General features: G+C 41.0%; 9 protein-coding genes across 18 annotated transcripts; 3 read left to right on the top strand and 6 right to left on the bottom strand.

The window, feature by feature from the left end:
* Positions 1-872: 872 nt before the first annotated feature.
* hsd20b2 (hydroxysteroid (20-beta) dehydrogenase 2) lies at positions 873-4,627 on the top strand. Its single transcript, XM_085363625.1, has 11 exons — positions 873-1,023; positions 2,565-2,611; positions 3,107-3,182; positions 3,259-3,369; positions 3,461-3,528; positions 3,632-3,676; positions 3,777-3,811; positions 3,903-3,984; positions 4,121-4,186; positions 4,280-4,429; positions 4,514-4,627. The coding sequence occupies exons 1-11, from the start codon at positions 873-875 to the stop codon at positions 4,625-4,627; spliced, it is 945 nt and encodes a 314-aa protein (XP_085219751.1).
* A 4,495-nt stretch (positions 4,628-9,122) lies between these two features.
* On the bottom strand, positions 9,123-19,833 carry slc12a9 (solute carrier family 12 member 9). Its single transcript, XM_085363624.1, has 14 exons — positions 19,645-19,833; positions 17,680-17,917; positions 17,434-17,568; positions 17,198-17,335; positions 16,787-17,089; positions 16,578-16,685; positions 14,356-14,467; positions 14,122-14,279; positions 13,957-14,039; positions 13,753-13,877; positions 12,462-12,654; positions 12,188-12,362; positions 11,062-11,208; positions 9,123-10,966 (listed from the first exon to the last, which is right to left on the bottom strand). The coding sequence occupies exons 2-14, from the start codon at positions 17,882-17,884 to the stop codon at positions 10,140-10,142; spliced, it is 2,709 nt and encodes a 902-aa protein (XP_085219750.1). The 5' UTR covers positions 17,885-17,917; positions 19,645-19,833; the 3' UTR covers positions 9,123-10,139.
* Positions 19,834-27,479: 7,646 nt separating this feature from the next.
* On the top strand, positions 27,480-37,225 carry gnb2 (guanine nucleotide binding protein (G protein), beta polypeptide 2). The gene is made up of 9 exons (XM_085363623.1): positions 27,480-27,536; positions 27,653-27,691; positions 28,195-28,301; positions 29,648-29,711; positions 29,949-30,111; positions 33,305-33,371; positions 33,490-33,691; positions 34,622-34,838; positions 36,576-37,225. The coding sequence occupies exons 1-9, from the start codon at positions 27,480-27,482 to the stop codon at positions 36,680-36,682; spliced, it is 1,023 nt and encodes a 340-aa protein (XP_085219749.1). The 3' UTR covers positions 36,683-37,225.
* A 1,454-nt stretch (positions 37,226-38,679) lies between these two features.
* On the bottom strand, positions 38,680-72,366 carry mink1 (misshapen-like kinase 1). Of its 6 annotated transcripts, none has more exons than XM_085364434.1 (32): positions 70,997-72,366; positions 66,163-66,228; positions 65,557-65,739; positions 65,358-65,468; positions 64,598-64,688; positions 64,374-64,504; positions 64,233-64,287; positions 61,624-61,702; positions 60,218-60,393; positions 60,055-60,124; positions 59,760-59,970; positions 55,271-55,378; positions 54,583-54,669; positions 51,867-52,043; positions 51,609-51,779; positions 51,070-51,336; positions 50,686-50,765; positions 50,465-50,568; positions 50,273-50,364; positions 49,959-49,982; positions 49,013-49,164; positions 48,787-48,904; positions 46,799-46,915; positions 46,423-46,534; positions 46,070-46,219; positions 45,784-45,927; positions 45,179-45,313; positions 44,943-45,043; positions 44,667-44,816; positions 44,431-44,590; positions 44,210-44,349; positions 38,680-43,888 (listed from the first exon to the last, which is right to left on the bottom strand). In XM_085364434.1, the coding sequence occupies exons 1-32, from the start codon at positions 71,051-71,053 to the stop codon at positions 43,805-43,807; spliced, it is 3,903 nt and encodes a 1,300-aa protein (XP_085220560.1). In that variant the 5' UTR covers positions 71,054-72,366; the 3' UTR covers positions 38,680-43,804. The 6 variants fall into 6 exon arrangements, with proteins under 6 accessions (XP_085220560.1, XP_085220563.1, XP_085220561.1 ...); XM_085364437.1 differs by having other exon boundaries at positions 51,070-51,228; XM_085364435.1 differs by having other exon boundaries at positions 55,271-55,372.
* Positions 72,367-73,214: 848 nt separating this feature from the next.
* pld2 (phospholipase D2) lies at positions 73,215-93,841 on the bottom strand. 3 transcript variants are annotated; one of them, XM_085364432.1, is made up of 25 exons: positions 93,576-93,841; positions 89,198-89,358; positions 88,983-89,110; positions 88,142-88,156; positions 87,288-87,430; positions 87,049-87,142; positions 86,878-86,943; positions 85,964-86,022; positions 85,623-85,868; positions 85,379-85,522; positions 85,210-85,293; positions 84,987-85,065; positions 84,751-84,861; positions 84,457-84,633; positions 84,214-84,370; positions 83,970-84,088; positions 83,431-83,544; positions 80,384-80,488; positions 79,946-80,034; positions 78,935-79,048; positions 78,374-78,420; positions 78,059-78,193; positions 76,218-76,371; positions 75,873-75,990; positions 73,215-75,758 (listed from the first exon to the last, which is right to left on the bottom strand). In XM_085364432.1, the coding sequence occupies exons 2-25, from the start codon at positions 89,328-89,330 to the stop codon at positions 75,534-75,536; spliced, it is 2,856 nt and encodes a 951-aa protein (XP_085220558.1). In that variant the 5' UTR covers positions 89,331-89,358; positions 93,576-93,841; the 3' UTR covers positions 73,215-75,533. The 3 variants fall into 3 exon arrangements, with proteins under 3 accessions (XP_085220558.1, XP_085220557.1, XP_085220559.1); XM_085364431.1 differs by lacking the exon at positions 93,576-93,841 and adding an exon at positions 92,729-92,867; XM_085364433.1 differs by lacking the exons at positions 88,142-88,156; positions 93,576-93,841 and adding an exon at positions 92,729-92,867.
* Positions 93,842-94,133: 292 nt separating this feature from the next.
* Positions 94,134-103,086, bottom strand: chrne (cholinergic receptor, nicotinic, epsilon). Its single transcript, XM_085363622.1, has 12 exons — positions 102,879-103,086; positions 98,169-98,302; positions 97,922-97,966; positions 97,686-97,795; positions 97,435-97,590; positions 97,232-97,332; positions 96,915-97,115; positions 96,381-96,495; positions 96,161-96,275; positions 95,863-96,070; positions 95,570-95,703; positions 94,134-95,421 (listed from the first exon to the last, which is right to left on the bottom strand). The coding sequence occupies exons 1-12, from the start codon at positions 102,946-102,948 to the stop codon at positions 95,254-95,256; spliced, it is 1,557 nt and encodes a 518-aa protein (XP_085219748.1). The 5' UTR covers positions 102,949-103,086; the 3' UTR covers positions 94,134-95,253.
* A 5,382-nt stretch (positions 103,087-108,468) lies between these two features.
* Positions 108,469-111,834, top strand: gltpd2b (glycolipid transfer protein domain containing 2b). Its single transcript, XM_085363621.1, has 4 exons — positions 108,469-108,652; positions 110,132-110,190; positions 110,347-110,519; positions 110,635-111,834. The coding sequence occupies exons 1-4, from the start codon at positions 108,583-108,585 to the stop codon at positions 111,248-111,250; spliced, it is 918 nt and encodes a 305-aa protein (XP_085219747.1). The 5' UTR covers positions 108,469-108,582; the 3' UTR covers positions 111,251-111,834.
* A 4,118-nt stretch (positions 111,835-115,952) lies between these two features.
* Positions 115,953-122,529, bottom strand: atp1b2b (ATPase Na+/K+ transporting subunit beta 2b). 2 transcript variants are annotated; one of them, XM_085363619.1, is made up of 8 exons: positions 122,439-122,529; positions 118,058-118,186; positions 117,858-117,965; positions 117,498-117,703; positions 117,232-117,291; positions 116,982-117,008; positions 116,266-116,361; positions 115,953-116,120 (listed from the first exon to the last, which is right to left on the bottom strand). In XM_085363619.1, the coding sequence occupies exons 1-8, from the start codon at positions 122,527-122,529 to the stop codon at positions 115,953-115,955; spliced, it is 885 nt and encodes a 294-aa protein (XP_085219745.1). The 2 variants fall into 2 exon arrangements, with proteins under 2 accessions (XP_085219745.1, XP_085219746.1); XM_085363620.1 differs by lacking the exon at positions 116,982-117,008.
* Positions 122,530-127,841: 5,312 nt separating this feature from the next.
* On the bottom strand, positions 127,842-138,876 carry nyap1 (neuronal tyrosine phosphorylated phosphoinositide-3-kinase adaptor 1). 2 transcript variants are annotated; one of them, XM_085363618.1, is made up of 7 exons: positions 138,689-138,876; positions 131,696-132,066; positions 130,387-131,607; positions 129,808-130,341; positions 129,472-129,714; positions 128,900-129,006; positions 127,842-128,285 (listed from the first exon to the last, which is right to left on the bottom strand). In XM_085363618.1, the coding sequence occupies exons 1-7, from the start codon at positions 138,874-138,876 to the stop codon at positions 127,842-127,844; spliced, it is 3,108 nt and encodes a 1,035-aa protein (XP_085219744.1). The 2 variants fall into 2 exon arrangements, with proteins under 2 accessions (XP_085219744.1, XP_085219743.1); XM_085363617.1 differs by having other exon boundaries at positions 129,808-131,607.
* Between the last annotated feature and the right edge of the window lie 3,240 nt (positions 138,877-142,116).

Here is a 142,116-nt window from a genome sequence, read left to right as displayed (position 1 = left end):
ATTTTAATGATAGCAGCTTGATCACAGCTCTAAATATGCTTGTGTAGCATTTATGGGCTATCACATGTATTGTTGCTCAGACAATTATCGAGAGCATTTTGAGTTTATCAGTGTACAGACGTTGGTTGTTGCATGAATGGATGGGACTGTTTCTACTGACAATAAAAGGTGACAGATTGTAACTGCAGCTGAGATTTATCAGCTGTCAGTAGCTGTCACAACTACGTTATTGCTTTTATCTGCACTGACACCATTTGATGAGTCGTACTTCCAGGCTTTTGACGATTAGATTCACATGTGATTGCTGTTAGAACCTGCTGCATCCTGCAGCGCGTTAAAGGGAAATCCTGACATTTATACGTACCATACAGGACTCGGGTTACAGAAAGAGCTGTATATTGGAGAAAGTAAGCTTGGGCTTGAAGACAAAAATAAAAAACAGAAACACTACAACTGCAGCATGTTTGAAAGACATCTTAACAAAAAACTTTGCATTTTGTGCCATCGGACATGACAGTTACAACTAAGAGCTTTCCCTTGTCGTTTAGCATGCTTACGATCAACTGCAACTTGATGTTTTTATGTTAAGTGAACAAACTCTTAATAATATCATTATGAAATTATAGTGTACAACTCTGTAAAGACTCAAAAGCTTAGGTGTGCTTCCAAAAAGTGGTCTGTAATGGAGGTTTAGGGCCATATGTGTCCAGCAGGGTCACCTTTCATGACAGCAGCATTCAATCAGGGGTGGGGTAATGTGGAGGAGGAGGGGCGTTACAGATAAACAGTTTTCACTGCCCAAAGTTTGGCAGTTGAGCCACTTTTTTGGCATTTTGTACTCTGAGCTAGAAGCAAAGGAGCTCTGCAACAAGATGTTGTTTGCTGACCTACTGGCCATCATTGGAGGAATGACTGTGACTTTCTACCTTCTGAAAATCACTTGGAGATGTTGGTGTGGATTTAGAGAGTTTGTTTTATCATCAAAATGGCAAGTGGACTTGAGAACATACGGACAATGGGCAGGTAAGGTGTCATGGTCCTGGGTCATTTTGACCCAGTGTTCTTAGTTTTTCTGTAGTTTGTATTTTGTTTCTTATGTCCATTGGATTGTTTGGTTTGGTATTTGGATTCCCCCTGTGTCCATGTTTTTATTGTGGTGTTTGCTCTGGTACCGTGTTCCCATCCTATGTGTTCTGTGTTCTCCTCATCCCCTCGTATTCATCCTTCTTCTCTGCCTCTCTCTCTGCCTCTCTCTCTCCGTGCTCATCTCTGTGTACTGTGTTGTGTTTAAGGTCCACATCTTGGTGTCAGTATCGTCAGTTTCGTGTCCTCCCTGCTCGGCCATGAGTAATTGTCTTCAGCTGTGTTCCCCGTGTGTTCCCACTTCCCTCGTTACCTTCTGTGTATTTATGTCAGAGTGTCCCTTTGTTCTGTGTTGCGTCGTCCCTCTAGGTTGTGTGCATTTTCCGTGTCTTCCCAGCGCCTCAGCTTTTAGTTGCTCCCAGTATAGTTTTGTATGACTTCTTATGTTCCTGTTAATAAAGACCGGCCTTTGAGTTCATCCCCGTGTGTCTAGAGCCGTGCATTTGGGTCCTCTCTTGCCTTCACACAGCCGCCGCATGACATAAGGTTAAAGAAGAGGAATTACAGCGTACTCTTCAAATGTAACAGTGCCAGCTGTGGCGGTTTTAGGGTCAGGACTGCAAAGCCCTGGACATGGTACCTCTTTTCTTAACATTTTTATCATGCTAACTCTCAGATCATCACAGTGTCTTCGGTTTACATAGAACTGACTGGTTTGCAGTCAAAATACATGTGTTATCTGCTGCTATGTTGGCCGCCACACAAATCTCTAAGCTTATCTGGGACAGGTCTATCTATCCCCAGAGCACAAACTAAACAAGGAGAAGAAGCGTTTAATTTTAATGCTCCACGTATCTGAAGCAAACTCTCAGAGAACTAGAGGCCTGCTGCAGCACTCCGTTCATTTAAATCAAGGCTGAATACTCTGAAATCACATTCTTACATTCCACTTGCAACTTTTACTCTTGTGTTGGTTACATTTCCTCCTAAATGCTTCTAAAATTACATTGTTACTTTGGAATGACTCGTTGAGATGAGGCATGCAAATAAAGTTGCATTTGAGGTATATGTTTATCTGCACTAAATACAAAATAGTCTAATTCTACACGAGAATCTGTAACTGGATCTTTTTTATTAATAGATACAATTTTGCCCATGTTTTGACTGCTATTATTCCAGTAAACCTATCAGATGATACTGATTTTTATTATTCTGCTTTTTGATATCCTCTGTCAACTAGCAATCTTACTAGTTGGTTATCACTACATTCACAGTAATGCTGGTTGTGCCGTACTGCTGATCAGAAATAATGGAAGTTTCTGCTTTGAATCCACATTTAAAAATGTATTTTTGTATAAGGAAAGCAAAACACATTATCTTTGTCCACAACAAATCCATGTTTAAAACTCCTGCTGGGTTTGACAGGAGTGTTGAAAGAAATAAAACTGATCTGACGTTTTTCTGCTTTCTCCTCTGTGCAGTTGTCACCGGTGCCACATCTGGTATTGGTAAAGCTTATGCCACTGAGGTGAGTCATCAGCTCCCCTTAACAATCGCTCTCTCTCCCACACACACACACACACACACACACACACACACACACACACACACACACACACACACACACACACACACAGCTATTTTGTAGCCGAGACTTTCTTTTGTTACTTTTGTCACTTCTTTTCATGGAAAACAGAAAGTTGTGAATTTCAGTATCTTATAATGTAGCTGCGTTATTACGATGGAGTTTTAGGTAGTGTGTAGTCATGCAGCAATTAATATCGCCTCATGATGTACTGTTGATGTGATAATCATTCTTGCAAATATATTTTTGTTCACGCAGTGTGAAAAATTATCAATTTTACAGCTAGCTTATAAATAAGTTTTCACAGTTAATAAAATTGTTGATAGTAAACTCCAAGACCAAGACATGTGTTTTTTAAGTTCAGAATTATAAAACAATTTGACTGACTTTGTCTCCTTGTTGTGTGACAGCCACAAACTCTCTCTTTTTCTCTTCCAGCTGGCACGAAGAGGCCTGGATATTGTTTTAATAAGCAGATGTGATAACAAGCTTCAAACTGTTGCCAGAGAAATCGGTGAGTTCAAGGAAAATACTACTTTCTGCGGCTATTGAGACAAAATAATCAAAAATATATTGTTTGTTTTCGTCAGAGGGTGTGTATGGAAGAAAGACTCAGACCATCCCAGTGGACTTCACACATGGCTACAGTATCTACACTGCCATAGCCAAGGAACTACAAGGCCTGCAGATTGGAATTCTGGGTAATACATACCCACCTACTTTCCAACTTGCCTTTTTCTTACATACTTACTTACTGAAGCTGCTAATTTTGCATGTCCTTATGCCACATAGTTAACAATGTGGGAATGACCAGTACTGACTGTTTTGCCTATTTCCTGGAAATACCGGATGCTGAACAGGTAAGCGTTGTCGTGTTTTAATGTTATTAAACAGTTAATGAACTGTTTAATATATTTCTTCTGATAACAATCCTTTTTTCATTTTCTGTGTTTTTCTGACCAGAAAATCACTCAAGTGATCAACTGTAACATACTGTCAGTCCCTCAGGTGAGAGGTCTTTGTGGGTATTTCTGAGTAATTTTCACAGCTTTCTCCAATAAATAACCACTGATTGATACCTAAATGAGTTTATGTTGTCTCAATTCAGATGACCAGACTGGTTCTCCCAGACATGGTTAAAAGGTAAAGACAGAAACATTCAAATTTAAAGTGATTATTAGGTAGCAAGGTATGGGATGATGTAATGGATGTCTGCCTTCCATCTTTGACCCAGAGGAAAGGGGCTGATCATCAACATCTCGTCTATGACAGGTGTCCATCCACAGCCTTTGTTGACGCTTTACTCTGCCTCCAAGGTGCTGTTTCAGTATGACGTACTTGCACTCATTGTTTCAGATATACGCTGACCCCGTCACACTGTAATGTTTTCTCACTGGCACACGGTTTGATGATGCTCACTTGTTGGTTTGTCTGTTTTCTTCTTTATTCCAGACTTTCGTAACATACTTCTCTCAGTGTCTCCATGCAGAGTACAAGTCAAAGGGAATTACTGTCCAGGTAAAGTGTGCAACTCTGGTCAAATTTCAAAATTTCATTTTTTTTTTTTCAGTTAAAAGCCAAATAACTCTGGCTCCCTTAATCTCTCCTCAGTGTGTGGCTCCCTTCCTGGTGTCCACCAACATGACAAAAAATGTGAAAGTGAACAGCTTCATGAAGAGCGCCACAGCGTTTGCTCGTGAGGCTTTGAACACCGTGGGTCACTCCAGCTGCACCACTGGCTGTCTATCACACGCAGTCCAGGTCAGTTATAAAGTGCTAAACTGTTATAGCTTAGAAATGATCCCCTCCAATACGTTAACATGTCACTTTTCCAACAACTTACAGATTGCGCTTCTTACAATGCTCTTGCCGGACTGTCTTCGGATGTCGACATTCCTCATTAGGAAACTACGAAGCTCATGCAAGAAAAACGATTGGACCGGTGAAAACAGGGAGTAGTCATGTGACTCCATCTGCACTGATATTGAGGTTGTTTTTTTTCTGCAGGAGAAAATTATCACTCAAATATTACTGAATTACTTCAACTCTATGGTGAATAAAACCCATTCACGACTGTTTTAACTCTTAGACAACAAACTGGTTTCACCGTTTTACCTTAGGCATGTTGACATGGTCAAGATGACCTGATGACGTTCAGAATAGGGATGAAAGGTGATCTGTGTGACTTTGTATGTGGCTTGGTTTGCTTTCAATCAAAGGGTTATTTCATACCCCTGAGAGAGTTTGATTGCTCTTTCATACAAATATGAAAAAGTAGTAAACTGATTACAGCAGGGGTTGGCAACCCTAGGCATGCAAAGGGTTAACTGATGCCACGCCCATAGCTGGACTGGCCGTCAGGCATACCGGGCATTTGCTCGGTGGCCCGGTGACTTTTTTTTTCTCTTTGTAACTGTATAAACAATGAAAGGTGGTGGATTGGCCAGATGCTGGTCGGTGTGTAAAAATAACTCAGTTGTTTGGTGGTGGCTGTCAGGGCAGAGACGTTTAAAGGGGCGGGTGCTTAAAGCTAAAAAGGGGCACATTGAACCAGGCTGAATAACAACAACACACATTCATCAAGAATCTAATATGGGTAACAAGGCAAAGCAAACGTAGCCTATGTTTTACCTGATGGGTACAATGTTGCTGTTAAGGTGTTGCTGCTGCTCCTGCTGCTGATAGTGCTGGAGGGCAGGGCTGTGCTGATCTGAGACTGTAGACATTAAAAACTCCATAGGAGAGATGGTAGCTGATTAAACAAGTGTCATGAGATAATAACAAAATGCAAAGATTGGTGACAGCGCTTGGAACCATAAGGCAACAAAAAACTGAGAAATAAACTAGACTGTGAATCACTCTTTGCTTCTCTTCTTCCTTCCATCCCATCATTTCATATATCACTCTCCACTTGCTGTCCATCTGAGAACAAGGCACAACTTGCTATTGCAATAAACTATTATTTAATTATCCACACTTAACAACTCTTACACTTAATCTATAATAAAATGATGACAGAAAAATGTTATGGAAGCAAAACATTTCAGTTGTGCTTATTATTTTTGTTTATACTGGAATATCTCTCCAACAACTGGTACATGTGTTAATGTTACCTGTGCTCTTTGTAATCCAGCTGCTGAGGGATCCATTACCTTTAGTAGCCTCATACAGCTCCTACTGTTTCCTCCTCATGTCCTTACCAGGCATGTCTGGACAATGTTATATCATGAGTAATAATTTAAAAATCCATATACATAAAACACACACATGCACACACAGTGACATTTTAGACCTTCTTCAGAATACTGTATATACTGTGGGCACAAGTTTCCATCATGGTGCTGATCCAGAATCCTTCCCTTATTATTTATTACTAGAGCTACAATAATAAAGCAATGAGGGGAAAAAAGTAATAAATATGAAATAATGTATTTATGATGATTCCATTTGTTTCACTATCCACTCTGTGCAGGGAGAAAGCTTATTACATTTTTAAACTGTAGAGATACAATAATTTTGCTGCTGTAAAATCAGCATTTTGTCTTATTTAAAATATAAATCTAATATAATCTGTTTCTTAATGTACGTTCTTTAAAATACAGCGTGTGTTTTTTAAATATTATAATTATAATCATTATTATGTGGACATGCATATTAGATCGTTTTTTAGTGAAATATAATCCCCCCAGAAAGGCAGGAAATGCTCTGTAACTTACTTTAAAACTAAATATGTTCCCTAAAACGGTGACAGAGCTACAGACCCATGACAGCCTTACCCAGTGAGCTAGCAGCTATGACCAGCACTACTTGTGCAGTTAGGACAGGTAATGTTTGTCGCGCTGTTGCACACACAGCACGCTCGTTTGTTTCAGTTCGTCAGTTGCCACAAGACAGCTTACCAACGTGTACGTAATAAGCTAATACTCCTGTGTGCTATACACTACAGTGTACGCTGTACACCTACTTACTGGTTTTGTCGCATCAGTCTGTGTCTCTGAGTTAACTTGTGTTTCTCCTACAGCTCCGGACCGCAAAAAATGCGCGTGCTCTTTGTGAGCTCGTTCCCGGCTCGTAACCAGCGCGTTCTGCGATCATTGGTTAAATGAGATCATGTGACTGATACAAGCCAGATCCTTTTATTTAGCAAAACTGTGATTAATAGTTAAATATTATTGTTGAGGGGCACAGACAGGACTCCGCACGCACACACACATATAAAAAGAAATAATTAAAAAAAAACAAAAAAACAATTGCCTCAACAAAAGGGCACTTTGGGCACCCATCAGGAAAGGGGCGGGTGCTCAAGCCCCTTCCGCCCCCCCCCTGCACGTGCCTGGTGGCTGTGGTGGTGCTTCCTCAGATTCAGTAACATTAGCAAGTGGTGGAGGCCAGCAGGTGGATGAGAGAAAGGGGAGGCAGGAGGAGAGACCCAGGCGGCCGCCGGTCTGAGTGTCAGGTGAACTGAACTTCAGGTAAGAAGTTATGACCTGCAGTCCATCTGGGTCAGATATAAACCAAGTTTAGGTGGAGTTTATTTTCGTTTTGCTGACTTTTTACAGTCAGTTACAATAACTCGTACTGCGTACTAGCTAGCATGACGGAGTTTCTATACAGCTGGGTGGGTGCTTTGATGGTACTAATAGTGAACTTTATTTTATTCATAAGGTTAGTTAGTAGAGTTGCCAACCGTCCTGTAAAAAGACTGAATCGTCCCGTATTCAGAGAAAATATTATGCGTTTCGTATTGAGGTGAAAAGGAACAGTTTGTCCCGGACTTCAGCTAGAATAAAAAAAGACACAAAGCTGGAGTTATTCTGTCATTACGCTGCACAGTTGCCTCTTCTTCTCTCATTCTCTCCCCCTCTCTCACCTGTTGCTACTTCAATCATGAAACGATCAATGATCCGCTGATCGTTTGTTTATCACCAACTTTGCACCACAAAGAGGAAACCGCCGGATGTCGCGTTAAACAACAGCAGCACGTTTAAGCTTGATCAGCTGTTGTTAGAATGTATTTAGTATTACTTTCTAGTAGCTGATGTTTGCTGGAGCCACAGCTGTAAAAGCTGCTGGCCATGATATCGGTTTGTATATCTGGTGAGAGGGAAACATGCAGATGAAACCAGGAGATGTCCTTACTGAATCATCAGAGCTGAGCAGGGGATGGAGAAACAGGTTTACCTTTTAGGTGACATGAATGAGTTGAAGGGAAGTTATGAACTGTTTCTGAGAGACAAATAACACCAGGATCCTTTTTTTTAATGTAGCTGACAGCTGGTAACTGTGCAGGGGCGGGTCTAGCAAAGTTTTGCCAGCGGGGCCAGGTAGGGCATTAACAGGGAAAGGGGGACACAAAGAAATACCTTCTTATTCTCATTTAAAATGTCTAGCTTTTAATAAATAATTATCTGAAGCTTACAACCAAAGTTTCCATCTGGTGTAAAATGTATAGAAATCATATATATAACATCGAAGCAGCTGGAATCCACAGCTGTGTGTGTTCATGGAGCTTGCATTTTCACCTGCTGGACATCACTACCTGACAAGTTTAACTGTCTTCAGAACATTGCAGAGGCCTTATTGACAGTATTTGGTTCTACATATCTGTGTAAGCAGATTTTCTCACATGAGTGTCCTCAGGTAGCCGTCTGAATGCTGGACAGTCGGAGACCTATGTCTCTGAGTGGGAGACCAGAGATCACATTAACATGTGTGTCTCTGTATTAACAAACATGCCATATTGGCCCAGTTTATTTTTCTTATCATTGTTGTGAGGAGACCATAAATAACATTTGTATTTTCTGTTGTATAGTTCATTTGCTGTTATGGAGTTCTTGTTATGGATAAAAAGTGTCTTTTTTTTTTTTGGTTTCATCTGTGAACAAATATAATTCTATAAAGTGGTTCTATATAGTGTGTAACCGTTAATATAGAGCGTTATTAAATTTATTGCTAATGCAATCATATGGCACACTGACTTCTGAGGAAATTTTAAATGGCACTCGTCATCAGAAAGGTTGCCTACCCCTGGATTACAGTAAAAACACTAATGCAGTAATCAGGAAAGTGAGCAATCAAGAGTGCAAACTGTGTTTTAATGAGATTAAGATGAAAAGTGCATCAACACAACAACTTCTATCTTTAGCTGTGAAGTATGTGGAAAAACTACAGCACTGTATAAAAACAATGAGAAAAGTTAACGTGGGCGGAGTAAATTATTCTGCAGTAAGAGTAGTGAGAATGACTTTTCTGATGTGAGAATTGCACTGAAGGCAAAGAAAAAAAGAATCGTAATACAACTGGCAGATATGTAGATTTGATCTGTTTTTATTACATTCTGTGGTTTGAACACATAAGTGGTTACAACAAAAATATTAATTTACGTAACAGCTCCAGGGATGACAACAGACAGTGCCTGTGGCAGTAATTTCAGTAATATTAGAGTGCAAGAGTCCAAAAGTGTTCTCATCAAGCACAAACAAGAACACGCTGATGCTTTTTCAGCAGTGACAACAAACTCGGTGTGTTGTGACATCTCATGTTGTAAATATGGTTACTTGAATATTTTGTAAAAATGTGATGAAAACTTGTTTGTCTTTACTGGTCTGAAATGTCATCCTCACCATGAAAGACTGAAATATGATTATATGAAATATATTTGTTCAGCGTTATTGTTATCATTATTTATCACCTCCAACGTAACTGAATAACCCTTTCTGAAGTACTTTTAGAGTCTGCTCTGCTAGCACCAAGTCCAATCCACTTTTTTTTTTTTTTTTAAAATAAACACAAATAATAGCAACAAATGTATCATTCTAATGTCAAAACTGTAACAATTCCTTTTATATCACTGGGGAAAAAATTCATAAATTGGCATGAGGACATGAAAAACAACAACAAAAACAAATAAATACAAATCTGAATGAAACAGGGTCCCAAACAAAAGACGTCTTTGGATCTCTTGGTCCAGCAACCAGCAGAAACATGAGAGCGAAGGAACGAAAGTAGGCAGCAAAAAAAAGTACAAACAAAAAGAACACAATGCCATTTAGAAACTGAACTAGAGGAATTTATTCTGCACTCGTTTTTGTTAATCCAAAGCTCAGCATTTCAGCACTGAAATTATAGACAGATATATTTTATATGTAATGCCCTGGGCAACCCGCGCAGCTTAAAACAACGTGCGCGTTTGTTACGAAGAGCCTTTGGCCTGATTTTGTTTAGACAGGTCTGAAGATAATGCAAGAAGAAGGTTGTATCAACAAAAGCAAAGTATTCTCCCGGTTCCTGGTTCAGTTGAAGCCAGTTCAATAGTTCAAGTATATAAAAATAAGGAAATATCATATTTAAATGAAAGACCTCAAGTGCTACTTGACCATCGTTGCTACCCGCATTTAAGTGAACAATGAGATAAGACACTATTTCAATGACAAATCGTACTGCGATGACAAAAAGTCATCACCGCACATGCTCAGAGGTCAGTGTACGTGACTGGGGTGACGCCGTGAATTAGAAGCGTTGGACCCAATTCATTGGTCACTGCTTCCAGCTGAGCTAGAAACACCTGTGACTGGCTGCGTTGTGAAGGAGGTTGAGGTAAATACAGGAAGCGAACGGTAGCTTGCGAGCTGTGCTCCATCAACATGTGGTTCACTGCTGACAAGAAGCTCTTGGACGGAGCTTGTGCTGGCTCTGCGGTGGGAGTGTGGTGCTGCACCACAGAGTCCCATGGCACGATCTTTATCGACGCCCTGATCCTCAGCTTCCTCAGCAGCTCTCGAAAGGCCTCTTCGTTGACCATCCATCCCTGGTCGCTGGAAGCGGTTCCCACGTTGAGGAAAATTCTCATTTTTGCATGCCGCCATTTGTTGGACATGTTGAGTACGCAGGCCATCTGCAGCAGAAAGAGGCTGCACACGTCCTCGTAGTCACGGCTGCCCGGCTGGAGCAGGTTGAGCGGCCACACGTCTATAATCCGCTCCGAGCCGTCAACCTTGCTGTCTTTATCTTCTCCCTCTAACTGGAAGAAATACCGACCCAGGCACACGCTCTTGTTCATTTTAATGGCGTCAGAAATTATCCCAACGTATTCCTCTGGTGCGAGCCACCGCGGGCTTTCTGCATCCCGGACGGGGGGGAAATGAGCCTGCAGTGAAGGCAGGTCAACCCCAAAATTAAATTCATCCTCGCCGCCTCGTTCCACTGCTGTGTCGCAGAAGGCAGAGTCCTGCAGGAGGAAGTCCTCAGGAGTGCAGCTGTCATAGAACCCCAAAATCAGCATGTTGGGCTTCATGCCACCTTTTAGAGGAATGTAGGAGTCAGCACATAAAGTAACGTCACACTCTGGACTGAATGCAATCACCAGAAAAGCGAGGAGACAAAAATGAGCTTACCTAGGCCTGTGATGCGAAGCAGATGCTGAGTTCCCTGTCTGACAGTAGGAGAGAGTGTCAGGTCAACAAAGGCCTTCACCCCAAGTTTATCAACTAGGCTCATCCAAAAGTTGTACTGCTGCTGGACTGGATCTGAAGGCAAGGTGTCTAAAACACAGAGTAGACAGAAAAATACATTCACCAAAACTAAGCTGAGAGCTTCATTTAATAGATGCAATTTCATCAAGGAAATGGTGAGTGGTAAATGGACTGGTTCTTATACAGCACTGTCCTGCTCAAGCACTTAAAGTGCTTTATGCAACATGTTTCATTCACCCATTCATAAAAGCATGTTTTTCTATGTCTAAGTGCTTTCTATCTGATATTCACACACATCCACACTCAAATAAACATCTGGAGCAACTCAGCTGGAGCCTCTCCAAGATGCCACAGAATGAGTCGAACCCTGGTCAGGTCCCCAGGCTATCGCAGGGCTAGCACATAGAGACAGACAACCATTCACACTCACATTTGCACCTATGGGCAATTTAGAATAATCATTTTAGCTAACCTAACCCACACAAACATCAGAACATGCAGACTCCACGCAGAAAGGCCCCAGCAGGATAGTGGATTGTGGCAGTATGGATTAAGGATTGAATAAAAAGAAATGTAGTTCCGCAAGGCCAAATCAATAAGGAGCTAATTATCTATCTGAACCCTCAGTTTGAAGCTACTGTGCCACAGGAAAAAAGTCAAGTGCAAAAGCTCCTGCACATTAAGTCCCCACAAGGAAACTTTTCATGATGGTATGTGTGATCAGGCCTGTCAGAGCTCATATGAATCCTACAACTTACAGATGACTGCAAGTTGATTCATAGCGTCAGGCTTTCCAGGCACAGGACATCAAAAGGTAGGTTTTAGCTATAAATACACAATGTTTCAGCACTACAGGTAACAAAATGCTTTGGTACGAATTAGTCACAGAACCCAAACAGTGCAAAACTGATACTGAATGTGAGTATCTGAGGCCTTCAAACAACAGCAGCAGCAACTTCAGTTAAGTCATAAGCAAAACCACAACGATAAGAGTAATTTAATACTGTTAGCTGCAGACGGCCATAACACGCCACCTAATGAGCATTACCCAGATCTCCCAGCTGCACATGACCCAGCACATACAGTCCTCCCTTCTTCAGCTGATTTACAAACAGGATGAGCTGGCTGGAAGAGCGGGGGTTGGCCACCATCAACAACACCTGCGGCCTCCAGAACTTCACGTGGTCTTTCCTCACATCCAGCATCAGCAGATACTTGCGCACCTAAAAACCAGAGCGGATAAAGAGAAGCGAAACTATTGAGAAACTGTAGTGCATGCTGGACTTTGTGTGTATGAGTGCGAGTGACTGTGTCCAGATAACCTGGTGGAAAATGAGAGCCTGGCTGATGTAGCCCCAGCTGCTAGTGGGCGATCTGTAGTGGAGGAAAAGCAGCAGCAGTAGGAGGAGCACGATGCTGCCCGAGGAGTACACGGGATTGATGACGAACATCATGGCCAAACAGCTCACAATCCCCAGCAGGCAGGTGTGCCAGGAAAAGAGCTGGAAGGTTGGTCTGTTAAACACACACACAGACAAGACATGAACAGCACGAGCGGATGGATATCACTTTTATGGCAATATATGTTTAGCTTTTGTAGTGTCACAGAACAAGTGTTTTCTTATGTCCTTCCAGAATTGATTAATTGATTACACTTTCATGGTACCATAGCACAATGTTAAATGTAGGCACAGAAGGACTAAAATGCTCTCGGGCTGTGATATTTACAGTCCTGTTACTAAGTGCTTTCAACTGCTTTGCGGTCACAATCAAATCTATTAACCATTTGTTCTCTGAAAATGTCAGACGTTTTTTGAAAAATTACCATCACATCTTTCTTGTCAACACAGACTCCTAACAATTAAACAATAACCTCACGATAATACAGAAAAGCAACAAGTTCTCACATTTGCAAACCTAAAATGTTTTTCACTTTTGCTGGAAACCATTCAGATTATAACCAAAATCAGCTAATGCAGTGACACATTATTGCTGCAGCTTCACTGCAACTTATCCTCCTGCTGAATTCATGCTAATATGATGAAGCTTGCTGTTGTCTGTTAATGTAACGACATTGTAGGTTCCACAATGTCAACAATGAGTTGCCACTGACAGAGGTCAGCAGACACCACACAAGTTTTTATTGTTCTTTCACTACTGGTTGATCAGTATTTATTACGACTCTACTTAAGACATTTTGCAGAATTTAAAACCTTAAGCATGAGTTAAGCATTTTAGTCATTAACATGTGCATATTTTGAAACTAGACATCACAAGCAAGGTGTGGCTCTGAATCAAAAAGCACTGGGCACAGCATGATAGTGTGGTAGCAACTTTTTACACATATAGTGCTTTATCAGCTGTTTTACACTAAACAGGGCTACATTTTATAACATGAACACTATGCTAACTTGCACATTAAGTCAAAAGTTTAAGTGTTTAAAAGTGTTTAATGAGGTGATTAATCATGCAAGTAGTAAGGTTTTGGGTCCATACGAGTTAACCTTTAAAAAAAAAAAAAAAAATCCTAGTTTAAAGCATTCGTCCATTGGCTCCATTTTTTTTAACCCAGAGGCTACAGCCATCTTTTAATATACAGTCTGTGCTCATTACCTGAAATTTGGAGCTGATGCCCACTCAAGCGCCAAACAGGCCAAGTCAACTGCAGCGTAGGCAAGTAAGTAGAAAACAGTCACCAAACCTGCTATCACATTGAGCTCCCCTGCAAACACCACGCACTGCAACAAGCCACAAACTACAGGTTAGTCAACCAGTTCCAATTTCAAAAACAGGGACCTGCGGGCTGCAGGAACTCACCTGTGTCAGGCCCCAGGTGAACAGCACCGCCACCCAAGGATTTCCTGAAGCTGATGTGATGGCAGCTGGGGCTAATGGCAAGCCTTTGAGGAAAACCATTAAAGTTTCATAATTAATCCCATAAGAAGTATAAAAAAATATTTTAAAAAAAAGGATGAGCCTTACCAAAGAGGTGATCCAGAGCAAGAGCATGCAGGATACGGGACGCTCCTATCATGGCACACATCGCTGCTGACAGTGAGGCGCAGTATATCCCAATAGTGACAAACGGTGGCCATAAGTTGATCCGTTGCAAAAAGCCATAATCTTGAATCAACAGGGTCCTAAAGAAATATGTTTGTTATCATAACTCAAACGTCCTATTTTTATGTCATTTATATTTGATAAGCCATTTCCGACCTGTCACAGGTAGCGCTGATCATGAGGAAGAGCAGGACGTAGACGATGAAAGTGTAACTGACGGCTATGATGGTGCCTTTAGGGATTGCAACACTCGGATTCTTCAGCTCCCCTGCAGAGATGAGTGGAGTAAGAGCTGCTGTCATGAAGTGCATGTTTATGTACGTGAGACCAATTTTTGCATGTTCATACAGTATTGTGCAAAGGTCTTGAGCCACCACCGATTCTTTATACTTCTCTGATAAGGAGCCAGACTATTATGTTTCAAGGAATAGTTCTCCAGGCTTTCAAAAGAGCTTTTGAATTGGCCGCTTCTTCACTCATTTACACTCCAGTAATTGCACCTGACCATCTCCAGAAGAATGTCTTTCATAAGCCACTTCACACTGACACCCAAAAGACACCTAACTCAAGGGATGAACCAGTGTTGCGTTTACACAAAACAGACAACTTAGCGCAGAACCAATTTTAAATTGTACCTTTAGGCACTTTGTTACCAGCAACGTGTTGCAAAAACACATCATTTGTTGCCGTCTAAGGAGCTTGGAAAGAAAAGCGTCTGGACTTCTTTAAGTTGCTAGAAGACGTTTCACCTCTCATCCGAGAAGCGTCTTCAGTTCTAAGGGTCAAATGGTGGAGAGTCCCAGTGGTTTGCGACACGAACTGTCTGCCATCTATAATCCAGTTTTGAGATCCCTTCCCAGACGCCTTAACGCCCACTCACACCCTGGGCCATCTGACCTCAGGAAATCACATGATAGGGTGGGCCCAGGTTTCACAATGAGCTCACCCGAAACCCTGGCTGATTGGGACCCACACCCAGTTTCACACCTCGGCTCATGTGATTAGGTAGAGGATCATCAGGGGGTCCTTTTGTCCCTCTTTGGGGGGATAATACTGCCACTGGGTTTAAATCTGGGACTCCCCACCATTTGACCTTAGAACTGAAGAAGCTTCTCGGATGAGAGGTGAAACGTCTTCAAGCAACTTAAAGAAGTCCAGACGCTTTTCCTTCCAAGCTCCTTAGACTACGATGACCTGGATGACTGAGAACCTTCACAGACATCATTTGTTGCCATTTCTTAAGAAAAGATAACAAAGTTTGATAGATACAAAAAAGTATTTTTTAAATATTTACATGATTCCCAAAGAGCTATCAGCTGAAAACTTGACACATGTCAGCTTAGTGTGCAGCGTGTCCTTAAAAACTATTTGGAACCTGGACAAGTGGAGAACAAACGTCTACTTGTCCACTTGTTTCCAGGTCTTAAAAAATATCCACAATATTATCTGAAAGTCATGCCCTTAAGAAACGAGAAAAGGTCCAGCTAAGGCCTGACAGAGAACTGAGAAATAAATCTCGTCCACCAGTTGATCCATAAACTGTTCGCTGAAGCTTTATCAGAAACAATCTCTGTGAAAGGATGGCTATCAAGGAATTCTTAAGAGAAAAGGAAATATGTACAGAGGAGGTCAAGGATATTTACAGCCATCTGTGAAACACAGTGGAGACTCTGTCAAGGTTCTGCACTCCATTTCAGTCAGTGGTGTCAGAGACCTTGCTAAAATTGATGAAATTATGAATGTCATCAGTTTGCAAACATACTACCAATGCAGAAAAAAAACCTACCTGGACAGAAAAACCACACAGTGGAGCACGATCAGCATCGAAGCATTGTGACAGAAAATGGAACAAAAAGCAGCCAACATCCAAAGACGAGCTTTGAATGTCTTTCAAGAGGCCTGGAGAACTATTAGTGAAGACTACTTAAAGACATGACAGGGTGCATTAAAGAATAAAGTTGAACACACCAAATATTGACTTTCAAGCTTGTTAGACTCTGTTTTTGTCTTTTCCTCTCATGTTTTCATGTATCTTTGCACTTTTCAATAAATTACTCCATGCATTTAAATTCTTTCCTCACAAAATATAAAGAAATGAGGGATGACTCAAGACCTCTGCGCAGTGCATAATGCACCATGAGGAGACCTTGAGAAAACAGTCAGAGATCTTTTGGGTATTGCGGTAACGCAAGATAATATAAGAAACGATAACAGGAAGTGAAAGTCCTGCTTTTAAATCTACCACTAGATTTTGGTAGAAACTGCAATATCTGCCTCTGAAATGTCGTTCAAATAATCAAAAAGACGTAAACGTTCAAGAAAAAGGAAAGTATTTAAAAATATCGCTAGTAGCACTGTCACCCCCAACAAATTTTCACCTGACATGTTGGCTCCAGCCATGATTCCTGTGCAGCTGGTGAACATGACCGCAAACACGGTGGCAAAAGACATGACAGAGTTGGTGCTGTAGTCCAACGAGTAACCAGCTAGAGAGAAAGGGGGAAAAAAAGAGGAACCTCAGCAAGACCTTAAATAGATGCTTCCCTGTCCTTACAAGCATTAACACTTGTGGCCCATCTATACTTACGGCCCAGGTTGTTCTTCAGTGTGGTGGCGCTGAAACCAGTGTAGCTGGCGTTGTAATGGAGGGTCTGGTTGCTAGGTCCGTGGTGGGTAATGAAGAATTCTTGAGGTTTGACTGCTACAGAACTGATGAAGACAGACAGCAGCGATACAGTGACCACCAGAAGGATGACGAAGGCAGTGCGGGAGTAGATGTGGGCGCCCACCAGACACACAAGCAGACACAGCAGAAGGATTACTGCAGAATACAACACTGTGTACCAGTAACCCTGGGGAAGCACCCGCACGCCCGTGGACACAGAGGAGTCTAAAAAGAAAAAATCAGGCAGAAAACTTATGGGATAAAGTAAATGAAGTAGATCATTTAATGGAAAAAATATATATATAGTGAAACAAAATACGAGTAGGACCTTACCGGGATCTGCACCAAATACATCAAGTATGGCTTCTACGAGACCTAGAACATAGCCTCCACATGCAAAGATTTTTGCTAGAAAGAACATTAAACCAATACTTCCTCCAAACTCGGGTCCCAGAGACCGGCTTATCATGTCTGATTGTGTTTTTGTTAAGGCTTATGGTTCACCTGAAACTGTGGCAAAGGATGATTTTAAAAAAAAAAGTTTGAAACAGTTTGGTCTGTAAGGATACAATACGCTCCACCGCCCTGTATCGCACCATTGGTGGAAATAGCACAGATGGACAGTATCGTAAGAGATATGATGGTGTAGGCTACAACCACCATCAAAAGAGCCTGCAACAGGCCCGCATGACCAACCACAAACCCTGCAAAGAAGGAGATCACACCACGTGAGTCACTACAGCACAATGACGTGAGCCATTAAAAACATGCCAAGCATGGCTTTTTTAAAATCTGTTCAAACATGCGCCTCTCACCTGTTCTCAGAAATAGCACAATGCTGAACATTGAGAGGACAGTTGGCACCATAACACCGAAAAACGTGTTCAATTTTCGAGGATTCTGATTTGGCGTCCCGGAGCTGGATTCTTGGGTGGGGTCCGCATCCGTGCCACATACCGCTGCAGTCACATTCAGACCGCACACCCCTGAGGTGATCAGGGGCGTGTGTTCGTTTGACATGGCTGCAGAGAAGAGGTTCTGCTTAGTCTACTCCTGTGGAAAAAAAGAAACCAATAGAGACCGTTTTAAAACCATTTTGAAGCAGTTCTACGGAGTTTAATCTGCTTCAGGCAGGCAGCATCTGAACTTGGAGTTGATGGCCTGAGTCACTTCTACCTTGTCTGTCTGCTTTGTGCACAACACAGATTGCTGTCATTTGTTAAGCCCAATTTATCTCTCACTTATCTCCCATTCTCCTTTTGTTGACTTGGACATATGAAAGCCTGCAGGCTAAAGGGCGTGGCACGGTCAATAGGAACTCCATTTTCACACAGTTTTGAAATCACGCTGAGAATTTGCCTCCTCGCCCCTTTCAGTGCCTCCTAAAAACAAGTGATCATCATGTGAAACAACAGCAAATGCCCTAGAACGTCTTATAAATACTTACAAGCCCTGATCAAGTAGTTACTCTTCACCAGCTGAGAATTAGCTGGTTTAAAAGTAAGTACTTTTGTTTTTTCTTTATCATCACGATCAAACGCTCACATGCTGCAGAAAGAATCTGCAGGCCAAGTTTATAGCAGACTTCATTATGAAGTTCCTGCTCACACTTCAGGTCGGTATTTGTAGTCACCTGATTCACAGCTGCTTGTCTGTTTTGACATACAGGAGAGAGAAAAAAAAACAGCAGCCACCTCAGCTGAGCAGCAACCAGGTGGCCTTGCGTGTTTTGTTCCTCTCAGCATTCGCTTTGTAATTATTCCTCAAGGAGATATTTTTCATCACTGAACCAGCAGAGCAGCTTTCTGAAAGCTATTAGCTCAGCTACAGAAATCACATGATAGGAAACCCAGACTGCCACCTAAGTCATACACAACAGAGCTTGACTGAACACGCCAGGTACATTTTCTCCAAATTATTATAGAGGGTTCTAGCTAGCAACTGATTTATGTCAATGATACTATCTGTTAAATAGACAGTTAATTTAGATCTATTTCTCAAGGATAACAACAAAAAAGGGCAAACACTTATTGGTGTCACCTGCTCACATGAGGTTTTCCTTTGTCTCATTTGAGACAAACTAAAGAAAGCGTCAGAAAGGCACTTGAATTCACAGAGCTTCTCAGCTGTTATTTGTTTTGTGTTAGTTGCAAGTCTTTCGTAAATTACATAGGCTTACCCCCATCATGACAAACGACTTCTTGGTTGTTATAAAAGGGAAGTTAAGCATTCAGAGATAGCCACATGCATCAGTTTGTGAGTTCCTGTATTCTAGTTGATGCTGAAACGGGCATTATGGCGCATGCTCTGCAAGATGCTGTCAGTGACGCACTGTGCTGATGTTTACGATGATAAATGATGATGATGACGAAAACCACGATTCAGTCTATCGGGAATTATAGGCCCTCCTGGGTCCCCGGACCCTATTTTTATAAACATGTAGGTAGGTAAAATAAATCACCGCTTCCGTCACATGTACGTTGGATGGGGGTGGAGCAACTGGAGCATAAAAACTTTACATCTCCAGAGAAGGGTAAATCGGGGCAAAAGCTTAACTATGCGTGTGCTGGTGCATTTTGGGTAAATTTCTCCCCAAGCCCGACGGTCAGGAAGTTCGGGCCGGCTGATCCCGCCATAATGTAAACAACACAGCTGATCTAAATGCTCCTGAACTGTCATTCAATCGGCAAAATCAAACATGTTTGCCACGAAACGCGCCCCGTGATGTGATGTGCCTTCCCCCCGCCCCCAGCTAAAACACCGAGCAGAGTCAACCTTACCTCTCGGCACACTTTCAACCACTTCCTGCTTGTGAACTCCTTTTGTTGGTTTGGAAGCTGGGTGTTTGGTTGAGCCTGTGTCAGTTGTGTGGAGAAGTCTCTCGCGTCAGATGCGCAGTAGACTCACAAATGTGGAAGCAATGGGCTGGCTGACCGAGATTAGCTTCCCCTAGAGTTGGATGCTGCGAAAGATGTACTGCCCAATAATAATACAACTACCGCGGCACGCCTCGTTCCCTCTGTTATTTGTTAAAAAGTGTCACGGGAGAGCTGACACTGCTCATGTGACTGCCTACAGGGGAGGGCAAAACATTACAAATATGAGGAAAGGTACTGCTTGTCAGAGAAAACCACGCCCCCAACTGGTGGCCTCGCCAGGACTTTATAAGTCACTTTAAATAAGTGTAGAAGAGTGCAGGTGATGACTCTGGATCGCAGTCTGTTCTAAGCAGCCTGTACTGAGTACTGTATGAACACCGGCTCATTTAGCACACAGTATAGGTCGATCTGTATCCTGGAGTGCAATGCCATTTCTTCCCTCCAGGGGTCACCAAATATCAAAGAGGACTTACTGGTCAAACATGGGCACCGACTAAACCTGTCAAATAATGGCGTTTTTCTTGATTAAAAACAAAAATAAAACCCAAAGAAAATCAATCTGTTCATCTCCATCCATTCAACTCCAGGAAATCAAACCACTTCTCGATGTAATCGAGAACGTTTGTGCGGGAGTTGCATAATGTCGGTGGGTGCATAGCCTGCAGACTGAAATGTCATGCAGCATGTGCCCTCGGAAGCACTACTGCAGTATCAACATCTGATCAGATGTTTGCAGAAGGCTCTAGTGCACGAAGTGCTGTGCAAAAGTCTCGAGCTGTCCCTCATTTCTTTCGTTTTTGCTTCCAAGTCTTGTAATTTTTTTTTTTTTTTTAAAGGTATTGATTGGTTCTCCAGGTTTTTTGAAGGCCTTTTAAAGATTTTTTTTCTTTTTGGACACTGGCTGCTTTTCCCCTTATTTTCAGTTGTTTATTAAGCCACTTAACATTGACCTTTGAATCATTCAAGCTCAAGACATGAGCCAGTGTTGTGTTTACTCAAAACAGAACACTTAGCAAAGAACCTATTTTGAATATCTTTTGGGACTTTGTTACTATCAGCCTTGTGCAAAAGCACACAGTTTATTCAAGCTTCTTCAGCTGAATCTATTTTTTTATGCCAAAGATAATGGAGTTTGATAGGCATAAAATAGTATTTGCACCAACCAATGTGATTCTCAAAAAACTATTAGTCAAAAGCTTTGTATATCTTGGCATGGGGTACAATGTGTTCTCACTAAAATCTGAGAAAATTGAACAGGTAGAAGACAAAAGACAGACCTAAGACAGCCTCACCAGGTGAAAAGTATCTAAAAGATCATCAGAAGGGTGAGTGACAGTGGCTGTCAAGAAGCCATTCTTAAGGAAGGAAAACACAGAGAAAAGCTCAGGTATGCTAAATTATTCAAATCAAATCAAATCAAATCAAATCACTTTTATTGTCACATCACATGTGCAGGCACACTGGCACAGCACATGCGAGTGAAATTCTTGTGTGCGAGCCCCACAAGCAACAGAGATGTGCAAACACAACAACACAAACGAGCAAAATACAAGAATGGCCAACCTGAAACTAATAAATATATGTACAATATATAATAGTGTATGCATTTCTGGATGTGTATACTAAATATTTTCCTACGTGTGTGTGTGTGTGTGTGTGTGTGTGTGTGTGTGTGTGTGTGTATACACATTTTTACAAATTAAATAGTAAAAAAAAAAAAAAAAAAAAATAATAATAATAATAATAATAATAATAATAATAATAATAATAATAAAATATATAAAATATACAGAGTTGAATATGTGCAAAACAAGTGGCATTTATATACAGTGTGGAGTGCATAATGTTGAAGTTCCAGTAGTGAAGCTGAGGTGTCTATGACGTGTTCAGCAGTCTGATGGCCTGATGGAAAAAGCTGTCTCTCAGTCTGCTGGTACGGGACCGGATGCTGCAGAACCTCCTTCCTGATGGAAGTAGTCTGAACAGTTTATGGCTGGGGTGACTGGAGTCCTTGATGATCCTCCCCGCTTTCCTCAGGCAGCGCTTCCTGTAGATGTCTTGGAGGGAGGGAAGCTCACCTCCAATTATCCGTTCAGAGCACCGCACTACTCGCTGGAGAGCTTTGCAGTTGTAGGCGGTGCTGTTGCCATACCAGGTGGTGATGCATCCAGTGAGGATGCTCTCAATGGCACAGTGATAGAAGGTCCTGAGGATGCGGGGGCTCATGCCGAATCTTTTCAGTCTCCTGAGAAAGAAGAGGCGCTGCTGCGCCTTCTTCACTGTTTTGTTTGTGTGTACTGACCACGTAAGATCCTCAGCCAGATGTACACCAAGGAACCGGAAGCTGCTCACTCTCTCCACAGCAGCGCCGTTGATGGTGATGGGGGTGTGTACTTCTCTGCACCTCCAGAAGTCCACTATCAACTCCTTTGTCTTTGCGACGTTGAGGGTGAGATGGTTGTCTTGACACCAGTGGGTCAGGGCGCTGACCTCCTCCCTGTAAGCCGTCTCATCACCGTTGGTGATAAGACCCACCACTGTAGTGTCGTCCGCAAACTTCACAATGATGTTGGAGCTGTTAGTGGCTGTGCAGTCGTAGGTGTAGAGTGAGTACAGGAGAGGGCTCAGTACACACCCCTGTGGAGCACCAGTGTTCAGTGTGATGGGGGATGAGGTGATGCTGCCTAGTCTGACCACCTGGCGTCTGTCAGACAGGAAGCTAAGGATCCAGCTGCAGAGGGAGCTGCTCAGTCCTAGATCCTGCAGTTTCTAGGACTGCAGTTTCTATTCAAGAGCTGGACTGAAAAATCAGTGGCAACAGTTTTCATGGGGTGATGAATCCTAATCTGAAACTTTTGGCTTCAGGTTATCATCTGTATGTACGACAAGGACAGGAGAGAAGTGCAACAGTAAGCATGCACAGCCATCTCTAAAACATGGTGGAGGCTCTCTCATGGTTCGGGGCTGCATTTCAGCCAGCGGTGTTGGGAATCTTGTTGAATTTGATGGGAATATGAACTCTGATTTACAAAGTAACTACTTTTATTAAAGCGCAGGGTAAAAACCATTCACACTCACATTTACACCTATGGGCAATTTAGAAGCAGTCACCACTTAACCTAACCCCACTGACCTGGAGAGAACAATGCTAACGCGTTGCCCTATCAGAACAATCTAAATAAATACTCAAACCTCTTTTAAAATTGTCAATTCTGGAAGGTATGAGCATGATTTTCAGCTTTAATGCACTCTATATTAGAGTTAGTCTCTTGCTCATCTATAAACTACCCCATATTACTGCAGGGTTGACAGTCTTGCACTGGCTCACTGTGTATTAAAGAATTAAAAAGTAGTGCTGTTTGTATTTAAAGTCTTAAATGGTCTTGCAGCTGCATATGTGATAAATTTTGTGTCCATACATAAACAGAAATGCATCAGCTGTGGTTGTCTTTAAATCAGAGCGGATGAAATACAGCTTTGGAAACAGCTGAAATGGAACTGTTGCTGGAGGACAGGTTGCTGTTGTGTTGTTTTATCTAATAATTTAGTTTAATTTCAATTCATTTTTATTTATATGGCACAAATTCAAACCAACAGTTGCCTCAGGGGACTTTATATTTAAGGTAATGACCCTACAGTATTAGAGAGAAACCCCAATAATGACACAGTCCCCTGTGAAGAAGCACTTTGTGACAGTGGGAAGCAAAAACTCCAGCAGAACCAGGCTCAGAGAGGGGCAGCTAACTGGATGAGTATGATGGGAAAAATAATGTGAACATCTTGACCATGAATTTTAAGGAACCCATTTATTTATTTTTATGTTACTTTTTTCTTGTAAAGTACTTTGGTTTTGGTGATATATAAATAAACTTTACTTGCTTACCTACTTTATTTTTCAGCATCACAATGATCCCAAACACACACCAATGCAGTAAATGCACACCTAGAAAGAAAAACACACACTGCCACATATAAGTCATGGACTGGCCTCCCCAGAGTCCAGACCGTAACTCTTCCTGAAGACTATTTAGAGAAATTACAAGCTGCCTAGCACAGTTCAGGCTGTGTTGAAGAATAAAGGTGGTCCTATCGAATATTGACTTTTAAGCTCGCTAGAATTGTTAAACTCTGTTTCTGCCTGATATATTGTATTTCCATGTGTGTTTTAACATGCTTCAATAAATCTCTGCACCATTTTCCCATAGCTAAATATAATGAAAGTGTGGATGTCTGAAGATTTTTATACAGAACCATATGTATTCTTGTTTATAATGGTTTGGCCCTTCATGACATAATATTGCATTAATATTAGTATTGTGTTATTTTAAGTTTAATATTTTCAACATTTGCTTAAGATCTTAAATATTCCAGAAGTAAATTCGAAGTAATGCGATTACTTTAACTAAGAAAATCCACACTTAAGCGCTAAAAGCTTTTTGTTACTTCTCTGCAACCTGCATTTCATTCATTTTATCATTTCTCTGCAAAAAAATAAAAAATAAAAATACTCTCAAAGAGTTTTCTCCACAAAAAGTTCCCTTGTGAGGGTTGACTGATTACAGTCATTCTTGATCCCACTAAGTTGTAATATCATAGATTCATGTTTGTGCATTCATCAGGGGACAAAGGTGGGAAAACTCTGCACACACATCATCCTGCACGATGAAGGTCAAACACCCAGCTGAGGCAGAAATGCTCGTCAGGAAACAGCACGATAAACAGGACATGTTTATCAGAGGAGAGGGGCTTTACGGACACATCCTCAGTTTGGTGCACTCATAGATTTATGGGATAGATCCGAGTACTAGTCAAGCTCCCACGTGATTCAGTGATTGTTTAAACCTGCTAAATCTTCTTTCTTTTTTTCAAACATGCATTGCAACATCTTCATCTCACTGAAATCGTCTCAATGTCACGTGAAATTAGACATATAATTCATATTTTCTGTAAAACGCCTGAAAATCCATCAATCATATGCTGTAGATTTTTATAAATGTAATCGACCTGTGTCTGGTGAGACAATAACTGTCCATGTGAGCACAGGATCCCCCGAGTAGTGGTCTGCACAGGAAGGAGGAGGCGGGGGGCATTGGATTTACGTGTATTTAAAAGATGGGTGTGGTTGACTTCTTCATGCCCGGATTTGAGGATCCTGCAAGCGCTCACCGCGTGATCCGGCACCCTGTTACTAAATGATTATATTCAGCAAAGAAAAGAAAAAAGAAAAGAAAAAAACAGGAACCGTGTGGATACTGCCCAAGCGGTAAGGGCCGCCTCTGGTTACTGTCTGCAAGAGGAAAACACAAAATCTTGCGTGAAGGCTGGAATTCTAAACGCTTCTTCGTCCTTTTTAAAATTTAAATTAATCAATTTATTGATAATTTATATTTGTTGCACTTTCCGGATTTTACTCTGTAATTCACTGCCGACTTGGAGGCGTCTATCCTGATGAAGTATCGGCAGAGGGAGGAGGAAACCAAAGAGAGGAAGGAAACGAGGATAACGTCACGAAGACTCGGAGTAAAACGGACTGAGAATAGTGTTTAATGGACGATCCCTGATGCGGGCCGGGGAAAGAGCTGGGGCCAATTCCGTCTGTTTACGCCGTATTGGACGAAGATGTTTTTGTTAGGTTGCCGTGTGTGAAAAGTGGAAACGATCCGTAGAGGAAACAGCAGCTCGGCAGCAGCAGATATCATCTTGTGTGTGTGTTTTTTCCTCAGGAGCTCCGCTAAAGCAGAGAAATGGAAATGTGTGCAGCCCTCCTCCGGTTGCCTGTTTACTGAAGGGTTTGGAAACAGGCTGATCGTGACACACGGAACTTTTAAAGTGGATCTCCTGTGAACTTGATTTTTAATGACTGAAAAAGACTTGTAGTTAAATCCTCCGCGGGATTTGTCTTTTTTTCCTTTTTTTTTTTTGAGGGGGGGACGTTGCTTTCAGTTTCTTTCTTTTTTTATTTTTCTTTGCAGCAGGGGGAGGAAAAAGGGCAGGAAAATCATCGGGAGAATTAACAGGTAGCCACCCATTATCCAAACGCTGTGACAGCAGATAGGTCAGCCTGTGTGTGTGGCTGGGTGATGGTGTGCGTATGGCATCATTTTGACCAAATACGATTAGCTACATCCGCAATTTTAGGAGCTCGATGTCTAAAATGAGACGTGATGAAGGCCTTTATGACTGTGCTGATCAATATGTGAGGTGATGTAGCTAGGGTAGGGCCTTTTTTGAATTATGTAAATCTCTAAATCTAGACAGTGAAATAAAAATCTCTCTCGAGTGCATCCTTTGAGACTGGCCTGTACCCTCGTTCTCCTCAGTGCTGACTGTATTTCATTGGGGAGGCTCTTAGGCCATGCGTTCACATCCTCTGCCATCAAACATCCACTCATGCCCGGCATGCAGTGGTTGGAGGCAGATTTTAGCCATGCCATGTTAGAGCACCTCCACATCAGATGTGCAATCAAAGGGGTGGGGCCAGGCACTCCTGGCATCTTTGCGTTTTTGTTCTACCACATGCTCTCGGAGGTTGGTGGAGTGCCAGAAGTGCTGGGGACACCGAGGACCTGCCATATTAACCTTTTATAAAGAGCATGGCCTAGCAGCAAGGGTCGTGTCGCTGCTAGGCCATGCATCATCAGTGCGGCAGTGTGATATGCGTGTCCTCACTCTCTGCTACTCTTTACCCACTGACTTCAGCACAAATCTGCGTGTCCGCCAGTTGATGCTCAGAAGCAGCAAAAACATGCATCTGAGCATCTGGCAGGACCCATGGCCTGATATATGATCCCCCTCCCCACACCCCCTTCTCTACCTCCCTCCTCCTCATCCTCCTCTCCTGCAGCATCTATTCTCCTGATTGGCTAAATGAGCAGCTGTGCCAGGAGACTGAGACCCACGATGCACCCCTTTTGGCTTCCATTAGTGCTGTGTGATCCATCTGGTCGCAGGTCCCTCCAGGGAACAGTGGTCTACTGTAGCTAATTGCTCTTCCTTGCACAGTGTAGGCTACTGTATGCATGCTATCTGGGGTTTTTATCTTGAATTTGAATAGCTTCACATATGCAAATCTATAGGCCACCTGTTTGGGAGAATATTTGAATGTGCAACTGTTTTCCCATGAGGAACAGGAAATACTGTAGTGCACGCCGCTGGAAAGCGCAACATAGAGATGAACAGTTTTCGTGTACCTGTGTAATTTAAGAAATTAGGGACTCCCCTGTTCTTCAGCGTGAAGTGTTTGTTTAAACACAGTCAGCGGCTCAAATGAAGGATTGCTCCGTCCTGCATTAGTGCAAAGTTGGACTTGTATGAGCATTGCTACCAGGCACCAGATAGTGAGCATTCACTCACTATCTGGTGCCTGGTAGCAATGCTGGCTTTTTGATAGCAGCTTAGTCATTGCAGATTATTCTCCTCAGTTAAACCAGGATGGGTGGTTGTACAGCCATAAACAGATTACAAGTTGTATTTTTTTCCCTCACTGTGGGTTCAGTAAACCTCAGAGATTAAAATTGGGATTTTATTTGATTATTTTATTTCCCCAAATGCAAGTAGCGTTCAATTATTGATGAAAGTAGACCTCTGGATTAGTAGGTTAGGAAGTATAAAAATATGATAATCCCAAAAAAACTTAATATGCACTGATATTCATTTCATTTAGATTTATTTGATAATAGAGTGTGATATTTAAAGTCGTGCCCCATCCAGCAGGTGACAGCTCGGACAGTTTCAAAATGAGTGAGCTGGAACAGCTTCGTCAGGAGGCCGAGCAGCTTCGGAACCAGATACGAGTGAGTGATGTGTGTCTGCTGTGAACAGTTTTACCATTGAATAAAATACTGGAAAATTTGTTATTTACTAGCGGTGTCCTCTTTTTTTTCCTTCCCTGTGACTTCATAACCATTAGGACGCCAGGAAAGCATGTGGAGATTCAACCCTGACACAGGTGAGAGCAACTGAATGTGTAAGATGTATGTCAGTCACCTGGGGATGGGTTAACCTGGCGTCAATATGGACCTATATACTTAATAACATGATATTGGGCACAGTGGAGAAAGCAGGAAAGCTATTTTTTTATTGTTTTTGATCAAATGTTACTCTATAGGACAAAAAATCCATCCCTGCTACTCTCAACATGTCTCCAGGTTTCACCTGCACAGAGGAGTGACCTTTTCTTTTTGTAGCACAATTTAGAAATAATAGATGACGGTCATTTGTTGAACCAGCAGTAGTATAAATCATCAATAATTTCTGAATTTATTTTTACAGGTGCATTATTCATATTGTCATATTTGACATGTGATATTAGTTATTTCTGTCCCGGTCTTGCCTTCGGTGTCTGATAGCCACTGTACTGTTACTCTTTAGCAAAACTTTTCTGCCAAACCTTTTATCACACATCCAGTGAATGATCAAAACAGTGCTAACTTGCTAACTTTACTAACTTAGATAACTGCTGGTCTGGATCCTGTGGGGCGGATCCAGATGCGGACAAGACGCACCCTCCGTGGCCATCTGGCCAAGATCTATGCCATGCACTGGGGTACAGACTCTAGGTGAGTCCATACTATTTCTAATGCTTTTGACTGCTTCTTGGTTTAATTTTTCTTTGTATACTATAGATTAAAGTTCCACCTAAAATGGTTGAGTGTAATCGGCCATCAAAGCCACTTCAGGTAAATGGCCTGTATTTATATAGCGCTTTTCTAGTCCCTAAGGACCCCAAAGCGCTTTACATATCCAGTCATCCACCCATTCACACACACATTCACACACTGGTGATGGCAAGCTACATTGCAGCCACAGCCACCCTGGGGCGCACTGACAGAGGCGAGGCTGCCGGACACTGGCGCCACCGGGCCCTCTGACCACCACCAGTAGGCAACGGGTGAAGTGTCTTGCCCAAGGACACAACGACCGAGACTGTCCAAGCCGGGGCTCGAACCGGCAACCTTCCGATTACAAGGCGAACTCCTAACTCTTGAGCCACGATCGCCCCACAGGTAGCCACTTCCTATCTATATTAGCTAGAATAGAAAAAGGCGGATACAAATAAATGTTTGACCTAAATTTGGCCCACTTCTGCATTTTTCTGGGCATTTAGCCTTTACTGATGGAGCTGACTCAATGTGAGTCTCCTCACCTCAGTTGAGCCACAGATCCACCTCATATGGATCACATCTGACCCACAGAAAATTTGCAAGTGGTGTAAATAGGCTTTAGGCCACCTGTGTCCATCCTGGGAATTAATTTCAGTTCATTGGCTGTTTGATGGAGCTTTTAGACTACTGCATTACCCAGTTTTCCAAAGGAGAAAAAGATATAAGTCCTATAATAAATAATTCCTGTCTGTAATGCAGTGAAAATATGCTCCACTCTTTGTCTTCATGATTCAACAAATGCCTCGACAGCTATTTAGTGGATTGTAATGACACATGGGACATACCTGCTCGAGATTAACTGTAGCACGTTTGGTGAAGATGTAATGCTTGATTTTCCACTCACACATGCAAATTGCCAGCGCTAATTAGCAAATGCTGAATGAACAAGCCAAACAGTCATAGTGGGCTTGTTAGCAGGCTCGCGTTAGCATTTAGCTCAAAGCGGCACGATACAAAAGCACAAGCATGACAAGCATTGCAAGCATTTTAATTTTAGTTCTGTGAAATCATTTGCTGACTTCAGGCATTAACCATGAACATTTCTGGCTGAGGCAAACATTAAAACAACTGATTCTTCACCTTGAACTCACAGAATCATCTCAGGCTGCAGTGTTTTGACAGGAAAAGCATGTTTCAACAGGTTTGGAGCGCAGTGTGATAACAGGACTCAAATGCCAAAATTAAAGAGATCCTGTATTATTCAAAACTTTTTTGTTTTTTTTCCCCTTTTGTGTCTGCAGGCTTCTGGTTAGTGCCTCTCAAGATGGAAAACTGATTGTCTGGGACAGCTACACAACTAACAAGGTAAAATCACCAAAAAGACAAAAAACACGGCACGTCTCCAGCTGGAAGACTTGTCTGAACTTGAAATGAAAGTGGACTAACATCTTCCTCTTGTAGAAGTGCTGCTGACTTTCCATAATGGCTTCTTTCTCAGTGTTACTGTGACTGATTGTAAGAGTCACAGTGGCATCATCGTGTGTGTTTTCAGTGTTAATATCTGCCCATTTTATGCTCTTTAAACTACCTCTCTTTTCTTAGATACATGCCATCCCCCTGCGCTCCTCCTGGGTAATGACCTGTGCGTACGCTCCCTCGGGGAACTACGTGGCCTGCGGAGGCCTCGACAACATTTGCTCCATCTACTGCTTGAAGACACGCGAGGGCAATGTCAGGGTCAGCAGGGAACTACCTGGCCATACAGGTGAGAGAACATGGCGCCCTAAGCTAACTATGTTAAAATCTTCTCATGAGTAAAACTGATGAGATGTTTCAGATGAGCGTACGCCCCCGTGGGAAAGCTCCACTCCCAAACCCCTAAACAATGACTTCATTTACATGGTTAATTAATTGCAGTCTTAATGAGCTGAGATATTAACTCCTGTCTGTGTGACTCTGATTTGTGACACTATAACTTCTGTATGTATTTTATTTTTGATTTTATATTTTCAAGAAAAACGTGAAGTAGATGATTTATTGAAATGTGCAAACATACATGTAAATACAGTATGTTAGCAAAAACTAGGTTTGCACAATTGTAACGAGCTTGAAAGTCCAAATTTGGTATGACTGCCTTTATTCTTTAGCATATTCTGAACTCTCTTAGGCAGTTTGATTGTATTTTCTTCAAGAAGTCGTCAGGAATAGTAGCTTCTTGAAGAACTTTGCAATGCTCTTCTTTGAATGTTTCTGCCTTTTGTTCCATTTTCTGTCACAATGATCCTTCACTGCTTCAATAATGTTGAGGTCCAGGCTCTGGGGAGGCCGATCCGTGACTGACAGCGATCTAAAGATGTGTTTGTTCTACCCAGTTCTACCCATTGTCAATGCATTGACTATGTGTTTAGGGCCACTGTCATGCTGAAAAAGGAAGCATTTGCTAATTGGATAATCAGATGCTTGTCAGAAGGTATTGCATGGTGGATCAAAATCTGGTGGTACTTTTCCCACTGGCTGAAATGTCATCCCAAACCATCACAGCCTCCACCATGCTTTACAGATGGTCGTAGGTACTCACTGATGTACCTCTCTCTTGAACTCCTTGGAATGTATTGAACCAAAAGATTTCAAATTTGGATCCATCACTTCATAAGATGTGTTGCCACTGCTTTTCAGTCCACTTCTTGTGTAAAGACCTGTTTGGGATGCCTCTTCTTGGCAGCCACCCTTCCACTGAGACCATTCAGACAAGGCCTCAGTGAACAGTAGAGGGATTAATGTTATGTGTTGACACAACACTGGTTCATCCCTTGAGTTAGATGCCTTTTTCTTCTTTGAATGATTCATAGGCCAGTGTTACAGGGCAAATAAAAACATTCCTCTGAAAGTGGTCAGGTACAGGGACTGGACTGAAAATGAGTAAAAAAAGCAACCAATCTCTAAAAAAAACCCTCCACATTTTTACTCCTTCTAGAGCAGCTTTGCACAATTTACAGTTCAAAATAAGCCCCATTTATCCTGGCACTTCTCAGCTCATCCACTGTCTGAAGCCAAGAATTTTAGCAGCCTTCTTCCTGCTTTAAAGCCAGCTGTCTTCTGATTGGCTGCCTCTTCAGTTTGAACAGCAGGTGGGTGGGGCTGCTGTGCTTAAAGCCAGAACTTTTTCCCTCTTCACTGACATCTAACAGAAGACGAGAATAGAAAAAAGTGTCTGGAACAGGGCATTGAGGGGGTTTTTTTTGTTTGTTTTTTTTTCTGTTCGTCTTTAATATGAAATGATATAATTCTATGTTTATGTTATGTAATTATATGTATATAACAAAGGAACAGTGAAAAGCATAATAAGTCACATTTAAAGAATAGATAACAGAGTCTGATTGGCTTAAAGAAGTCAGGTAAGAAGGTTACAAGAATTAGCCTGATAATGATGGAAATAATGATGAGAAGAGTTCGACAGTGTGGGAAATCAGAAGTAATAAAAAGAAGACAACAGCAGGACTGGCACAGACACGCAGACATACAGGCACCACATGTAAACAGATCTTTCCTCTTGAACCTATGGAAAAGCTTCTTTTTATTGCAGTCGTGGATAGATTATTATGACCACAGATGCAGGATGCAAACATGCCACATGCCCACGTGTTTGCTCATGGAAAGAGTACACTCTGACGTGCGTTTCATGAGCACACCCAGCTTGCTCACACACTAATAAAAGGCATCTTAGAACTACATTACATACACAACTTTAAACTTACGGTTTCTTGCACTCGTGGACATGAAGTTTCGAGATTTTCATGAGTTCATTGAACTGTTCTTTTACCAGGTTGGAATCTTTTTTTAATTTATTTTTTTACAGCAGACATTTTTAATGACTTAAAAATAAGAATTGAGTGCAAAACTTTGATTTTATTTTGGTGTTTCTATAATCCAGTATACACAACACCACCTGCTAATATTTGGTTAAATGTCTTTTAGCAAGTTACAACTCGGCCAGACGCTTTTTGTAGCCACCAACAAGCTTCTGGCATAATTCTGCCCGGATATTTTAGCACTCTCCTTGGCAGAATTGGTAAAGTTCATTTAAACTGGAGGTTTTTCCTTCGCTCTTAAATGATCTGTTATTGCGTATTTTTCAAATGTTTGTGCAGGATATTGTATTTGTTTTGAATGTCTTGTACTTATGTGATACAGGTCTCTATTGAAAATTACATTTTTTTTAATCTCAATTAGATTTTTACCTGGATAAATAAAGGACTAATTTGAAAGAAAAAAAAAAAAACATAGTCCAGAAAGGTTTAGATCGAGGTTTTGGGAAGGCCAATACTCCATCCATCCATCCATGCATTCGCTTCCGCTTATCCTTTTCAGGGTCGCGGGGGGTGCTGGAGCCTATCCCAGCTGTCATAGGGCGAAAGGCAGGGTACACCCTGGACAGGTCGCCAGTCTGTCGCAGGGCTAACACATAGGGACAGACAACCATTCACACCTAGTGGCAATTTGGATTATCCAATTAACCTATCCCCACAAGCTGCATGTCTTTGGACTCCAATACTCCAATATTTTAAAAATAATAATTAATACCTATACTATAAGTAAGGTCAAAGGTCTCCAATGGCTCCAAAATCCTGGTCATCTGCAAACTTTGCTGATGTGTCAATGCATCTATCATTGCAGCTTCAAAGAAATTAAAAAAATGATCCCAAAAAGACGCTTGAAAAAGAAGGCTTTAAAGTAGTAATTATGTAAAATATGTCAACAAAATATATCATAAAATATCTAAACGAATGAGTAGTTTTAGTGGCGCAGAGACAACATGTAGCTCTATATGTACACTCACAATAAATTTATAGTCATATTTACGTTTTACATTCTTCTCCTATACAGTAGTAATTTAATGTAAAATGCGTCATCAAGTGTCACTGACATCATCCGCGTGTTTGTGCGTTCCGTTCTCTCAGGTTACCTGTCATGTTGCCGTTTCATTGATGACAATCAAATCATCACGAGCTCAGGAGACACCACATGGTGAGTCACACAGATCAACACACACATGTGCAGCCTAAGCATCGTTTTCCTGCTTTCCAATCACTAACCCTGTGCTTTTTTTTTGTTGTTGTTGTTGTTCGTTGCTTTTTTTGCCCAGTGCACTGTGGGATATCGAGACGAGTCAGCAGACCACAGTTTTCTCGGGCCACACCGGTGATGTCATGAGTCTGTCCCTTTCGCCCGACCAGCACACCTTCGTGTCGGGAGCCTGCGACGCTTCAATCAAACTGTGGGACATCAGGGACAGCATGTGCCGGCAGACCTTCACGGGCCACGAATCGGACATCAACGCTGTCTGTGTGAGTGTCCTCAGGGACCGGGTGCCCTTGTAGGCCCAACTGCTTTTATTCTTCTTAAAATCGCGGATTATATATTTTACAAGTGCAGTTTAGAGCTCTTGTTTCAGAAGAGTGCTCTGGCCGTGGAGTTTTATGAAGCTGCATCACTGATGTGACAGGCAGAGGAGACCTAATGAAAGATGCTTTTGAGTTGCATTGTGGGAAATGTAGTATTGGAAGGTCGCTCAAAAGCAGCATCTTAAAATGCAGTTTAGAGTTTTAAAAGACAACAGGACTTTTATTCCAATTTACTACATTCAAAATCAGGGTTTAAGGTGTGAGGATGAGAAACCCCCACAACACACACAAGGTCAGCAGGAGCATAACGTAGGGTTTTTTTTAGCTTGACCCACATCATAGATTAAAGAAACTGGATGGAGTTGGTATGCTTGAGACACCATTTTAGACATTTATTCTCAGACACATCATGAGTTTCTGAATTCCTGGCACTGTTATAAGCTAATCTGTGGCCTTAAGTGGCACTCTGGCGCTCCTGAGTACTGTCTAACACGTCATCAGCAGCATCAGCTCCAGGATTTGTCTTGGTGACGTCACACACTGTCTCCAGCCACCAGCTTTGGGAGGGATTTAAATGGGAAGCGCGCTGCAGGATTAACAAGATTATCAATTAACACCATATCTGAACATCCTGATCATCTCAGGAGACGATCTCCGGTTGGGAGTCTGGGTTGATGGCACAGGCCATCTGACAGTGTGGCAGGTGGACAGATTTGGTGTTAAAGCACTGATCCCATTCAGTTTTCTGTCTTATTAAGGGATTTAAGAAAGGCAGGAACTCTCTATAGCAGCTTATGCTGTAACTATATTTATTTATAATTAAAAATATAAATAAATAATAAATAAGAGTCATCCTCACTTTCTCCTCCCCAGTTCTTTCCCAATGGCAGCGCCTTTGCCACAGGCTCTGACGATGCCACCTGCAGGCTGTTTGACCTCCGCGCAGACCAGGAGCTAGGCCTCTACTGCCATGACAACATCATCTGTGGCATCACCTCTGTGGCTTTCTCCCGCTCCGGGCGCTTGCTGCTGGCTGGTTATGACGACTTCAACTGCAACATATGGGATGCCATGAAAGGAGACAGAGCAGGTGGGTGGAGCAAGCGAGAGAACAGAGAAAAGGGAAGGTTCATCTTCAAGCTAAGGTGAAGATGAAGTGATTATCTATCAATTACACCACACGTGTTTTTGTAGTATTCCTTCTTTTGATTTTTCAGTGCTAAAATAAAAGCTTAGTTTAGTGATTCATTTTTGCACTGCAGAGGGATGATTGTATGTAGGTGTGCAGTTTTCTGATGCCTGAAACAACAAATAGGTTTATACAATGTTCAGTTTAAATGAGAGGGGAGCTTGGTATACAAGTACTGCTGATAACAATGATTTAAAGTACAGAAATAACAAATTGGTTGTAATTTTTATTTTTTCTGGTTAGAGCCTCTTTCCACCAAACTCCTATCTGAGCTTCAGCTGTAAGAGTTCAATCAAAAACATAGAAAACACAATCTGAATAAAAAAAATAGTGCGACTAAAACTGCTTCTAAACGGAGTTGTCGTTGCAAAAAATGTAATTCTTTATTTGTGTTTTGGGGTTTGTTTGTTTGTTTTTGAGAAAATTAAGCTGCTTGCCATGTATAAAGATCAAGGTTATTATAGCTAAATTATAGCTAACTAAAATTCAACTAAAACTAAAACTACATGTAAAAAACATTACTGGTTTTACCTCTGACATATGTCCTCCCTACAAGAGTAATTAAAAGTCTAAAATTTAACACTGTTTAGGACCCTAAAACAAAAAGAACTAAACTAAAACGAAACATTTTCAAACAATAAAACCAAACACAAAAATCCCCCCATGAAACTAACAAACTAAACTGAATAAAAAAACAAAAACTCAAAATGAAATAACAATAAAAACGAATTCTAAAATGCTAAACTGTAATAACTCTGGTCACGACTTTTTATTTTTGCATGCGTCTGTGGAAACAATCACTATTTTACTTCTCATTTTTCTCTGTTGCCAGGTCAGCAACTAAAGCATTTTATACAAGATGTGTCATGTGTACTACTGTGTACTGCTAATCAAAACACATTTAAGAAGATCAAAAGCAGAGAATAACCTTAAATCGTTTAAATAAGTGAAAATTATGCCTTTTTCACAGATTCAGAAATGGCTAAACTTATAACTTAAGTTCAGCTTTGAAAATTAATAGAAACAAGTCCTTCAGAGGCCCTTTTATCTGTATTACTACAAGGTCAAGGCATTATTAGGACAGTACTGTACAACAGGAAGTATAATTATTTACTTCAGAAAGTAGCGATATATATTGCAGGAAGCAGCTCTAGAGTGTATACTGCACACGATCTGATATCAGATCATCCGTATGGCGCACACATGCTGGTGAGTCAGAAGTTCATCCTACCACAAAAAAAAAAAAGATATGAAAGCATAAAAAGAATTGACAGTAAGTTCAGTGATGGAAGAGCAGCACAGTCTGCCTTAAGCACAGTCATTACAGTAGCAGGAATTTTAGTACAAGTGTTGGGACAAACTTTCCAAACAATGATTCGTTTCCATTGTAGAAAGAACATCGTGAGTCTGTTTTGCCGCTGATTGCATCAAAAATAAATAGATAAAAATGAGGTCACATTTAGATTTTAAAGATTCCTTTTGAAAAACAAAATCTTTGTCTGCACACTTAAGAAACAGGGGGATACAAACCGTAGCATCGATCTTAAGTTAACAGTATGCTCACTGTTTGATTTTTGAAGAAGTGCATTGCACAATGACAAGTTGACTTTTGGGGGTTTTTTTTCGGCCCTCCTGCAGGAGTCCTGGCAGGCCATGACAATCGCGTGAGCTGTCTGGGCGTGACGGATGACGGCATGGCGGTGTGCACCGGGTCCTGGGACAGCTTCCTCAAGATCTGGAACTGAGCCATGCACATAAACAGCGAACCACACACGTCCAACAGACACCGCTCTTATCTTGGGACACAGTTTGCACCCTGTACTCTCACTGTATGTAAGATTCCACAGACGAACCGCAACATTATACTGTACATAATATATATGACTTAGATATGAGCTTACACACACACACACACACACACACACACACGTATTGTATGCAGGATAAGATAACAAGACCTAAACACATGCTCACACTACCTACCGCCGATGAAAGTACACAGCAGCAAGGCCACAGTGCAACACACACATGCACATAACAGGTCAAAATATGACCAAATACAGCCGAATATTCAGCTGTTCGGCCGAAAACACAAATCCCATCAACACTATCTGACGCACTCATTCTCACACATGCTTATCATGAGACATACTGCTTCTCGTGTTAAGCAGTGGAGCGAATGTTACCCGATATTTTCGTCTTATGACTTTGCTCGAAATACACCTCAGACTCATTTTTCTTTGTTGTTTCGGTCTCTTTACCACACGTATCTCAGCAGTGGTGACGTGAAGGCGGAACCACCTGAGTGCATTTACATAAAGAAAGAAGGAAAAACATTCACCGATGAACAGATGATTGAGCTCAATGAAGATATCAACTGATTTTCATCTGTTTCAGAACGTCACACAGTCACTGTCTTCACCCAGTTTTTTTTTTTCCCCCCCCAATTCTACACACTTATTTTATTCCTGTTCTTCCTGTGTGCCTCAAATACACTTATTAACAGAGGATACTGAGACAGTTACATGAATCCAAAACAACCTGAGATTAAGAGAAGTTGAGAAGTAAAAGCACGTCTTATTGAGTAGGAGCCAATAATCAAACTTTGACTTTGTCACTGTATTATCTGGACATTACTATAATTGTACATATTATTAATAAATAACTGCCTCTCCTGCCTTTTATTGTGTTTTCCTTTTAAAATTGTTTCTAAAACTGACACGTTTAACTGAGTATTAAGTGCATATTGTCAGGTATTCTCATTATACAACCTCAGGTTTTTACTTAAACCTGAGATTTGAAAGTAGCACTGATATAGACATACATGGGTTATTGGAATATACAGTCCCCTGCCTCTTTATTAGATATATTAGGTAAAACAAATATCTAATCAGCCAATCACATGGCAGGAACTCATTTAGGCATGGTCAAGATTCGAAAAAAGTCCCCTGGCGTGATGAGTCTTGATTTCTGCTGCGACATTCAGATAGTCAGGCCAGAATTTAGTCCTGTCAAATAACGAAACCATGGATACATACTTTCAGGCTGCTGCATGTCAATATGAACCAAATTCTCCGTTTCCTGCATCTTGTGGAATCTGCCAAGAAGTAAAGCAGTTTTGAAGGCAAAAAGGGGTCAAGACCCTTAATAGTGAGGTGTGGCCAGTAAATGTAGTGTTAAAACTCAAAGCTGGCACACAGCAAACTTGGTTATCTGCTTAATTAGACATATGTGGCAGCAACCTGAACCTTCAGTCTCCAAAGAAATTTTATGTTGAATGCCGATGCATGTCATAGCTTTTCCACTAACTCATTGTTAACAGACTTTAGGTACATGGAAATGTCTGGCGGATGCTTTTGTCTTTAGACACCGGGGGGTGCTGCAGCTCATTCTGCATCTCTGACTCAGAAAATGAGGACTGTGAACCAAAAACAAATCTTGAAGAAAATTTGTTAAATCTATTTACAAGTTAGGCTATGAAGACTGAGTAGTGCCTTTTGTTAAGTGGACCCTACACAGTTGCTTCGTAGTAACAAAGGAGGAGTGACAGGAACATGAAGTCCAGGCAGACTTTTAGCACCATGATGTGGCTGAACACTGAAGTACATCTCACTCCGTTCACTGCTGTTGTGTGATACGAAACCGATGTCAACTGCAGCCCTCGCTGCAATAATACTATAATTCCCTACTGGGCATTTGTTGCAGTGCAAAGAAAAACAATTCAAACAGACTCAAATGCGATCAAGGTATTTTATTTTTCAAACAATCTGTATTAAGACATGAATTCATTCAACACAATCTTGAAAGTTTAAAGTTTAGTCTATGAAATACAATCTGGAGTTAATCTCTCACAAGGAACACAGACGCGCGCGCACACTAAAACATTGCAAAGATGTCTTTCTAAAAAACGAACCAAAAAGTTATTGAAAAAGAACAGGAGATATTGTGTTTCTGTCCAAAGAGCCACGTCGATGTAGAGCTCCCCATGTTTTGATCTGCCTCACTCCCCGACTACAGCTGCTAATCCTGTCACACGGGATTGATTAGAAATATAAGTTAGAAGAGAAGAGTGCCTCATGAGACGATTATCTATCAGCCATTTATCGATACTTAAGAGTTCACAAAGGCAGTTTTTGGATTACATCAAGCGTCCCAGCATGTGATTGTGTTAAACCGACATTTTTTTTTGTGTATGTGTGATTACAAACAAAAGTGAGAGCACAGAATGATTTTTGTAACACACAAACTAGCCTATGTTAAGTCTGCCGAAGGCCACTGGAGAATCACGACCTGCAAGTCACACTCGCATGGACAATTTTGAAACTCTTCAAACGCTTGTATTGCTTTAAATTAAAAAAAAAAGGAAGAAAGAAAGACGAACAATCCTCCAAACCTACAACTCAAGAGTCAAATCACACAAATTCAGCGGTCAAGTCTGTCCAAGCTTACGGCCAGACTGACGCAAATCTTCCCAGAAAACTAATGAGCTGTGAGGTTCAGGTCTTTTAATGGTCGTTGGCACAAAATGAAATAGCACTTTCACAGCTTAAGGTGCATTTAGGGAAATCATCAACCATAACCACTCGTCCGTCTTCCAGACCGCAACACCATTAGAAGATTTTCTGCTGCACGAAATGAGGCAACAAGCTGAGTGTTTGGGAGTGACGCTCTCGGTCGGGTTGGCGACAAACGTTTGTCAAAAGGCTTTCATGGTTAACGTTAATAATTTAGCTGCAGTGCTCTCCAGAAAACCTGCCAGCACAAACCATGCAGTTAAAATGACGAGAGTTAAGTGATGCTATGGCTTTTTGATTTTGTTTACATGGAAGTGATTATTTTTTTGTGTATGCAGGATATTTCACGCAACTGCGAATGGAGTACATTATGGAAGTTATGTGTTTAAAAGAGGGGAAAACGCACTGATTTTACACATCAAAGCTTTGCATACACTCAAGCTTGAGCTCTCCTACAATTTGGATGATTTTCATTTTTTCATAAGCCGTCCATCATGCTATATGTGTGAAGTAGCCAGATTCATGTTTAACACTTCAGAATCAGATCTTTTTATTTCCAGGCATGCATCCACTATCCTGTACACTGAAGCTCCCACAATCACACACTGCAATTTCAGTTAAAGATTCAGGTGTGCAAAAATGTAGTCTCAAGCAAGAATTTTTGTCGGCCTTCAGCCCCGAGCAGCGCGACCCGACATCACACGAAGCACCTACTGACACCAAAAACAGACTCTGACGTGTAAAATCAGTGGAATTACTTTCTATACTTCATGAAAACTAAAGATTATTGGCTCGTTTGTGGCGTGTGAAGAGCCGATGACCCCACACCACAGACTATTGGGCTCCTAACATCAGCGTACTTCTGTCTTCATGATCATTGCGATCATCTCCTGAGAATATTATCAGCCTGTCACACCTCTGTAGGCCATTTACACCAGAGGGCAGATCCAACCTCAAGTGTCTGAATCCCAGCCACATCTGACTCCTCCGCTAACAACAGACATGTATGTTTCTGTCTGGATAGATTTTTAAGACTGTCCACATATACACACACAGTTGTCTCCTGCTTAGCTATAACAACTCCTAATTACACCCGGACTAGTTTAATGAATGACAGAATGAAAGGGGAATATTTGGTGGAGGGGGGGCAAATAAAATATCCCATCTCTCCGTTAGACTCGGGTATAGCTTTGATCTCTCAGCCTTAAAATACATTGTGCTTAGATTAATAGAGCGGTACACACTTTCATATAAATACAAATCTGTCGTATAGATGTACATTCACTTTTTATTTCTCAATATAGACTCATTTACATATTTTATAAAATAGGCTTCTCAGGATAAGTCACGCTACTCTCCCCACTACAACATTACACAATCAACATGTTAAAGAAGCGCTTAGATCACCTGTGCAGAATGAACCTACATTTTTAGGAGCAGACATCACTCACACACAAACACACACATACACACACAGTTTAACTTGATGTGTGCACATTAACTTTTGTTTTTTCCTCTACATATTCATGGCTTTACTCTATGCTGGCTCCTGCTGTGAGTACATCCTCAACACGTTACACTGGATTAACTGGACATATATTAACTTATCTGTTATTGCAATTCTCTCAATAGATTCTTGTCTGCTGATTATTTGAAGTTAGAATATATGTTGCCCAAAAAATAAAACAGAAAGAAAGAAAGAACAAAGAAAAAGCATTTAAAGTCCATTTAAGAGATAATATGGATTTTACTTAAGTGCACTTAACTGGCACAGGACATTAATCTTGACGAGGGAGCAAATATAATTGTGCCTCTTCTTCGTGTGATTTCAGTAAAGAGATTTTTGGGGGTGGGAGCGAGGGGGTGGGCATATAGGGGTGGGGAGTGGGCTCACAACCCTTCCAAAAAAAGCATCTCACCTTCCCGAGTCCAAGGCACTGCTTTAACTGTAAACATGGCAGATTGATAAAAAATAAGGATTTGATCATAGAAAGCACAAGTGCCAGAGCTCCGGGACGATTGTAGTTGTAGACGTTTGAAAAGTAGGTCATGGCACATAAAAGATACTTAGGAATAAAAACACATTCGCTTAAGGGGAAAACAACTTTGATACAGTACTATATAATCTATTTCAATGGCTTACATGCACACCAAAGTATCTGTGTGAGATATACTTGTAAATGTATGTTTGCTGAAGGTGCTTTCCATGCCCATTTATCGCATACTCTCAGAAAATTAACCACCTATTTATAGAACTTTCGATTAAACGCTCTGTCCTGAATTTACACTGCAGTCTTGATAGCCTTCTTCGTTTTTTAATGAATAAAATATATCTCCTTAGCTTAAAGAGCAGGCTTTAACAAACCTTCCTACAGATCACTGGCTAAGATTCAGTTTATAATTCTTATAATATTTACATAATAGTTCTTGATGTACAAGTTGGTGAACAAACAGCACATTTTCCCAGCAACCACGCTAAACATCCACCTCTGGCAGTGCAGTGAACCAAGTGACTCACTGAACAAAAAGCTCCATTCATCAAGCCTCTTCCTGATAAGGCTGCCTCATGCTTGTACCGTAGTGTTTGGTGTAGAGGAACAACCAATCTCTCGCTTAAGCAGCTTCCTGAAGTCTAATTCCCCTTAAAAAAATTAACAAAATCTAATCTATGCAAAAGAAACACAGAATCATACCATAACACCACTAACTCACATTTTGGATTGGTATATTGAAAGCAAAATATTGGTTAGTGATCTGTAGGAATAGTTTCTTGGTCAGCATCCATAAGCTCCTCTTTCCCTTTGGCCTTGCTTCAAACCTCTGCTGCAAAATATATACGGTGAACTTTGGCAGAATGTACAGATATAAAATATATTAAGTCTCGTGAGTTTCAGCTGTGCTCTCCAAAGTGCCTGATGAGATGGAGCCCTCTGCGGTACAGCAGAGTCCCCATTAATCGAATCTTTCTACTGGCCCAGGACAAATATGACTTCTATCACACACAGAGGGCTGTTCTACCGCAAATGCCTGGACAAACACTTCTCACGAAAAAAATCCACACTAACAAAATAGTCTAAGAACTAAAATATAATACAGTAGAGTAGATCAGAGTGGTAGGAAGGTAGCAAACCCTCCTCCCGTGTCTCACTAACATCCTCCTCCTCCTGACAAATCTCCCGTCCCCTCTCTCCCCTTCAGAGTTGCCGTCATACTCCAACACTGCTAGCCAAATATATGAACTCCCCTGCTCAAAACACTCCACGAGAATAGTATATATTGCAATATAATGGCAACGTAATTACAGTAAAATTAAAAATACCAGTAGGCTAATACCAATACAGAATCACTACATATAAATATCAAATTTGTGTAGTTTTGAAAATCTATGGAAACAAAAAAGTTTAGATACAAGCCTGATGAGACATACAACTGATCGTTTCGCCTAAACTACAAAAAGGCAAAGCAGGAAGTTTTCACCGTACTCATTCTGAGTACCGTATAGTATGGAGACTTCTGATTGATCGTTCAAAGTGAATTTATTCTGTTATTGAAGGATTTTAGGCTTATTTGCCAGTGATTAAGAACTGAATCATATTTTGGTTTGGTCAGAGAAACAAAGTAAGAGTTCCTTTAACTGTCTACTGTAGATTTAAAAAAAAAAAAGAAGAAGAAGAAGAAAAAAAAATTTAAACAAGCTACTTCGCCGGACTTTGTCCCTTTGTAATATGTTTGTAATAATTCTTTGAGCCTCCCTGAATCCGTAGAAGCCTCAAAATAACCAGGGGCCACGAGCCGTTGCAGGTGTTTATCGTCTCACGTCGGCTATGCAAGAGGCCTGCAAATGATTCGGATCCAAGTCTAAGGTGCTATCTATTTACAGCTTCATTTTGATATATACCATTAGTAAATAATGCCTTCCTCAAAAGTACTGGAGAACCATCAAGGAATGTTAACATACTTCACAATTAGGAACTAAATATTTACGACTGAACACGGGTCCACAAAGAAAAGGAAATCAAGACAAGAATATATACAGTACAAATGAAATAGATGGTATCAACATATGAAGCTCATCGGCTGTTTTTCACGGTATCCTCGAGGGAGAATGTTTTCACGGGGTCACGGTTGAAACTGCGTCTTAAGGAGTGTAAGTTGGAATGGATTTTTAAGATTGTTTTTGTATGTATCTGTGTGTGTTGTGTGTGCTATGTGTGTGTGTGCGTGTCTCTTTGGACTATGAGTGCTTGAGTGTGAGCTTGCTGGAGAGAAAAGAGAGAGTGATGTTCACGTTTGGTGCATGCGTTAGCGCAAATTTCGGATGCACTTCTTGCTTCGATCCCTGCTGGGGTCCTTTCACCAGTTCATGATGCAGTTTCTGTTCAACGTCATGAAGTAAACCTGGCTGCTGCCTCCGGACCGCACTGATGCGAAAAACACCTGAGGATAGACACAATCGAGATGCATGTTATTCCTTTTTAAAGATGTTACCAACAAGCTGCATCCAGGAGCTGATCAACGCTGTTAAAAGGTGTTAATGGCTGGGACGGTGTGCTGGAAAGGCACTCGAGGTAATCACCGATTCACATATAAATAACTCTTTGTGTATCTCATGAGCTTCGGGGTTCTGGTGACAAGATTACTTTCTTTCAGGGTAGCTGCACACCTCTGCAATCAGTGGCTAAGCTAAGCTAATCAGCTGCAGGCTCTGTGTTCATACTAAAAGCAGAGTTAACCTTCTACAAGTGTTTCTATGTTTACCTTATCATTTCTCTCGCAGAGGAACTTCAGCCGCTGAGCTCTTTTGTGCATAAAAACACCGTCCAAGTGGCCAGTCTCCACAGAGCGGATCTCAATGGCCTTTTCTCCCCAACCCATGATCTGGTTTGAGCAGATATGAGCTGCAGAGCACAGTGTAAGGTTAGGACCGGATTAACCAGTTACAGTCTTTACAATTCAATGCTGCTTGGTGTGACCCGTACCAACAGATGTAGGCATCTCGCCCCACTGCAGGACAACGTCCTTTATTATGCGCCCATATGTGTTGACGTAGACGCCCTCGTCCTCATAGCACAGCAGCATCTCCATGCCGTCTGAGCTGGGCAGGAACACGATTGCGTGTGGTGTCACTTGGCTCTGGATCTGTTTGAGATAGAAACCCGGAGGGATGAGCTACTGTCTGCTTTATATTTTACAAATCGTTGCCGTAAAAACTTACGTGAACGGGAATATAAATATCATAGTTGTTTCCAGAATCCACATCAATGGCGTGGAAGCCAGCGCAAGATCCATAGATGACCTTCAACCTCTGGCCTTCCTCCACTGTCAAGTCGACCAAGACAGGCCTGTGTGGCAAATCTGAAAAAGACTGGTTTAAAGGGGTGGAGGGTGATAGGATGCAGAAAGGGAGAATGAGAAGATAATCAACTTGAACCCGCTTCTGGTTGACTGCCCTTGCATAACTAATCCAGCTCATACGAAAGGGGAGACTTACCTTGAAGGCCATGAATTTGTGATAAGGTTTGGGCGCCCAAGCATAAACTTCCACCGCATTCTTCAAAGCAATCACCAGGAACTTTATCCTCTCGTATTTCACTAGACAGAACAAGCACAAGGCCATCTGACATCAGACACTTGTAATTAATAATTTACTGTGCCGAATGCATTCATCACCAATTTCTCAGGAGTTTAATAAAGACCACGGATAAAAAGCCATCATCTGTCACTCACCCACTTTGTAGTGTACACAGCCCTCCATCTCTCCCACTGTGGTCCAACCCTGCTTCTTTTCTACCTCAGGATCATTGTGGAGGATTTTATTCCTCAGCCATGCCAGGTAGTAGACACGCACTTTGTTTTTCTTGCCTTAATAGATGCACAGAGAGAAAGATCAATTATAAATCTGACTACATTATAGTAATTATTTAAGTGCATTTATATAATGTGGTTACATTATTTTTTTTTTATCCTGCAATTAAAGGTCGGGAAATTACAAAATGCCACTAATGGCACAATTAAAAATGCACGTTTTTCAGCCACAGCAACACAGTCTTCTCTCAGTCTACTTGCCTTTTTAGACTTTGGCCTCACAGAAAGGAAATTAAAGTTGAAGGGTCATTGTTTTTGACATAGCAGAGGAGACTCACAACATATGACACAGCTGTCAGTACAGTGAGTGAATAAAAAAAGCAGTGAGAGACAGCTTTGTAGGGGATAACAGCCAACTTTTGTTAGTATTTTCAAATGTAGAAAAAAGAAGCTTGTTTATCATCTCATGACCAAAGGACAGACAAACTTAACCAGCTGCAGCAACAGCAGTGGGCAGCAGTTGTGACCTGATATGGTGATGAGCAGGTTGAGGCCCTCCAGGACGTCCATCTGCTGGAACCTGCGAGAGTTGATGAGGGGGTACACCTTGCCCTGACCACTACGATCCAGTAGCTTCAAACCATTCTCCGTGCCTACCAAAAGGTTCACACCTAAAGACACACACACACACACACACACACACACACACACACACACACACACACACACACACACACACACACACACTTCGGTAAGAGTGTTTGCATTTTGCATTGATATTTTTTCATTAATAAATACTGAACCGGGTCTTACCCCAAAGTGCAGCGCACAGGATCTCAGAGTTAAACCTCTTCTTATACTTGCGGATCTCTGGTGTGTCATTAGGAGGGCGTGTGTTGGTGGGATTGACATTCACCATGGATCCTTTCCTCACTTCCATCTTCAGCTGATCAAACCTGGAGCCTACACATAGAAGCAGCAATGGGAATGGCTTATTTGAAGAGGGAAAACACAAATCAGTACAAAATACATATATACTAATGTTTCAATAATCCTATTTTAAATCAACATTACATCCATTATCAAGTCATCAGACTTATTTTTGTAAATAAAGGAAAAGTATTCTGATGCAAAAACAAGGTTAAGGTAGTGAATATTTCGCTCACCACTGACAGATATGTTATCGCCTGTACCTCCTGGTGACTGGTACATCCCCAGATCCACAAAGGTAGTGAAAGAGGATTTGCCAGATGCCTTAACCAAACCTCTGGACTGATACTGGGAGAACAGGATGTGTGTGTTAGTTCTATATTCTTGTTTAAGTCTACATTTCTTCTGAAAATGTATTTTTCTTCCATCTCCAAGTGTTTTAAGTGCTTGTGTGACATCAAAACAGCTTTAAGAGCTGCACTACTGATATTTGTAAATGCATTCAGTTATGGGTGAACTTCGTGACTGATCTGATGGTAAATGTGGAACACATCGGGAGGGAGGGGGGAGGAGGAATTTAGGGCTGATATACTTAGCATCAGTAACACTTACATCGTAAACAGAGTCCTTCCCAGGAGAGGAGTGAGTGGCTGAGTCAGTGGGGGAGTGAGAGGGCTGCACCACATCTGGCAAGTTAGTGTATCCGTTATGGCTGCGCTTCTCTGGGGTCTTTCAGATGAAATAAACACAAAACAAACAAACAGAATTATTAAGTATTACATAATGATATGACAGACTCAGATTAGGATAATCTGCTGCACCAGTTACTCAGAAACATTTAGCACATAAACAGTGACTCTGACTTTGAAAAGTTACTTTAAATGTTCAATACTGTAACAATCAGTAATGGACATCGTGCAGTTTTCTGTCTCCATTATGTGAACGACCCCAAAATCATTATCTGAGTTGTAAAGGTTCTGTCATGCACAACCACTGGATGCTTTCCCAGTCGAATTTCTTTCAGGAAAAACTGAACATGCATGAGCTGTTTTAAAGCCACATTAAGGAAAAATGAGTAACAAAGAAAATAAAAGTCTAAACTGACAGGAACCTACATGCACAGCCATAAAAGCTATTCATTAAATACAAATTTATCATAAACTTTTTCACAAGTTTATGATAAATTACACCCTATATGTCCTCAAAACGGTATCTTACACATACTCGGGAATGAATGAATGAAGAATCTCATCTGCACGCTGCTATAAAATGTGATCCTGTCAAGATAATATTTGACGTGCCCCGCCAGGCTGGAGGACTGTCACTGTTCTAATGTGTCGCAGAGGGATGTGGTGCTGTCACTGGAAATGGTTTTAGGATTTGCATTAAAAACTGAAAGCATTCAACATAAAAGTAATCAACATTCTTCCTCTGTGTGCTCAGTGTGTTGTGTATGTCATTTTAGCACCAATGGCAGACTATTTAATAGCACCATATATTTCCCTGGTGATCATTAGTATCCCTCAGATGGTATAAAACATGGACGCAGCTTCCAGGTCAGAAAAATGAAGCCAGTGCAGAAGTTTCTTAACCCTGAAGGCTACCAGATGGTGATAATTGTGGTTGCAAAAAGACATTCTGTCCTACAGAAGCATATGTGAAATCAGCATTATCTGGACCTCTGTAAACCTTCCTCATGAGTTAACGATGAGCTGTTTTGGGTCATACTGAATAAAAAATTAAGTCTAGTTTGTAAATCTTTGTCCCACTATGTCTCAAAAAGGAGAATTATCTTGGATAGACTCATTTCATCCCTCCCTTCCTCCCCATCACATCCCTTTTTTTTTTCTTTTAACTGAAATGGAGACTATAGAAACGCTATTCTCGAGGCTTCAAAACACAACATTAGAAACCAATCGATGGCATCATGGTAAAAATGTCCTCCTTTTATATAACTGTGGCCTGTCACAAATATACATTTTGTGCACTTTCAAACTCACACACATATGCACAAAACTACTGCACTTCATTAAAAGTGACAACTCATTATGAGCCATCTGGAAGACACATGCTGTCATGGCTGTCTCTCAAAAAAAAAAAAAATCAAAAGACATTTGACAATCTAACTCGGGCTGGCTAAAGGCTGTCTTCAGGCAACATAGACACTAAAATAAAAGGAGTTAAAAGAAAAGAATAATTAAAGTTACTAACAACAGCTGTGCAATACAGAAGCTGTGGTTTCACAACCTCGCAGTCCACTGTTACGCGACACAGTGTTGTACGTGTTCCGGTTTCTGATTCACTTGCGAGTGCTTGTTAAGCACTGGTGCAAAATGTGGAATCTTCTTTGCTTTCAGCGCATTGATGAAATCTGAAAGCTGCCAACATATTTATTTGTGCATGTACAATGACTCCACATTACATAATGTCTTCTTTATTTGGCCATTTGTATACACTGTATATGTAAAAAAGTATAACACTGTTGACGTGGACCAGAGGCTCTTGTCTTCCTGCTTTACAATATTCTGTGACACAAACTGTGTTGATTTCTCCGTGAACTCAATGCATTTTAAGCATCATTACATATACAGATGACTCACCCTCTGTACCAGCATGGTCTGATCCCCATAGCCTCCAGCTTGCTCTCCTTCTCCTGCCTCGCCCTCATCTTCATGAACCACCATGGTGTTGACTGAATCAGTGTCTGCATCTCTGTGGCTGAAATCAAAAAGGATGTAGGATGCTGATTTTACACAAGCAGGTTACTCTTCATTTAAAAGCAAAGCTCACACTGATCCCTGAATTGTAAGTATTAGTTGGTGTTACCGATCTGTGGGGCTTTCTTCCTCCTCTGCTCCCTCGCCGCTTTCGCTTTCTTCGCTACTCTCGCTGCTTTCCGAAGAGGACGAGTAATCGTTGGCTTTGACTGGAGGTCTTGGCGGCTCCTCGGCACGCTCCTTGGCAAAGAGGCCGTGGTCCTGCCAGACAGGATTGCACATAATCTCAGCTATCAAAGAAAATAGCAGCTAACACGACAGCATTACACAGTATGCAAGTGTTTCCCATATACTGCCTTTATTTGGTATATCGTTTTTTCCTAGTGGCACACAGACCAGGTCGCTGTCGCAGTGGCGTTTGCCCAGTCAGACCTGGACTTCACCATGTTGGACTGCAGCTGGTGAGATCCAGTGTGAGCTGGATCTCAAGAGCGAAGCATGTGAGTGAGGGTCACTCGACGAGCCTACAGAGCTGTCGAAGCTGCGGCCTGAGATGGTCCCATCGAAATCAGATCTTACACAGCAACACTAGCCTAATAAACAATAATATTTAATAATAAACCTTGAAACGCGTGTGTGCTTCGTTTTGTGTGCTCAACACAAGCACACCTTCCCAAAGCGAAAACTGCTGCTGCCACACATAAATCTAATTCTATGGGAAACACTTCATGTACTACTGATAAACAATCCAATCCAAAGACAGCTGGTAAGGCAGGCATCGGGATGATGAGCTGAAAAACAGCAGCGATGCAAATGACTCATAATGGATGCAGGTGTTTAGTGAAAGGTGTTCAAACTGCAACAGAATACATGCAAAGTCCTTAGAAAGGATTTTACAGAAGGAAGTTCATTTTATTCCAAGAATAAAATGAGATTTACGTGATGAAAGCAGGCAGTGTAGGGCATGCCTTAAATTCTGTACAAACACTGACAGTAAATGCAAATACCAAGTCATGCAGGAGCATCACAAGCACAGAAGAGACATTGATACTAACCTCCCCTATAGCTCTCTTGTAACTCTGCACATTTAAGGTAAAGTTAAAAAATAGGGATTTAAAAAAAGAAAGAAAGAAAAGGAGCAGCATATATCAGTACTGGCTCAGGAGTAAAGTTGAAGTGAAGAGAAAACCTCGAGTTAGTTTTCTATTAATTCATTTACAGAACAGGTGCATTTAATTTAAAACTAAGCGTAAGCACAGCGCGTTAGTGTGTTTTTTTATTTTACAGATGCTTGTCTGTGGCGAGCACCCCTTTGAGTTCTGTTAAAGCTGGCTATACAAGTAGGCACAGTGAGGAAACAGCCACTCACAGCAGGACGCCCAGGCCGGGAGGAGGTTCGAGATTCTCCTGGCTTGTGACGAGGATCGTGGGAGAGAATGGGCGAATCCATTTTGGAGGAACCTGAAAATAACAACGTCACAGAGAGTAGTTATGCTTCTGAAAATACGCTTACTGCAAAGACAGTCTGCTGAGAAATGGCACTGGGGAGATGGGAACTCACTGAGGATGCGATGCCTCTCTAAACTGCCCGTCTGGGGAAGATTGGATATGATGCTCATGCTGTCTCCTCTCTCCCAGCGATCATTGCGACTGAGATCTGGATTGCTGCCATGAGGTTAGAGTGAGGATAAAAATCAATTAAATCAAGTTGTCATAGATATTTATCCTATTAAAAAGCCACCAAAATTAAAGAAATCTCAGATCAAAGCATGTCTTCAGTACCTGGCTCTTACTGGGTGCCTTATACCAGAGGTTAGGTTGGTGTTGAGAGCTGTGGCGATAGACGCAGTCCTCTGTGGAATCTAAGAAAAACAATGGCAAAGTCTTACATTTTCCAGGCAGCAACAACTTTCATGAAGACTGTGTCTTGTAGACCAACCACTCGAAGATGCACAACAGCTTTTATCATGCAAATTTATTCCTAGTTGGTCGAGTCTTCCCTAGATGTAAGCAAATGAGCTCAACGTACTACCAGCAGCTTCTCTATGAGGTACGCATTTAATGTCTCATTAATAGCTGCAGCTCAGTGAACAGTTGAGGTAACAAAAAAGTTCAAACTTAGGTTGGACGCCGACTACAGAGTCCAAAGCAGCTGCTGAATCTTACCTTGGGTGGAAGTTCTACATCTGGCAGGCGGATCCATGGGCCACGATCCTCTCTGATTTGGTGTGCCTGTGGTGCCTGGGTTTCAGAAGTGGGGTCTGAATTCTGACGCACCAGCTCTCTGGAGTGGATAGGGCGGGGTGTGGGGGTCAGGGAAGGATCCTGGGTAGGGAAGGCGGACATGGTCTTAGTGGGCTGGTCACAGAGTGACTGAGAGCGAGGGACAGGGGCAGCATAAGGCTTCAGAGGAACCAAGTGAGCCATCTGGAACTGCAGGGGACAGGAGCAGCAGCAGCACACCGGGAGGGAAGCGCAGCAGTGGAAAGAAGAGCGAAAAAGGAAGGCAGGCGCAGCGAGGGTGAATGGTCGCATTTGTAGTTCAAGGTGATTTTGAGAGGGAAAAGAAGAAAAAGAAGGCATAAATAAGGTAAGAAAAAATTAAGTTGAAGGCAGCAGAGGAATAAGAAATAGGAAGGTATAAAGCAATTGTATCTGCTCCAATTAAGGGCAGATTATTATTTCAAACTCTCAGAAACACCCACCTTGCCCTGCCCTCCTTGGGGTTCAACAGGCCTTTGCATCGGTGGGGTCTGCGCAGACTGGACCGCTCCTGACTGGCTGATTGAGTCAGAGCGTGACTGGATGGCAGTGTCGGAGACAGTAGTGCAGATTTTGGGTGAGCCCTGTCTGTTGAGCTTACTTCTCTCCTCCACCTGAAATAAGGCGTGCGAGAGGAGAATTTACTCTGTAGTGTTCGCTGCTTTTACTGTCTAATGATTAAAATGCCGGAATGCTGGTACCTCACGGGCCCAAGTCGGTTTGTTGTTGGGCTCCAGGTTTTTGTTGTAGTGGTAAAGCTGAGGTTTCTTGTCTTGCTGCTGTTGTTGCAGAGACACCAGGTAAGCATGTTCCTGTTGCAGCTGTCTCTGCAGCCGCTCAGACTGACGCTGTTCCTCGAGCTGCTTGCGTTTATATTCCTGAGCAGAGAGAAACACTGCACTTAAGACATTGCTTGCCTCAGACTGGACACAAAAGCACAAGTCAAATCTGCAGATTACAGCAGATGCAATGATAATACACCGGACCTGATTTCAACCAGAGACAACACATGTTTAGGGCTTTAACATATCCAAGTGCTCCTATTTCAGTCAATTACCAGCCCACATGAAAATAATATTGATCAGGTCTGTAGCTAAATGCTTTTGTGCCGTATGTTAGACAGTGCAAAAATGAGTCATCTGACTTATTGGTTTTTTATTGAGTTGTAGGCATGGGTCTCTAACTCTTTTGATGGCCAGTGCATTCAGAAGAAAACATGAAATAACAGAGAAGTCAAAGCTTTGGAGGTTAAAATGAGACTTTCTACCATGAGTCACCACAACATAGGCTAAACTTCACAGTTTTCTTTCAACCGAGAGTGAGTAACGGAGTCCTTACAGGCAACTGAGCACTAGATTTACAGGCCAGCTGATGCTGCATTGAGTGAGAGCAGTTTTAACCATAATTTTCTTTCATCAAGCGAATTTGCACGGAGAAATATTATAACAATCCTGTTATAATAAAAAAAATACTGTCTATATGAACTATTTGTTCAGGAGTTTATCACATAACAAGATAAGGAACCAAAACATCAGAATAAAAGAATTAAACATTCGCAAACTGACAACGTTTTCAGAATCAGCTTGTTTTGGATGACGTGGACAGCAGGGGGTTTCTCTGATTATGTATAGTTGGGAGTGTCATATTTCTCTACATTGATTACTCAAACTGTACTGATCTTCATCTAGGAGATGATTATAGGAAAACAGAGAAAGAACAGAGTTTTGTGTTTTTGGCAGTGAAGTTGCAGAGCGCCCTCTGGAGGTCAAATTATGCACATCAACAGTTACAACCACGCTGAACGGTGTTTCTTTCATCTCTTCTTTGCTTTGTTTCATTTTCATTTATTAGCTCTTCTGAATGCCACTTTTTGACAAAAACGCACAAGTATGTATTTATGAAAAAATGCCAAAACCTCATCCCACCTGTGAGGCATCATTTGAATGTTTGAAAATAATAAATTTCCTTAAAAGTCCTGATCTTAACCCCGCGGACGTATTTAGGGCATGTTGAATAAACTTTTTTTAAACATATTGATGAAACAAAAATTGCTTTGTAGGAGGTTTGGTCCCAAGTTCATTTTCTTGACTGGTTAAATCTAAAGCAGCAACAGAAACAATCTGATGGAGGCTGCTGTCGCTAAAGGAGCCTCTGCCATTCGCTGAGTTCACTTCTTCCTTCCTGATCACTCAGCGCTTTCATGAAAACTTGTACAATTGTGACCGTTTGTGCATTATCACTTTAGTCAGAATATGTTCGTCAATAATTGTATCAACGATCAGACCACATTTTGAATCAACTTTGAAATGTCAAATTCAAAAGGATTCAGTGTTGTTCACATCCGTGTAGCTGTCGATGTGAATACCTTCTTACAATGTAATTTGGCTGACTGGAAACATCCTGCAACTGTCACAGATTTCAAGAAGTTGGGGTTATGACCTTGTGACTAATGGTTTTGGTTAATAGACAGTTTTTCACAACTTTTTTTTAAGGCACTACAGAAACATTCCTACTGGGTTAATGTTCCACCTAGACTTAATTTAAAATAGCAAGAGAGGAATGCTGCTCGCTATTTGACGATGTACTCCAATTGTGAGCTGGAGGTAGGCTTACAGTTACTGAACAAACTGGATGTATTAGAAGTAAATACTGTGATCCACAGAAATTTGGCCTACAAGGCCCATACACCTGAATATTTTGTCTCACTGCACTGTAGGGCAATTACGTGCAGCACACACATAAACGCCCCTTTTATGCCAAACCCAGAGGAAGGATAGCGCACTTGTTTTCAGCCTTGTGCTCTGGTTCCCTGTGAAGACCTACATACCCACAGGAGCTCTGTGCAAGACATGAGAAAGCATTTGAAATTCCCTGACGCCTAAAGTAAATAGGATAGGATTATTTTTCCCACTCTACAAAACAGAAACAAAGGCTTCAGTCTTGATGACAGCAACTCCTACGCTCCACAGGTGCACGCAGAAACAAAGATGCCACGAGTGCAGCGATTCTACCCTTCAGTGTGCGCAAGATATCATTATACAATGAAAACTGCCCCCAAAATCTAGGTCACCGCATGTCTTTTAAATAACACGGAATACTGTGGGAGCTACATCCATATTCTGGAAAATGAACCGCTTATTTACATCAAGGTGCTCCACATGTAGAATCTTACAAACTCAAGCTGAGCTTTTATAGTCTGATTGAGAAAGAAAAAAAAAACAAAAACATCTCATCTCTGACTTTTATTCCATTTAAAAAGCATCTAAACCCAAACACAAGCAGGCTTGCAACACTGCAGTGTTTGGTTTGGAAAAAAGTTGCCCTCCTTTTCAGACAATATATTATAACCAGGAGATGAATGTGCAAGTCTCTGCAGTTTGAAGAGGAAATGATTAAGGAGTAATAAGGACTAGTTACCATTAACAGCGCTTGCTCCTGAAGCAACTGCTGTTGGAGGATTTCTAACTGCCGCTGCTCCTCTTCTAACTTATGCCTGATAAACTCCTGAGGAAAGGTAACAAGGGAGGAATGATAAACATTGAGGTGATGAAGGAGGAATGAGAGCATGATTGGGGGAGGGGAAAGACCATAGAAGCAGAGTTATGTAATATCAATCCAGTAACAGAAACCATGTGTTGCATGGATTAAAATCAACAATTTTAGTCTCAAAACAGTCACCACCCATGTTAAGAAGCTGCAACAGAGACTAATCATATGACCATTAAAACATACTGTCAGAGACCGTGAGAAGTGTCTAGATTTAAAATGAATGGCAGTAAATGTAAATATTTATCACGACACTGTGACTGATCTAAGGGACCAGACTGATATTTTAAAAAGGGGCTATTTGGCACTAAAAGGTGACTGTGCCATGATGCCAGACTCTTGTTCTACTGGGTAGACTGGAAACAGCATAAGAGGCGCAGAGAGCTCACCCACAGAAAACTCATCTCTGAGTAAATACACTAATTTAGACCCTTGCTGCTATGGCAACCTACTCCTGGAATTTCACCACCAGAGCAACCTGCACAGTGTTGCCGCTGGACACGCCTACACTTCGCTCCGATTGGCCGACTGCAATCCCACTCCTCCTGTGGTTGGTTACCTGCTCCCTCTCTGCCAGCCTCCTATCTTCCTCCCGTCTCATATCGTCAAGTCTCCGATGGGGACCCTTTTCTTGCTGCCTCACCATCTCTCCCTGTTTTCTCTGTTGCTGGGAGAGAAGGGTGACAGGAAAAAGAGTAATGAGCACAGAGGATGTGGCTGCACAGAGAAATTAGCCTACTGTTAAGAAAATTCTCCCCTGCAAAGATATGAGGAGGGTGGGGGTGAGAGCTGCAGAAGTACAGGGCAGAGAAAGGAAGCTGTGAGTCATTCTCACAAACACACACCTAATGCATCCTAATCATCTTTTCAGTGTACTGCTTTGATTCAAACTTGAAGTGACAGTTTTTCCACTTGTGACTGGGGGCGCTTTTTATCTGCCTTTTTCTAAACAGAGACTGAAACACAAAGATTTGTTCTTTGTGGGGAAACGAGAGTCCCCGCGACTTGGCAGTGGCACTAAAACGCACTCGTACACTCAGTCATCGCTGACACTTTATCGGTAAACAAAAGAGGTAAATAAGATAGACAAGGAGGAGAAGATTCATTAGAACGCACCCTCGCTGTAGTTATAACCCTGTACCAATGTTGCACAATGATTACAGCAACAACAGCAGTGTAGGTGCGCTAACATGTGCATCAAATCCTACTGAACTCCCCAGAGATTTCACAGATTTCCCCCCCACCCCATCTCTAATTCACTGGGTTATGCAGGCATGTCTTTCAAAGTATTTAGCAACATGCTCAGCCTTTTCATTAATAATGTCTAACATAACATCCTGTCAAATCCTGACTGTGTGTCAGCTTCAAAGGAAGTTCAGATGCCGTGCAACAAAGACAACATTTTCATACAATTTATTGTCTGTAAGCTTTGAAGGGGTGGATATATCAACACTATGTCAGCTACTGTTAGAAGTACAATGCTGTACTTCTAAAAATATACAGTGAAAGACTGTTCAGGGCCGAAACATTGTGAATGAAGGTACTGAAAGAAAATAAAAAGCATAAGAATATTTCATTTCCAGTGATTCAGATCTGGAAATGTGTGGTCATTAATATTTTTTTGCTCTACTGCAAAAACTCCATTCATTCATCCTCTTCCACTCATCACACATAAATGGTTTTCTTACATTATTAAATAACACAAGCGGCCCTCAGTGCTGAGGTAAGGTTAGTGTAGAGCACTCGATCTTGGGTCACTATCACTAATGTAATTGAGCAATCATCGATTCTCAAATTGAGAAGAAAAAAGCATAATGACAATACATTTTGTAAACTCCATCACTTCAGAATACTTTGTTCTAGTCTACAAGGTGACCTGAGCTTAGTTCAGTACTTATAACTAGTTATTTAGTCACGTAGGTTGTGAAATCGAGACAGACAGGTGAGTGTACTGATGTGTCTGTCTCACTGGCCAATTTCAACATCTAAAGTATTTAAACATTGTTACTCTTACATGTGCTTTTGTAAGTCATGCCAGTTACACGGCATGCGCAGACAGCGTGAGGAAGTAAATCTAAAATGCCACTGCCGAAAGCAAACAAACATACTGAAATCAAACTCAAAGCAAGAAAAGGACCAACCAGAGACAGTTATGTGGCTAAAAGAGAAGGACAAGTACGGACAGACAATGAACTACATAGCTTCACTGCTTGAATTAAGATGTGCTGTCATATTGCATAATGTTTTTGTATCATGAGCTGGTAGTAAAACGTGCACATTTCTAATGATCGAAGATCAAGAGTGGAGGCAACTCAAAGTAACATGCTCTTGTTCCATCTCGAACAAAACATGTGTTTGCATTTCATAAATATTATCACCATAATTAATCAAAACTAACAACTCAAATCTGATGATAAGCAGCAAAGCGGTTGTGCAAATGTGGAGTAAACACAATATTAATATCTCAGAAAAGAACGAGCACTTGTAAAAAACACGGGCCTCCTTATCAGTCTTTCCTCGTTCTTATTTAAGGTGGAATCCATTTCAAAGTTCAATTCTCAATCACAGGAAATGATTCTTGTCTCAATTCCCACGACAAGCTGCAGTAAATATTTTACATCATGACTATTTTAAAATTACTGCTTTATTCGCTTTAGATTGTTTCGCTTTAGAAGGCCGTCTTCCTAAAAGAGTGGCGTGCACGAATAAATAAGCTACGAAAAGATAAACATTAATCAAGCTGTGCTATGCAGGAATTCCTGTTATTCCGACTAGTTTTAGTCGTAGTAAAACAGTGAACCCAGATCCAGCAGCCCCCAGTGACAGCTGGGCGAAAATGCCCACCTGCTCTTTTGCTGTAAGACTCATGTTTGTGGGATAAGCATGAAGCTTAAGCTACTAATTAACCAGATTAGCATAATGACTGGCAAATGCTCAAAAACACACCTACCAGGGATTCTGAATGTGCTGTAGCATCTCCTTTTTCTAATCTATACAAAACCTAAAGTGTAGAAGTGACACCAAGCAGTTTCTTTGACTTCATTGGGGTATTTCATTTGATCGTGTTTGTATTTTTTTCTTCAAGTTTTGTTATAGGTTATATTTAATTATTCTTAATGATTTGGCAGCTATGACACAATAATTTCCCAACTTCTGGAACAGATAAAGTCTCAGCTTATTTTAGGGGCAGGTCTGAGCTGTAACTAACCCTCTACAGTCACACGGAGGAACAAGAGCAAATGTTTCACTGTGTACAGATCTTTTTGTTATTTTAGAGAGGTCAGGCTTTCTGTCCATATGCTAAGTTATGCCAACCTTCCTGTTTTGACACCCAGATTAGCACAGAGATGAGATGGGTATCATTCCAATTCCCACCAACGAAACGAATGAGCATACAGTGGGGCAAAAAAGTATTTAGTCAGCCACCGATTGTGCAAGTTCCACCACCTAAAATGATGACAGAGGTCAGTAATTTGCACCAGAGGTACACTTCAACTGTGAGAGACAGAATGTGAAAAAAAAAAATCCATGAATCCACATGGTAGGATTTGTAAAGAATTTATTCGTAAATCAGGGTGGAAAATAAGTATTTGGTCAATAACAAAAATACAACTCAATACTTTGTAACATAACCTTTGTTGGCAATAACAGAGGTCAAACGTTTACTATAGGTCTTTACCAGGTTTGCACACACAGTAGCTGGTATTTTGGCCCATTCCTCCATGCAGATCTTCTCGAGAGCAGTGATGTTTTGGGGCTGTCACCGAGCAACACGGACTTTCAACTCCCGCCACAGATTTTCTATGGGGTTGAGGTCTGGAGACTGGCTAGGCCACTCCAGGACTTTCAAATGCTTCTTACGGAGCCACTCCTTTGTTGCCCGGGCGGTGTGTTTTGGATCATTGTCATGTTGGAAGACCCAGCCTCGTTTCATCTTCAAAGTTCTCACTGATGGAAGGAGGTTTTGGCTCAAAATCCCACGATACATGGCCCCATTCATTCTGTCCTTAACACGGATCAGTCGTCCTGTCCCCTTGGCAGAAAAACAGCCCCATAGCATGATGTTTCCACCCCCATGCTTCACAGTAGGTATGGTGTTCTTGGGATGCAACTCAGTATTCTTCGTCCTCCAAACACGACGAGTTGAGTTTATACCAAAAAGTTCTACTTTGGTTTCATCTGACCACATGACATTCTCCCAATCCTCTGCTGTATCATCCATGTGCTCTCTGGCAAACTTCAGACGGGCCTGGACATGCACTGGCTTCAGCAGCGGAACACGTCTGCCACTGCGGGATTTGATTCCCTGCCGTTGTAGTGTGTTACTGATGGTGACCTTTGTTACTTTGGTCCCAGCTCTCTGCAGGTCATTCACCAGGTCCCCCCGTGTGGTTCTGGGATCTTTGCTCACCGTTCTCATGATCATTTTGACCCCACGGGATGAGATCTTGCGTGGAGCCCCAGATCGAGGGAGATTATCAGTGGTCTTGTATGTCTTCCATTTTCTGATGATTGCTCCCACAGTTGATTTTTTCACACCAAGCTGCTTGCCTATTGTAGATTCACTCTTCCCAGTCTGGTGCAGGTCTACAATACTTTTCCTGGTGTCCTTCGAAAGCTCTTTGGTCTTGGCCATGGCGGAGTTTGGAGTCTGACTGTTTGAGGCTGTGGACAGGTGTCTTTTATACAGATGATGGGTTCAAACAGGTGCCATTCATACAGGTAACGAGTGGGGGACAGAAAAGCTTCTTACAGAAGACGTTACAGGTCTGTGAGAGCCAGAGATTTTCCTTGTTTGAGGTGACCAAATACTTATTTTCCACCCTGATTTACGAATAAATTCTTTACAAATCCTACCATGTGAATTCATGGATTTTTTTTTCACATTCTGTCTCTCACAGTTGAAGTGTACCTCTGGTGCAAATTACTGACCTCTGTCATCATTTTAAGTGGGGGAACTTGCACAATCGGTGGCTGACTAAATACTTTTTTGCCCCACTGTATATCTCTTAATGTTAGAGTCTTCCTTTCAAAAGGTTGAATTTTACCTCTTCAAGTCTGCGACGCTGTTCCTTCTGTTCTTCGATGCGTTTCTGTCGGTCATGCAACAGTTGCCTCTTGTGCTCCTCGGGGTCCCGGCGCTGAGCTGCCAGTTGGGCCTGCTGCCTCTTGTGAGCCTCTGAGCGCTCTTTGTTCTCCTGCTGCAGACGCTGGAAGTCCCGCCGCAAGGTGGACTCACCCGGCACATTGAGGATTGAACTGAAGACCAAAAATCAAGATATGAGTGAAAAGAGAAACTCAAACAAGTCAATAAGTGTCCTTTGACAGAAATGCTAAAATTACCTTGACTCTCTGTCATCTCCACGATTGTCCTCCTCTTCATCACTACCACTGTACTCGTACTCTGTTTCTTCTGTAAGGAAAAATAAATTCAAGTCACTCTAATGTGAATTTTTTTGCTGACTGTCTGTGAACACTCTACAAAGCTGGTGCTACACTTGCTTACCCTTCTCTCCTCTTTTTTTGCGTGTACGGTCAATATGGTCTTTGAGTTGAATTCGGACCTGGCGTTCAGTGGGCTGATCCCTGATGAAGGAATGCTTGAGCAGCTGCTCCGTGGATGGCCGGCTGGGATATGTCTTTACAAGGCAGCTCTCTATAAAGTCAATAAATTTCTTGGACCTGGCAGGATGAGGAAGGTTAGAAGATAAGAAAACTTGAGCAGGAGGCAAGCTGATAGTTGGACAAGTACTGCACAGAATACAGATTCAACAACAATGAGACATTGAAGAGGATCTTTTCACATATAGCGGGGTAGGAATAATCTTTATCAGTATTTGAGAAATAAAAGACCTTTTTAGAAATGTTCCTCTGTTAGTCAAATGTGAACTAAGTTGTTAAGTTTTGTGGTTAATGCTAGCACCATTGTGTGACTATTGCCTTTTCAAAAATTACTTTCACTGATGGGGGGGCTAGTCGCTGTGATTAACCAGTTAAAAAAAGAAAAAGAAAAAAAGGACATAAACAAACAATGTGATTAACGATTGTTTGTTTCATTAAAATAGGACCATAAACCACATGATCACTGTTGAATAATGCAATGCAGCACAGTATAGTAACTGTGTAATTACTGGTATGTGCATCAGGTCATTAATGTCCATTGTATTCAACTGATCATGCACCTGGCTCCGTCCCCTACTTTTTTTTTTTTTTTTTTTTTTTAAACACTCATGTATTGGTAGAACATTGGCAGCAGCTTTTTTTTTTTCCATGACAATTATAAAAACTGTGGAAGAAACATTGCATTTTTAATCCTGCGTGAGCAAAAGTAGATCCACTACTAAGTGGGTCCATTAACGACTAGCAGGAAAAGTAGCGGGTAGGAGAAAACATGACAAATTAGTTTAAATGCTTGCAAGCAATCAAATCTGGCTCATAAGGAGAACAAGTGCGCGACCTTTAATGCTTTGAAATGTGAGGGAGATTCAGCTATTGCAAATGCACCCAATTTATCTTGATGCACAAGATTTTGGAAACTAGACACCGTCCTTCAATTTCTTGTACCATCCACACGTTTCCATTCACATACAGCAGTAACCTGATACGCCAAGTGACTACACTACTACATCAGATGTAAACCGTGCCCTCCTGCACTGACCTACTTCTTTGCCATCACAATAGACTACGCTTATTTGTTGACTGTAGTTCATAAGTTATTGAATTATTATTTCAATTTAATGCAAAGTGATAACAATTACAAAGCCTGCAGTGAGGCAGTATGTTACCAGTTTATTACACAGAGGGAAATATGCTAGAACATTGTTTACTGAATGCACAATCCAACACACGCTAAGAAAAAAAGAGGCTTTTCAAACACTTTGATATAAGGCACTGGTAAGGCTGATAACTCACCACTTCTTCGATTTAAGTTTTGGAGGGGGGTTCCTGGGGATCAGGAAGAGGGCTCTCATTGGGTGCATGTCACACAAGGCTAAAGAAATAAAGGAGATTACTGGGGTTAAATCTTTCCGTCCATGCTGTGAGTCGATTTACAAAACAAAGAGCACATCAGAATGAGGGTAATGTTAGAGTATCATCCACTTCCACATGTGGCAGTTTGTGAATAACACATGCCACCATTATACATGTTTTCTGCATCCTCAAACATGGTTACAGCTGCTGTTATCCAATCGTTCCCAGTGCCTCAGGCTTATTGTTACACTGAATGTAAGAACAAGGACTGTGAGTCATTGTGTTCCCAGCGTAGGTAGGTAGCTAAACCTGACTGGTTAGCTTTAGACTTTCACAGTAAATAGGCTTTTGTAACACAGTCTTTAGGACATATCCAACGTGACTGAGGCAGGAAAGAGGAAATTTTCATTTCAGCATTTTAAAGTATGCACGAACCACAGGAATCACAGTGAGAACATGCTCCATATAACATGCACTAAAGAAATGGCTCACCCACTGACACGATGTTGGCACTTTTCTAAAAATTCCCGGGAGTAGAAATTATTTTGTGCAAACGGTTACCTGCCGCTGTCCCTTTCAGTGTTTTACTACAGACAGTCCAAAAGCTCAACACTCAAACAATTACCTTTAGGAGGTAAAAAAAAAAAAAAAGCTAAAGATGAGCAAGGAGTGAGCATACTGTGCAACCAATGCTTTGATTCACCCTGCAAGGATCGTGAGCACATTACTAGAACCGGCACAATAAAGCTATCCCAGTGAAACTGTGACAAATATCATACAGAATCCTCGCCAACCCTGCTGATGATGGATGAATTCCCAGTAAATTTAGGTCATGTGATCAGTACAGAAATAAAAATACCAAGTGCAGATATTTAACTACTACTGTGACTATTTAACCTAATTAAGAATAATGTTTACTTGGAAGAATATTGATTACGGTAATAAAGAGCAAATTCAACATTCAGAACTAATAACTGACTATAATGCCCATCATGTTGTTATAGAATATAACAAAGAGAGCCAAGGCCAGTGTGGGCTTTAGCATAGTTATTATGCTTTTATTACACTTTTAAGCAGGTGTTAACAGATTCATAAAACCTGTCTTGCATTTAGGATTGGCAATATTATATTTAAAAAAAAACATATATATTAAATTGACACCAATTATACTAATCAATACTCAAAATTACTATTACATACTCATTTGTATTGCTATAAATAGTGCCATCGTTGCCTCCTCCAGTCGACACAAAACTTCACACAGCACTGCTGCAGACAGGCAGGCACACAGCCCCTCCTCTCACTAACAGCTAAAGTAGCTGACGCTCACAGCACCAAACAACATTTCAGGAGGAATATCGAGCGGTCGGGAAAGGTCCCGTTTCAACAACACTGAAGTTTTAAACAGTTATAATTGTTAACCTACTTAATCTCTATTTGATATACAACACACACGCACAGTTATGTTGTTCCTGTATTTTTTTTTTTACACTATAGCAGACAACTTAATCAGTGTTATTGATCTTATCATTTGCATTGTTTTAACCTCCATTAAAAGAAATGCTTCTTCTATCTGTATGCATTTTTCTGGGTATCAGTACCGAGTTTGAAATTCTAGTATTTTGACAATATACGCCAACTATACAAACTATACTTTATAATATAAATAAAAATCAACTGACAAATGGTTTCAGCATTACTATCAAAAGCAACCATTTTTAAAAATAGAGGCTAGCTGATCGCTTTATTAGTGGCAACCAAACTTCAGTTATCACCCTGATACAGTCAGTACATGCTGCATAATTTATCACGGTACAACACTATCTTGACAGTTGGTCTGTGTGCCGCGTGTCATTCACAGCAGCAACATCATGATCTGCAGGAGCTTTCTGAACTTTCAGAATGGTCTAAAGGGACAGCAGTGGCTCTACTCTGAAAATAGAAATTTTGTTCATCTCAAAGAAGGAACTACTGCACTCGTGATGTCAACGTTTCACTAAAGGGTTCAAGTTTACACACCAGTTTTCTGTAGACTTCATACTGAATGGTGTCACAAAACCACACCAGCCAGTGAATGACTCGAGTCTTCTACTCTAAAACTCTGCACATATATCAGTTTAAAAACAACCACCCACTTATCAAATGTAGGAGCGCACTAGGCACTACAAGCTACTCGTGTTGAGCTACTGTTCGACACCTTCTTTACCAAACTTTTTAGCTGCTACTCTTCAGTGAGATTTTTTCTTTGCTTCTTTGCATTTAACACCAAATTTCCATGCAGACAAACCTCCCTGCTAAGCAGACCGGAGAGATCTGTACAAGCAGCCTCCACAAGCCAACTGGCAGCTCACCATTTCACTACCTTGATTACAGTGAGTCAGCCGTCCATCTGAAGATACAGACAACAGGGCTGCATATGCAAGACAGGCTCATTCATGACGTCTTGCAGAAAGGGCTTTGAAATTATGAGTTATCTGTTGCTATGTTAATATGCACTATTTAGCAAAAACTGGTTCAAAAAAGTGTGCAAAGGTTACAAAGACACTTACGAGGAGCTCCTTCGGCCATCTCAATAGCTGTGATTCCCAAGGACCAAATATCACTCTGCAAAATACACAGGGGCCCAGGGTCAGCCTTGCACTTTGTTCATACAACATACTGCACATAAACCAAACTCTGGCTGGTGTTACCCTGTAGTCATAGGTGGAGTCAGGATTCTCATCGCAGGCAATGACCTCAGGTGCCATCCAGTACGGTGTGCCAATAAAGGTATTTCTTCGCCCAACTGTCCTGTCCAACTGGGCGCTGACCCCAAAATCGACTGAAAGTGACATAAAGAAACGAGAAATAAGAGACAGAAAAGGGTCCGAGACTGGGTCTGCTTTAGTAATGCACACTATCAAAACTAACATACCCAGTTTGACCTCTGCATTCTCTGTTAGCAGAACGTTCTGGCCCTTGATGTCTCTGTGGATAACTTTATGGGCATGGAGGTGAGACAGACCCTGTTCATATAAAAACAAGACAAAAAAAAAAGATCAGTATGTAACAAGCTCTGCTGCACACACGTTAGTGGCAAAACAGCAAGTGTGTGTGTGTGTGTGTGTGTGTGTGTGTGTGTGTGTGTGTGTGTGTGTGTGTGTGTGTGTGTCTCAGCCTGGCAAAATGTGGCCTTGTAGATACCTGCTCTGACAAGCACTAACACAATAGCAGCATTGAGCAGTTTAATCGGCTTTCTGCGTTATCCACACATCTTTGGGCTGCTCTTAAAAACATGATAGCATCACAAATGTGCAAAATTACAGTCACACATGAGGCTTAACAGTTGGATTTGAGGTTGTGAAATGGTGTAGTACAACCCTGCGTACTGTATAAAAGCTGTAATTAGTAGCATTCACCTGCCCTGCTACCACAGCTGGCTTTGTTTTCACCTTGACTTTGCCTACGTGTGTGCCTTATCTTGACAAAAAAATCTGGTCAGGGAGGAATGTACTTCTGTGGGAACCAGCGCATAGGTGACTTTCCCAAGTGTTTATCGGTCCATCTGTCTCTGGACAGACTTTGACACTACAAAGTGACAACTGTGCACATGACAAAACTTCACTAGTATGTGGAGGAATGTGGTCTGTCAACCCTTTGGCATTGTGGCTAAACATGGCTTCTTGATTTCTCACCCTTAGGATCTCTCTGCAGATGTAAGCAATCCAGTCCTCCTTTAGAGAGCTGCCCTTAGTGTTTTTCACCAGGTCGGTCACTGACCCCGCCCCACAAAACTCCATCACCAGCTATGAGGAAACAAACACATCTCACTTAGAACAATTAATGAGGCTTGCAACCATTAAACCATCAGCCCAGACACAGTGGCAGACAGACCCAAAGCTGGTCGTCGTGTCCCGGCGGACTCTTCTTGACAAAGGCACCGTAGTATGTGGCTATGTTGCGGTGGTGGCTGTATTTTTTCAGCATGTTTATTTCAGCTTTGATCTCCTCTTCTTCCTCCTCTGTAACATCCATCACCTTGATGGCAGCCAGCTGGCCCGTCTTCACGTGACGTCCCTGAACAAAAAGCAAGTTGAATCATTCTAACACTAATCAGTAATATTTAAAGTGAATCTTGGATTCTATCTCTCTGGAACTCTTTGAATTTGGTCCATTAAGTGTGGCTAATTGCTTCTTCACATCATTTTCCTGTTCTTAATTTACATTTCCTTTTACTAGAGTGCCTTATCTTCCCGTCACTGCCACTTGAAATTTAACAGCCTGATAGCTGAAATTTTCACTGACATGACAGTGGACTAAATCTGCTTTAATCTAAGAAGTTAATGTACAGAACGTTTAAAGAACAGACACTGAAGGAGGCTGTGCAGCAACAATCCAAAATGCTCACTCAATGCACAAGTGATAATTCAGGCACTGAATTTTTTATTCTCCATTAGAATTCGTGCATTACTCATATGTCACAAGGGCATCATGGCTCACCTTGTACACCTGTCCATATGTGCCATTGCCAACGACCTCGACCAGCTCGAAGATTCCTGCTGGATCCTAGTAAAGAGAGCAGCAGTTTAAAATGACTTACAGTAGACAGGCAGAGCAATTAAGATACATCATTTAATCCACATCAGCTTGACATACTAAAGACAAACAAAGCATTTCAACAAAAACAAACCTAATTCACTTTTCTTTTTCAACATTTGGGAAAAGGCAAAATTAAAATGACTGCACTCAAAGCTCACCACATTTATTTTTGTTTTTAAGTGGGTGATACTTGCTTTGTTCTTCTTTGAATCCTCCACATTTACACTTCAATGCTGACCCCAAGTGCAGGTTGTATTTCATGTTGCTGCGCTCATATTTCTTGGGTAAAGACTAACCCTTAAATACTAGCACCCTGCTAAACCTCACCTGTTCTTGAAACAGCTGCAATCAACCAGCGGTTATATTAGCACAAAGGCTAAATTAGCACGAGACTGAAAACAAAACAATGCTGAGGCCCCGCTGAAGACAAAGAAAGATCTGTGTAGTTTTTTTTTATGACTGCAATTTCAGAAGTTGTGTACTATCATTAGATGTAAGCGTAGCTACAGATCTATACCCCTTAAGAACAGTGTCATAAAACCACATAAAGCACATGGGCTTGTGCAGAACAGAGACCACAGACAAAAACAAATAACAGCAATCCCAGTGGCTTCTACTGTGTACACCGGAGACAATATCACAATTACATATTTCCATACAAATGATCTAAACTCAGTGTTCTCTGCCACCCACAAAACTTTACACGGAGGAAGCAGACACTCAGAGACACTAAATATTGATACTAGATTAGATATACAAAGACAGATTCTGACAATACTGACATAAAACTTTTGCCTTTTTTCTTCATCTGTTCATTCTGTGTTTCAGTACCACGAACACATATTTCACTGACACTAATAATGAGTAGGTTGCTTTGACTCAATTATGCAACCCCCTCCCCCCAAGAGACAAGGGAAATGACAAGCAGTTCCACTTTCATGCAATTTCAATATGGCTTTAAGAAGATGTGTGGGTGGTGAGACTGCTGCTTTGGGTTTAGATTGTACACCATGACCTATCCTGCTTTCATCCATTTCCAATGATGGGGTTTTTACGCCTTCAACAGGGAGGAGAAGATTTTCCTTTAGGACAAGGAATTACGATAAAGAACAGCATGATTGGGAAAACTTGGCAGTATATCGGGGAAGTGACCAAAGATTCAATACACATGGTTATATGATGAGATAAACATGTTAAGTATAGAGGACAGAAAAGTGGGGAAATGGTAACGCAAAACAGGAGGGGAGGCAACAATGTAACGATAGAGTGGGTGGCGAGGCAGAGACGGCATCTTCGCCCACGTAAGCGCAGAGTGGGATGAGAGGAAAGATATGATGGAAGGGGAAGGATACAGTGATGTTCAAAGAGTAGCACCACCAGCAAAAAGTCAATTAAAGTGTCAGCAGTGAACGCCAAACAAGCAAGGTGTCAGTAAAACTAGGCTAGAAGGGGGAGGTTGTAACCATGTGGCTGTACCCATGTACAAGGAGGGGAACCTCAGTGACTAACGCACATAATTGAGCCAAATAGTCAAGATGGTAAGCTAGGTTTAACACTATGCACTGTAAAATATAGTGGTGATGGTTAAAGAGGAAGGAAAACCCATTTCCTGCAATGTCAACACCGCTAAGAGGGGATGTCTTTTAAGAAAAGAAAAAGATGTGGTTACAGACCTGCAGCAATCATCAAAATCAAAACTCATCGCGTGCCTTCAGCGATTAGAATCAGGGAACAATTTTATTGTGTTATTACAATTTAATAACACATCAAATGTGTGTAAAATAAGAATAACAAAAATTACAGGAAATGGCTATAGATTTGTTTTAACCTTTTCAGAAAGTGCAAATCAAGCATTCCAGAGCTTTCATTAATATTACAGCTATTTTCCTCCTTTGCATTTTCACCTAACTGACAATTGAGTATTGCATGGCTTATTTTAATTTAGTCTATTGTTGTATTGTTATTGTTCTAAAGTCTATTCTTCATTTTTGGGAAGCACACTGTAACATTGGGTTCGATAAATCCTATACAAATAAACTTTATTATTGTCATTGTTGTTGGTGGCTAAGGTGATTGACTTTTTGACTGTAGCAATGTAACAAAATACCTCAATTTCATTTGCAATTTCTACATATTGGCTAGTGGCTGCTGCTCAGGAGGCTGAGCAGGTCATCTACTAAGAGGAAGGTTGGTGGTTTGATTCTTGGCTGCTCCAGTCCGCATGCCAAATCGTGCCTTAGCCAAGATGCTAACCCCAAGTTCCGCTCCAATGCATCCAGCAGAGTGTGAGTGTTGGATAGAAAACACTTAAAAAACATAGAATAAAGTGTTTGTATGAATTTGTGTGAATGTTGGCAAGCGGTATAAATTGCTTTGAGTGCTCAGGCAGAGTAGAAAAGCCCTACATAAGAACCAGTCCATTGGCAATGTAAGTGTTTCTGCATAAATAATTTGTTGATGCCTGTTTGCAGTGAACTGTTGTTATGTAATGCTGGGCCTCTTCTGTACTGTGTAGCAAATTTCTGGAAAAATGCTGTGATTGAGCCACTGATTTTTTTTTAAAGCCCATTTAATAATTTCAAACGCTTTTTTTTTTAAATCTAAGAGTGAGGTCCCCTTTTGTTTGCGCAGATGTGGATGACGCAGTTCACTGTCCTGCCAACAGTTATCACGTTTTTCAAGGAGTGATGGTAAAACCAGAGATATGCTGTAATGCGAGGCAGGTAACAAGGAGAATGCTAGCCAGTAAAAAACTGACGCAAAAATATTGAATTAAACATACCCTGAAAAACCTTTATTGGGGAGGAAAACACGACTGTTAAAGCTCAAGAATAAATAAACATGCTGTCATAATCTGACGCATACGTCTATGTTTTTGTGATTGTATGCATCTACTTTTGTTTTTTGTTGTGAGTTTTATACAATAAGTGGTACTTAATGTCTGTTCAGTATGTTACATGGCTCTGTTAATGTTGATCAGTGCTATCAACCTGCCATGGATTGCAGAGGAAAATTAGCTTATACAGCTAAATCTGGCATATTTACATTAAATGGCTCTCACGCTCATGTTTACAATAGTGCAATGTCCCTTTTGGATAAATTTAAATATATGAGTGATGGTGAGTTACAGTGACAGTAAACAAAATATCTGTTTACAATAAAATTTTAAACTGTCATTTGAGAAAACTACAAAAACAATTCGACACTTATTTATTCTGGTGGCTTATCATGTAGATTTTGGTGGTGAAACTTCTAAGATGTGAAAAACAATTAGGTAAATTAATATTATTTTCCCTGTTTAAACACACCAGTAACTTAACCTTAGCAAAATAAATGACTAGTCATTGACCTGCTTAATCACTATTATCTAGTGCAGCATTAAGTATAAATTCTCTAAGACGCATCTTTACTGGTTCTGTTTCACTCATTAATCAATAGTAGCAGAGCTGTCATGTAACAATTTGGGGTCAGTGTATTGCCCAAGGAAACGTAGCACGGGATCAAACAACCAACCCTGCATTTAATGGACAACCTGCTCTATCACCTGAGCCACAGCCATCACACGGTCAGTTTTCTTCAGTGGAATACCCAGCCATAGATAGAATCACAAACAAACTACTATTTATTTCCACATCTCAGCTGTGGTGGGCAACAAATCCTGGGTCATTTTTTGCACCTACCCAACTGTTCTTATAAGCAAACTGCTACTTAAATTACTAGATCCACCATTTAAATACACAATAAATTATTACTAAATGAAGTGCAAGATTAAATAATTACTACAATTTTTAGAAACTAGGTCACATCTGCCTGTGTTGTTAGTGAAGGCTTAGGTGAAATTTCCAGGTGAAACCTCAGAAGAAGGTCAGGGAAACAGGACAAACCTGCCCAAACAATCAGTATTTGGGTAAAATATCCTGATCTGTTTAGCCCCAATACCATGTGAGAGCTACACTGAAATACTAGAAATTCTTCATCTTTTTCAGAGGGAATCCTATGAAACTATGAATCTTACTTTGTCAAGAAAATGATGGTATTACTTTAAACATAGTTTGAATTGGAGTTATTGGGTAGCCTTTTGATCACTTTAACTGTAGATGGGGATTCAACAGTCAGTCAAACATTATCAAAATGTTAAAAGGGATGTGACAGATTTCTTGACTCTCGAAGAGTTTCTAATGTTGCAGAAGTTAGGATTTTCAAACTGGGGACTTTAATGGGACACCAGTTAAAATACAAAAGGAACAAACACCAGGTCTAATTTCTTCACGAACAGTCTGATATGTTACATTATATCAACAATATTAGAATGTTATCAGAACGACACAGATGTGCCTTTTTCTTATGGAGTCATAAACCTCCATAAAAAAAATACCACCAGAAGACAAAATGTTCTTTAAATAAACCAGCCTTCCCATTACATGATGTAATCACACAGTGGCCCAGTGTTTATAGATACTGGTGCTTATTTTCCTCCCAAACCAACAAATTAACATTGTCAGGGCAGGGTAAGGTGGTCCTTTAAGGGAGAAATCCCAACATATACTTGGAGGATTTGTGTACAGACTGTACTGCTATAACGCAGGCCGATTGATGTTTATCCCACCTTAACTTTTTCGCGTGGGTGTTCAATGGTCGTGCTTGTGTCTGAGGCGAACTGGCATATGACATAATATCTAATGAGTCCGTCTGCCATCATTTTACAATTCACTTATCTGGTAATAACAATACTCACCCTCAGCGCTGCGAGGTCTATGTCATCCAGGCTTCTTGTGGGGGCGTTTTCAGACATAGCTGGCGAAACTTATCACGCTGGCTAATAAGTTAGCCACTAATTTGACAAGAAGTGCTTAAGGGGGATTTAAGCGGCCGATCACGCGAGGTTATAACGGCCTAAACCCAGGGGAAATACAGCAAAGTGGCGGTCCAACACGCAGGAGCTGTAGCACTTAGATTAGCAAATGCATCGCAGAGAGCGGACAGACGCACCCAGCTGGCTAGCTCACGTCAACTCTGACCGAAAGCTGTAAATGTTATTCGCACTTGTTTTACATTAATGCCGCCTGCGGCAGCTAATCAAATCGCATGCAACTTAAAAAGTAGGATTTTTTTAGACAGGCTGTCAACGTTGCTGTTAGCCGCCCATTTGATATCGATCTAACAACTGGCAGGTTTCAAATGCAGAGCACCTCCGCTGTTGATGAACACCATGCTGCGTTCATTTTGACAAGACGCCGCTTCTCCCCTGCTCTCCAACATCCCAGCTAATCTCACATATGATACACCGATGCGTGTCACCGAGGGGGGAGAAGAAGAAGAAAAACAACTACCAGACAGGTGTTGTGTGCTACTGAAACATTCCTACTTACACTGATAAAGTATGCTATTTTTTTTATTATTATTTACGGTTTAGCAGCGCAGTGATTGTTTTACTAAGAACGCAACGTCTGATGTGATGGCGTCCCCGGGTCCGTCCGCACCGCACCAGAACCGACCGTCAGGCTCTCACTGCTGGCCTTAAACCTCCCGGGATTTTGTCACAGATTAGGAGCGTGGGGAGGAAAAAATGGAAAAAAGGGCCTCGTTTCAAATGCGATTCCCTGCGGCTGCAGTTGTCAAACTTGTTAACGCGAGTTAAATTCGCCCCCCGGGTTTCGTCCAGAGCGCACAAATAATCCGAATAGCGAGTCAGGTGTGTGCGGTTAATCTAACGTTTAACTGGCCGGCTGGCTAACGCAGCTAGGCTAGCGAGCTAAATTGTCTTTTCCAGAATAAACTTTCCCTTTCCTTCTTCATCCATTTTCTGTGTTGACAGTCGCGCCTAGCACTGCCAACCTTCCGGGGGAAAACACGGGCAGACGAGCAGGCACTGTGTTATCGGCAGCCACCGTAATACTTGTAAGCCTGAGCACTCGACGCTTCAAAGTTGAGCGCTGCCGTCGATCTCCGGCGTCCAGATTTTATGAACTTGCAGTCATAGTCCGCCACTGCTAGAATCGGTGCAGTTTCTAACTGCGGTATAGCCGCCAAACTTGTTATTTCGCCATGTTTTGCTTCCCAAGTCCACTCCTCCCTCCCACTCGCAGCCTAGATGTAGTCTTGTTGGGTTTGTACTGACGATTGGCTGCACGCAACACTCCTGAAGTGTTTTCTCTTCTCGACTGGCTACGGTGCTTCATCAGGGACAAATTACCCGAAATTACAGTGGACTTCAGCCTACGCAGCTGCCTCTGTCTTGTTTGAGCTGCACAGCTAAGATCGTCCCTAGGCATACCTGTCCTGCTCTGGCCTTCTGGGTCACTGGATACACGTTTAAGGCTAAAATACTGCTGAATAAACAATGCAGATTTTGGTAATAAGTGCCACATCTAACAAATATTCTCCTCGTCTTGGTTTTATGTGTGCGTCATCCAGCAGATTGGAGATTGTTATAGTCAGTTTTCCATTAGAGCAAGCTCACCTTTATAGTGCTTGTCAATACTGCATGAATCAGTTCCAAAGCTTTTCCAGATAAGCACCTGACTGTTATTAAAAGAAGAAAAAAAAAACCAGACTGTATGGCAATAACCTGAACAATGCATTAGTCATTTAGTGAACATTAAGCTTTCATGCCACGAATACCAGTTTCCTGTGTAAAGCACATGCTCTCTCTTAGAGTAACTATTTGCTTAAAGGATATCCAGCTAACAAAGGATATTGCTTCCATGGTGACAAAAGTAGTTTAGATATAAACAATTAACATTTCCCCTTTTCTGTTTCTCTTGCCATGTGATAGACACGTCTAGACAGTCATTTTAGTTGCGTTAAGATTTTATACAGAATAGAAATGCATGCTGATACACATTTGAAAGTTTTATTTTTTAAATATATTAAATCCAGTTTGAATGCAGTCTTTTCTTTTTAAAAAGAAAGCACTAATGTTTACAAAAGTAATACAAGAGAAGGCTGAAAAAAGTAAATTTTTCAAACAGAGTAGATATTCGGATATAAAAAACAAGTTCATGTTAAAAAAAACCAGAATAAAATACAAGTTGCTCATAATTGCACTAACAAGACTAAGAATATTGGTCATCGCTCTCTACCCCTGAGTGTTAGTAACCCTATACATTAGTAATTATAAGGTAATGACATTGATCTACAGAGACAAGGTTTCACACAGTGACTCTCAGGAATGAATACAAACACATTTCAATGAGTAAGAAATTCATAAAAGTGGTTTGGGAATGCTGATTATTGGTCTATTAAAAATAAAATTCATGAGAGAAACCGTATAAGGTCACTTTTCGGTATATTACAGGCATTTCTGCAGAACTTAAAAGGAACACCAGTTAAGACAACCACTTTGGGCTGCAAGAAAGAGGGTAGAAAATATATATATGGAAGGGCTTATAGTGTCTTTTAATATCTTACATAGGTAAGCATCCATATTTCTAAACACAGATGCTTTAACTGAACAACAATCCTGTGAGACACTTCATGTAGACTTGGTCGCATGGGGCACCTGTCCCATTCACAGACAGCTTTGCAATGGAACCGCCAAGGTAATGTTTTTCACTCATAGGTGTGTGTCAGAAGCTCATACAACAGTCTGGATTATTCACTTAACTGTGATTTACTGTCATTGCATTGTTCTGGGTCATCTTTTATCTGGTCTCTTTAAAAGAAACATGTGCAAAGGCTCAACCCCCTTCCAGAACACACACACACACACACACACACACAGTAGTCATAACACTAGCACAAGGCTAGGAATATAAAACAGAGTCCCATTTACAAGTTTTACAGACTGGCCTTTATCCTCTTCTGCTGTTTGTTGCTGTAAAAAACTTGTGATGAAAGTGCATGTAATAAAACCTGGCCTAGTGCTTCAGATATTGAAAAATGAGTTACAGTTTTGCCCGAATGCACAATCTACAGTTGCAGAAAAATGTACATTCCCCCTCGCTTTGATTTTCCATCAACCCTTAGAATCCAATTCCTGTTTTTCTAAGGCACATACTGTACCTTACCCACTGTATTATTACATGATATCTCAGTCAATGCAATGACACAAAAGAGGTAAAGGTTTCCTGTCTATTTTCACCAGCAATGCTACAAATGTATCCAGTAGAAGACATTTAAAGACTTCCCAACAGCAGTCACGGCTTGGTCACAGCTCAAGGGAATGACATTTCAAAAAAACAGCCCCGTGATGCCCCAAAATGGCAATCAGTGAGAACGTGAAAACGACATCACGTCACAACTCAAGTCAGCGTTATGGCTAAAAATAGTGGACCTAAACAAACGGCTATGTCTGTGAGCAAATGTAACATACGGTACACATGAAAGATGCTGGACCCAACATAAAAATAGCTGAGATATTCAGTGGTCTCAAGTGGGCAGTGGAATGTTCTGTTCTGGACTGTCGACAGTATGGTGGGAAAAATTCACTAAGGTGTCATGGAGACTTAAAAAAATGCAACAATTAGCAGGAAATCAACCTAACACCCTTTAATTATCTTGTTCTGCTTTTCTTTCCGCTCTCACAGTTTCCCCACCTGATCATATATCCAGAAATGGTCAGCAGCCCTAGCAGAATATTAGCTTCCTTTTTCCCAGTGCACCATCCTGATTTAGTAAGTTGTACCTCTTATCAGCACTCTCCCTATTCTGCCCTATCCAGTCTTTATTTCAGCTACAATCCAGTCATCTCTTTATATCCGTCACCATAACAACCACAAATGTTCTGACAGATTTTCTGGCACTGCAGTGAGAGGTGAAGCCTCAGAGGGAGAGAGTGAGAGAAAAGAGACAGAGAGAGAGAGTCACCCACCCACCCAAAAATCGTGCACCAATAAATGTACACTATGTTCCCAGATCATGTGAGATGCTTGATTTCTAATACAACCTTGCAATCCTCTCCTGACTCATACATTCATTTATCTGTGCTCTGCACCGCCGCCAGACATGCAGATCAGATCACACTGAAGCTATTATAAAGCAGACATCACAAACAAATTGGTCAGCACAACCTAATATAGACAGGACATTGTAAAATTTGCATGTCAGTAGCTAACATCAGTCACATTAGCCCATTGTCAATCAAAAAGACAAAGTAATCATAAGTGGATCATTAATAAATTTGATAAGGGTAACACCTCTCTCCGCCTCTCACCATTCAAGTGCTGGTGCTGTAACTCCTTCTGTTTACTGTGCTGACAACAGGAAAGATGGTTGCAGTACAGCAGCAGTTGCATTGTCATGTAGTGGTCTGAACATGGCTGAGCTGCTGCTTATGTCCACAGCCCTACAGGAGCCATGCCTTCTTTAGTGTTCCGTGGAGGCAGCAAGTTTTCCTTACACAGGAACTTTAAGGGGAAATGGACCAGCACTCCTCGGATGGCCTTTAGTTCCTCTTTGGCCTGCTCGGGGTCTGTGTCACAGAGGCGAGCCACATTTAAATAGTCCCTCAGGGCTTGCATGCTATGGACACTGTTGCAGGGCAGGCACTTGAACACCTGTGATACAGTAGGGCCACAGAGCCAAGAAGAACAAAGAGCGGTGAGAGAAGTGAAAATACATATTGATACAATTAGATATATATATAAAAAGGTTTTTGGGTCAATTCACACCTTGTCATAAATGTTAACATTCGTTTTAGCAGTGTCATTCCAAACCAAGAAGAAGAACTCATCACTGATTGGATCGTCAATATTTATACTGGGGTCTGAAGCAGCTCCAACAAGAACCCTGGTATAGCAAAGAAAAGGCCAAAAATATTCAAATAACAGAAAAAAATATGGTTAAGTAATGACAAAACTGCACAGGTTTCCCATGCAGGATCAAATATTTTTGCTTGTCTGTGTGTAAAAAGAAGCCCATATACTTAGAGGTCTCACTCTCACATTTGTATCTTGTAGCAAAACTACATTAGACTATAAGTTGCTAATAAGTCATCAAGAGGCTTTTGCCCTGACCTGAAGCACTCTTTGCGTAGAGCAAGTGTCAGTGGTCCTGCCTGGTATTCCTCCCCTCCCATGATGGATGGGACCCTCTCTTCATCTTCCACAAATACTGCCAACTCACTGTCTCGGGAGCCCAGCATGCTACGGTCATTAATGTTGGCTGATCCTGGAGCAAAAACGGACAGTACAAGCATTTACAGTGTGTCCATTCAGAAGCATGATTCATGTAAAAAAATAAATTAATTAATTAATAATAATAATAAAATATATATATATATATATATATATATATATATATATATATATATATATATATATATATGTTTTAGCCTTATTTAAAATGAGTGCTGCTTTTTTTTTCTCTAGTTCTGCTTTATCTAATAGGTCCATGGACTGTTTAGAACATTTTGTTTATCTTTCTTCATGTATTAAGTGCAAAAGAAAAAAATACATAGAACCTATAGCCGACAACCTATAAGGTGTACAGAATATAGTGAGAAATCTCCAATGCATTCACGTCTATTTACTCTGGAGGAGGCTGTAAAATTTTGGAAATGGAGTTCAATATGTCAGCATGAGTCTCTAAAGCTCAAATCTGTCTAATGACAGAGATTCGGAGGTGATTTGTTGACAACATCCTGATTTTTTTTTTTTTAATTTTTTGCCGCTGTTAGCCTCTGTTAGTGAAACTTTCTTTGAAGTGGTTCTAACATTTTTGACCTCGGATATTTTCATACAGTGTGAAAATGTATTCAGACTCTTTATCAGAGTGATCTTTAGGACACTCTAGTCTAACATTAGCTAGCACAATGTTAGCATAACCAGCTGTTGTTGCCATTTAGTTGGCTAATTATCAGCTCTCCAGATATTGGAGGATCACATGTCTGATCTGCTGACAGTAAGTAACTGCAGCAGTATCGACATTAAATACGATTGTTTAAGCGTGTTTTTTTGTTAGAGCACTGACTTCAGTTCAGGAGATAAAACAAACGCATGACCCTTCATACCTTCTTGAGTCTAAAGGTGCAGACATAAATTACATTTGTCTCCACACCTATGAGTTCACTTCTCCTCCACCTTTGGCGTACTGTGTATGTAGCTGTCTCTACCCACATACATAAAACATGATTAAGCGGGACGGCGATGTTCATCTGAATCACTGTATTCAAGAGGGTGGGGTAACATGGTTAACTTCCATCGATTAGTGCCCGCTTCTATGTATTTTTAATGGATTACGTTTATGAGAATGCATCAGTTTGTTGGAAAACGTACTTACACACTAATCAATATTTATAAGTATGTTGTTGAGTATAATATTCTGTTTTTCTGTTCAACAAACTCAAAAAACAACTTCACTGTACCTTTAAGAATTCAGATAAATCTTTTTAAAAGGTAATACAAAGCTAACTGTCATCAATAGCTAGTGGGTTCCAGAGCACGTTTAAGCAAATGCAATCCCTCTGTTCCTCCCACAAAGACTTGCATGTGAATCTGCATATTCATATGGAGTAAGCCTAAAATCTTAAAGAGTGTAAGGCTAAACAATGAAAGAAAGAAAGAAAAAAGAATTCAAAAGTCATTGCACTCATCCATTTTTTAAGTCGTCCTATTTTTTTTATCTTTTTATATATAAATGACTGTATTCGTTCATATCCGTATTCTACAGTTAGAGGTGCTACTAAACTACATATAAAATGTATCGATTCAGTTTTATTGTTACACTGAAAGCCAAAAACACATTAAAAAAAATCATATCAGCTGCAGGCAGCATTATGTCATCATCATTTTGTCATGAACCTCTGTGATGACTCAAGGTCAGAATTATAATCCTTGAATGCCCAGCGGTGACTCACCAATGATATAGCAGCGGTCATCAGCAATGAGGGTCTTGCTGTGAACATAGATGAGCTCTGTGACAGGTGACTCGGAGAGCTGGGCATGCGTCCTCAATCCACACAGTGTGATGTACTCTGTCCACTGATCCTTCACTGCAGGCCAGAGCAGAATCACATTATTTACATGAGATGATGTGAAGTGAAGACCAGTAGAGTCAATTTAAAGGAACAACTCAAGGGGAAGGAAAGATGCATGTTAGCCAGGCAGCAAAGGCTGATGTCAGGCTGATTTCCGAGGTCTAACAAAGCAGGTAAGTGACAAAAAAAACTTACATTCGCTTAGTCTTGACAGGATGGAGAACTCCCCTCGGCACATGGTCCTAGGATGACAGAATAAAACCTTACATTAAGAAAGCCAGCCAGCATAAGGGGAAATAATTTAGGAATCTCACAAAAAAAACCCCAAAAATATCTAGAGCATATACAGAGAGTACACTTCTGGGCATAACATCAAAGGCAGATTTGGAAATGTGATGGATGATAGTGAAACCATAACATGGCCATGCTGCATTCTGGCAATAACAACATGCTGACAAAGCTGATTAAGCAACATCACTCAATGTAATATGTAATATGACTCGATATGCTCTATTCCAGTTGGACCAGTTGATTGATAGAAACCTTACATGCATGGTAGCTACCCCAACTTCCATTACCAGTTTTATTGACATGTCTTATGCATTTTCTATCAGTGACATTTCTGCTCAATCAGAAATATGTCTTTAAACCAGACGAAGCTGAGAAGTCTTGTTTTTACTGTGGCTTTCATAAGTTGTAGTGCTTGCTGATGTGTGGGCTGAGTGCAGAGTGCTAATGGGCGGAAAAGGCTCTCACCTGTAAGTGAAGTGCAGAATAGCTTGAATGGCATTTCCACCTCCTGTACTGATGTCTCCTTCAAATCCAGGAAGCAGAGGCACCACCACATACACCCTGTACTTCTTCTTTTCTCTGAAAAAACACAACATCAACACTGTACATTGTACTCTGCAGATAAAAGATGAGGTCTAATGTATATTTCTATTTGGTTTTGTTATTTCTTTGAACTAAACATTTTGTTTCAAATGTGTACCCCCAGTTTACCAGCTCAGTGATATTTGCATTTGTTCTTACATGTCTTGTCTTAACTTCTTTCACAAACTGCTGTTTTAAAGCCACAGCTTTTATAAACATTTCAATGCAACATGGAAAAAAAACACAAGATAAATCTGATGGCATGCAAGGACCTGAGCGAGTTTCTGCTGAATTACAAAGTATGGAGCTAAATCATGGTCAAAAGTTTTACTCATTTCAAAAAGGTGATTTGAAGTTGAAATTCTTTTTGATATAAAAATAATTTGAATAAATTATTTGTTTTCATGGAAATGACTTTTTTTTTTAGTTTCATTTTTTTCAGCTTCAAATTTTATTTTCTGTTACAAATTAATTTGTTTTTTCAGTTTCGGGCCTTTTCCCCCCGCTTTTTTTCATTTGTCAAACTTTTGACCCTGATTTTGTGTTGTGGGCATGTGTCAAGTGGGCGAGGCATGGGCAGGGCATACACTAATGATTGACAGCCGCTGTCACACATCGTTACAAGTTAAAAATGAGCATCTTAGCTGAAGATGGCCACTGCTCCTTCATGGGATGCTGCTGGCCAACAAGTAAGAAACACTTGTAACTGTTGTATGTGTGTCTGAGCTGATAGAATTCAGCTACTTCTGCTTCTTAAAATTGCCCAGGGACTGCAGATGGAAATTAGCTAGTAGCTAAATCTGGTACAAAACATATTTAATGAATGCATTTTGTACACAGCCCTTCCGAAAGACAATAGACAAATATTAGAAAACCAACACACTCAAATCATACCTGTAGGCACGCAGAATTCGATTCACGATTGCATCACCAATGCCATTATGGACAGTCTTCTGGTCGGAACAGCTGATGAAGAACTGGTTCTAAGGGCAGAGGCAAGGCAGATGGTGGCTCAGTATGAGGTGAGGGCCAAAGCTAGCAGGTAGCTGGCAATGAAGGAAGTGGGCTTTGGATATACTCAGATTCAGGAAAAGTCATTACAGTAGGCATGCTGGTAAACAGATTTGTTTTTTCCAAATCAGAGCCTATTCTTGGGCAACATATTTGCGATTACGGTGACAATTTTGTCCCAATGGGAGCCCTGACTGTATCACTGCTGTCTAAACCATATTAAGGCACAGCGAGCCTTAATATGGTTTAGACAGGATGACACACTGCCTGCTTAAAGATGTACATTTATCTGTAAAGTGCTACAATGTTAATCTTAATTACCTCGATGTAGATGTAGTGTTCACTCTTGTTGATGGTGTCGATGTAGGCGTTATGGATTGAGCTCTCACAGGTTCCAGTTGACCAACGATCAGCAGAGCGCAGCACCTGAGAAAACCCCAAAAATTCAACTTAGCACTGGATATACTTATAAATCATGCATATATTTTATCTCTTTTCAATGGTGTCATTTTACTATTACTGTGGATATTCACCATTGCAATCACACTTACATATCATATTACCATGGACATGTAAATTCGCCCATTTCTATGAATTTTAATAGGATACTTAACAGAAGAAATGGAGCAGATGCACAAAAAGGGAGCGCACCTCTTAAAGTTTGAAGACAGATTGTGTAATCTGAGGCAATGAGCCTGAAACCTGAATAAAGCAGCTACAGAACCTGATAGGAAAGCTACAACATAATGGGGAGCAAGGGTTATGGTTACAGGCCACCATCCACAATAGAAGTATCTGTTACTGGACACTCACTGATTGAGCGGTTTTAACTGCAGCATGTAACACTGGCTAAAAATACTGATTAAATACAGTTCTAACATATTGTCATCTTGTTTTTGAATTATTCTAACAAAACAAGCATCTTCACAAAGTTGCTAACGCACCATCTTTAGCAATATATTATTATTTTATTATTCTGTTAAGGGGATATCTGCTAGTTGTGCTGCTTATGCTGGTGTCTCTCTGGACCATAGATCCTATGAAGCCTGTTGCAAATGAGATACTGCCACTTGTAATCCCACTCTGTCCTTGGCATTGCATTTGTTTTCTCTGGCTTTACTAAACAGGATAAATATGTTGGAAGTAGTTTTGTTCTACAGGCTTTACTTTTGTTCCACCATCTGCCATAGCACAAAAAAAAAAAAAAAACCCAGCAAATACTGAATAGCTGCATTTCCAACACTAGAACAGTGTCTCTTTGTTGTAGCACAGAAATACCCATCTGATTTCCTCTGTAAGATCTGACCTGGCAGCACAAAAGAATAAATTCATGTAAAAGTCAGTAGAGGTCTTTCATTCTTGGCTTGTTTACAGCAATTAAGGTCTTAAATAATTATTCAATAAGAATACAGTATACATATGACCAACAGCAACGTTTCATTAATGTGCACTCTACATGTTTTCAATTCTTCTTGCCGTCTTAACAGTGATGTTGAAAGCTCTCTTTACACCATGTCATTATAGCTTGGAGCTGTGTGACACAAAAAGTCTTTCATATGAGCACTGGCAGCTAGAGGCAAAGTCTTTGTGTTTTCCCGTATCCAAGGTTGACCTTCTGTGTAGGAGAACCCAGTTTCTATCAAGCTCTAGTGTGAAGCCTACAGTCCTGTGCAAATGAAAGTACAGACTCTTTTAGTTCTAAGGTTTTACATATCAGACAGAATAAAAAAAATTATCTGGTTCAAGCTAGCCTGCCCAAATAATCACCGCACCACCACCATGCATGACAGTGAGGTGTGACAGTATGAGGTGTGTGGTCTGATCTGCCGTGTCTGGTTTATGCTAAATCTGTAGAGTCTGCACACTCGGACACTGGAGGGAATTTGCTGGGACATCCACTCCTGGGAAGATTGGGGGCTATCTTTAATATTTTCCACTTGTGAATAATCTTTGTCACTGTACAAACATGGACTTCAGATTGTAAGGAAATGACCTTAAAAACCTTCCCAGATTGATAGGCAGCAACAACTTGCTTCTCTACTGGAGGTGCTCACACTTACTGATGATTAGTTAATGAAGTGCACTTGATTAGCAGCACCTGGCTGCTACTTACCCTCGTAATTCCTATGGAAGCAGTAAGATTGTACTAAGTTTTTCACACACTGCTTTTCATTTTGGCTTCATTTTTGTTCACTAAATAATGACAGGGTAATAAGTCATGTTTTGAAGTTCATCTGAGATTGCATTTAAATAACTGTGCAATGATGAGGTTTCTCTTGTTACATAAAACATTAGAAATGAAAGGGGTTACACTTTCTTTTGCACATGACTGAACTGCTGAAACAGAACTGTGGAAAGTTTTACAACCAGCTACAGTTCTGCAGCAAATATGTAAGCAGTGATGAATAAAACTATTATATAATAATATAATAATAAATACTTATATAATGTATCTAGCATGCTAATGTCACATCATATGCACGAAGGCTCACATCTTAACCTGTCAGTGTTTTGACGACAATGTATGAAAGGGCTAAAAAGGTGCTCTTTGGACTGCAGGAAAGATCTGAAAAACCTATGTAAACATAAGCAGAGTCATTAAAGAAGGATTTTAACACTGCCCGTGTAAACAACACATTCCTCTCAAATGGAAAAGTCTAGGCTTTATTAAGTGATTATAATCAATTAAATTTGGATTACAACAAAGTTAAAGGACCACAACAACCAAAGTGGTTCCAGTATGTTTTCCTGCGTGCTATCCTTGGCAATAGATGAGAATATGCTGGGCACTAATGATTGATTGATTTGTTCATGCTTTTGGAAACTATACTCAGCAGCTGTGGGAGGCACAGTGAAAGAGTTAGAGCCACTAACCTGTTTAAGATTACTTGCTCCTTGTATAATTGACAGCATATAAAGAAAATGGTCATGTTGACCAAAATGATATGTTGTTTTACTTTAAAGCCCACAAAATTCACAATTTAATTTGCATAATATGAATTTGCACATCTGTGCTGTTGTCAGCAACCTGGAACACACAACAAGCAAACAGCTCCAGATACAGAGTCCACCAGCATGTTGCTGTTGTTGTGGCTCTGCAAATTACCAGCTGGCTAACGCATCACATTAGCGTTACTACTGGTGATTTAAGCAAATTGGAAAAAAATATAGTTCTCAGAGGGCCATGGAAGTGGGTAGTTACCCACAGGGAATTCCTGGAACTGTTTAATCTTAAAGCACCTAAAACATACCCTGACCACAGTAGCACATATGTGGGCCTATCTGTGAGCAAAAAGACTAGAACTTTAAAAATTTTATATTTACACAGATGTTGACGTCATCTTGAGTCTGTGTGTGAATATACATACCTGCACTTTGGCTTTCTTGGACCCAGGCACAGTGAATGGCAGAGAGTCAGCAGTGGAATGAGACTTGGGGAGTAGGTAAGGGTAGAAGTCGTCTTTGTACTTGATTTTGAAGATCTGAAGAGGACAGAAAAAATGAATCAATTTCAGTTTTGTCACTTTCCTGTTACTCATGTTTCCAAAGCATTGCTTAAAGGTTTTTAAGCAATACTTCTAATGGAAACATGAGGGTTGGGGATGTTTTTGTTTTTTTTAGGACTTACTGTATGAGTCATATTACCACACAGGATACAAGGTCCAAGTCAGTAATACAGGAGTCTGATTATTTTAAGCTCTGTTTTAGTAAAGATCACCTATTTTCAATCCAATGTTTCAGTTTCACAACTTTGGATATTTATAGTATAAATGTTAAACCAACCTGTAGCTTGTACACCTATAGACTCATTTGTAAAGCAAAAGTGATGTTTACAATATACATATAGATATTTAAAGATCAATGTTAAAACTATTGCTGTTTAACACAGCTTTCTTTTGTGTCTGACCTTGGTAAAATTCCAGCGCTGGATGAAGTGGCGGGCTACATCCCTGGCAGCTTTGCCATGAAAAGCTGCAGACAGGTCACGCCACGGCATGCGAGGAACTGTAGTACGATCAATGTTATCTGACAAGATAAAAGAGGGGGGAAAGGAAGCAAAAAAACCCCAAAACAAGTCTTTCATCTCTCTGTTCAGGCATTGTCAGTGTATGTGTGTGCATGAGCTGCTGAAAGAAATTTAGATAGAGTACCTTCAAATGGTCTATCCAGCTGGACCCAGTCTCTCTTGATAAAGTTATTGTAATCTTTGCCAAGCCACAGTTTAGTGTTACCAGTCAAATCATGTGGGTCCTGCTCTCCTTGCTTATCTGGCTCAGATGTTTTAGAGCCACCAGCCATACCATTGCCCTGGATAACAGAGTCATCCATTACAGTCTGTACGGTTCACAGTACATTCTTACATCTACATCGTTCCTCGTTTCGCCTTCAGTTACCCCGTCGGTCGTCTCTGTCAAACCAAGGTCAGTTAGGTGATGCTGGCTGTCATCCCATCTCCCAAAAGCCAGGTCAAGCCCCCCTACAAAGGCTACTGTTTGGTCAATGGCCACCATCTTCTCATGGTGAGCCCACAGAAACACCACAGAAGACACGTGGTCAGGATGCCGCATCACCTGACGGATCAGTGGGTAAAACTGGTGTTAAAATGTGCATTCAGGGCTCTTTTGACAGTTATTTGTGTCCCTCCTCTCCTACTACTCTACAAGACATTGTGCAGAGAAGTGAAAGACCTTGATGTTTGGGTGCATATTCATTAGAGTCCTCTTGCTGTGCTCACTATTGATGCCAAGTGCCATCTCTACCTCTTTGTACAGCAGTACACACACTTTGACTCCCATTTCCTGCAGAAACAGGTTCATTTAAAGTAATGTTATTTAAAAAAAACTCTACAAATTATATACATTTTGAAAAAGAAGAAGAAAAAAAAACAAGATGGCAACAAAAACAAGACAGAGAGACTCCCTACTGCTTTGCGTTTGAGGATCTCATCGAGCCGCCAGTAGTAGTTAGTTGCTGGTCTCTTTAGGAAGACTTCAGGACTGAGCCTGTGAAAAAAGCCCAAAAAAAACCAAAAAAAACCAAAACGCGCACACACACACAGAATACGTTTCCAGGTTTAACTAAAATATTGAAAAATTATAGTTACATAAAGATTTTGATCAGCAAATCCAGACATTTTTGACACCTACCACCAATCTGTGATGAAAATCTCCTCCTTGGCTTGTTCGAGAGCATCAGCCAGGTCAGCGAAGTAACCACTTCCATTCACATACCTTCAAATAATGAAAGGTAAATTGAGGACAAATCCTAAAAGATTATTGGAATTATTACAAATATGAGCCAGACTACATAACTGACCATTTAGTGAGCGTGTTCTCCCGCGGTGGAGCGAATCCTTCGAAGCGTTGCGTTTTGAGAAAGTCACATGTTTCTGCCAGATGCTTGATTTCAGAATTCCACCATTGACTTTGCCTATAGCCGTTGCACTTGATAATCAAATTCCTGATTAAAAGGATTAAAAGCACAAAGGCAATACGTGCATCACAAACACAGCAAAAACACGCAAAACTCAGTACATATAATACACAAAGACCTGACCTACCGATTAAAGTTCTCAAAGCACACTCCATATTTGGTGCCTGTGTCAGCACGACCCACTTTTGTTTTGAACTCTGGATCAAACAGCAGCACAAAGTCGATGCTGCCACTATCTCGTTTCATGTACAACAGGAAAGAGTCTTTCACCACCAGCCAGCGGCGTGACCAGCGGAAGCAGATCTGATGATGGCCTATACAGTTCAGGCCTAGGATTCGGTGACCCCCTGACCTCTTCAAGATATATCCCTCCCTGAGTCAAGATCAGACATATTATGCAATGAACACCTGCCATACCCTTATTCACTCCCAACCCACTAAAATACATGAGCTCAGTGTTTTGCTTACAAGCCCTTGGGTCCAAGATCAGAGACAAAGGAGAGGGGACTGATGGAGAGGAACTCCAGCTGCAAAACAAAATATAACTCAAAATGCAGTCATTTTACTTGAGATTTACTTTGTATGTCGAGATGGTACAATGAAAAGTCTTGAGCCACTTCCCTTTTCTTTGTATTTTGCTAGAAACATTAGAAATAGGTGCAACAATTTATTTAAAAATGTCCAAACATACATGGGAGTACAGTATAAAAATCAAGAAAATCAGGTACTGTACAATTCTAACAAGCTTCAAAGTCAATATTTGGTCATATTTTGTCCAACTCATGACTGAGAGTGTTCCACTGTGGGTTTTTCTATCCACGTATCCTTTGCTGCATTGGCATAAACCTGTTGCCAATTAGAGGCTTTCTAGATGGGTATTGTATGGTGAATCAAAATGTGAAAGAATTTTTCTGTGTTCGTGCCAAGTTTTAGACTAATAGCTTTGTGGGAATCATTTTGTTGTTGCAAAAACATCATTTCATTCTTGTAAGACTATGTTATCTTTTGCATTTTTGGTAGATTCATTTTATGAAAGTGGGTTAAATTATGTGTTTTTATGACAGGCTGCCTGACACAATTTAAAACCGATTCTTTGTTAAGTTGTCTGTTAAGTGTAGACAACACTGGTTCATTCCTTGGGTTAGGTGCATCTTTTGTACTTGAATGATGTACTTGAATGATGAATAGGTATGCGTTAAGTGTCTTAACAAACAAAAAGACATTTCTCTAAAAATAGTCAGGTACTAGGACTGAAAATGTATGAAAAATCAGCCATTTTTAAAGAATATCTTGAAAAGGTCTGGGTCCTTGGAAGCAAAATATACAGAGGGCTGATTTAAAACTTTTGCAATGTAGTGTATATATTATTCACCCATGCTTACCATGCTGCTATCATTTTTACAGAATGTGTTCTCCAGTAGACAATTCAGGTACTCCTCAAGGTATTTCTGCATTAGAAGAGCACATATTTACAATTTACTTACCAGCTGCTACTTGTAAAATTATGTGATGCTTCAAAATATGTTCAGTGTGTGGAAGACTGATTTATATACCACTTTGCTGGAGGTTCTTCTGGCCCACTCAGTCCCATGTAGGCTGGGCATTTCCTCCGACATATTTCTCAGCTGCTGCCTCTCCTTTGCAAATCTTTGAGGAAAATTTGAATATTCAAAAACATTCTGCGCTTGAGAGAACTGCCATAAAAAAAGCTCAAAACAAACAATTACTCAGATTTCAACTGCATTAAGAGAGAGAGGACAAGTTGCACAGTTAAATCGATCAGCACACCAACCTTCCAATAGGCAGTAAATGAAGCATCATCTTGTGCTTGTAAAGGTCGCGATGCACCTCCTGAAAGTTCTTGTACTTCCTCTTTATAGTCCAGTGGAACTGGCCATGTGTTAGATGCAATGTATACAGGGTCCCAATACTAACCTGGAGGGACATCATTGATATCATACAAAAACACAAGTGTGGTGGTGAAAAAGGGGAACCACCAAATGGCAAAAATTTGAGTGATTTGAATGGAATAGAATTTTTCTTATTAGCTCTTGTTTTCATAGCAACTGGACTGTGTTTTGCCAGCCACAGCTTTAACGTAGTTCCCAGTAAGAAAGAAAGCCACAATTTGAATAGACAGATGAATTTATCTCTAAATCACTTACTTGGAAGATAAGAGTTAAGACACCCAAAGTCCTTTTTAATTGCCATTTTGTAAGTGCTGCAGATCAAAGATGAACCAGGAAGTAGCGTAAATGTTTTTTTTGTTTCATATCCTCCTGAGAACCTATGTCCTCATATGGAGAAATTACATTTAGGCTTTTACGCACGTTCTACTTCATTCTACTCAATAAAGTGTTTTACACTTTGTAAAAATAAAAAAGAATGACCCCAAAAAGTTGATTCTGTTCATCTGGACAGTGAAGAAGTCACTTTCTCCCACTGAAAATACTTTACTGTGTTGTAAAATAAACCCACTGTTTCCACATGCAGACAGTTTTTATAATCAGCTAATCCCAAATAGCTAAGATTAAAAATGCATTAAAAAAAAGTTTGGGTTTCCGGAGGATATAAGCAAATCAGGCAAGACATTTAGCATGTGGATTGGATTAAAACACGTAGAAACAAGTTTCTAATTCTACTTACATTCACCGTTCTGGACTGTGGGAGAAAGAAAATCAGAGAATGTGGATACCAGAACATGGAAAGTATATGCAAACTGACTGAGCCATCCAACTAAAACTCAGGAGTTAACTTACAAATAAAGTGACATGAAGATCAGTACTTGTTAAGATACCCATGAACTTCTGCTTTTTAATATAAATGACTATGTAGAAATAAATGTGACTGACTGTTTCATGGTCATATGGTTGGTTTCAGATCACTTAAATATTATCTTTAGGACTCATTCAACAACAGTCATAATAAAATTCACCACAAATGAAATTCTGCTGTTAATCATTTTGAATGCGAAAGAAATTTGATTTAAATGACTTTGAACGTGGCATGGTTGTTGTCTCTGGTGCCTTGCATCCATGGTTCAGGCTGCTGGTGGTAGTGGTGTAATGGAATGGGGGGGTATTTTCTTGTCACACTTTGAGCCCCGTACTACCAAGTGAGCATCATTTAAGCACCACTGAGCATTGCTGCTGGCCATGTTGATCCCTTTATGGCCAAAGTGACAGCACACTGTAAAACCCTGAAACAGCCTGCTCAGTAGCAATAAAGTTTTCTTTTGTAATTTTATCGCTCCTTTTGCTTCACTATGACTTAACGTCATGGCAAAGTAGTCAAATTTATCCCTGGCATGTCCTGAGTCAAAATCGAAAATGGGATTGTCTGTTGTTACACAGTTGTAAAGAGTTACTTATTAAGCATAAGTGTGTGTGTTTTCACTTTGGGCCCATCAAGAGCTTTCTATAAAGATTCATTAGTATCCCAAAAAGAAAAAAATGTAAAGGGTATTTTTGTAAGTTTATGGAGGTACCCTTGAGCGTGTAGTGTGCTTCTCTGTGTTGTCCAGTCTGCATTTAACAGGAACATCAGGGATGAAATAAGGTATACCCTTATCTTCTATTTCGGAAAGACGATGCACCACGATGAAAGGACGTCCTTCTGCGATTTGAAAAATTGAAGCAATCAAGAAAAATGGTTTTCTGGGAGCTTCTATCTTAAACTAAATTCATTTTCGTCGTTTCTCACCACTGCGCGACATGAGGCCATCTAGCTCGTCTTTAGTCAAATCGTGGCAGTCGTGTGAGAAGCGTCGTCTATTAAGGCTTTGGGCAGCTGCGCTCTCTGCCAACGGCTCGATCACGTCCTCTGGACTGGCCATAGCTCTGTTGCACAAATGATCAAATGCCCTGGTGAGAAGACAAAAGAAAACAGTCCAGAGATCAAAGACATGTGAAACTGTGGCCTTTCTCGTGATATAGATCATAGCAAAATCGGATTTTAAAGCAAGAGTATCTGACTTCAGATTTTCTGTAGGAAAAGTAGTAATAAAGGCAATAATACAGACCTGTAACCACAAACATGTCAGCTTTAAAACAGACAGAGAGATGCAGTTTAAGTGTTTGATGCTTAGCAAAATCCGTCAGTGTGATCATGACCTTGAAGTGAATCTAATGCTCAATAATGATGACATATCATGATTGCTCAACAGGGGGAATTCAAGGACAACCACCATTATCACTTCTGTAAAAACAGACTGCTTTAGATATCACTTGCATGAAAATAGAAAGTAAACTGGAAATGTTTGTCAGCAGCGACCTGCTAGGCAAGTCGTTTATGTCAAAACATATGAGAAGTTTAGGACAAGGTTACTGGTGAAAAAAAGGGTGTGTGAAACCCTTTGTGTTGCATGTTGGTAAATGTAGAATAGCTGAATGTTTCCTGGAAAACGAGGCTTAAGAAAAAAGAGGGAGGGAGCCTGTCTCTGTTAAGGAGAGAGAGTTTGAAACAAGGGTAAGAAAGAAAGAAGCATAATCTGCGTCTGCATTCTTTTTATCAGAAACGTGACTTTCCACTTCCACTACAAGCTACACAGGATCATGTGTAGCAAAAACAGGTTCAGGAAGAATAATAATTGAAGATCCCGTCACAATTACTGTGTCGGGCGTAAACTAGCATCTACTAATAAGGAGACTAAGAGTGAAAACAAAAGGAAATGTGACAGATGAGCTTAATAATCAGCACTTTGTGGCCAAGATTTCTTTCCACTTTTTGCTCATGTAATGAATCAAAAGCACTGCTGTTGAAGAGATCTGCACATTTGCACAGTGTATTCATCCCAAATGTGTCATCTGTACAGCCAGGTTTTTTTAAATATAGATCACCACTGCGTATATGTTGTATTCGTATAAGCTTTTTTGTCTTGACAACAATCTGGTTTAGAATTTAATCCCATTAGGACGGATCTTCCCCACCTTTGCTTCCCAAGAAAGCACAAGTGACATTTTAATTGCTGTGGAAAAAAATCTCCACACTAAGGCCATACTCAATTTCGGCTATTTCAATTTATACTTTTGACTTTTTTTGGTTATTTCCACTTATGGAGCTGGATCTTTTTAAGACACTCACATGTGAGATCTTTGGTGTTTCCACACACTTTTAGGTGTTATACTTTCGTATGAAAGACTTGCTCACACTTGTCCCTAAGCAAGCAAGACGCACAATACAGAGGTAAACATGATAAAAACTAAACCAAAACAGATATTTCTCATTAAGTACCAAACCCAACTAGCTGCTGTTATCTGTTTACATTTTGAAGGACTAAAGTGTTAAGTGTTGACTTAACGTGATTTCCCTGCATTTTGCATGTCTGAGTCAAACTTTACCTACACTGTTTGCTCAGGTTACTTTCACGGTAAATACTACACTATACCCACACTGTGTTTTATAAAACATGAGACTAATCAAATTGGAATGCTGTGACTGGCTGAGAAGTAAGCTATTAGCAAGAGTCCAATGATCGCAATCCTTTAAACACACACGCTATGTGTCAAGAACAATGTGGCTTTGTTTGTGTGTATGTGTGGGGTGCAATGGATGACTTTTATCTCTCAGCAGTACCGACTCTGGAGCAATTACAAATACTATCAAACACACTGATAGCAGTGCTGTGTTGAATTCAAAACATATTTTGTGTTTGTTTGGATAATGAAAAGGCAGGAGGTGAGTTCAAATCCACCATCTAGTTGGAGCCTTTCTGTGTGGAGTTTGTATGTTCTCCATGGGTACTCCAGCTTCATCGCGCAGCCCAAAGGCATGCAGTCACTGCGGTTATGTGTGAATTTCTCTATGAATGGCTGTCTGTCTCTCTGTGTCGGCCCTGTGACAGACTGACTACCTGCACCCTGCCTTTTGCCCTGTGACAGCTGAAATAGGCTCCAGCTTCCAGAAATTGAATGGATAAGTGGAAGAAAATCTATGGATAAAGGGATAAATAAGGAGATTCCTGACTTTGCTGACTCCCAGTGGTTATCTCAAACAATGACACCTGGCAAGGGAAGGGAAATGTTAGGAGACGATCAGCAAAACAATCACACTTCACATAGCAGCTTAATTCCATGCAGTTTTCACTGATGGCCTCAACTAGATAAGGATGGCACACCCTGCAATGATGATGTACAATCTGACATCACAGCTGGGTGCGTGTACAGGTGCAGCAGTGTACCTCTGACAATCCTTCACCTGCAACCTTCCCCCTCCGTTTTTTAAGCTGTTTGCATACCCATCATATTTTCTTTTTCTTTTAAACATCATTCATCAGCTCTTCAGCCTGAACATCAGCTGACCTATTTAAAAAATGGTCTTCCCTTGATTAAGGGGAAGTTGTGCTTTGCATACGTGATTTTTAAAATGAATTTGTATGGGAAATCTACGGACCGACTCTAATACTTGAAATGTGCAATTCACTTGTATTTTTATTTTTATTCCTATTTATTCTATTTATCCCCTTCGTATATTTTATTTATATTGTCTCTGTATTTATATATATGTGTGTGTGTATAACTCTGTAACTTCTGTCGGTGCTGTGCTTTTTTGGAAATCGAATTTCCCAGAGGAACCCACCCGAGGGATTAATAAAGTTCTATCTTATCTTATCTTATCTTAAAACGTGCAACCAAGTGACAGAAGACAATTGTTAGTCATCAACTTGATGACTGAAACAACAGCGCTGAGTCAACACTTGCTTACCATCAGCATTTTCCCCCAAAACTGTGCTGTGGCTAAGAATAGTCCGCCTGATCACGTTTTTAAAGCGTTAGGGCAAAAAGTCAGTGTTTAAAAAAACGTCTTAAAGAAAGACAAAGAGAGAAATAAAACAAACATCTGATGGAGTTTTCTTAAGCACACACCCTAATCTACACTAACAAAAATCACTTTTTAATTTTTTCGCCAAAGACAAAGCATCTATAAGCAGCAAAGTCTACTTAAGACTCCAGGCTGGAAAAGCTGAAGGCTAAGTTTTGGCGTCTCCACCCTTTCCCTGTTTCCCTACTACAGCCACAATCCACAAAGAGACTCGGTGTAGTTTTAAAAAAAAAAACTTCCCATATAAAGACATCTGTTGGAAACAAAACATAGATTTAAGCGCGGCACTAATAGGATCGCCGTATTCCTTATCTCTACCTGCGAGTTTGCAGCTGGACAATCCACACTCGTCAGTACTGCGACAACACAGCGGGTGGAAATAGAAGTCCGACATAGGCCTGAAAAAATACTTACTGTCAGCTAAGTTCGAGCCACGGATCGGCTCACGGCGGCTCCACACTCAGGGCGAAGAGCTTAAAGAGTCATTCAAAGTAACAAAAATGTTTCATTGTAGCCCAACCGGAGTATCAGAGAAGAGTTCATCAGTGTTAACCGTGGGTGATGCACGCTTTAGTCCCACCCACATTATTACTGGCTGTCCGATGGGACAGCGTGAGGGAAAAGATAACGTGGAAATGGTTTCTGCTGCTTTGCCACTGTTATTAGGTAAATCATACTATGTCCCTTTTTATTCTTATATGGAAAAGAGCCCGGTGATGTTCGGAATTTTGACACAAAACAAACAATGACTTCCTCCCCCTCCGGTACCTGCGGCTGTGTACATAGCAGGCGCATTCATGGACTTAGTTCACGTTACTGACGTGTGGACTGCCACAATTATCAAACACGAACACAAGTCCCGATTTCATACTTGTCAGGAAACATATATGCAGGAATTCAGATACACGAGAAGGGAGTAGGCGGCACGTATGCCATTTTCATGAGAATCACGTAAGGTATCAGGAGACTTCCGATTATATATATATATTTTATTTTATCCGACGAGATACCAAAATTTACATCTAAAACGCGTTTTTAGGACAAACCAACAATGTGTTTTGTACAGTTTTATTTAGAATAAAAAACTGTACAAACTTTAACGTTGAAGTGGGACACCGGAAGTACATGTTACGTGAGCATCAACTAAAATCAACCAGATTTAACTTTCATTCTAGTTTTATCTGTATTCCTATTTTCGAAGATAAACCGTGCATTATTAGATTAAACGAACAGAGGTATGGCATTTTCATATTGCTAGTACCTAAAAAAAGAGTTGATGACTCACGCCCATGCAAAGTGAGCGAAATCTGGAGAGTTGTTTGCATGTTAACCATAAACCAGCTTCCTCAGCCACAGCCCCGCCTGACAGGTTGGAGAAATAATTGAAATGACTAAAAAGACTTTCCGGACTGGTTTTCGAAACAGGTACAGGTTTTAGATGACAGCACACATGCCTAGCCTGTAGCTGAAGTTGCACACGCTGAGAGAAAACAGTAACAATGTAACAGCTGAACTTTAGACTTGCTGTATCTAAAGCAAACATACTTCTAGGACTTGATATTAAAAACACAGGCGTGAAAGGTTTGGTTTTTACCTTTTGAGTTTGATTTTTTCTTTTCTTTTTTTACAATCTTGGTTTAAACAGTGATGTGACAGGTTGATGTTTTCGGGAAAATCAAAGACAACTCCAAAAACTGGTTAACAAAGTATCCCTAGTGCAACTTTCCACCACATGGAGGCGTTCAACCACAAGTCTGACTGGATTTTTAAACAGCAGTCTATCAGTCACACAACAGTCAAACCTTTCTATGTGGTTTAATCTCACATTTTATTCCACTTTATTAAATATTATTATACACATTATAAAATTAATACAACCCGATGGCAGATCCAAACTTATTCGATGTGAGCTTTCCTTTGTTTTTGCCATAAACACACTATATTATAGAATATCTTCCCTAAATACACAACTGTGTAACTTTAAACACAGCTGGACACGAACAGAAAAACAAACATAGACCATTCAAGTCTTCAGTGTGTGAAATTTCAACAGTGTTTAGACTTGTTTTTATTTGCTAGCCCATTTCTGTCACATTTATTGAATCAGCTGAGTAACACCACTCAAAATAACTGTAAAAAATATGATCACAGTTTTAGGTTTTAGCCACACTTTGCAGATTCACACTGTCTGATGTATAAACATATAAAACACCTACTTAGACATTCAGTTCAAGATTAAAACACACACTTTGTAATAAACTAAAGAATTTGTTTTTTTTTTAAAAGAAGTCCTGGTACAGTTAACGCCAAACAGTGTCCCACTGAGCCATCTACTGTAAGCAATACATTCCAAATAATAAGTCATAGTAAGAAGAATAAGGCTTTGATTTAGAGTTGGTTGGCTCATGTTACATATATAGATAATGACCATAGGACATAATATGTGTGCAGGGATATGTTTTCTGAGTGTTTTGTAGATGGTCATGCAAGTAAAATGGGTTCTTTAGTTAAAGCATACAGTGCCTGTAGCTTCATGTTATGCAAAACAAAGTCATAAAAGTCATTTTCTGCAATAGAATTAAATCCCTTTGCACAGTGGTGCAGTGCCGTTAACATTTTTTCTTCAAAATGCATCTATAAGCTGTAAGTCTGGGCTTGCATACATTCTCATACCCCAAAACTAACAAAATAATTGTGATTTAATATAGAAATGCTGACAACTTAGTTTAGAAGTTAAGAAACGTTGAATGTTGATGCTCAGGTGTTTGACAAGCATGGAAACAGAAAGTTTTGATGTTATCAAACACAGACTTAACTCAGCCCTGAATCTTAACCATGGGATCAGTGAACAACATTGCGTTCATCATCATAAACAGCACGAGGCAAAATATACCTCGAAAACATTAAACAGAGACAAATTTCTTTTTTTCTCTCCTTTTTTAAGTTGGGACATATTTTTTACTCTCTCCTGGAAATGGTAATTCTGGGGCACGGTTGAAGTGTCCTGTTAGGAAGATCCACACTGTGCCGATGATGAATAGAGACATAGCAGCCCAGAAACACACTTTGTCGACCATTTTCCCAATCAAGACCCAGCTTTCAATTTCCTTGAGTTGGAAAGAAAGTGAACAAAAGCTTAAGTTCAAGTGAGGATATGGAAATGAAATGAAAGGAAATGAAAATTGACTGCAAAATATTACTCATCTAAAACGTCACTGAAGTTGAGTTAAAACAAACAAACAAACAAACACTCACAGAGCCAATGGTATTTTGTTGCCTTGTACTGTCAGCAATGAAGTTGCAGGCATCCACACATTGCTTAATCTCAGGTGCAGCTTGGGCCAAACTCTTATATAGGTTAGCTGTGCTGCTGACATCTATACTGTCCACTAGAGGGAGGGAGACACTGCGTTAGATGACAATTTGAAGTGATCAGCACTAATTAAACCAGATACATTTTCTACTTTGATTTTCAAATATTTAAGTATTTGAGCTGAAATGTGAGCTAAAGACTGTGCTGAGTGTTGCTCTGTAATCAACGGTCTTACCAATGGATCGCGTGAGACCATGCCTCTCTCTTTGCTTGTCAAACATCATTTCACTGCGAGGCTGCTTGAGCACATATTCCTCTGCTCTCTGCATGAGGCCAAAGGAGCTGCGCCGCCGCTCCCTCACCCCATTTACCTCTGTTGTCACCTCACTATCGTCCACCAGCGGAGACATGCCCAAGAAGCGGGGAACCATTTTCAAGAACAGCTGCAGCAGGCAATAGAAGTTAACAACAGTCACTTTACTGAAATAACTCTTTAAAAAACAAGTTTACTCATCTCCGTGGAGGGCACTTACATGTTTGAGGGTTTGGGACATACTGTGAGTGCTGGGGCTGCGCAGTGAGAAGTTCAGCACTACAATTTGATTTGTAGCAATGAGAGTAGTGACACACATCACGAAGATCAGGTACCTGGGGAAGACATTAGAGAGATCTTTGTTGGAGGGCAGGCTCAAACTGTTTGGATTGAAGCAAAACAAACCAGCAGGGGTCAGCAGAGAGGACATGCTGACTCACTTTCCAATTAGAGGGACAGACAGAGAGGTCTCGGGGATCTTCTGAGCAATAAGAAAAAGGAAGACAGTCTGAGCCAGCAAAACAGAGATGGACACGGTCAGCTTCTGTCCTCCAGCTGTGAGGGAGCAGCAGAGAGTTAGACCGGTTGGACCAAAAAAAAAAGGACATTCTTCTCTTTCATCTACTTCAGGCATCAAGGAATGCTTTGTAATATTTCATGATTTAAGACTTAAAAGTCAGCTGTATTACAGTAACATCAGTCTTAGAGCTTTAGCTGAATGCTTTCCACATCAAACCTTTAGGCTCTGTAGTTCAGTTACTTTGAATTAGCAGTTAGTGATTATTTTTTATTAATTAGTGACAAACACAATAAAAAGGCTAAGTCCAAATTATTTTAAAATTATTATGGAGAGCAAATCAAGTTCATTATTGTTTTGTTTTACATCTGAATACAGAAAATTATGAGACAAATGTGTTCATCTGGCATGTTTCAAACTTTAGTAGTGAAACAGGAAAAGCATTGACCTTACTGACCTTGTGCAGGTAGGAAGTAGGCCAGTACGACCAGAGATGAGATAAGGGAACAGGGCAGGATAACATTGATGATGTAGAACAGCGGCTTCCTTTGGATGACCAGATTGAACAAGATCTCCTGATACTCCAGGTCATCTGGGGAATACCGACTGTTGATCATCTTCCTGGCTGGACGATGGACAATGGCCCACTCACCATTCTCTAAAGGGTGTAAATGCAAAAACCTGAAGGACTTTCAAAACTTGAATATTATGATTGTTAATGTGGACTGAGGCATGGATTGATGTGTGGATGGATGGATGGTGTATTTACAGTACCTGTGAAAGCCTCAGGGTCGATGTCCACCCATTCAATAATCTCCCCCGTTTCTCCAACAGCCAAGGTAAGATCCACTTCATTGGCACTGTAAGTCTGGGATCTACGGTTGTGGCAATCAAGCCAAAGTTTAATAGAAGCAAATGCATAAAGAAAGACTTACATATAATATAAACGTAGATTTCAAATGATTAATAAATCCCACCTGAATGCAAGTGTGCAGTTTTGATAATCAAACGGAAAGTAGGTGATCTCAATGGCACATGTGCTGCGATAGATAGCAGGAGGCAGCCAGTAAATCCCACCATCACTGCTGATCAACACATTGGCATAGTAGGCCACATCAAATTTGCCATCAATGCTGTGGACAAAGACCAGAACCGGTTAACAAACAAACTGTCCAGAACGCAAAAAACAAAAGAGACAGAATTGCGCTCCTTTTTGTTACTGCCTTACTTGTTTTCAAGAACTATATCGGGAAGCCAGACAGTTTTGCACGGGACACGAATAACCTCAATGCCATAATACTGAGATGCATTCCAGGTAAGGCGGTAATCATTCCATTGCTGTGGTTTGAGAAAAAGATCAGCAGTGAGATTAAAAGCTGGACAAAGACGAGGGAGAAATGCCTTCTACCAAAACTCTCAAACAAAGAAAGGAAAATGACAACCACGAAGAGAGATACAACTCACAATCTCAATCCACACATTGGTTGTAAGAGTCTCCTCCTTTTCATTCTGTAGGAATGAGAGAAGAGATTGATTGAGCTGTGTAGCTCATGTGATAGTGGCTGTGGTAAATGCACACCAGAGAGATTATTATTAATCGCATTTTTTAACCGTAATGCTTTTGAATATGTTTCCACCCTTAAGTAATGCTCATACATTCTTAATGTGCGGAAAAGATGTATTGCAAAAAGTAGCAAAATGAAGCTTTTACCAGGGAAATAAGATTAGTGAGGGTCAGCTTGATCTGAACCCCCACTTTGTCTTCAGGATGTAATACTGGACGTATATTCTTGTTGTAGTTTTTGAACAAGTCCCCGATCAGCTCTGTCTCCTGATTACATTGCACTGCATGAAGAAAAGCATCAAAATTACATAGGAATATATCTGGTTATTATTACACAAGATGCTGTTGTGCAAAAGGTTTCGTACTTTATAATATTTCTGTTTGTATTGTTGTTACATTGTGATGTCCATGCAATACAGTCCCATAAGTTTGGATATCTGCATATCAGTACTCTCCAATAATATTAACAAGGACAAATATTATTTTAATGTCACTGAAGATATTATGTTTATAGCTCTACGATAGAATGTCAATCTCTCACCCTATGTCAGCTGGGATAGGCTACAAACTCTAGAGATTAGCCAATCTATGATTCCAGAGTTCAAAGATTATGCTAAAAATAGCAGTCATTGCCATTGTATTGTACTCCTTGAGTACTACTACTGCTCCTGACCATATATCCAAACAAAGGTCAAGAGAGACTAGGAGAGACTAAATGGAGGTTATTTCCAACCTCTTGCTTCTTCTCTCCCAGCTGTCACTATCCATAGCTCACATTACATAGTGGCCTATCAAAACTCTCAAATGGGACTTTAAGTCAAACTCGGGTCATCTACAATAATCATCAGTGTTATCCTTTGGCAAAAATGGTGACAGTAATACAAAGCAGAAAATATGTCATCTCCCATGAGATCCTGGGTGTCCCAGTCAGGCACAAATATGTCACTTAGTTTGAACAGTAATTTACCCATATGATTTTTTTTCTTAAGGCTTGGTCAGTTTCTACTTATTGCGCTTGGTTAATAGATGACTCTGGATATAAGAAGGATGAATGAATAAATGTAACAGTGAAATATGAGATGTGATATGCAGGAGTTTGTGTTTGAACTAAGACCATCCCCCATTTGAATTTCTAAGCAATTTTTCCCTCTAATTTCATCATTGATTAAAACAAAAACTGGTATTTTGATATTCCTTATGGTGTATATTATGCCAGCTTATTAATCACAAGCTGTTTTAATGATGGATAGCTGCAAAGACACCATGCTGATCTTGCTTAGTTTTAGGTACAAGAACTCATTCTGGGTACAGTAAGCAGAACATAGTGTGTCTGTACTGAGTAAATGGATGACTTCAGAAGTTATACGTTGTCTGACTTTTAAGTGGGCCTCGTGAGCATGCAGTATATTTCTAAATATCAGTCAGTTAAAGGGTGAGTTAAATATATGGTGCCAAGTTTTTGACCTCATCATTTCCTGTAGTTGACACTACAATAGGTTAGCTCAGACAGAGGGACGGGAGAGTGATGTTTGGAAATTAGAGGCAGAGCCTGCAGGCAACCACTGAAGGGATGTGTGTTTGAGATATATATATATATATATATATATATATATATATATATATATATATATATATATATATATATATATATATATATATATATATATATGATTACTTCATGATTTATGATGATGGCAGAGAAGGTCAGTAAGAAGCTAAGTAAACATTACAGTATCCCTGTTTAAGATTTTGCTGAATGCTAACACACTACTTTTTCAAAACTGTGCCAGTTTTATTATTTTATTATTATTTTCATTTTATATAGCACATTTCATTCCACATAAACACAATGTGCTTACTGATTAAAAAAAAAAGCTAAAAATGTAGGTAGATTTGCAACATTTTGAGGTAATAAAACCAAAACTTTACAAGATATAGAATACAAATTAACACTCAAACACTGTAAGTATGTGAGAATAAAAAGGTTTTAATGCTCATTTTTAAATGTAGACATAGTTGGTGCTGGTAGTTTTGTTCCAAAGAACAGGACCACAGCAAGTAAAAACACCGTCAGCATACTTGGATCTTATTCTATCTTATTCTGGAAAAAGATCTGCAGCTGATGACCTGGGAGGTCTAGTTGGGTTATAGACACTGAGCAAGTCAGAGATGTTGATGAGAGTCAAACCACTAAGTGCTTTTTGAACTGGCAGATGTATTTTAAAAGTAATGCTTTGCTGAGTGATATAACAAAGCCATAGTATATGCAAGAGCCCGCAAACAGTTTCAAACAATACTTTAGGGCCATAATGATCCAAACTGTAAGCTGACCAGAATTCTCACATGTAAACAAAAAGCCATCAAATTATAGTGAAACCAGTAAGAATCACCACATCCCAAATAATGAGAGCGATGCATCCTAACCTGGAATATCCTGATAGAAATCTGAGAGCTGATGAGATCAAGCATGCAGAGCAAAATAAAATACGGAGAGGGCGATAAAGAAGACTGCAGTGACAATTTCTGTCTGATCTGATTTGTGCAACACACAAATACAATACAAGGAATGAATGCAGGGAAGACGGACATTGTGTAGCAATTGATGAGTTAATACACATTAGCATGCTGCCTGAGCTCTAAGGGGAGTATAAAAGAAAGTATGTAGGGGCAGTCATGGTATCTTTTTTATCTCGGGGAATGTTTGTTTCTATCAGGCAGCTTTGATTTCTGCCTCATTCAGTGACTGCCTCACACGCTTTTTTGGCCTACATATTTCCCCTTCTTTGGATATTTTCTCAGTGCGGCGTAGGGAGGTTTATTATGGAAAATCCCTACACATGAGAAAACCTGCTGATTTTCATTCAGGAAGCGTGTGGGGATGTGTTGATAGCAGCCAGGCTTCATTAGCCATACCAGGCTATAGTTCCTGTGCTGCCTGGCCAAGGAAAACATCATCTGAGATTCAGATTTTATTTTGTGGCCGAGGACAGACAATGGCTCATTAATCCTGTGGCTATATAAAAAGGTCCACATGGTTTTCTGAAATTAAGGGTGAGAAAGCTCCTTCATTATTCATACAGTAAAACAGTACAAGGAATTTTAGTCACTATACTGTTCTTAATGTCTCTTGATAGTGTCTTCCTGTCCTATGAGCAACAAAATTAAAAATTCTGTATACTGTCAAAATGTAATTTATTTTTTTAGACACAAAAAATGACATTTTGACAGTAATTCGTCATGTGCATGTGTGTTATCTTTTAATGTGATTTAGAAAAGAAGAGAAACAAGAAGAAGTGTCTGGTACCTTCCTAAGAGGATTCCAGCGCATCGTGTTCTGAAGACAAACACTAACACCCGAGGTGGAGCAGAGATTCCTGATATCACACTTGGATTACATTTGACCTCATACCAAGATCATAAGTTCATCTGTTTATCTGCTATCAAATCGTAACAACAGTGTCAGTTTAATCTCAAAATTCCTATAGTCCTCTATTGAAGTGCAAGGCATGAAGAGATTCTATCATTATTCTGTGATGTTCCACAGTCACGAGTCATATTTCCAGCATTTTAATCTTTGATTTCTATTCCTTTAATGTATCAATACAAAAACTGAGAGTCCAGATTTCAGCTTGACACTTACACATACCTGTACTTGGTCTGAGAGGAATTTGGTAATGAATGTGATATCCACCAAATAGCTGGATTCAAGAAACCTTTCCCCCCTCAAATACAAGAACAAACCACCATAACTTTAGATCCTGAATTTACAAATGGATTCACAAGTATTTGTTTTTCAATTTTCCATCATCTCCTGGCTTTCATTGCAGCTTTATGACATCCTCTTACCTCATATTGTCATGTCATTTTATTTATATAGCAGATTTTAAACAACAGTAGTTGGCCTAAAGTGCTTTCCAGGTTAATGCATTTACATCACAGGCCTACAAAAACCTAACTGCAAAACATACAGCAACATGATAAAATGAAAATCAACCAACTAGTTAAAAAAAAGTGTAAAAACCCTGGGGTAAAGTTGTGCTGTGGGATAAGAATGATCTGGACCATTAAGAACAGCTTACACACTCTCATACTGTTGCTGTCATGAAAAATCATAGAGGAAGTTACGCTTTCCTTCTGATTTGTTAACTGATGTTTTTATCTAATTGTATCAATTATACTTAATGGTTATGGAATAGACGGTCATACTTTGTATGTTGTTAACCTTTTATACCAGCGGTCCCCAGCCTTTTTTGCGCCACGGACCGGTTTATGCCCGACAATATTTTCACAGAAAATAAAACTAGTACTGGTATCGAAAAAAGAAGATTTATTCATAACACAAGTGAAACAACCCAGAAAAACCGAGTAAACGACAAAAACAATAACAAAATAACGCTAAAAATCGATAAAAACCCTGAAAACCATACATTTCACACCCGAACCTCAACTCTTGCAGCCCAGTACCAAATGACTCACGGACCGGTACTGGTCCGTGGCCCGGGGCTTGGGGACCGCTGTTTTATACCATGCACAAAAACATAGTGCAACAGTATAAAGGAAGCAAATATTCTAATTCACTAGTGTGCACCAAAAAAAAGCCAAATTAGACAGTCTACAAAATCCTTGTTAGAGAAGTTGCAGATATGATATCAACAGAAGAAAAATTACTGCTTCCAGTTTAAAACAATATATGCAAGTTTACAGCTGTGTTAGTTTGCCTCTACAACTTTTTACATGTTTTCATGAGGTCTAAAGTACAGCAAGTTTTCTGTACCCTGCCAGTCACCACAAGAAGAGTTGGCTATCTCTGTGCCAGTCAGCGAGGATGTGCCAAAAGTTTGCAAGTGCGTCACTTACCCAGTCCCGCTAAAGTCCCAAGAATAGTTACAACTCCGAAAGCTATCCAAAGACTGCGCACTGCCATCATATTCCAAGACCTCTCTGCTGCTCTGCACTGTACTGTGCTGTGCTGCACTATATTGAAATATAAAGTGAGATACAGAAAGACAGTGAGACTGAAGGCAGATGAAGAGCTCTAAATCCCCCTACCAAACGTCCTGACTGTCACCCACCACGGCTGTCACTATCCGGGGTTCAGATTACACACCAGCTGAAAGCACTAAACCAGGACTTCCAGTCACTCTCCAGGCACCCACAATAATAATCATCATCATCATTAGATAGCAACTCCAACATTAGACAAAAACTAGGAGTGTCCAGGATATTCCAGATATTTCTGAAGGTAGCAATGAGACCTGTAAGCGAGACCTTATACAGCAGGAGTACTCGCATCATCAGGATAGAAAATTTCAGTTGTCAGATCGATGTATGGTCAGTGCACAGCACGAGGGCCAGTGTCACTGACAGGATTAGTGGTTGGTGTTTCCTCTTTAATCTGTCACTCACCTTTGTATCCACTAGACATGCGTAGAACTTTAAAATTTTGGTGTCAGTGTTAAAGATCGATGCAGGAAATGGCTAAATCCCACAGGTTACAGCAGGGTGAACAGGTGACTGGTGGTGCACACCTCCTATGCGTGTCCAGAGTATTGATTCTTACAGTAAACCTTGCAGGACCTCAGCGGTGAGATAGTGTCTGCAGAATAATGGGGTTAGAGGGCTGCACTGATGAAGACCCTGGAGCGGTTGGTCCTGGCTCAGCTTCGGCGCCTAACAAGCTCATCACTGGACCCACTTCAGTTTGCCTACCAGCCTGGCATTGGCGCGGATGATGCCGTCATTCACCTCCTACATCGTTCCCTCGCTCACCTGGAGACCGCTGGAAGCACTGTGAGAATCATGTTCTTTGATTTCTCCAGTGCCTTCAACACTATTCTTCCCTCGGTTCTGAAGGACAAGCTGGAGAACTCTGGAGTGGACCATCACCTCACTACCTGGATTTTGGACTACCTCACCGACCGACCACAGTATGTGAGGACTCAGGGCTGTGTGTCGGACAGGGTCGTCTGCAGTACGGGGGCCCCACAGGGAATGGTTCTGGCTCCGTTCCTCTTCACCATCTACACTGCAGACTTCTCCCACAATTCCACCCAGTGCTTCCTGCAGAAGTTCTCTGATGACTCTGCAATAGTCGGCCTCATCACTGATGGGGATGACAAGGAGTACAGAGGACTGACTCAAGACTTTGTGGACTGGTGCCAGCTGAACTACCTCCAGATCAACGCCAGTAAAACCAAGGAGCTGGTGGTAGACTTCCGCAGGCACAAGCATTCTCCACTGCAACCACTGAACATCCAGGGTATGGACATTGAGGCTGTGGACAGCTACAGGTACCTTGGTGTTCATCTGAACAACAGACTGGGCTGGACTCATAACTCAGACGCCCTCTACAGGAAAGGGCAGAGCAGGCTGTACCTGCTGCGGAGACTCAGGTCGTTTGGAGTGGAGGGCCCACTCCTGAAGACCTTCTATGACTCTGTGGTGGCTTCTGCTATCTTTTATGGTGTGGTCTGCTGGGGCGGCAGCATCTCTGCTGGGGACAGGAAGAGACTGAACAGGGTGATCCGAAGGGCCAGCTCTGTTCTAGGATGCCCTCTGGACCCAGTGGAGGTGGTGAGTGACAGGAGAATGGCGGCTAAGCTGTCATCCCTGTTGGACAACGTCTCCCACCCCATGCAGCAGACTGTGACAGCACTGAGCAGCTCCTTCAGTGGGAGACTGCGGCACCCACGGTGTGGGACGGAGAGATTTCGCAGGTCTTTCCTCCCCACTGCTGTCAGACTCCACAACAAAGACTTTAACTGAACAAACACACACATCCACACATGTGCAATAACACTAAGTGCAATAATCTTTTCTGGCATCGTTGTATTTTTACTCAGTTGTATATAGCATTCGTATTCTATTTTTATCTTATTGTATATTTTTATTCTATTTTATTCTACTGTATATAGTATATTATTTTATTCTATTCTGTACAGCTGTGTACTGTATTTATTCTTATTGTATTCTAATTTTTGCGTCATAACTTTTGCACTGTCCACTTCCTGCTGTGACAAAACAAATTTCCCACGTGTGGGACTAATAAAGGTTATCTTATCTTATCTTATCTTATAAACCCCATGAAACCAGGGAGCCCAAGAGTCTGACCTGTCAGGTTGTTTTAGCAATTCATTTAAAATGCAGAGACTAGATTTGTTGTCATAATAAAGGCTGTGATTAATCTAAGGAGTGTCTCTTTGCAGTGGCAAGGGCAACAGACTGATTTTTGGAATGTGCCATGTGAGTTGCACAGTATGTGATGTACTTCTAAATATACAATTGGGGAAACAGAGTTGAGCTTCTTTAAGGTAACTGGAGCCTCCAGAAGGCAGATTGTGTGTCTCGCACTCAGAGCTCAGAAGCAGAAAGGCTCGAGCTGTGGGCCTTCAAATTCCAGAGAGCAGAGCTGTTTTATATCCAAACAGGTGTCAAATTAAAGGGAAAAAAAACATTAAACCTTTGAACCCTACTAGCGGTTCTGTTATACTGTGTGGGAGTCAACTCATCCTGTCAAAGGGAAGGGTCACAGCAAATCAATACAAAGTTCAGAGTGATCTTTCTGTCCTGATGGGAGCTTTCTGTTCGAGGGGAGGCCTGTCCAGAGGACATCAGGGCTCAGTGAGTGACTTGATGATGATGAATTATATGCTATGACCCCCGTATTATGTAAAATCTATGCCATAGAGCACTTAAGGTGTCCTAACTAAGATTACTTATGGTGGGTTTCCTGCATTTTTTCCACCTGTCTATATATATGCATTATACATTAATAACAAAACTCTGTTATTTTCCCTCATTATAATAAAGCTTCTGCTTTTATACTCGACATGCCTCATTCACCCATTCACACAAGCACCTTTCTTTCTAAGTGCTTTCTATCTAACATATAAACACATTCACACTGACATGAGCAACTTTGGGATCAGTACTTTGACCAAGGATACTTTGTCATGCAGACTGGAGTAGGCAGGAATCAAACCACTAATTTTCACATTAGTAGATGGTCTGCTTTATCTTCTCAGCTACAGCCTTCCAAAACATGTTCTGTTTAGGTTAATGTTTCCACATTACAACCACTCTGAGCAATGTGCTGTGTTTATATTTGTTACCCTCTTCTCTACTGCTAAAGTACAGCATTATACTCTCAAGCCCACCCGATTAGCATCAGAAAATAACTCACATGGAGGCTAGTTAGTGCGACATGTGAGACACGTGTGTGTAACTGTTTTTATAGCTACAGCCAACAACTACAACTAGCGTTTCAAATATAGCTACTACAAGGGAAGCTGGGGGGATCAAAATATTGTTGGGTTAATCTGAATATGAAATGACACAGGCAGTGCCTTGTTTTGGAATTCAAATAAAACTCTGAAACCTTGTTGCAGAGAAGACAATAGAGAAGTCTGAAACTTCAGCCTACAAGTCATTAGGGGTCAATCCTCCAATTATCAATAAATAAAACGTTTTATGCTTTTAAATGACTACACTGCTGTTATTATATTTTCTCACCCAGCTCGGGATCTTTTTGCTCTGTTGAAATGGGAAATTTGTTTGGGAACGATTTCAACAAACACCAAACTTGATAGCATGAGTAATCCCAGCACTGTGGTTAAATGTTTTGATTATCCAGATGGGGTTTTCAGTAGTGCAGTAATGCTGTGCAGCAACTTTACTGGAAAATCCAGTGTGGTTTTATCTTTGCCCCCCCGTGTAACCTTTGAGTATAAAAAACAGTGTGAGAAACACAGCTTGAATCTGAATCGCTTCATGTTCACATCACCAGCTGGCTATATGCTTTTGTAATGTCTGTTATTGCATCTCAGCGTTTAATAGGAAATACAAGCTGTTTTTTTTTTTTCATTTAATACCATATAATATCATATTGGATCCATCTCACACCTGGACACCACCGCGCCATAACAGAGATTACAAAAAAAATAATTAAAAAAAGGGGCAAATAGACTGAAAAGACTTTTTATCCCAGAGCTGCATAATGCAGCAATTTCCACATGAATGTGCTCTGTGTGATAAAGTGTTTCGCAATCTGGGAGATTGAAGAAAGGTTGCTTTTGTCTGTTTTTAAAACAATCTGTTATATAGTTTGATATAGTTTATGGTTTTTGCATACTTTTTTATGACTGCTGTGAGTGATCTTTGCACTGTTGAGACTGCACTTAATTTTATTGTACACCCAACATGCTACAGTGACAATAAAGGTATTCTCTGTTTTCTGTTCTGTGTGGTATCAAATGGTTTCTGAATGTGTCCCAAGGTTTCCCAGGGATTTAGCCTCCCCTTCTCAGTTGCTGCCTATCTTGGACAAGATCAGCCATTGGTTGCGGAGAATAAAAGCTCTGTGACCAGCCCCCGCCCCAAACTGGGAATGAATGCCCCTGCTTTCACTTTTTCCCCGCTCATCCGCAGAAGAAATACCATTGTTGAGTCCCTCTTTAGGAGCACAGACGGCCAGGCTTGAGTGTGGCGTTCAATGTCTGTACCTCCTCGTGTGATAGCAGGACCAACCTCTGAGCTTCCAACAATTATCATTATCAGAGGCAATAAGGATGAGAACACCTTTTATGAGTCACATCAGTCCGCAATGTTTTACTAATATGGCTCAGACGTCACTTTTTTAAACAAAAAGTTTGATAATTTGCATGTAGTAGTTCAAAATAATATTTGTATGAATTAGGTTTTGTGCAAAATATGATGACAGGAAAGAGGAAATAGCTTCTTTAATAAAAACAAAAGATTCACTTCCCTTTTGAGTCACATCTTTCTACAAATAGAGTTTCATGTGTGGAAATCTTTGTTCCTTTTGGCATCTCGACCAGTGCAAGTTTGGATTATTATTTATTAACATGTCTGTCTGTGTAGCCACCAAATTTAAATACAAACCCTTGGTCATCGTGACTTTAACACACTGCCTAATGATTGATATACTGTCATGGAGTGTATGAATTAGTGATAGAGAGAGCGAAAGGAGAGAAGAGGGAGGAGGGAAAGTGGTGGTCATGGGAGGAGAGGCAAGGGAGCAAGTGTTTCCTCAAGCTGACCAGGAATATAGTGCACATATAGCGGGAGGTTACAGGAGGACACCCTGTGTTGGCTCTGCTTTATCAGCTACTGGCCACACTCAGCTGATCTCTGGACCCTGGGGTTGAGCAACGCGAGAGACAGGCAGCTCTGAAATCACAAAGGCAGCACGGGAAGCCACACAGATTTTAAACAAAGTCGCAGAAAAAGCTGGATAGAAACCGCAACCTCGGGCTTGAGGAGGTGACGAGGGAAAAGGGCAGTTTCAAAATAGAGCAAGAATAGAGTTAAAGATTAATAGGGGCCATAGTGGTGGACAGGAGGTTTTGTTTGAGGTTTTGGGGAGGAGTATGAAGGATTGGAGAGGAGGGTGGGGGGGTCAGAGGCAGTGGTCTGGGAGAAAGTAATTTCAGTGACAGCCAGTGCCAGGGGACCAGAACTCATGTGAAACAGAGGAATTAAAAGATAAAGGAAAGAAAAAGGGACAAGAGGCAGACTGGACGGCCCCACACTGGACTTCAGTATGGGTGTAAAGAGCAAGGCTGCTGCAGCTATCCTTATCCTGCTGCTGTTCCTTGGCTCGCTGTGGCTACGTGAGTTTCTCTCTGTGTGGGTGCGAGCGTGTGTCTTTGATTCTCATGCTGTACTACTTAGTCTAAACAATCAGTGTGTTGTTTGTTCCGGATCAACAATGTCACATGATACCAAGCAGCCTTGATGTACAAAATACATTTAATATTACACATTTATTTATGGTAATGAAATAGTTACCCTTATTTTTCAAATAAGCTACTTCACAAATAATCTTTTACTGGTAAAGATTCTTGAAGGGTTATGTAAGTAACCCTCCAAGAATAATCTGTAAGCCTTAAAAATGTCACTGCGTTTTGCCTCATTAAAAAGAAGTAAAAGTGATTCATTGTCAAAGGAAATCAGTAAGTGGCTCCACTGTGACCTTTTAAAGGGCTAAGGAGCCACTTACTGATCTTTCTAAAAAAATGTTCAAACTCAGTCCATGTGATCTGTCTTTGTCTAGTTTGTATTTATAATTCAGAATATTGGCCCCGGTTTTTAGTTGAAAGCATGAAATGTCACTTCTGCGTTTTTATAGTCAGGATGGAGACCATTTACAATAATTCATAGTCGAGTTATTTCTGCTGTTGCAGGTAAATCTGTGCTGTGTTTAATCTGAACTCATTTGCTTGTTTGCTAGTTTTCAGTATTTTGACCAGAAGCTCGATAACCTGAATGTTTATGGGTCAGTTTGGAGGATGAACCTGTGAATGTTTCTGCTGCTGATTCTGTGATTTGCAGTAACCTCACAGCTCCCTTAAAAAACACCAAACACTCCGCAGCACTCTGCATGCTCAACACAGCTGTTGCCACTGTCACTGGCAACAATGTGTCTGTAAGGGTCTTGTTGTAAATAAACTGAACAGTGCCAAACTTTCATTAGCAACTTGCACATCAGTTAAGATGATAGGCAGGTAGATAAGTTGGTCTTTACATACAGAGATATACAATATGACGTAATACAGGATACAAGGACACCTTCTTACAATCATTTCCATGAGATAACAAAACTGTTAGATAACGGTACTTCATGAATGTTACATTTCAGCCAGCTATAATCAAAATATCAATAACAATAGAAAATATTTTAAACAGTGACAGCGTGAGAAGGATTGTTTAATGAACCTACATAATACCACTACCTGCACCAGCAGCTCCTCTTACAGCTGCGAAGTGGGTTTCAGCTCATTGGTTTATCCTTTTAGTTCACTCTCACAACTTTGCTTCTTCTTCTTTCTTTTTTTTAAAAAGAAAGCACTGAAAGCTCGACCATATTGTAGTAGCTCACCATGAAACTGCAGACAAACACTAGCTGAAAATAGCATGAGCCATTAAGAGACAGTTATTTAGTTCACGGGTTTGTCGACACGCAAAGATAAACCAAGCTAAAGCTGTGTGACTATCTGAAAGATTAAATGATAACAATATCAATATTGCTCTGTGAACCAAAACTAACTGTAACCCTTGGTCTTTTTTCTCTTTTCAATGGTCCACTTCAGAGGGGGGGTTGGATTACCACTGGGATTCTTGTGTAAAAGGTTATAATCAGTTAAATAAGGTAAGAGTACCTCCTGAATCTGATATTAGATTGCTTGCAGACTATGAAGTGGATTTCTTTGTTTTTTTTTTAAAATAAATGTCGTGCTTTCTTTCTTCCTTTGTCCCCTGCCGATTGCACCCACATTCATGCACTGCCCATCCCCCCCACCATTAGCTTCACCAGCTGTCCAACAGCAGTGTGGGCGATGGAGCTGAGAGCCAGCTTGAGCTGTGCCCCGGTCAGACCTTCCAGGTGTCACTTCTGCTCTCCCACCTGCTGGATGCCCCAACTCACAACTCTGATGTGCTGCTGCAGCCATATCTGTCCAGCTGGGACGAGCTTGTCAAGTAGGATTTTCAGATAAAGATTTGTTTACGGCCATCAGGAAGAAAAGTTATTTGTTGTTTGCTGATTATCTGAAATCTGTAAGCTGCTTTATCCTGTTCTGTGTTACTCTTCTAGGTTCATGCACTCTCTGGGGCCAATGGTGGGACTGATATCTAAAGAGATAGAAAGTAAGACTTCTATAATTCGCCAGCTGGCCCTGACGGCAGACGGGAACCCTGAAGCAGAGGTAGGCCCGGATCTACATTCCATAAACTCTGTAAACTCACAGGGTGGTGGGACAAAGAATAAGGCGTCGGTGCACACCAGTGCTTATCACTCTGTGCGCTCTATGATCTTGGTGGAGCTGAATCAAGGCCTGGTGAGTTTCCACCACCAGACAGACTCTGGATGCCGGACTCTACTGCGCCTGCATCGCGCTCTGCTTTGGCTGAAGCTCTTCCTGGAGAAGCTGGCTGAGACACCAGTGGAGGGACGGCTCAGGAGTCCCTCTGACCTGTGTCGTGAGGCTTACAAGAGCACCCTCGCTCAACACCATACATGGTACGTCCGCAAGGCCGCCGAGCTGGCCTTCATTGCCCTGCCAGAGCGGGGTTTCTTTTTCAGGCTGGTGTGCGTGCAGAACCAGGAGGAGATGAGCAAAGTGCTGCACAGGGTGTCTCGGGCCATCGGAGAGGTTTATGACCGGACACAGAAAGCTCTGGAGGAACATGGCATGCTGGACTTGCCATAAAAAATGAGATAATCAGACTGGACACAGGGGCACTGCTGCTGTTTTACCCGTCTTTGGGTTGTGCTTCTGCTCTGTATCCTTGGCGTCATATATTGGATTTAGATACAAATAAGATGCAAGCTTTTCTACGATGCAAGAATTGACTTGTTTTTCACCCAGAACTCCGCTTTTTTTTTTTTCTTCTACGGACCAAAGTGCTGAGTCAACAATCAACATGTGACATTCAGCTTTACTTTGATGTTTCTCATCAGATTTTATGGGGTACTATCTCAAACTTTGTTGCTGATGATTATGGTTTAGACTGTGCATTATTTACAAAAGTATAATTGATTTTTTTAAATAGCGCATGTGTAACTAAAATTGACAATTGGTAATTGCTATATTAAAAAGAACTGCTCTTTTACAGTGTTATTCCTCTGGTAAATTACCTCGTAACTATCGTGTTGGTCTGAAATCTCCACGCGACCAAATGGATTAGAAAGTTACTGCTTCACAGTGATGCTGTGTGTAGAGTATGGCTTTGTTATTTTTACATCTATGTCATTTTTTTGTATCATGTTAATGATTAATTAAAAAAAAAAAGAGAAGACAATCCATTTGATTATTTCTACTCATCGTGTGATCCAGCAATGGAAAAACATTTAACTGGCAATAAAATGTTCTTTATGTTGTGCACCAACCAACCAGCAGAGGTTCCAGTGCCCTGCTAGAAGTCACATCACAGTGAATATAATCTGGTCTATGTGGCACTCTTACCTATACACACTCTGCACTTTTTGTCTGAATCCAAATGCAAAGGCTTTTCCTGTCCGAATACGTTTGGTATTACTGTTATAATATCAAAGAATATTCCGTATTATATTACAGAGTACACGTGTAACAGAGAGAATAGCATGTGTATGACTCATCTGCACTGCTGGTGTTGATTAGACTGTTTTAAACCCAGCAGTACCTCCAACGCTGGCTCCATTTTTATGAAACGCTTTCTTTCTGAGTGGGCAACGGTGGAGAAAATGGGGTTAAAGTCACGGAGTGCAGAGGAGACAGGAGCTGGGTAAAGGTCAGGAAGCGGAAGTACACTTCACCTTTAATCCTGTCAACCACTTGGTGGCAGACTATTTAAAGCAACTGCCACAGGGGGGGAAAAGTACAACTTATAAAGCATCCACATTTTTCTCCTGTCTACAGTCAAAGTGACCTGTGACATGGATGGCATAATCATTTTGTGAAAATCAAGTTTATTTTGTATATAATCATCATATATTATATATACCATATATTACTGTTTTAAACAGTAATATATGGTTACCTGTGAGGATTATGGAGAATGAGATTATATTAGTTTCATTAGTTACATTCATCCGAAAACTACTTTTAACACTAGCTGGCTTGTTTTATTGTCAACTGTGAAAGTGATGCTATATTTAACTACACGTTGGTCACTGCTATTCCACCTAGTTTCTAGAACATGCCTGATCATGAGTAATACATCAATCCCTCCGCCCATGAAACTGGCAAAGAGTAGCAGAAAGATGACTGAGAAGCAGGCACGAAAGGAAGTTTGAGTTCCCTTAAATAACATTTATTCATTTCTCTATCTTGGTTTGCAGTAAACATGAGCAAAAATATACATACAGTTAGAGCAGAAAACAAAGATCCAGAATATTTATCATCTGTTAGGGAGAGAGTGTTTGAACAAATTCACTGAATTTCCTTCTTGTTGGCTTATAATACCAGTCTTAAGCAGTAATACAGTTTAACATTAAGGGGCAATGAGATTGTTTTTTACTTATTCATGTAGTTATCTCTACTTAAAAGCCAACAGTTGGCTTTCTCCAACCTTTGCAGTGGATAAAGTGTTGTCAGAACTCTGACAGAAAGCTTTGATTATAGGTTTGTTTTAAAACAGTAAAACAAACTCAAATGACAAAAACATTCAAAGAAAAAAAAAACTCAAATCCATATCTATTCAAGTTTCCTTGAATACTATTCTGAAAATCTATCTAGTACGTCCTATCACATGATATATTCCAGGCTAATGCATTCTCTCATCTTTACAACAAAATACTCTTTTATAAACAAAACAATTCTTTTTTTTTAATGGTTCCATCATCATAATAACACACACTGGCATATATGCAGTCTTTCCCTTTTGTTCCTTACTGTTTCTGATGCACGTCGCTCTGATTGTGTTACAACCTTTCCTGTAAATATTCATATAGCCACACAAGAAATAAATATATTGCTTTTCAAAGACATTTCCAAATTATCACTGGAAAAAAAGCAGATAAATGGAGATAACAGGAAATAACATTCTGTGACACTGGGGGAGCAACACTGTCTGTCCACCAGGAGGCACTGTTATGTCGTGGTGAACCATGTTCCTTTGTGCGTATTATTATTATATAAGAGGAGGCCTTTTTATTATCACAGGGTATTTAGCCCTCCAGTTGGATCCTACAGTATCTCTGCATGGGATCCTTACTCAGATCTACTGCTGAGGATGTGTCAGACAAGTGGAAATTCAATTTTAACTGTCATGTAGATCTTTGGTTGAAGAAATCATCTTCACATGCGTGAGTGAAACAAGAGTGTCCGATTAGCCAGTGAAGCGGAACACTTTTATTTGTTGTGATGTGATTCAAACTAAACAAAGTGTAATGTGAATGTGGTGAGCAAAATGAGAAATGAATAAACCTTGAACCGGCCGCCTGACACGAGGAGGAGGAGCAACAGAGCGGGGTAAAGAAGTTCAGCGTGCCTGCTCTGGATTAGCTGACCAGATTAAGAGATTACATTGAAATTAAGTAAGTGTTGCAGCGTTGCAAGAGGAGAAATGCATGCAAACTGGGTGGCGGACTCATGAAAAACAGCTCAAGCACTAAACTCAGGAACATGTCTGACTTTTTTAGAGGCTGAAACTGATTGTCTTGTTATCAGTATGGGTTTTCCTTCAGTATGATTCATACAATACCGGGGAACACAACAACATCGAACCAAATTAACAAAAAAATATCTTTCTTCTGTGGTCAATGGAGTAAATCTTCATGTTGTTTTTAATTTGCTACAGCCCTACAAATCAAAACTGAACTAACATTCAAAATAATAAAGTAACGACTGTCTTTTAAAATAAGAGGTAAAGTGTACATTTTCGTATCTCAGATGCATCCTTTAGGTGACGAAAATGAGAATGAATGAGAAAAAAGAAAACTACCCAAAAAAACAAAACACAAAAAACAAACAACTTCCTTCAAAACTGGAAATGCATTAATAAACTCAAGTCAGCTTCACAAAAAAAGAAAAGAATAAAAGCGCACTTTCTGTGCAAAACAATACCATTTTTTTTTTACAATGGCATCTATTTCTGATACAAGTGAAATAGATGCAATACACTCCTCTAAACATCGATTGAATATTAATATTAAAAACTGAAACGCAAGAAATTCTAGGTTTGACTTTGGGAATAAAATGCGATATTGAATTTTGTCTGTGTGTGTTTGTGTGCTCGTGCAGAACAGAGGTCGATTTTGTCATTTTCACATGATATTCAGGTATCTTATTGGACTGCAGTCCAGGATCCACAAAGCTAGAGTTCAGTTTACCCCGTAACCGACTGAGAATTCAGGTGTTATATGACCCCCCCCATATATAAATATATATATATCATCTGTTTCACAAGCTACTCATTCACAATGAGAGTGAATATCAAATGATCCAAAATGATTACTATTTAATAGGAGTCATCTGATGAATGGATACGGGCATTCATAATGCATGCCACTTAATGAATATTGCACATTGCATGCAACTTCCCGACCTACAGTATGAACTAAAACACACGATCTCCTGCACTCTTTACTCCTCTTTACCTGTAATGTGTACCTCATGTTCTTCTTTTTTTGGGGGCGGGGGGTCATCTTACTGTATCACATTTTTTTTTAAAAAACACAGGTTTAAAGATTACGGTGTGGTCCCTCCTGGTGGTCAGTCGCTGAACTTATTACAGATGTAAGCAGCCGAGAGGTGGGACACAGGAGCCTCCTGCCTTTGTAGCATACTAAGACAATACGCACATGCAAATGGCATCATCTCTGCATCAATCCTGTTTGTTGGAATATTCTTTTAAAGTGCAACAAAATAGACGCACTGATGTAAGATTACTATTATTATGCTGTATAAATACTGTAGATATACACGCTCGGTATTGTAATTTGTGGATCTTCATATCTAGAGGGATACTCTATGAGGAGGCAGCGGGTTGGCGGGGGGTGGGGAGCAGCAGTACAGTGGTAAAGTTGCTGATCCTTGCAAACTCTGCAAACACACGTCCACGTCCTTTATAGCCCCCTAGTTTGTCATGCAGTATAAATAGACATCACCTCAAACTAACTGATGGAAAATAACCTGTGTGTGAATGCTCACAGAAATAATGACAGGATTAGCACCCTTTTGGTTCTCACCTCGTCTCGCCACGTGACCTGACAAAGAATTTCCCACAAAAATCTGTGGAGAGGTGTGGGGTGGAGGGTGGGGGTGAGGTTGGAAAGGGTTGGGGGTGTAAACAAATCCTAAAAAGGGTGTGAATACTGTGATTTTTGTTTTCTGTGCATGTGCAGTGTTGCTGAGAATGAAGACAGTATGTTTTGGGGGATGAGGCTGGTGGGGGTGGGGGTTAGGGTGGGGTTGGAGGAGGGGGGTAAACCTAGTTTTTACTGTTGATCCTCAGCTTGAAAGACACTCGCCCAGCAAACTTGTCCCTTTCACCTCCAACGGGAATGTTTTCGGCGTTGATCTTGCACTCAATGTTCACGTCTTCATTGTGAGTAATGTTGAGGAACTTGACTGCAACCAAGGGCTGAGAGTAGTTCACCTGCAAAAACAGTCAACAAAGACGACCCAGTAGGTTTAACTCTGTGGTCTGTGTGCGCAATTGTAACCAAACACACATTAATTATTAACAGTTACTGCTATCGTGTTTACAGCACATTATATTTTAATTTAAACCACATTCTTACCTGCGCTTTCTTGCCGTAGTAAGGGAAGTACATAGGGTTGATTGTGCCATTTGGAGGAAAGTAAATCAACTCTCCAATTTTATCAGCGTCATCTTTCTGAGGGGGTGAAACGGCTTCATCAGTTATATAGCTATAATCTCCACTTTATAAGGTGGAGGTGAGCTTTATTTGTCTACTTTTCTCTAAATTTCTTTCTCCTACATATCTACCATCTAGTTCTAAAATGCAAATACAAAACAACAATGTGATCGACTGCTACAGATATATCATATAGAAATATTATCTAAACCAGGGGAGTCAAACTCTGAGAAAGGTAACGCAGCGTCAAATTTTATAGTGACTAAGATAACCTGTTAAGTAGAATCCTATGTAAATAACATTTTTTAAAGCCAATTTCAACAATATTTTTTTCTACATTCAGCAACTTTGTTATTACAAACACGCGCATCATAAATCGTACAAATTACTAAACTACTTTATGTCAGTGTGATATAGCAGACTAAGTCATATGAAGACAGATATGTCTCAAGATATAATCCTAAATATAGTAAAAAGTGCAAAAATACTAATCATACTCTCACAATTTTTACACACTTTGTAAAACCACCCAGTGGGTGAAACTGGGCCCTTTGGCAGACCTCTTCTTGCCCAAAGGCTTTTTGTTTGACACCTCTGATCTAAACTGTACCAAACATGGGTCCTGGACTTTTTCTTACCCATTGATCTTTGCCAACTCTGTATTTCTGCGAGTGAACAAATTAATGGAACACAATGGAGAAAAGAAAAGGGCAGCGATAAAAACAACTGGCTTGACTGACAAGACAGCCTGAAAAGAAATTCATGATAGCTAAGAAAGGAAGATGGAGGTAAACGACAGGTGGAATACTGCAGATGACGTGAGGCACAATAGCTATGAATAAAACTGTTGTGTCAAGCCTCTGATTGTGAAAGACAAAAAGGGATTACCTTTGCAGCACAGGTGACATACGGAGCCTGGTTATCCTTTCCTGGCAGCAAACCAATCACCTGATGAGAAAATAAAGAAAACCGTTTTTTGTTCATTTTTAGGCGATATAACATAAGTGAATGATGATAAATGCAAAAACCAATCAGTTTAATTATGATAGTGACTTTTTTCTTTTTATCATTTCCAACCAGTTTGGTTGTCTCAGTCACTCCATGTCTCCTAGCAACACCAGTCCCTTTCACTCCCCTCTCTTTTCCTTTCATACCCGATTCAGCTTGATGATGATGCATGGCTGGCCTTCTCGGTATCCATAGTAACGGTCATCGATTCCAGAGCAGCTCTGGAGGACTGTGCGGTTGAACTGACAGGATCGTTTCGGGTTGTTCTTCACCTCACCGCTGTCCTCCTGGATGAAGTACTTGTCTGGGGCGCACTCGTGATTTTTCTGGGCTTGGAGGGAATCATTGTAGGCTGCAGGGAAAATAGGAGAGTGTGTGTGGGGGGTGAAATTGTCTTTATAATCAACTAAGATCCCAGTACAAGACGATCTCCTGTCAGCTAACTATAAAGAGATTATCTGTGTATGTCATAACATTCTGTCTTAGAGGGCAAGAGCCAAACTTACGTTGAAGGAATTTGTCCAATGTCTGGGCATACAGGTCCCAGCTCTCAGTGTCCTCTTTAGTATAGACTATTTCAAAGGTGTCATCTGCCCGAGGTCTAATCACCAAGCCTGAGAGTGACAAGAGAGACAGCAGGGAGTACATGACACAGTGCACAGACCATGATCTGTGTTCATGCAGCTTGTATCTATAGTTTCTGCACCTGGTGTGGAGAGCCTGTCTTGCCAGGTTGGTCTGTGTTCGTCCAGGGTCTGCAGCATGACATACATGGTGAGAGCAAACATGCCAGCGAGGCAGGTGTAGAAAATTAAATAGAAGAGAAAAATAAGGCCTGCAGACAATGAGAAAATAGAGCCATATTAATATAAGCAATAGTAACAAAAATGGAATATTAAAATATTACAAAACAGCATCTTCCCCAACTGGAAAAATGTGTAAAAACTATTTCTTCATCATCAGATTTGGTCAGTTGATGTTGTAGAAAGATAATCTGATCATATGCCCCAAAATTGATATCACTGAGACATTTTCATCTATAAATGGCTACATATAAGATAATATAATTTGTGTTTATGTGTTTATTGCATGGAAAATGTATGTTTGATACACTGTGCAAAAAACCCCAATAACCTTTAATCCTTTTTTTTTTGCTATGATTACATTATTTAGTCTGCTGTACACCACAGCACATCTATGAATTATGCATAAAGTCCATTAGACTAACATCTGCAAGTCAGCAAAGTCCATTTCATTATAATTGCAGCACACAAACCCTTAATGAGAACAAATAATCTCACATCTGAATTGATGAGTAGTTCATGTCTATTACGTCACTCTCTAACCAAACATGTCTACGGGATTTCAGTTAATCCTCGTTAAATTGCTTCACTGCATCTGCAACATCTGCCTCTGTTTCTCTCTCACTCACATGAAAGAAATCATCCTTTAGATGCAATGCTTAAAATATCATCGTTTAAAGTTAAAATAACTGGAGGCAACACATTTTCACTGTAATGCAACTAATGCAAGTGGTCTGAGAGAGAACTAGAGTCTCCCCAGGGCTCTATTTTAAGGCTTTAGATCATCTAGACCACAATAGGAGATGGTGTCCAATCATGGGTCTTTTAAAAAGAATAACAGGGAAGCACTATAGGGTAGCATAAAAAGCACAAAGTGCATGTAGGATATAAGAAGCGGTGGTGCAATGTGTGAAGCAGAAGACATCCACCAGGGCGAGCAGGGTTTGAATCATATGTGAAGCCATAACTCAATACTGACTCATTTTAGCACACATGCCAGTGGCTGTACAGTGGAAGGTGCTTAGTACAGATCAGGCAGAGCTTTTCCTTCCATGTTTCTGCCCACTGCAGGTTTTTATGTTATTTTATCAACATAAACTCAAAACACAAGCTGCACATTAATCCTTAAATTCTTTGTGTTTTTGCATGGACTGAAAAATAAGTATGACACAAAGTGAACCTAACCACGCAGGAGTTCGTGGCTGACGACCAACTTCATTATATGTCCTGTCCACAGAAAGGAAGGAAGAATGACAGAAGGCAACACCAGGAGAGAGAAAATAAGGATGCCCCGGAGACTGAGCCACAGAGTCAGGGGACTAGGTTTATTAATAACTGTGTACGAGCAAATTGATAATGATAATTACATTTGATATAAAGAAGAGTTTGTTTTTAATGCTTTACTTTGTCATTGTTGTGACGAAAATACTGAGATTTCAGATGGAGATCCTAACTTGGCATCTTTTCATTGTTATTTTGTGAGATCAACAAATTCATAAACCATTTCTGAGGCGATCTTTCTAACTTGGAACCATCAGATACATTTGAAGCAGCTGTTTGCTTCCTATCCACATACAGAACATGTATGTGACGCATCCCACATTTCAAGCATCGACACCTGAGGCCATTGTTGGGAGGCAGCTGAGTGCCTTGACCCTGCACCTCTGCTGGATGGCCCCCAGCGTGGCGCTCACTCCCTCAGTCAGCAGGCTCAGCATCGCATTTGTCTCCCTGCGCTGCCAGACTGGCAAAATGTCAAGGGGAGATGGAGGGGGGGTGGCAATCGCAGAGGGGTATCTTGATGATTTACAGCTTGTGTGCACAGCTTGTGTGTGCATTTTTTGCCTGACTGTACCTGAAGTTTTAGAATCTAATAAAAACGAATCCCTTAGTGGGATGACAATGAGCATCCCATCTACACCACAGAAAAGACACAAGCTCAGTTATTAATTATACACAGACCATGAACTATGCTGGAGGCAACGCAGCAAGAGAGACGCTACGATCCAACAAAAGTGGCAAAGTGTTTGTCTCTGTCGTCAAGGGGGTGGGGGGATTTTTGTGCTAACCACAAATATGACACCACCCAGGGGGAGAATGAATGTGCGCACATCCAGACGGGATCAAGCGTGCAGGCAAGGTGGCTTCCCCCCCTGGCAAACAGGGTGTTGGGTTTACAGCCTGCCCTCTCAGTCATGCTGATGATGGACAGTGAGGCGTCTCTGTTTCGCACTGGTTTTGTATGCAGACGGTGATTGAAAGAAAAGAACAAAAGGACAGGCTCGGATGGTCCACTACCCTGTTCTTTCTTCGGTAATAATGGCAGGAGGTGTCCCTTTTTTCTCTCACAATTAATTGGGAGGACATGCTGTTTAATCGCTTTGCAACTTGCTGATCAAACGCACCTCTGAAATAAAAATGAAAAGGTCTGGCGAGAGCGTGGATAGCTCTGAGCTGTGGCTCTTTCACCGGCAAACACTGCTAATTATCTCGTACACAATGTTAAAGTAACAAAGAGCACCGTGATTCTGGTCACCATGAGGCCCTTTGAGGTTCTTTTCCTGTGTTGCAGTGTGGACTTTGTTTCTGGAAGTGGGAGGTCCAGAACACTTCATTAGTCAAGCTAGTTGTCTGACCATGTTTCACTGTGTCAGCTTGTGGCATGTGTAACAACAAACCTGCAGCACTGCTCTCCTTTATCAAGGTTATTTCCATATCATTACAGCTCTTTACAGAAAGCAGAACACAAAAGGAAGTGTTTTGCGTCTCATCCTCAAAGAAGTCTTTGATCTAATGCTTTGAATGTGCATTGTGCTGCAGAAACACATTAATGCCTTAAAGAGACTGGAAACCTGCATTTAAACCCCTCTTCAGTGCAAGCCGTAAGAAACTGTATCACGAGTAGATTAGGCCGTGTTGCCAGCACATTGGAAGTAATGGTACAGTATGTACAGCATTAGGAGAATGAGAAAGTGCTACTCTGAAAAGCCAAGTTTAGCACACCTACATGTAGTCTCTAACTCCAGAAATAGCCTAATTACTAAGTCTCAGAGAGCGCAGCTTAAAAAGGCCAACAGACCTTAAAGCACCTGGGGCACATTGGACTGGATTAAGTTGTACACTGTGGGAGGATTCCAGTTAAGGAAGCTACAGTCCATGAGTCCCAGCCCCACACTGAAAGAATAATATATGTGCACTGATGAAAAATAATCAGAAAATTCAAACTCAAAGTAAAGACTACGTTTAACACAGTTTCAGCCTCGAGTGCTAAACTCAAGTCTCTGAGCTCAGATCTTCAGTGAAAATGTGAAAATGAATCCAAGTTCCTAAAAATGTTTTACTTTGCCAGAGCACGCTGAATTTGATACCTTCCTCTCCAGCCAATGAACTCATTAGATTAGGATTAAATCCCTTACTGATTTACACACACTGGGAGGGGTCGAGTTGGAGGTGATACAAATAGCATTTAGCCCTCGGCTTTACCCAGATTAAACATGCTCCAATGTCATTAGAACAGAGCCATATGCGCCCTGTCATCTCATGAATCTTTGAACTAGTTGCAGGGTCTTTGTATAGCAGAAAATGTGTCAGTATATGGCAACACTACGGTGTTAAAAAGAGGATTTGACCTGATCGTCGCTCAGCATCTCAGGGGAAAAGCCTGGAAATAAATGACATCATGTTGCACACACACTTGATGAAGCCACGGGCATGCAAACAAATCTCTGTACAACTTCAGTAAGCCGCTTTCCTAGAAAAAGTCTTCTCTGCAGCAGAATGAAAGTCATAGTTATAACTAAATCACTCTTCAGAAGAGAAGAATCGATTACATGCACTTTACAAGAAAGTGGAGCCTTTTTATTTTCAGCAATGCTGCTGTAATCAGGTTTATCCAAATGTAAAATAAAACCAAATGCCTCATCCCTTATGCTGGGCGCAATGCGCAGGGAAAGCATTGTAGAAAAAATACATTAAATTAATAAAGTAGACAGGAGTTGGGGTGGGGTGGGTGGGTGGGGGGGTTCGGCTGGCTTCCACAGGAGCGGTGCCGCAGTCAGATTTCAGCACCAACCTGTAGTGGACAGCGACATCCATCTCATCGCCTGAAGGAAATTACCGCCTAACTTCAAGCAGGGTCGAAATTCATGTCATGGTTACACACGCTCATTTCTCTCTTACAGCATCTTAGCGAACCTTTAGGGGGGGGGAAACCACTGTGCCAGAGACCTGTTATAGAGCCGGGGGACCCTGTTTGCTGCATTGCCGTAGCTGGACAGCACTTACCCCAGCTGCTCGCCGTTCTGCCCAGAAACTCCCTCGTCCTCGGGTTCCATAGAAACTCCTTCCAATCGCTTTTTTCTCCATCCTTTGCCATTTTCTAACGAACTGCTCCAAAGCTCAACTAAAAGCGGCCTGATGACACTGAGCGCCGGGCTGAAGCACTTTGCCCTGACAGCAGAGAACAAGAGGGATGGAGAGAGAAGGAGAGAGAGAGCCCTGCCGTATCACTGCTCCTACAGGAAGAAGACCGGCATTAAAGAAGTCGACTTAAACACTCAACGAGCCCGCATGAAAATAAATAAAGTAAAAGCACTGCTGTAGCCTAGATTATATGAAGGACTGGTAGGCCAACAGAAGAGGTAGCAGTTTCACACTCAGAACAGACCTAGTGACTGCCCTCCCCCCCAGCTCTTGTCTGCATGCCGCAGAGTTTTGATGAGTGGTGCAGAAATGTAGTGATACTGCGGTAAAGCACTCCCTCCGCCTCCCTCTACAAGCGCCACACCGCTCTCCACACATACATCCTAACACGCACGCACCAGCGCAGGCCTTAACCCTCCTCCCGCATGCCGCGATCCACAGCAGCTCCCGCCTACTCCACCCGCCTGACCAATCACCTGCTCGGGATCCTCACTCCTGATGCACGAGAGACAAGCCTCAGAGCAAATCGCTTGGTGGCTTAGGGCATCCCTTTATTGGCTAAGTGGTTCTTGACGTCACGTATCCAAAGAAAAATCAACAGAATAATTTTAATAATCCCTCATGGACCGTAAAGTGTCTCTGTTGGTGAATTCACTGTCCGCTTGAGGTGACTAATTTATGTCCCATTCAGGCTTTTATTTATTTTTGAATCAAGTTATGTCAGGAAAGCCTTGGAGAATTTATTTTTTTTCCTTTTAAAAACAGCAGTAAATGAGAATGAGGCTTTTTGAAAGGATAACATAGAAATTACATTAAACCCTATATATACATTATTAACATCGTTTACACATCAAAAATATACAGTCACCCACTTTCAGTTCTAAATATTTCCGTATAACTTATTAGAATCTGGAGCTTACGAGGTTCTTAAATTAGCCAAATAGAACCACAGATTGAACAACATACATATTACGCATTGTCTTTAATTATTTAACAAAAATTAAGCAATATTGCAGAAGTATTGCATTTAAAACTAAGCAAAATTCACAATTCTATGGTTTATTATAAACACCTTTAGCAGCAATAACTTGAATTAACTGTTTTCTGTATGATTTTTATCAGTTATTTACATTCATGTGGACACCTTTGGACTGCTGTTCTTTACATTGCTTCAGTTCATTGAGGTTTGCGCGCTCTCTTAAAGTACCACCACAGCATTTTAGTCATCCTGATGTCTAGATTTGGGCCATTGCAACACTTTGGTTCTTTTCGTTTGCTTTAGATTCATTGCCGTGATTAGGACCATTGTCTTGTTATGAGATCCAGTTTGGGCCAACCTTTAGCTGTCAGATAGATGACCTCACATTTGACTCTAGAATACTTTGTTATAAAGATGAGTTGAGTCAACTCGACAACTGCAAGGTGCCCAGGTCCTGTAGCTGCCCAAATCATTACTTGTTCAGTGCCATGCTTGACAGTTGGTATGAGGTGTTTGTGCTGATTTGCTGTGTTTAGTTTTGCTAAGCACAGTGAAGTGCAAACCTATATGTCCACTTTGGAATGATGTCCTTGTCATGGTCCTGGGCCATGTGGGCCCAGTATTCTTAGTTTTCATGTATTTTTGTATTTTGTTCTTTATTTAGGCCATGCTTCCTGGGTTGATCTGTTACGTTGTTCCTTATGTGTTTTCCCTTCGTGACTCTTACCCCCTGTGTGCCCCTCTGTGTATTTATGAGCCCTCGTCTCTCTTTGTGTTTTATTCTATGTTTTCCCCAGCCCGTTATGTCTGCATTCTCCCCGTGCTCTCTCTCCTCCTGTTTGAACCTCTGTGTATTTCCTGTTTTACTTTGCCCATCTCCCATCAGTGTTACGTTCACTCCTGCCGTGTCTTGTTATGATTATCAGTGTCACCTGTGTTCCCCGTGTGCATCCACTTCCCCTGATCATCCCTCATGTGTATTTAGTCTCTGTGTTTCATACAGTCTGTGTCGCGTCGTCTGTGTTATCTCCCCTACCCCTTGTCATAGTTTCCCAGCCTTAACTAGTCCTAGTTTGTACTTTGTTTAGCCATAGTTTTCCCAGTCTATGTTCAGGTTTTCCCTCAGTTGCTTTGCTGCCTTGTTCCTTAAGTTTTCGGCCCTAAATAAAGGCTCGCCTTCTGTTAAGTCCGGTTTTGTGTCCTCACCTCTGTTTGCTCTTGGGTCCTCCACTCACTCCACACGGTCTGCCCTGGCGGTCCGTGACAGTCCTCTGTCAAAGGACACAGAGCCTCTGTCATTCCAGAGGCCCTGTGGTTTAATGCTCCAAACTACCAAAACCTCTGCTTTTACAGAGGAGCTCACACTTGATCATGATCAGTTAATGAAGTGCATCCGATTAGCAGCAGCTGGCTGCTACTTATCTTCATAATCAGTATGAAAACAGTAAGGGAGTACTTAGTTTTTCACATACTCCCTTTGGATTGACATTTTAGCTTAATTTTGTTAAAAATGAAATAATAACACTGTGCAGTGTGGACACACTCAGTATGTCCACACTTTTTACATACTTGTAGAACTTTGTAAGGACCAGATGATTATTTAAATGTCCTGATACACCTTAGAACTGAAAGAGGGTGTGCTTTCATTTTCACATAGCTGAGGTTAAAATGTGAAATCCCTGTTAAATCCAAATGATAAAGGACACGTCAAGGGTTACTGAGTCAAATGGCTATTACGTGTATGCGTTATCTTAAAGAGCTGACTGGATTATCACATGCACGAAGACACAACAGAATGTGGCGTGAAAACATGAAAACAACATGTGTTTGTTGTGTAAAGTTCATTATATAAAATTTATTTTCAATGACAATATCAATGCAAATATAGCACTACAGTGATTTCCAAGGTACACCGTATCTTACCATATCAATATAGTATGGCACTCATATAATGGCCACTGTTTTTAGAAGACACACAAAACCAACAGCTTCTGTAAACTATTCTGGAAATGATACCGAGGGTTCCATATCAGTCCGTGAAAAGGAATCATAGTAAGGTGATTACTTGGTATCAGCAATCAAAATTGGGCACAATAGTAAGAATCATTGGAGCATTTCAGTGTAAGGAATCTCTGCATGCATTGCACTTGCCCATTTCCGTCAACCTGGCCTGTGTTTGCTTGAAAATGGACTCTGATCCTCAAACGCGAGCAGGTGGAGCTAAAAACAAAAAAGGCCAAGTAGTGACTCTCAAACACTTAGATAGGTCTTCTTTTCACTGGGTGTACTGTACTGTACAGTTTGGTGCTTACTATCATTAAAAACGACAACAACCAAGAGACATTCAAGCGCCTTAATACTATTACAGACGGGCTCACTCTTTAACGTACGAACTTCATTTCACGTGGCTTTCAGAAAGGAAAAACAAAAGAAAGAAAGAAAACCAAAATAATAAATAAAAATAAACCCAAAACAAATATCTCACAATAAGCACTATATTAATAATGTTTCTCATGGTAACACTGTATAGTTGAGTGAACAACACCAGTAGTTCAAGATAGCAGCAAGTATTCAAAAATGTCAAGACAACGGGCTGTGGAAATCTGTACACAAATAAAAATGGATGTAGAAAAAGGGCATAAATAAATCAATAACACAGCTTAAAGGGAGTCTTGCATAAATTGAAATAAACAACTGTTGGGCTGTGCCTTTCTTTAGAGGGCTTACTGTTTATTAGTAGAACTATAAGTAATGCATGGACTGGCTGCAGCAGATAAAGTACTTAATTCTTTTAGAAAAAACAAGTGAACAAAGTTATGTTTATACAATATATGCTACATAATATGTATTGATTACAAGTATGAAAATGGAAATAATTGCTACATTTTCAATAGAGTTGTACATATCTATTTACAGTACATTAGGGTTTAACTTGTCCTAAGCGTATACAATGTTTTGTGCAGATTGTTCCAGCATTCTGTTTGAGGTGATCAATACTCACAGTCTTATCAGTTGCACCATATTGCACAGTCTGTGTTGATGGGTGTTGAGTGCCTGTTTTTCGGTGTGGTGGAACAATCACTAATGTGCAACTGTGGATAAGCATGAGCGATGAAATTTTTTTTGTACCATTGATCTGTATCTATATTTGGCTGGACTGCACAGCATGTGCCATCTGTCACCTATTTATTTATTAATTTTTTCCTAATGAGGACCCCCCCCCCCCCCCCCCCCACTCCCCCCAAACAACATATTCAGCTTTTTATACAACCACACGTTATCATAGTGAAGATTTGCTGTATGTAAAAGTTTGCCATGATCATCTCTACACTAATTTTTTTATTTTAGTTGGGATTTTTTTGTTTGTTTTTGTTGGTGTTTTTTTTACAATACTGTATGTCTATCGTGACATGCAGAGAATGACACAGTAAATATGACTTCTTCAAGTCTTAGATATGTATTGTAGGCTAGTTGACACAAGTTTTAATTATGTTGCTCCAGCGTCGGGAGGATATTGCTATAAAATTGCAGAAACGTTGAGAAAGTAAATAGATTTACATTACAAATATGCAAACAGATACAGTAGGTAGCTTTTACTCCTCGGTGATGATTATTTGCATCCACAATGACAATCTATTGATACCAAGACATCTCATATACATTCACAATTTCAAGAAACACTTCAGCAACTTATCTATGAGTCTTGCCTTTTCTCATCCACAGAGTAGTTTTTAAGCGTGTTGGACACCTGCTTGTTGGCGAAAATACACAATTTATGTATCAAGTAGTCAGGAAGAAATTTGGCAACACCGACTTCAGAAAACAACCCGCTAATTATTAGTTAGTTGGCGTCTTCCTTTTGTAGCAATAATACTGGTGTTTTGTGGCAAAAAACATTAGCAATTAGAACACATTTACATAGTGTACTACATAATACAGAGCAGATACAAATCCAATTTGTAAGAAATTCATGTAGTTTGATTGTAATACTTCTTATTCTTCACCTCTTAATCAGCATTTTTTTTTTGTTTGTTTTTTCCCCAGATGGGTTCAGAGTCTCCAGTACCCTTCATCAGTTACTGTTCACAGATCAGTTTATCGCACAATAAAAATGCTATCAAGGGTTTTCTTCTTGGTCCATAGTCTCCCATTCCCTGGTGGTAATTACATCACCAAAGCCATTTAAAGAATTTTCTAGTTTCTATATCCATTTTTACTCTCATTCATAATTCTGCCATCTTCAGCTCATCTCTTCTAGTGCTGTACTCGCTGGCCTGACTTCCACGTCAGATAGCCGTGTCCCACACAACGGCCTGTGGCCTCTGGCAGGGAGGTGTGCCAGTTTTACGAGGTTCAGGTGTCCGTCTCCAGCTAGGGAGGATGGGCATGCTGTCCTGCTTGCACAAGCTTTTGTCAGGACGCCTGTGTGCCTTGATTTCTTTGCACAGGCAGCGCTTACGCTCGATGACTTCCAGCAACTTGCCGTCTCTCTGGGTCTGCGATGTGGATGGGGTGGTGACCCCACTGACAACAGGTTGTCCCTGTGCCAACTGGGCGAGCTGTTGGAACTGCAGCTGCAGGTGGTGCTGTTGCTGAAGCTGCTGAAGCTGCTGCTTTAACTGCAGCTGCTGCTGGTGTAGCTGAAGCTGCTGCTGCTGCTGCCGTGACACACCGGGACCACTGGGACTGCTGGGACTGCAGGGTACTTGAGGCTGGGCCAAACTATGCAGCTGAACGCAAAAGGGTTAAAAGTCAAGTTAGTGCTTTCATCTAGTCATTTATCACATGATAATATTTTCATTTATAAACCTACATGATTACTGCAGTGGTGTTACCAGTAACAGCTGGTCCTCACACATGTAGGAAAAAAAGAACTGCAGTTCCTGCAGACAGCCACCAGGATGCAGTCCTGCTGCATCTATTACAGTTTGAGGGAGGGTCAACCAGACACATGCAGACAGTCTCTGCAGCACACTCAAACTGCGTCAGCACTTGCTATGGAGCCAGAAACCGGGTGAAATGTGCTGCTAGAAGACTGCAGTTCACCTCTCAAAACAGAGTACAGCATGTTCTCTAACCCGCAAAGGCCTCTGATTTACTGATTGAGTACTAACCTACGTCATATACCTTTCTCTTTTTTTTTTTTTTTTTGAGGCAGGCCAGAACCTTATTCTGCTCAGTGGGCATATCTACCAGCTAAAAATAGATCTGCAGGAGCTGTGTCTCTAGCAGTAGGGGAAGTAATAATGAGAACAATATTAATGTTCACTCTCAAATCTACCTGGGATGACGGTAAAAGAAACTGTAGTTTTAAGGCTTGGTGAATATAATACAGTGCATTCACCTGATTCAAGGCTTCTCGTGCTGGTAGACTGCTCTGTCTCTGAACGTCTCCTCCACCCACCTGTCTCACTCCAGCAGCAGAGGAGGAGCGACCCAGCCGCCCCACTTCTGTAAGGAAACAAACATTACATTGTGTGCCTGGTAATGGGAGCAGATGGATAGAACTTCATTTCAGCACACAGAGCTATGTTATGTGGCTAGACTTTTGATCTGCGACACAAACTCATTGCTCATTATTTAAGGTACTAAACAGTTACTGTCTACTTACCAAAAATTAATTATTTTGGTGTTTATTCCTGATTCAGCAATTATTGTCTTTTCGAATGGTACCAAAATAAGATAAAAACAGGAGTATTTGTTCGCACATTCCAAGACAAAGTTACCGCAAAATGTCATAGAAAGGATGCAGTCGAATCCAGAAATGTGACAGGTCACAATTGTTAATATCCTTTTAATAAGGGGCTTACCTATTATATAAATTACAATATATTAAATGTTTAGACCTTATAACTAAATTCAATTAAAATATAAGCTTTTAAAAAAAACAAAAAACAACCCAGGGTGCCTCCCTACCTCCGTTGCGACAGGCAGGAAAGGTCTGGCAGGGAAGAGGCAGCCCTACCCTGGGCAGAGCTCTGAATCCTAGGCTGCTGTCAACACCGGCCAGTGACTCACTGTGTCCAAGAGCCCTGCTTGTGGACCCACTGAAGTGGACTGGGATGCCTGAATGGCCTCCCCGAGACCCTATTCCAAGCTCTTCCTTGTCCGTCCTTAACAGGGCATCAGCACTACCGTTCCATGCCCGGCCTTCATCCTCTGAAAGAGGGAAAGGAAAAGAATACAGGATTAATAGAACCTTATTTTTAATGGCATTTGCACTTTGTAATAAAAAAGCAACCTCTGACTTACTCTCTGTCTCTCTGCTGCCGTGACTGAAGGACAATTTCCTCTGCATAGGCCAGTAAGACCCGTCATCGGCGGATAAACTGGCACTGCTGTCCCAAGGCATGAAGCCAACTTTAGACTGAAGGGATGCAGACCCTCCATTGCTCTTGAACGCACCTTCACCAATACCAGTAAGACTCGAGGGCTGCTGCAGAGATGGTGTCTGAGAGCTGCCTCTCAAGCTCTCATAAGCCGGGGGCCTCCTGAAGCCACCGGAGGGGTAGGTCCATAGCAAGGGGCTGTCCGAGGAGGGCGGCTTGTACGCTGGAAGGCCGTGAGGCGTGTGAGAACGGAGGTGTGGGCGAGAGTGAGGACGCTGGGATGAGGATAATGGCGTGGGGGTTGAGCTGGTGCTGCTTTGAGGCGTTTGGCTGCTCGTGCTGGTAGTGATGTCCAACTGTAAAGAGTGTGGACCTCCATCCCTATCACGATCCCTTTCTCTGTCTCTGTCTCTTTCCCTGTCCTTTTCCTTATCCTTATCTCTATCCCTGTCTCTATCTCTGTCCTTGTCTCTCTCTCTTTCCTTGTCCCTGTCTCCTCTACCCCTATCCCTTTCTCTGTCTCGGTCCCTGTCTCTGTCCTTTTCCCTGTCCTTATCCTTCTCACCTTTGTCAGACTTCAGGAGGAAGCTAACTGACTTGCCCTCCTTGCCTGTACTTGAGGTTTGTGTCTGGACTGTGGCCTGGTTAGAAGCCTGGGAGCTGCTCTTGGTCGGCACAGGAGAATCTCCTCTTTCTGGCTTCCGATAGTGATGGTAGTGTGAGGGGCGATGGTGAGGGTGATGATGGTGATGGGAAAAGGGGGAGGTGGATTTAGAGGAAGGAGGCAGGGGCGTGGAATGACTCCTGGCTCTCAGTCCAGGAGCTGGGCCTAACTGGGCGTCTCTGCTGTGCTTGTCCTGCTGCGCTGCACTGCCTCCTGATGATTCCTTGGAGCCCGACAGGGATACAGGAATATTAGAAGAGGCCGAGGAAGAGGTGCTCGCTTGTGTTGTTGCGCTTGATGTCTGAGTTCCCATTTTAGTGGAAGCAGATGACTTGTTCTGCACCCCGACCCCACTGGAGGCTGCTGCAGGCTGAGGGAAGGCGAGCAGCGGGGGCCGGTGCTGTAGAAGATTGGGGAAAGGCGCCGGGATCTTTGTGTTTGATTCTTGCTCCGATTTATTCCCTTGCAGCAGATAGGGTGTAGGAGCTCGTGGCGTGTGGGGGCTGGCAGAGAGGACCTGGGGCACTGGGGTGGAGGATGCAGAGGCAGGCAGAGGAGATGAATGGGAGATTGATACAGTAGCTTTAGGTTTGGAATAGGAAGGGGAAGAAGAAGATGGGCGTGGCAGCGAAGAGGAGCTGCTGGCAGAAGAAGGTGTCACATGAAAGTGTTTAGAGGTTTTCAGTTTCTCGTGTTTGGGAGGGAGGTGTCTGTGGGACTCCCTGTCCTCCTGCATTGGATATTTCATCTCCTCATAGATTGCCTCACTCTGGTCTGAGTCAGAGTCCGGTGTTGTGGCCACAGGGGTTACAGGGTGGGGTGTGGCCGTCTGACTGTCTCTGGTGAACACTTGGCCCACCATTTCTATATAGACTGGCTCATCATCCCCATCTCCTGTCTGAATCTGAGAGTCTGATGCCTGAAAGGGCATTGATGTGGCAGAAGGAGGCACACGTGAAGGAAGAGGGTCAAAGGAAAGCTGGGTGCTGGGACTTCTCTTGGGCTTTAAAGGAGGCACCTTCTTTGTTCCAATCTCTCCAGAGTCAGACTTCTTCATGGCTGCAGGGAACAAAAAAAAAAAGAAAGCAATTTCAAAAGAACACATAATTTTCTCTGTAAAATATGCACCTGAAAACACATTTCCTACCATTCTTTTTCTCTGAGTGTTTTGCCTGGGAGTGAGTGGGTGGAGGCGGAGGTGGTGTCTCAGAAGGAGGTCCTCTGCTGTCAGCAGACGAGGAGCTCAGGCGAGTACTGGGGTGGCGTTTGGGTTTGGCTGGAGGGCAGCGGCCGCCGTGTTGAGATTGGGTGTCTGAGTAATCTCCATTCTCTAGACTTGTATCTCCGGCTCCGACAGCGTGGCAGGACTGCGAGCGCGGCGCCATGGCAGAGGCACAGGAGTGAGGGGACAGGTCCTGGGAGGCAGGCATGGTCATGAAACCCATTCGGAAGTGCCGTCGGAAAGAAGCCAGGTCTCTGACTTTGCCAACAGTAGCTGAGGGGTCATTTTGCGTGGAGCTGGAATCAAGGAACCGGGTCAAGAAAGTGTTAATGGAGGAAAAATACTGTAGCATGAAGAAATCATAGAGAGGTGTAAAACAGTCATGTAGTACTCCTTATACTGACCTCCCCTTTTCCTCACTCTCTCTTTGGTCTACAGACATCGTCTTTGCAATAAAGAAATGCCTGCAGGGCGTCTGCTGCTGAGAAAAACACCCTGGAGGCTCCTTTACCTTTCTGTATTCCTCAATGTGTACTTACCCTTCAGACACATTCAATTAGAAACCAATTGCCTTGTCATAAGCAAGGTACTCGTGTGCACTCTGCTACTGGAATTCCCTTAATTTTTTTTTTCACTCATCTCTCTCTTTTTTTTAAATATGTTTATATATTCAACCTACATCTGTTTTCTGCTCTCAGGATCACTAGAAGCATTTCATCTGTTACCATGGGAACAGTTGTGATTTTCCGGTGTTTGATACTTGCTCTTTGAAATCATCAATGACACAAGCTACTGCAGCAAAAAAAATGAAACTGACAAAGAAAACAAAATCTGACAGAATACAGCAGCATTTCACTAAAGTGGGCAGTAGCTGGAATAGTATTTTTTTCTTTGGGGTAACTTACATATTTGCAGGGCATGTAAAAAAAAACAAACACACACACACAATATGTCTCTTATACAGTTAGCACAACAGGATTCAAGTATTTTTCAGCAGTCTGTGATCGAGCCTGAAGAGCACATCTTCACACAAAACACTAGTTACATTGTAAAAAGCAAAGCTGTCTCAGTCATCTTCTTCTTCTGAGAAACACGAGATAAGTCTTTGGCCAACTGAGATCGAAGTAAATTTATTTGCTTTAGTCAATAACATCATGAGCAAAACCACAGCACTGACACTAGGAAAAAACATTCACACGTGTGATAGAATTTTGTGTGTCTAATGTCACAGAAGAAAAACACACACACAAAAAAAAACAAGGAGCATATTTAGAAGGTTATATTCATATTTGGTCTAAATGTCTGATGTTGCACCTCTCATTCCTCCATATTTTGCTACGTAAAATGTAAATAGGCAAAAGCTTTCTTGACATTTCTTCAAGTAGTCTACGAGAATAGTTCTCCAGGCTTCTCGTAGGACATTCAAAGCTCTTTTTGGATGTTGGCTGCCCTTTGTTTTGATCCCACCAATTGTTCCCACACTGCTTCAATAGTGTAGAGGTCCAGCTCTGTGAAGGATAATCCAAGACTGATTGTGTGCCACTGTGTGTTTTTTTTCTTTCAGATGTGCTTTTATTGCACTGGCAATTTATTATTACTCTCATACCAAAAAATGAAGCTCCTCGTAATCAGATGCTTTCCAGAACGCATTGTATGGTGAATCTCAATCTGCAACAACATGGCTCTTTTGACTGCATCTCCAGCACCACTGGCAGCTCCAAACCAAGACAGTGCTTCCACTATGTTTTACAAATGACTGTAGACTCTCCTGACCAACTCTGTATATTTTAAAAATAATATGAACCAAAAATGACTAAATATGAATGCATATCCAATATGCAATATTTCAGTCACACAATTTCAGTCGTGTGTCCAATATCTCAGCCTTTTCTCCTTGTTTCCTGTTTCCTTTCCTTAAAAATTGCTTCTTGACAGCCACCATTCCACGGAGACCACTCCAGATTGTTTCAGTGAACAGTTTCAGTGAACAGTAGATGGATCCACTGAAGGGCCAGATGTACTGTATCTCTCAGGTGCTGTGTCAGGTCTTTGCTGGATTTGTTCTATTTTTTAGAGACATGACTTTCAAATACTGAGTGCCATAGAAGATTTTCAGGTCTGCCACTCTTCTTTTGTCATCCACTTGTCTAGTTTCCTCAAAAACATACCATGTTTTTTACCACACCATGCCAAGATGCGCCAGGCTTTCAGTGATTAACTCTTCAGGAAACAACTTGTGGTGCAAAAAATGCTACTTTAAGCCGAAATGTGTTATATTTGACATTTTTCACACATTCAGCTAAAGAAATGGGAACAAGCTATGTGTTTCTGCAACAGGCTGGTAGTAACAAAGTGCCTAAAGACCCAATTTAAAATAGGTTCATTCCACAGTTGTATGTCATGTGCAGACAAATCTTTGGTTTATGTCTTAGGTTAAGTAGCTTTTTATACTTGAATGATCCGCAGGTCCATGTTAAAGGACTTAACACAGACCTTAAAAAAGACAAATGGAAACATCCCTCTGAAAATGGTCAGGTACAAGGAATGGACAGAAAAACAGAGGGAGAAAATGTCCAAAAAACAACTTTGGAAGACTGTGAGAAAGTCAGGAGAACTATTGGTCAAGACCACTTAAAGAAATAACAAAATGACAAGAAATTCTGGCTCCTTGGAAGCAAAACATAAAGAACTGTGTGTGTGGGAGGGGGATGCACTTGAGACTTTTGCACAGTACTGTAAATTATTCAGCCTAGTAGTTAATTGTGACATATAACTATGGGCCTTGCAGCACTTTCTTTTAGTTCAGTTGCAATCCCTGTGAAGCACAGGAGACAAATGGGGCTTTCGATTTGCATTCAACATTTCAAGCAGCAGAAAATGCAATGAGGCTGCTCGTAGAGAAAAGAGAGGGTTCTGTTTTCCTTCTTCATGTGTGAGGCAGTGTGTGTTTATATAAGTGTGTTAGAGGAACAGAGTGCATTGTACATGTATCTTTGTATCCTTGAATGCCTGCAGAGACATGCTAGTGACTCTTCACAATCGACACAGATACAACAGGGCCAAATTAAGCCCAGAACAGAGGCTGAGCTGCTCTTTTTGACTGAAGTCTGTGTGTTTTTTCTTATTTCCATCTAAAGGAAGGAGCTTCCAACAGTTTCAAAATGAGACCAGACTCAGCGGTTCACAAAGTATCAGGACTCCCACTTCTATATTTGCTTTACCTTCCTTGCTGCTTCGCATTAAGCTCATAATCTGCGGGAGCTAAATGAGATCGATACCACCTTCATATCTGCATTTTAGAAATGAAGCTACAGCCAGCAGCTGGTTAGCTTATCTTACTATAAAGAGGGAGAAACTCTTAGCCCGGCTCTGTCTAAAGGTTACAAAATCTGCCTTTCATCACTTCTAAACCTCACTAAATGAAAATCTGTACTGGAGAATGAGATGAAGCTTGCCATTTCAGGACAATGAGCTCTTGTTAATTAAAGGCACAATATGATTCCTGTGCAAATGGGATTTTTTTTTTATCATGAATACAAGACTAACAGAAATATTGGTCAAAACAATTTCCATAAACAATCTTTATGCTGTAATAACATCCTCTGTCTTGCTTTTTCTTAATGGTATGATTGCCAGCAGATAAATTTAATGTCTTGATCCCAGCAAGCACTAGAAAGAAGAAGAAGGTGATGTCATCTGCTTCACCCTTTGAACCACACCTTTGGTAGAACAGACTCTTGAATACTACCTCCATCTCCTTCTCAGAATGCAAGATATTCCCAAAAGCTTCGATAACTGTGGCGATAAAGCGTTCGCTGGAGAAATCCAGTTCATATCATCCTACCCCTGTAGCAGCATATAGTCCTGTTTCTAATTCACCTTTTCACTTGGAGGCAAGGTTTAAGAGCGGGTTATGTTTAAACACCTAAATCAGACCTGAAAGAATGTTATTTTTGAGAACATCAAATCTGATTCGAAGGCAAATCAGAGCAGTCAAGTCGTCTGTTGTTAAAGTCAGGGGTTAATGCTGAACTCTAAGCGTGTGTCTGTCCTCATTCTGTTGGACCTCAGTGACATATCTGACACAGTATGCGACACTTTAATTGATTGCCTTAAGTTATGGGTTGTCACCAGTGTGGTTTCAAAGTGATCCGATTCTTCTTCTGTCACCAGAAGAAAATGATACAAAAAGTGAAAGTGCCTTATGGTTTAACCAAAGCAATCAAAGGCAGTCGTTGTGTATTGATTCTCTTAATGATATTATTACAGGGCTGTTTACTAGCATGTGAGAGTTTTAAATGCCCCTAAAGGAACTAAAGGATAAAACATGCCTTCCTTCCGTGACATTAAATAACCACATAGTGAATAATGTCTTTGAATTTTCCACAAGATGACAACAGCTGTCTCTGTCTGTGCGTGTCACTGTAGACAGTCACCTCTTCTTTTATGTTTTTTAAGTTTTTCTACTATCATGAGGCCGTGCTGACAGACACAACAAAGTGGGGGGTTTTTGAGAGAAATGAATGAGTTGTCTATTCAGAGCAACCTTTAAATATCTTTAACCGACAACTGTCGACCTGTTCAGTGTACCCCACCTCTCGTCCTATGAGTTGCCAGGCTTTCCCTCTACCAGACCACTAACACTTCCAAATCAGCACAAGAATTTATTAAAACTATTTACAGTTGTCACGACTGGGAATTGTTCATGCCTTGTGCCATAAGGAACTGTCTCTATTTTTAAAACTCATATTAAAATTCACCTATTTACCATTTGCATCTCCACAGCCGCCTGCGCTTCGTGTGATTTCTCTACTGGGAGCCTCGGGATGTTAAACTGTCTGTCAGTGCACAGCTTCCTTTATCCCTCCACTCTTTCCGTCTCCTTCTCTCTCCAGCCAGGTCTGCAGTTGCTGTCCTCCCTTAAGTCCGTTCGGTTTTCACCCCTTTTGTCCCTGTGCAGTTTTATCCCTGACCCTGTCCTGTTCGTAATTATCACCGGTCATGTCCTGCTTCCACCTCTGCTCCTCTGGCCCCACTCGGCTCTGCTTTCATCACTCATCGTGTCCGGTTGTCCTACTTGCTGCCCTACACCTTCACTGGCTTGATGCTGCCATGGCGTTGATCTCTGCTGCCAACACGAGGGCCTCCAATTACCGCCGTGAGTCATAAAGCAATGGATGGCACATCTAAACAAACTTGAATTGTTGTCTTTGATGCTCTCCTTCTCCTCTCGAGCACAAATAGCCCGAACCCCATGCTGAATTCGGTTAGTTATAGGTGACTCACATTTGAACAGCACATCCTTCCTTCTGCCCCCAAACCACATGCTCAGATACACAAGATCACTCACTCACAGGCTTTTCAGCACAATGCTGTCACGTGAGTGTCATGACGTTAGGTCTGTTTTGACCCTTTTGAAGAGTGCTTGAATTAATTTGCTTGTTTGGGGGTTTGATTCTTTTCTTTCTTCCTGTATCTAAATACAAATCTGATCTTAATTCTGATAGTCCTGCAAAAATAAACAAATTATACTGGGCTGAAAAATCACAGAATTATGTGGGACTTTAAATATCGTTGACATCGCACTTCTGTGCTGTGATTTACTATGATTGCTTTTCTGCTGGAAGATTGTTTTTTAAAAAAAAGAAAGAGTCTGGAGGTGATGCATCAGCAGCTAACTGTGTTCTACTGGTGCACAAGTTATAGCCTTGAACACACACTGCACAGTGTTTAGCAGCAAGTCCTCAATGCTACAGTGAAATCAAGCAGCTGCAGAAGAAGTATTCAGTAACCTCATAGTGTGAAAATAAAAGATCTACCTATCCTGCACGTCTCAATCATGAAACCAACACAAAAGTGCCTTAACGCTTACCCGCCATAAAGACAACATTTGATGCCCTCACTAATGTCTGATTCATTTTGTTCTGTAAGCAGGCCTGAAATATGACAGAATCCTCTCCGTTCAGAAAAGAGCTTTAAGGGTTATTCCTGGCAGGATAAAGAGTTAAACTTGTATTCTTTCTTATAGTCAGCAGGCGTTCAGTGCTCTGTTTACAAAAGGAACTGTGACTGGGTTAAAGTCTATGGGAAGCAACACTATTTTGCGACGCTTTCAGCACTTTGCTTGTGAATTTGTGGTCTCAATAGTTGATTTGAAACCATATTTTAAATCAAACATTCAAAGAAAACATAGCCTACTCTATTCTATCTGTCAATTTTGTAACTCGTTTTTTAATTCACTGTAAAAAAAAAGAGAAAAAAAAGCAAAAGTCCCAGTCAGTAACCAGCGTTACCTGAGGCTTCAGATTTAATTGGTGACATCACGGTGAATGTGTCCATCTTTGCCATGACGTCCATGTGCAGAATTATGTACTTAAGAAAAATCACTCATTTAAATTTATTAATTTTTTCTAAAATCTTTTTTCTTTATTCCTTGTTCACTCTTTTGCTTCTGAAAAGCTGCAGGCCTGCAGAATTTGAAGGGGGCGTGTGCGTGAAATGTACATTAGTCAACCTATAAATCCTCACACTTGCTTCTTAAAAAAACAGTGAAAGAGTGAATGGCCCAGATTTATATAACATGTTACTGCCAAAAACCATTTGATTTCATATCCATGTACTATAACACTGTAGTGTATGCATTCAGAAATTACGCAATAACTCAGTTTTCTCATTTCTATGTGTGCTTTTGGCCCGTTTTTGCCTTGTGCAATTCAGCTCTACTAATTTATCTCATCTAAAGACCATATTAACTTCATCATGACCTGCCGCTATGCAAATCTATGAGATTCACTTCCAGGTGAACCCTTCTGACTTCACGAACAGTGGCTGGAATTACGATTTTGAAAATTAAACTCGTTCACACTGGATAAGAGGCTTATATTTCCACTGAACTGAACCCTATTGTAATCCACTCACCTCTTTTTACTTCCCTCTTGGTCTCTCTGCCTCCAGTCCAACCGGCTCTTACGATACAGCAGGTTCATGTCGCTGTGGGATCGCTCCTCCTCGCAGCCTATCACAGCGCAGTGTAGCCGCTTGCTTCGCCTCTCTATGTCACGCAGGAAATGCTCGACTGCCACATCCTGGGCAGAGCCAGAGCTCATGGTATAGAAGAGGACTCAGGGGATGGCGATGTATGTCACAGGCAGCCCTCCTTTAGACAAGAGAAAACAGGAGCTCATTAATCATTTAAAAAAAAAAACCCCAAAAAAAACAAGTTTAATAACTTTCCAGCCTGCATGCAGATGACAAGATTGACAGTGATTACTTTGTTCATGCGGCAACATAAATAATCAACTCCAAATTACTGGCAAAAGTTGTAAGGGAGTCATTGCTTATCACGCTCACTGTGTCATAGTGAACAATCCTTCCCATTACTCTACCTGGCAGCCGTCATAGCGAAGACACGGTGATGCATGATGATGATGATGATGGAGGTTGCAGCTTTGTTTACCCCTGCCTCTAGTGTATCACATGAAAACTATTTATACTTTCATTATCCAGTTATGAATATTTGGGTAAGCATGGTAAATCAGCTGCAGAGCATCTTTGGCTGCAGGCCCTGGGATGGCCTATCTAAGCCTGTCTACTAGCCAGAAAGTAATGCGGTTTGTCATATGTAGTGCATGCACAGCTTCCTACTCACGCTCCCTCCATGTGAAGTCAGGCTTGTTGTGGGGCAGATATCTGGGAGTCCAACAGTGTTTTCATGTTGGAGAACGTGAGTGTGCAGCGCAATTGGCTAAGAAAAGAGCAGATGTCAGCTGATGCACGATGCTAGTGTTTTTCCACCATAAATAGAAATTGAATGTGTTTTGATGGTGGACACTCAAGTGGTATCGTCGGTGCCCCTGGCATCAGCATGAGTTAAACAGCTTTGCTGGGGAACTAAATTGAATCAGCCACTTTACATGACATGCATTATTAAGCTAAGCTTGTTTGCAGTGTAGCTGGTGAGTAATTTTAATGGTCCGCATTATCAGATATTCTCACAAAGCAGAAAACGGGGCGAAACAAGCCATATGAATCAAATGTGGTGGAACACATGCGAATCCAGTTTAATGAGACCCGATTTACAATTAAGGTCCTATGATGCTTCACACAGCATGAAAATACATCAAAAAGTATATATTGACACTTTCCAGCTGTGCTGTTGTTTTCCTAATTCTGTAGATATTTTCGATAACTTAAGCAGTTTACCATCGTCTGCACACCATTTTCACTGCCAGTGCAGTAGCTCGGCTATGTCTTACTATAAAGAGAAAAAGCACACAGTGAGAGCAGCAGGCGCTGTCACCTGGGCCAGGTGGCATGTTGATCTGTGTACCTGTGTGTGATTCTTTTGTCACAGCCCAGTGTGTCATCCAGTGTGTCAGCGTGGCTACTGCTATTCTTGTACCCCACAGCTCTGACCACAACCTCGACCGCTGCTGCTGCCGTGTTTGCTGACTCAATGTTAATTAGGTTAGGGAGCTGTGACTGTAGGTTGGGCTTTTGTTAAATGGAGCTTTGATTTTGGTTTCTAGGATCTGGCAGCTGAGTAGGCAGCCCCACAATTGTCACATTACACCCTGTGGGTTGGTGTACAATTAGCCAAGCTAAAAGAACCGAGAGTCCAGCATCTTATATATCTACAGGCAGGTTTGTGTCATCAGACCAGGCTGCAAAATATTGTTTTTACAAGCATGCAATACGCTCATATAGGGTGCCTGTTATTAATCCCCAGAGTCACTTTCTAACCCAAATAAACTGAGAGCGTTTAGGAAGTTGTTTCAGGAGCATCTGTAGGGTCAGGAGTCGCTTGAATTCCTCATTAAAACCAGGAGGCAGATGGAGCCATGATTCACGTAACTCAATCTGCATGCAACGCTGCAAACTACTCATTCATGCACATAAGCAAACATCACACACACATACTCACACACACACATATTCAAGGCCCCCATAACACCCTTCAAACACCCTCTGTGTGTATAGCAGTAACTGAAAAAGCTCCGCCAATATGACTACTATAGAGAAGCGGGAATTTATCGAGGCACATCATAATCACCTATGTAAAATATGACAGTGTAAAACATTTGCAGTGTGATTTATGAGCGTAACAAAAGTTATGAGTGAAACATTATGCAGTCAGGGGATTCACTCTGGGTGTACATTTTGTGGTATCTCATGTCGAAAACCTTTCCTTCTATAGCTGCTACTGGATTCACAGCACTGGAAGGCTTTGTGCTGCAGCCCTCTGCCCTCCAGTCTCCACCTCAGCAAGCGGTCCAGCAGTGTTGTTTTACCTCGCTGTGAGTGAGACAGCAGGACTGCAGAGTGGACAGACACATCATCACACTGGCGTGGCCTCGATAAAAGTGAAAAATTTCTACAAAACATGTATGTTTGCGTTTGCAGAGGCTGGATAGTTAACATGTTGCTAACACGTTGTAGCAAATAATTCAATAATCAATCTGTGACAATAGGTAAGGAAATCAGGGAGGGGGGGGGGGGGTCAGGATTTTCTCAACACCATATTTTTGGCTCACTTTATCAGATATTTAGGAAACAGTGCACTATACATATCCTTCACTTTGTTTGGTTTCTCCTGAATACCAAAGCCATTCCAGCCCACATCTGTATGGTATCTCAGCACCTGAGCTGGACAGCAAAGCCTGAGAAACAAACAGAGGAGAGGAGGAGAAGAAGAGAGAGGCGGTGAGGAAGCAGTGCATGAGGATGGAGCAAAACGTTCAGTGGAAGAATGAGCAGCCTGAAACACACACAGCTAGGAGAGGAGGAGAGACAGAGGCAGCGGGAAATGGAGAGAGAGAGAGGAGGGGGCACGGTGAAAAATGGGGGAAACCAACAAAATAGAGAATCACTGATATAGCAACACGGGGAAGAAGACGAATATGATTAGGCGGGAAACGTACTGCCCAGACAGACTGACGGAGGGGAAGATAGAGACAGGGAGCATGGGAGCAGAGGGAATGTGCAAATGGAGGCAAGTGGAAGGGAGAGAGGATAGAAAAAAAAACAGTGAAAGGCAGCCAGACGACAAGAATGGGGGAGGGAGGTGAAATCAAGCCTCTCACACTAGTCGCTGTGTGTGGTCTCCTAGCAACACTGTCAGCATCTCTTCCTTAGCCGCTGAATATTCACAAAGCAGGACGTCAGCCTCATCATACAGGATGATCCCAGGGTTAAACTTCACTGCAGCTTCATTTGTACCCGACTCTCTCAGGATCAATAAATATCACATGTTTCTTAAATAGCACAGTATGTATCTTAGTAGTATCTGTACTGAGCTATACAGGGGCTAATATTAATCCAGGCAAATACACTCAAATGATAACGCT

Source organism: Diplotaxodon limnothrissa, linkage group LG10 (assembly GCF_057381915.1).
Source record: "Diplotaxodon limnothrissa isolate DT_005_m linkage group LG10, D_limnothrissa_male_GT1.1, whole genome shotgun sequence".
NCBI classification, from domain to species: domain Eukaryota; kingdom Metazoa; phylum Chordata; class Actinopteri; order Cichliformes; family Cichlidae; genus Diplotaxodon; species Diplotaxodon limnothrissa.
This window is presented reverse-complemented; position numbering and strand designations above follow the sequence as displayed.

Bases quoted from the DNA above. Each gene is read 5' to 3' on its own strand.
- hsd20b2 (XM_085363625.1), top strand. From the start codon at position 873: ATGTTGTTTGCTGACCTACTGGCCATCATTGGAGGAATGACTGTGACT. The intron at 3,985-4,120 runs GTGCTGTTTCAG...TCTTTATTCCAG, and splicing joins CGCTTTACTCTGCCTCCAAG to ACTTTCGTAACATACTTCTC. The intron at 4,187-4,279 runs GTAAAGTGTGCA...ATCTCTCCTCAG, and splicing joins CAAAGGGAATTACTGTCCAG to TGTGTGGCTCCCTTCCTGGT.
- nyap1 (XM_085363617.1), bottom strand. From the start codon at position 138,876: ATGAGCTCTGGCTCTGCCCAGGATGTGGCAGTCGAGCATTTCCTGCGT. The intron at 129,715-129,807 runs GTAAGTCAGAGG...TCCCTCTTTCAG, and splicing joins CGGCAGCAGAGAGACAGAGA to AGGATGAAGGCCGGGCATGG. The intron at 128,286-128,899 runs GTGAATGCACTG...TTTTGCGTTCAG, and splicing joins CACGAGAAGCCTTGAATCAG to CTGCATAGTTTGGCCCAGCC.
- atp1b2b (XM_085363619.1), bottom strand. From the start codon at position 122,529: ATGGCAAAGGATGGAGAAAAAAGCGATTGGAAGGAGTTTCTATGGAAC. The intron at 117,292-117,497 runs GTATGAAAGGAA...TTTTCTCATCAG, and splicing joins TCATCATCAAGCTGAATCGG to GTGATTGGTTTGCTGCCAGG. The intron at 117,009-117,231 runs GTAATCCCTTTT...GTTCACTCGCAG, and splicing joins ATGTCACCTGTGCTGCAAAG to AAATACAGAGTTGGCAAAGA.
- slc12a9 (XM_085363624.1), bottom strand. From the start codon at position 17,884: ATGTCAAACGAACACACGCCCCTGATCACCTCAGGGGTGTGCGGTCTG. The intron at 14,040-14,121 runs GTAAGGCTCATC...TTTTCCTCAAAG, and splicing joins TGCTCTGGATCACCTCTTTG to GCTTGCCATTAGCCCCAGCT. The intron at 11,209-12,187 runs GTAATGCTCATT...TCTGTGTTTTAG, and splicing joins TGTGCAGCTGGGAGATCTGG to ACACCTTGCCTTCAGATCCA.
- gltpd2b (XM_085363621.1), top strand. From the start codon at position 108,583: ATGGGTGTAAAGAGCAAGGCTGCTGCAGCTATCCTTATCCTGCTGCTG. The intron at 108,653-110,131 runs GTGAGTTTCTCT...GGTCCACTTCAG, and splicing joins CCTTGGCTCGCTGTGGCTAC to AGGGGGGGTTGGATTACCAC. The intron at 110,520-110,634 runs GTAGGATTTTCA...TTACTCTTCTAG, and splicing joins AGCTGGGACGAGCTTGTCAA to GTTCATGCACTCTCTGGGGC.
- gnb2 (XM_085363623.1), top strand. From the start codon at position 27,480: ATGAGTGAGCTGGAACAGCTTCGTCAGGAGGCCGAGCAGCTTCGGAAC. The intron at 33,372-33,489 runs GTGAGTCACACA...TTTTTTGCCCAG, and splicing joins AGCTCAGGAGACACCACATG to TGCACTGTGGGATATCGAGA. The intron at 33,692-34,621 runs GTGAGTGTCCTC...TCTCCTCCCCAG, and splicing joins CGGACATCAACGCTGTCTGT to TTCTTTCCCAATGGCAGCGC.
- pld2 (XM_085364432.1), bottom strand. From the start codon at position 89,330: ATGGCCAGTCCAGAGGACGTGATCGAGCCGTTGGCAGAGAGCGCAGCT. The intron at 84,089-84,213 runs GTACTCTATCTA...TTATCTTGTCAG, and splicing joins GCTGGATAGACCATTTGAAG to ATAACATTGATCGTACTACA. The intron at 76,372-78,058 runs GTGAGTCACCGC...TTTTTGCTCCAG, and splicing joins TGACCGCTGCTATATCATTG to GATCAGCCAACATTAATGAC.
- mink1 (XM_085364434.1), bottom strand. From the start codon at position 71,053: ATGTCTGAAAACGCCCCCACAAGAAGCCTGGATGACATAGACCTCGCA. The intron at 61,703-64,232 runs GTAAGTGTCTTT...TTATTTCTTTAG, and splicing joins GATGGCCGAAGGAGCTCCTC to CCTTGTGTGACATGCACCCA. The intron at 60,125-60,217 runs GTAAGCAAGTGT...TTTTCCTTACAG, and splicing joins CAAAAAAAGAGGAGAGAAGG to AAGAAACAGAGTACGAGTAC.
- chrne (XM_085363622.1), bottom strand. From the start codon at position 102,948: ATGATGGCAGTGCGCAGTCTTTGGATAGCTTTCGGAGTTGTAACTATT. The intron at 97,333-97,434 runs GTGGGATTTATT...CCACAACCGTAG, and splicing joins AACTGCACACTTGCATTCAG to ATCCCAGACTTACAGTGCCA. The intron at 96,496-96,914 runs GTCAGTAAGGTC...GCTCCCTCACAG, and splicing joins CTACTTCCTACCTGCACAAG to CTGGAGGACAGAAGCTGACC.